At 43.5% G+C, this 144179-nt stretch overlaps 2 protein-coding genes across 3 annotated transcripts; one reads left to right on the top strand and one right to left on the bottom strand.

Moving 5' to 3' along the window:
* The first annotated feature begins 4890 nt into the window (after window positions 1–4890).
* Window positions 4891–73653, top strand: ncf1 (neutrophil cytosolic factor 1). 2 transcript variants are annotated; one of them, XM_048557467.2, is made up of 12 exons: window positions 4891–5094; window positions 19956–20303; window positions 26853–26933; window positions 43322–43397; window positions 44501–44666; window positions 47355–47413; window positions 51395–51517; window positions 53454–53561; window positions 54357–54474; window positions 60475–60582; window positions 68833–69014; window positions 71277–73653. In XM_048557467.2, exons 2-12 carry the CDS (start codon window positions 20232–20234, stop codon window positions 71402–71404), a joined length of 1221 nt encoding a protein of 406 aa, XP_048413424.1. In that variant the 5' UTR covers window positions 4891–5094; window positions 19956–20231; the 3' UTR covers window positions 71405–73653. The 2 variants fall into 2 exon arrangements, with proteins under 2 accessions (XP_048413424.1, XP_048413426.1); XM_048557469.1 differs by lacking the exons at window positions 4891–5094; window positions 19956–20303; window positions 26853–26933 and adding an exon at window positions 31894–32006.
* A 5045-nt stretch (window positions 73654–78698) lies between these two features.
* On the bottom strand, window positions 78699–114023 carry LOC132211011 (uncharacterized). The gene is made up of 6 exons (XM_059655183.1): window positions 113887–114023; window positions 112421–112536; window positions 88152–88262; window positions 86326–86371; window positions 83333–83436; window positions 78699–82251 (listed from the first exon to the last, which is right to left on the bottom strand). The coding sequence occupies exons 1-6, from the start codon at window positions 114021–114023 to the stop codon at window positions 82073–82075; spliced, it is 693 nt and encodes a 230-aa protein (XP_059511166.1). The 3' UTR covers window positions 78699–82072.
* Window positions 114024–144179: the final 30156 nt, after the last annotated feature.

Below are 144179 nucleotides of genomic sequence, written 5' to 3' on the forward strand. Positions count from 1 at the left end.
CATATCAAGCAGTTAATAGTTTACTGGAGTTATCATGGCGTTGGTGAGACCACATCTAGAGTATTGTGTGCAGTTTTGTTCTCTCTAGCAAGATTCATCCATTATTGAAGGAGTGCAGCAGAGGTGCACTAGGCTATTACTGGGCCTTTTGTGGACAGATTGGGCCTGTATTCAAATGATAAAATGAAAAAATACAACACAGGAACAGGCCCTTCGGCCCACCAAGCTTGTGCTGACCATCGTGCCCTAATTAATCTTAAAAACGAACCTGCCATTTCTTGATCTAGACCCCTTTATTCCCTGCCTATTAATGTCACCATCTTGGTGCTACTTAAATGTCGTCTTCTATGTGCCTGATTCCATCACCTCTTCTGGTAGTGCATTTAGGCTGCTATCACTGAGTGGAAAAACTTCCCTCGCACGTCTCCCTTAAATTTTTCTCCCTTTGACCTTGAACCTGGGCGCCCTTACAATTGAAACTTCAACCTAGGGAAAAAGCCTCTGACTATCCACCCTATCTATGCCTCTCATAATTTTGTAGACCTCTATTAGGTCTCCTCCCAGCCGCCGTCTTTCCAGTGAAAACAATCCTAGTCTTTTTAACCTTTCCTCATAGTAAATGCCCTAGAGACCAGCCAAATCCTGGTGATCCTTGTCTGCACTCTCTCCAAAGCTTCCACATCCTTCTGGCAATGTGTTGACCAAAACTGCACACATACTCCAAGTACAGCCTAATAAAGGTTTTATATAGCTGCAACGTGTTTTGCCACCTCTTGTACTCTATGCCCCAGGTGATGAAGGCAAGCATGACGTATGCTTTCTTAATCACTTTGGCTACCTTTGTTGCCACTTTTTAGGGAACTGTGGACCTGCATGCCTAGAATCGTCTGAATGTTAGTGTTCGTAAGGGTTCTGCCATTTACAATACAATTCACTCCCCTAAATATGATCCTCCAAAATGCAGCAACTCGCATTTGTCTGGATTAAACTCCATCTGCCATTTCCTGTGTCTAAGTTGCCAATCTATCTATACCCTGTTTTATACTTCAACAATTGTTGGAACTATCAGCAACTCCAATAATCTTTGTGTCATCAGCAAACTTTCTAGTCAAAACACCCACATTTTCTTCCAGATCATTTATATAAACTACAAACAACAAAAGACCTAAGACTGACCCCTGTGGAACACTACTACTTACTGATCTCCATTCTGAGAAACATCCTTCCACCTCTACCTTCTGTCTTCTATGACCAAGCCAGTTTTCTATCCATCTAGCCAGGCCACCCCAAATCCCTTGTGATTTCAGTTTTTGTACCAACCTGCCTTATAGGACTTTATCACCTGCCATACTAAAGTCCATATAAATTATATCCACAGCTCTTCCCTCATTATTTATCCTTGTCACCTCTTCAAAAAGTTCAATCAGGTTGGTGAGTCATGAACTTCCCCAGACAAAACCGTGTTGCCTGTCACTGACTAGTCCATTTTTCTCCAAATACACACATATCTTGTCCCTCAGTATCTTCTCCAAGAGCTTTTCCACCACAGGTGTTAAGCTTACCAGCCAGTAGTTTCCTGGTTTATCCCTGTATCCTTTCTTAAACAAGGGAACAACATTAGTTAACAACAAGTTAATCTCCAGTCCTCTGGAACTTCACTTGTGGTCAACAAAGATGTGAAGGTATCTGCCAATGCCCCAGCTATTTCCTCCCTTGCCTCTCTGAGTAACCTGGTGTATATCCCATCTGGTCCTGGGGAATTGTCTATCTTAATACAATTTAGAATTCCCAAAACACACTCCTTCAATAGTTTGATGTTCTCTAGAGTATTTGCACACTCAGCCCTGACCTCAACATGAGTCATGTCCTTCTCCTTGGTAAAAATTGATACAAAGTACTCATTCAGGATCTCCCCCACTTTCTGTAACTCTATGTATAACTTCCCTCCTTCGTCCTTGACTGGGCCTACTCTTTCCCTTGCTACACTTTTTCTCCTAATATATGCGTAAAAAGCTTTGGGATTCTCCTTGACCCTGTTTGCTAAAGACATTTTTTTTTTGCTGTCCTAATTGCATATTTAAGTTCACTAGAGTTTAAACAGATGATAGGGGATCTGATTGAACTGTATAAAGTTCTAACAGAGCTGAACAGACTAGATGCAGGGAGGATTTTTCCCCTGGGTGGGGAGTCTCGATGAGGGACACAATCTCAGGATATGAGGTTAACCATTTAGGAATAAGATGAGGCAACATTTCTTCAGTTGGAGGGTAATGAACTCATGGAATTCTCTATCACAGAAGGCTGTAGAGATAAAATCACTCCATATTTTCAAGCAAGTGTAAGATAATTGTTTAGATTTTAAAGGCGTCAAGGGATATGGGAAGAAACGGGGAATACGGCATTGAAATAGAAGATCAGCCAATATCAAATTGAATGACAGAGCAGGTTCGAAGAGCCAAATGGCTTACTCCTGCTCCAAGTTTCTATTTTAGAAAATGAGTTTTCATTTTCTTATATCCTTTTTGGCAGTGGAATGCAGTGGTATAGGTGACTGACATTGAGTTTTCAGCACAGAAACAGGGACTCCAGTGCAACTCCTTACTGTGAGTTATATCAATGCATGTTACTGAGCTCAGATCCTACTGTAACAGTTTGGCAACCTGAATTCAGTTCAGAAATCTGGAAAGAAACTGTCGGACTGTTATAAAGTCTCAGCTTGTTCCACTAGTCCTTTACAGATGAAATCCTACCATCCTAACCGGCTGATCTTTACCCATCACCAGCCTTATATTGTAATCCTTAACAGCCCTCTGAAGTGTTCTCAGAAGCCAATTAATTGTATCAAACTCCACCCTGTTAAATAAAGTTCAGTATTATCTGCTGCTTACATGTAACAGTGAAGCAAACAAGTGTGATGTATCAAAGCTGGCTGTTTTAACAATTCGATTAGGTGAATTTTAGCTGCTCTCCTTCTGCCATCCCTGATTGGTGAAGGGAGTGGCAGAGGACTACCCTTGCCCAGGAACATACCCAATAGCCTCCCTGACAAGGACTGAAAGGGGTATGCCTCCTTCAGGACTATTCTCCTTCCTTAGAAGGTTTGGATAACATTCTGCTCCCTGGCCCTGCACTAATCCCAGGTGATAACAGAGGATGCAGAGAGCAGTAACTTGGGAATATGTAGATTGAAAATTCCATTCCAGATGGTGTGTGTGGTAAGTGGGCATTCTTCCTGGCTCATGCCCTTTCTTTGACTATATACTAAAGACAAGGACAGCATTATTCAAATATTTGAGGCATGATATGCTCACATGTGAGAATTATTACTCTGCCTTGATTTAAGAGTCTGAGCTGCACCCTATCACTTTATGCCCCAGGGGACAGTACATGAGCAGGAAGGGGTTACCTATCCTTTGTTATAGAGGCACAGGAGTGAAGAGGCCTCAACCAGCTTAAATTGAAGGTTGGTTTGTTCAAATCTCAGTCCTGCACATGAGGGGTCTTCTGGACCATATGTGACCATGCCAGCATTTTGAATGAGCTCACCAGTCAGTCCTATGTTTTCTTACCATTTCCCTATAGCCTCTCCAGGAATCGTACACACTTACAGTACAGAGAGAGACCATTCAGCTCATCATGTCCATGCCAGCTACCATGGAGCCATCCAGCTTAGCCTCACTTTCAAAACCTGGCCTATAGCTTTGTTGCACCTCAAGTGCGCATCCAGGTACTTTTTAAATGTTTTGAGTGGTTCTGACAGATCTCCATTACCCTATGGCTGAAAATATTGCCCCTCAAATGCCATCCTAACTCTGACCCTAAACGCATTTCCACTGGTTATTGTTGTTATAGGTAATGTTTCTGGAAGAGTTAATGTTGGACACTGCATAAAGCTCCATCCCATTTGATGAAGTGATGCAGTTTTAGTTTAAAAATGAAAAATACAGCTCAAAATCCCAATGGAGACAGAACTGACCCCCCCGAGCTCCTGATGGTCTTAGTAATTTTATCTAACTTGTCAATGTTAGTTGTACTGATTGCTGTCTTGCAGGAAACTACGTTGTGTTGTAAAGACACATGTGTCTTCTTGTTAAGACCGAATAGTGATTCATTCTCACAAAGAAGCAGAGATCTCCACCTGGGCTCTAGAATGCAGAGGAATCCCCATTTTGCACACAGTAAGGAGGTGGGAAAACACCATTTCAATTGCAAAAAAAGGCAACAAAACCTCTCGGATTCGATTCAGAGATATATAGCATTGCTATTTAACAGAATTAAAAGCTTTAAAATAAATAAAATCCTACAGTGTTGCCAAAATACAAAATTGGACTCCTTATTAGAAGGTCATAAAAATTGTTGCTATAATACAGAGCTTGTCAGCTTGTAAATCAAGGACATGAAGACAGAATTGTTATGTGCAGTATTATTAAATCAGCTAGGCAAAGAATGAAACAGCAACGTTAAAAGCTAGCATATTACACACAATGTGGACATACTGTAGTTAAAATAGCTCCAAAGTAAGAAGAATAAATAATTGCTTTGAGAAAACAATAACGAGAGAAATGATGCTGCTTCAAAGTTTTAATGTCAGAGATGGGTCAAACAGAAAGTAGACCGGACATCTTGGAGCAAACAGTTACTCAGATATACAATTTCTTCAAAATTAAATGATAAATCTCAAGCTGGAGAAATAAGAGCACTATCATATTCAATATATGATATAACAAATTGCTGAAATGTAAAAGAAGGTATAATGACTTTTGAATAAATCTTTAAATCTTCTCATAACTATTTAAATTTAAAAATGAGCAAAATTCATGAAAAAGCAAGATTTATCAGAAGAATTCAGTATCCAGAGAATCCAGATGTGTAATGACCTCTGCAGATCAACGGGAACTGTGACTGTGGAGCTTTGAAAGCAAAATTCAGAAGAAACGGAAGTGTTGTTGGAATTATTGACGTGTTTTTGTTAGATTTATTCCAGTCCAAAGAAGATTTGACCCTGGCAGAAGCTATTCACATTGCAGTGAAAGCAGAATCTAGACAAATCCTAGGAGAAGATGGACAACCTTACCACAGGAGAACAACTTTAAGGTACAAACACTCTACAGTTACACATGACAAACCAACACAAAAAGAGGTCAGACAGCAAATACCAAGAGTCAGCGTCAGCTCTGTAGAACAAGCAAAACGGGCACGATTAGTGCTCAGCTGTTATAAAAGAATGATGCATGTGTAAAGCTGTAGGTCACTTACAAAAGTAAGATACAATCTCAGAGCACCAAAGATGATGATTGTAGGTGGAATTGCAGTTAGATAGGGTAGTGAAGAAGGTGTTTGGTATGCTTGCCTTTTATTGGTCACTGCATTGAATATAGGAGTTGGGAGGTTGTGTGTGTCTGTGCATGAGATTGGTTAGGCCACTTTTGGAATATGATGTTCATTTCTGGTCTCCCTGCCATGGAAAAGATGTTGTGAAACTTGAAAAAGTTCAGAAAAGATTCATAAGGATGTTTCCAGTGTTGAATGATTTGAGCTGTAGGGTGAGGCTGAATATTTTCCCTGGAACGTCAGAGGCTGAGGGGCTAAGGGCATTGTGAGTCACCTACTGCACATGGAGTATGGTGGTACAAGGCAGCAGCTCACCACCACCTTCTCAAGGGCAACTAGGGATGGGCAATAAATGTTGGCTAACCAGTGACACCACATCCCACAAGTGAATAAATAAAAATTAGCAAGGATACCAGCGGCATTCTGAGGGAAATTTGGTAAATCAGCTGACGTACATTTCACACAGGCTGTTTATATTTACAAACACAGAAACTGATGGAAAAACTCAGCAGTGCAGAGAAACAGTCTGGAGACCCTTTGTCAGAATTGCACGTAGCTGGGAAAGACTGAAATTTACACTGATCACAGGATAGGGGGCAGTGGGGCTGGTGAATAGAGTACATGGAGATGGTGCCCAGAAAGAGAGAAAAAATGGATAGGGGAGAAGATTGCTGATGATAAGCTGAAAGAAAGATAAATGCTGAGTAGGTGCTAATGAGAAGTGAAAGTGGTTAGCAATGCTGGAGCAACTATTACAAGACTGTTCCGAGGGGTGTGGGGAATGATAATAAACATAGAGGAGGGTGTTCACTCTTGGAAATTGTTAAACTCAATCTTGAGCCCTGAAAGTTGTAAGGCATCTTGGCAGAAGAGGGGGTGTTGTTCCTGCAGCTTGAATTCAGCTTCACTAGAGCACTGCTGCAGGGCTGAGACACGTGTTAGCATGGGAACACGGTGGTGTGTGGAAATGGCAGACTACTGGAAGCTCAGTCACTTTTACGAACAGAAGTTAGATGTTCAGCAAAATGGTCACCCAGTCTTTGATTTGTCTCTGCAAAATAGAGACCAGATTGTGAGTAGTGAATACCTGGAAGATGAAGCTGTTTATATTAATGTCCATCTCGTTACTTTCAAGTGTGACACAGATCAAGTGTCAGGATAGGATTGGAAGCCACGGATTTTTATAGAACTCAAAGCCCCAAAACCCAGGGATATGAGTACTGTGAACTAAAAACCAATCCTCAGCACAGACACACTTTGCAGTGAGGGGGTTCATTCAACAATTGCAACAGACTGTGTACAGTTAACAAAATGGATAACAAAACATGATCACAACGCTGCATGGTAACTGTTATTGTGTGATATGATGAAGGCACTGGATCATTAATAGTGATACAGGACAACCAACACTGGACCATTTAAGAAATTGAGAATGGCACTATTGAAAACAAATGGCTCCTGACAATGGCCGTTGCAGAACCCTATTCACTTGTGTCAAGAAAGGAGAAAAGAGTTTGCATGCCCACCAACTAAAACTACAGAGCTAATTATCTTGTTAAATAAAGCTTTACTCAATCTGATGATGTCAAACACGGTTTTGAGTGAAGGCAGTGAGTCTGCTCCAGCCTTTGCAGAGAGCAGATGTATTCTATACAGCATCCAGTTGTCCTTACTAAAGTTATCTGACTCATTAATATGGTTATACGTATTGCTATCATGCAGTACATCATCCTATTAATAAAGAACAGTGTTTTGTTGTAAAGACTCGACTGTGGTGTACCCTTTACCTGATCACTGTAAAGACCATAGACAAATTACAGACAAAGGACAATTGGTAGCAGTGAACTATCTGGCATGGTGGCTCAGTGGTTAGCACTGCAGCCTCACAGCACCAGGGACCCGTGTTTGATTCCAGCCTTGGGCAACTGTCTGTGCGGTGTTTGCACATTCTCCCCGTGTCTGCATGGGTTTTCTCCGGGTGCTCCGGTTTCTTCCCACAGTCCAAAGATGTGCAGGCTGGGTGAATTGGCCATGCTAAATGGCCAACATGGCTAAATGGCTGGCCAACAGAAGACCGCGAGTGGTAGTAGAAGGAAAATATTCTGCCTGGAAGTCAGTGGTGAGTGGTGTTCCACAGGGCTCTGTCCTTGGGCCTCTACTGTTTGTAATTTTTATTAATGACTTGGATTAGGGGATTGAAGGATGGGTCAGCAAGTTTGCAGACGACACAAAGGTCGGTGGTGTCGTTGACAGTATAGAGGGCTGTTGTAGGCTGCAGCGGGACATTGACAGGATGCAGAGATGGGCTGAGAGGTGGCAGATGGAGTTCAACCTGGATAAATGCGAGGTGATGCATTTTGGAAGGTCGAATTTGAAAGCTGAGTATAGGATTAAGGATAGGATTCTTGGCAGTGTGGAGGAACAGAGGGATCTTGGTGTGCAGATACATAGATCCCTTAAAATGGCCACCCAAGTGGACAGGGTTGTTAAGAAAGCATATGGTGGTTTGGCTTTCATTAACAGGGGGATTGAGTTTAAGAGTCGTGAGATCTTGTTGCAGCTCTATAAAACTTTCGTTAGACCGCACTTGGAATACTGCGTCCAGTTCTGGTCGCCGTATTATAGGAAAGATGTGGATGCTTTGGAGAGGGTTCAGAGGAGGTTTACCAGGATGCTGCCTGGACTGGAGGGCTTATCTTATGAAGAGAGGTTGACTGAGCTCGGTCTCTTTTCATTGGAGAAAAGGAGGAGGAGAGGGGACCTAATTGAGGTATACACGATAATGAGAGGCATAGATAGAGTTGATAGCCAGAGACTATTTCCCAGGGCAGAAATGGCTAGCACGAGGGGTCTTAGTTTTAAGGTGGTTGGAGGAAAGTATAGAGGGGATGTCAGAGGCGGGTTCTTTACACAGAGTTGTGAGAGCATGGAATGCGTTGCCAGGAGCAGTTGTGGAAGCAAGGTCATTGGGGTCATTTAAGAGACTGCTGGACATACATATGGTCACAGAAATTTGAGGGTGTATACATGAGGATCAATGGTTGGCACAACATTGTGGGCTGAAGGGCCTGTTCTGTGCTGTACTGTTCTATGTTCTATGTTCTAAATTGCCCGTAGTGTTCAGGGGTGTGTGGGTTCTTGGGGGATGGGTTTGGGTGGGATGATCCAAAGGGCAGTGTGGACTTTTTGGGCCAAAGGGCCTGTTTCGACACTGTAGGGAATCTAATCTCAAATGGCTCTGACTGTGAATTTCATACTGGCAGGTTTGGCAGTTACCAGGAGGCTCTAAGTCTCAATGGTGGCAATTAAGCTTATACTGCTGTAGACAGATCAAATTGGGAGCAGCCTTTTATCTTCTGGTCATTCACGCCTGTTCACAGAATCATAGAATTTTTACTGTGCATGAGGAGGCTACTCAGCCCATCATGCTTGTACTGGCTCTTCATACAAGCATCATTACCTGGGGCCAATCTGCTGCTTGTTCCTCACATCCCTGCACATTACTTCTATCCTATTAATCATCCAATAACCTCTTGAAGGCCTCAAGTGAACCTGCCTCCACCACATTTCCAGGCAGTTCATTCCAACCCTTACCTGAGTGTTTATAGTTCATTTAATACGCTTCTGTACTCTGCAATGCATTCATGTTGTTCCTATAATTCAGCACCCACAACTGTATACAGTACTGCAGCTGAGACCTAACAAGTGTCTTGTACAAGTTCAACAACACTTCCTTGTTCTTGTACTCCATGCCATATTAACGAAGCTGAGGACTCTGTCTGCTTTATTAACAACTCTCTCCACCTGTCCTGCCACTTTCAATGATTTGTGCACACGTACACCCAGGTCCGTCTGCTCCTGCACCCTCTTTAGAATTTGTACCCCTTTTTTCCAACTTTCAATATTTTCCAACCAAAGTGCATTACCTCACTTCTCTGTATTGTACCTTCTTTGCCCACTCCACCATCATTGGAACTGTCCCCTGTACAGCAAGATCCAGATCATTAATATAAATCAGGAAAAACAAGGATCCCAAATACCAGTGAAGAAAATACATTACCACCCTGATGCTGATAAACAAGAGAAGTGGGCAAAAATGCCCACTTTGTAATCAGTTTGGATGTGCCAGGTTATTCAAAACCACTGAAATGGTGTACGTATCTTCCCTCACATTCAGGTCAGAGGCCAATCTCCCTGTCAGCACATCAGATGTCCAATCAAATGGTTAGACTCTTCATTACAGGGTCATGCTGAGAAAATACTCAGCTAAAACTTTCCAATATGGCAGAAATGGGCAACAAACTAATTACAGAAGAAGCAGCCTGAATGTAGCTGATTTATAAGAGTTCTAAAAGCACTGGGAACAATGGGTTATGTCATCGCTTGTTTTAAAGAATTCACCAGACTACTGATCTGATTGAAGGAATGACACTGAGAAAGAAGTGAAATTCACTCACAGAAAATTAGGTGGATCCACAATCCATTAGGTTCCCATTTTTTAGACTAGATGCTTTAAACTCAATGACGTTGTAATGTATATTAATCTAATTTGAATCAGATGTAAACACTACTTCCCAGAGCAAAAACACTAGTTATAGGTTCAAAGCATATAGCATCTCAGACAGCACCAGGATCGGCAGGTTTAAGTTTCTGTTCGAAATGTAAGCTCTTATTAGGTCATTACTGATGAACATCTCGCTGAAACACTTCAGTTTAAATTGGACCCATAGGCTTTGTTTCTGAGGCACTAGGCTGCTCTATAAATGTTCAATGTAGTGCACAGGAAGATCTTCTATATGTCAAACAGGAGATACCATGAACTTAGAGCTGGAGCAGTGAATACAATGAACAAAGAACAAAAAAAATTATCGTACAGGAACAGACCCTTCGGCCCTCCAGGCCTGCGCCAATCCGAGTCCTCTATCTAAACCTGTCACCTATTTTCCAAAGATCTGTATCCCTTTGCTCCCTGCCCATTCGTGTATCTGTCTAGATGCATCTTAAAAGATGCTATCATGCCCACCTTTACCACCTCCGCTGGCAACGTGTTCCAGGCACCCACCACCATCTGTATAAAGAAATTTCCATGCATATTTCCCTTAAACTTTTCCCCTCTCACCTTGACATCGTGACCCCTAGTAATTGAGCCCTCCACTCTGGGGGGGAAAAAGCTTCTTGCTATCCACCCTGTCTATACACCTCATGATTTTGTAGCCCTCAATCAGGTCCCCCCTCAACCTCCATCTTTCTAATGTAAATAATCCTAATCTACTCGACCTCTCTTCATAGCTAGCGCCCTTCGTACCTGGCAACATCCTGGTGAATCTCCTCTGCACCCTTTTCAGAGGATCCACATCCTTTTGATAATGTGGCAACCAGAACTGTACACCGTACTCCAAATGTGGTTGAACCAAAGTCCTGTACAACTGTAACATGACCTGCCAACTCTTGTACTCAATACCCCGTCCAATGAATGAAAGCATGCCGTATGCCTCCTTGACCACTGTTTGACCTGCATTGCCACCTTCAGGGTACAATGGACCTAAACACCCAGATCTCTCTGTGCATCAGTTTTCTCCAGCACTTTTCCATTTACTGTATAGTTCGCTCTTGAATTGGATCTTCCAAAATGCATCAGTATACTTCCTTTTTCCTCTTTACTAGTCTCACAATTTCACCTGCCATCAATGGTTCCCTAAGCACGCCCTTTCTATCCCTCCTTTTCCCAGGGACATGTCTGTCCTGCCCTCTAAACAACCTCTCTTTAAAAGCTTCCCGCATATCAAATGTGGATTTACCCTCAAATGGCTGATCCCAATCGACATTCCCCAGGTCCTGCTAAATTTTGCTACAGTTGGCCTTTCCCCAGTTTAACACTCTTCCTTTAGGACCACTCATCTTTGTGCATGAGTATTTCAAAAATTATGGAATTGTGATCATTATTCCCAAAGTAATCCCCTACTGAAACTTCAACCACTTGGCCGGGCTCATTCCCCAACACCAGGTTCAGTCAGGCCTCTTCCCGAGTTGGACTATTTACGTATTGCTCTATAAAACCCTCCTGGATGCTCCTTACGAATTCTGCTTCATCTCAGCCCCAAACTCTAAGTGAATCCCAGTCAATGTTGGGAAAATTAAAATCTCCCATCATCACCACGCTGTTGCTCCTGCATCTTTCCACAATCCGTCTATGTATTTGTACCTCTATCTCACGCTTGCTGTTGGCAGGCAAGTAGTACAGCCCCAACATTGTTATGCACCCTTCCTATAGATCTTCACCATCTTGAGTAAGGGGTCTAATGCCCAGATCATCTCCCCATTGGGTTCCCTGAGACATGCCAGCTGCCATTACACTCGCAACTAACATCGAGCAGAAGAAATAGATTATTAAATGCTCAGAACAGATACAATCCTGGTCACTGCCACTCCTGAGATTCCCAGAGTTCAGGACCTGGCCTTCAGCTTGTGATTCCCACCCTCCAATCACACCCAAGGCCTAATGCCTGGTGTTGCTCACATAGCACCATTTAGCCCATTCTGGGAGGATGGAAGTGGTCTCTTCTGAACGAACCATGGTCCCAATCAACATCTCTACTCTCTCCCTAGATGCTAATAGCCTTGCCCCACATTTTCTGCTTTGCTTTCAGATTTCCAACATGGACTTTATTTTGCTGCTTGATTTTTGATTGGTTGATTTTGAATTTGATTGCTTGGTTCAAAACATCCTGATTTATAAAACTTGATTCAAATATTAAATAAAAACTGAAAGAACTGCAACATTGTAAATCAGGGAAAAAAAACAGAAGTTGCTAGGAAAGTTCAGCACGTCTGGCAGCATCTGTGAAACAAAATCAAAATTAAAATTTCGAGTCCGGTGACCCTTCCTCAGACCTGATGGTAGCTAGGAAAGTGTCGGTTTATATGCGGAAGATAGGATCGGGGGAATGGGTAAGGAGTAAACAAAAGGTACAGATAGAACTTAAAGAGAGAGAACAGCAGCTGGATAGACAAAGGAGTTGATAATGATCTGGCTAGGAGAGTGAACAGCTGTTAATGGGGACTGTTAATGACTAACAATAATCTGGGTATTGGCATCTGTGATAACAAGGCCTGGTGTATACAGTAGGGGGCTAGGACATGGGAGAGTTTAAACCCTAAAATGATTGAACTGCAGGGTCCCCAAGCAGAAAATGAGGTGTTGTTCTTCCAGCTTGCATTGAGATATATTGGAACACAACAGCAAGCCTAAGACAGAGATAGTAGGAACTGCAGATGCTGGAGAATCTGAGATAAAAGGGTGTAGAGAAGGGTCTAGGCCCGAAACGTTAGCCTTCCTACTCCTCTGATGCTGCTTGGCCTGCTGTGTTCATCCAGCTCTGCACCTTGTTATGTAAGACAGAGATGTTGGCCAGGGAACAGAGTGGTGTGTTAAAGAGACAGGCAGCAGGAAGCTCGGGGTCTTTTTGCAGACACAACATGGATGTTTTGCGAAGCTGTCACCCACTCTATGCTTCATTTCCCCAATGTAGAGGAGACCACATTGTGAGCCGTGCATGCAGTAGACTAGATTGTGTGAAGTGCAGATAAAGTGCTGGTTCACCTGGAAGGTATGTTTGGGCCCTCGGATTCTGAGGAGGGAGGAGGTAATGAGCAATTGTTGCACCTTTGACAGTTGCAGGGGAAGGTGCTCTGAGGCTGTGGGGAAGGTGTTGGGAGTGAAGGAAGAGTAGACCAAGATGTCCTGGAGGGGACAGTGTCTGCAGAAGGCAGACAAGGGAGGGGAGGGGAATATGTGTCTGGTGGTGGCACCTCGCTGGAGATGGTGGAAGTAGCATTTGATGATCTTCTGACTGGATGATGGTGGGACAAGGACAAGGAGAACCCTATCATTGTTGTGGGAGGGAAGGGAAGGGATGAGGGCGGAAGTATGGGAGATGGGTTGGACCCGGTTGAAGCCCCTGTCAAAAACAATGCTGGGGAATCCTTGGTTGAGGAAGAAGGTAAACATTTCACATGCTCCCTTTTTGAAGTTGGCGTCATCACAAGTGGTGGCGATGGAAGAACTGAGAGAATGGGATGGAGTCTTTTACAGGAAGTTGGGTGCGAGGATGTATAGTCCAGGTGGCTATGTACATCGGCGGGTTTATATTGGATATTATTTCTATCCCCAGAAATGGAAACACAAATGTCAAAGAAGGGAAAGGGGGGAATCAGAGATAGTCCAGGTGGAAGTGAGGGCAGGGTGAAAATTGGAAGTGAAATTTATGAACTTTTCCAGTTCCAGGAGAGAGAGGGAAGCAACACCGATGATATCATCGCTATACCGGAGAAAGAATTGTGGGAGTGGGCCAGAATAGGAGTGGAACAAAGCATGTCCCATGTACTCTACAAAGGGACAGGCATAACTGGGGCCTGTGCAGGTACTCATGGCCACCCATCTGACCTGAAGAAAATGAGAGGAGTTAAAAGAAAAGTCATTGAGGGTGAGGATGAGCTCTGCCAAGCGGAGGAGGGCGGAGATGGGTGGAGACGGTTCAGGTCTTTGCTCCAGGAATAAGCTAAGACCCTCTGTGTGGGCAATGCATGTGTAAAAGAATCTCCTGAACATGGTAAAGAGGAGGTAGCTAGAGCCAGCAAACTGAAAATTCTGAAACTAGAGTGAAGCATCAGTGGAATCATGAATGTATGTGGGCAGGGACTGGACCGAGGAGAGAAGACTTAGTCAAGGTAGGAAGAGGTGAACTCTGTGAGCAAGGAGCAGGCTGAAACAATGGGTCTGTCCAGACAGTCCTGTTTGTGGATTTTGGAAGGAGGTAGAGAGAGAGCTGTGTGGGGCCGGAGACTATCAGCTTAGAGGCAGTGATGGGAGATCATTGGGTGAAATGAGATCAGTTACCATAGTAGTTACAACGGTGTGATGTGCCATGGTGGGGTCATGTTCCAGCTGAAGGTATGAGGAGAAATCTAGGAGCTCGCGTTCAGCATCTGCAAGGCAGAGGCCAGTATGCCAGACTGCAACAGCACCACTCTTACCAGCAGGCTTAATGACGAAGTCAGGGTTAGATCTAAGTGCACACAGAGTGTAGTCAGTTTGGAGCGAGACAGGTTGGATTGGGTGAGGGGGTGCAGAGAAATTGAGGCAACCAATATCACATCGACAGTTCTCAATGAACAGATTGAGTGCAGGTAAATCGCCAGAGGGAGGGGTCCAGGTGAAGACAGAGTTTTGGAGGTGGTTGAAGTGATCTATGGGATGGGGAGCGGACTCTTGTCCAAAGAAATGGGCTCAGAGGTGAAGATGACGGAAGAAGAGTTTGACGTCATGTCGTGCCCGAAACTCATTAAGGTGGTGGACACATAGGGATAAAGCTGAGGCCTTTGCTGAGTACAGAATGTTCAACATCAGAGAGTGGAAGGTTAGGAGGGATGGTAAATACCCGACAGGAGGTGAGGGAGGGGATGGTGTCAGAGGAAACCGCATCGCATGACTCTGGCTCAGAGCTCCACCCCTCCACTGTAACACATCATCCTCTGGCTATACAACAACTCAGATATACCCACAGCCCTCTGGAACCTTCCTCTCCTCTGACTCCATCCCTTCCCACAAACCCACCTCCTGTCAGGTATTCATCAGCCCTCCCAACCCTCCGTCCTCTGATGCTAAATGTTCCGTACTCAGCAAAGACCTCAGCTTTATCCCGCTGTGTCCCCACCTAATCGAATTTCAAACATGATGACAAACTCTTCTTCTGCTGTTGTCACCTCTGTGCTCATTTCCTTGGATGAGAATCCCCTCCCTGCCCCACAGATGGTGTGGTGATGGCCTAGTGGTATAATTGCTGGACTGTTGATCCAGTGACCCAGATAATGTTCTGGGGACCCAGGTTTGAATCCTGCCACAGCAGATGGTGGAATTTGAAATTTTAAAAAAATCTGTAAGTCTAATGTTGACCATGATTCCATCGTTGATTGTCAGAAAAAAACCCAACTTTATGGAAGGAAACTGCTGTCCTTACTTGGTCTGGCCTACATGTGACTCCAGACCCAAAGCATTGTGGTTAACTCTTAACTGCCCTCTGGGCACTTAGGTTTGGGCAATAAATGCTGCCTAGCCAGTGACACCCTCATCCTGTGAATGAATAAAAGAAAAGGCCCTTTCGCCCAGTTCCAACACAACTTCCACAGCCTCATCATTTATGATGAATAGCCACTGGACTTGAAACTCATTAACTCCGCTTTCTTTCCCACAAATGTTGCCAGACCTGCTGATTTCCACTAGCAGTTGTGTTTTTGTTTCAGAACTCCAGCATCTGCATTTCTTTGTTTCAATTCAGTGTTTTCTTTGTTAGGGATGGAACCTGACAGATGCAGCAAACTTGTCCCACATTAAACAAGCTCACAGACTGATGGCAACTGTCGTGACATGGGCACAAACAGGCACAACTCACAGTTGCCCTGTGCAAACCTTTGTGGGAAGCTCTGAGATGCATGCACTTTGTAGCTTGTGATCAAAGGTCACCAAGCTGATAACTCAGGGTTCTCAAAAGTTGTAGCTCCTTTACTATTTGAAATGTGAACCTTGGCAGTTATGGATAGCAGTGCCACTGTGATGCCAACAGAGCCACATTGGTCACCACAGACATCAACTGCAGATGAGTATCTGATGCAGATGGCTGGTACCGTACCTACTGTGTGACAGCCCTCTGCAATGGGAACCTTACAATGCCAGCTCAGAGAGGGGCATGAGGCATTGAGCAGAAAGTTGTACATACCCTGGTGGAGCACAGCAGATCATTCATCCACTTGTGGTTACAGAGCCAGGTTCTCTTGAGGTACCCACAAGCATTGACATCCGTAACAGCCTCTACCAGGCTTATCTGTCAGTCGGGATGGCCTCTGGCCTCAGGGGAACCTCTAGGGAGACATTGTTAATGAGTGGCACTCCTTTGTGCCTACTGTCTGACAGCTCTGGGGCTGGCTTGGTGATGGTCAGAGATTGAGTGATGCTCTGAAGTTGTAAAGAGTGAAGTTCTGCCTGGGGGCCTTTAAATATAGAGCCTGATGTCTGAGCCCAGAAGGTCCCAGCGGGGTGGGGTGGGAGAGGTTGTAGGGAGGACAGAACCTTTGGCATTTTACCTGCACATGCATATGTAATAAACAGTAAATCAAGGAAACCCCACAGTGCAGAGACAGGCCATTCAACCCAATGAGTCCACACCAACTCTCTGAAGAGCATTCAACCCAGACTCACCCACCTAATCTATCCCTGTATTTCCCATGGCTAATCCACTTAACCTACTCATCCATGGACACTATGGGTAATTTAGCACAGCCAATCCACCTAACCTATGCATCTTTGGACTATGGGAGGAAACCAGAGCACCTATAGAAAACTCACATATATGAGGTGAACACACAAACTCCACACAGTCACCCAAGGCTGGAATTGAACCTGGGCCCCTGGCACAGTGAGGTAGCAGTGCTAACCACTGAGGCACTTTGCCACCTTAAAGTTGAAGTACTGCTCATTTTTAGTTCCATCTCCATAATTACTTTCAAGATAACTCCCAAATTTCCATCCCTGAAAGCAGACACAGAAACATTTGCCAGCACTCCATTGCAATATTGAGGGAGTCCAACACTGTTGATGGTATGATCTTGCAGAATGCTGAGGTACGGATAGATCTATGTTATTCACTTAACATTAGTCTGCAGGTGCAAGAAATGATTAGGAAAACAGATGGAATATTGATGTTATTGCAAGGGGAATGGTAAATAAAACTCAGGATGTTTTGCATTTTTGGTAGAGCATATAGGCTACATATGGAGACCAGTTTACAGTCCTGGTTTCTTTATTTAAGTAAGGATGTAATGCCTGTGGAATACTCTGCAACAAAAGCAATTGAGGCCAAAACACTGAACATTTTCAAGAAGATGTTGGATATTGTTCTTAGTGTTAAATGAATCAGAGGCTGAGGAGGAGAAGTCTTTCTACAAGTCTTTACATTTTGTTTTTTTGTGGTAAGTAAGATGATTTACAAGTTTCTGTTCCACTTACAGTCTATGTAATAGTTGGCCTTGCTGCCTCTGTGTAATCTTCTGATGGTTTGCTTGTTGTTTAGTAATCTTTTCTAAGTTCTTAAAGTCAATGGAAAATGGCAATTTACATTTGACATATGGATGGGCCAAAAATGGGCTCCCAATTAAAATAACTTCCCAAGATTAAAGCACAAAATATTGGAATGTAGATGGATGTGCAGGAAGCTGAGAAAGGAGCCCGAGGTGTTGTGTAATAGATCAAAAAGCATATGTAGATTTTGCATGTCCTATTGTTGCCCCACTGTGAAACCTTCCAGTGTTGGGCTCACTAAAGAGCCGTGTGCAGGCCAGCTCTTACATCGCTGAATGTAAAGGGATTCTTGAAAAATGCAGCAAAAAGTTGTGTGGCTGAAGATTTTAGCCTTGTACTCAACAGGTCATGTTCAAGATTGCCAAATTGTTTGATTAGTTGGCTGACATATTGATGTGGATAAAGAAATGGAGAACTGTAGGCTCTCCATGTTTTGGGGTAATGCAAACAGTATTTATATTTGTATTTGTTTAAAGTGAATGAACGCCTGTGTATAAATCTATGTCACCTACAGGAAGCTTACAAATTATTGTTCCACTCAGGATTATTCAGTAGGTGTTGCCAATTGTGGAGTCACATTAAATAGAAGAGATTTAAAGTTTTTCAAGCATATATTAGTTTTGATGACAATCTAGTACAAGCTATTCGACTTGATCAGCCAATCGCTGTGAAGTATGGTCTAAGTACCTGGCATCACACTGGCACTGAAATTCATTCACAACATTGTTCAATTGTGTTGTCCACAATAATGAAAAGTACCCCTTGTGTAGCCACTCTCTCATGACAGAATACTTGTGGCAACTCGTTGAAAGAGCTAGCCATTATACTCATTTCATTTCTCTGAGTTCTGCCTATTCCACTGTTCTTTTCTCTAGAATTTCTGGAGTACTTTTTTTCAGTAAATGGTAGGATTCTCTGGAAATTCAATGGTGTTCATTCAGTTAGCCTCAATTCTCAGGACTTCACCATTGATCTTCCTGATGTAACCCATGACCTCACCACAATCATGCATTTGTAGAAATGTTATTTTTTATTCATTCTCATGATGTGGACATTGCTGGCTGAGCCTGGATTTATTGTCCATCCCTGATTGCCCAGAGGGCAGTCATTGCTGTGGGTCTGGAGTCTCATGTAGGCAAGACCAGGAATTTTCTTACCTAAAGGACATTTAATGTTCCTGTGCTGTAATTTTCTTTGTTCTTTAAATAGATGACAGGTTAGATAGAGGATCTCGATCGGCGCAGGCTAGGAGGGCCAAAGGGCCTGTTCCTGTGCTGTAATTTTCTTTGTTCTTTGTTCTTAGTGAACTAGGTAGGATTTCTAACAATTGACAATGGTTTCATGGTCAGCATTAGACTCTTAATTCCAGATTTTTATTAAATTCAAATTCCATCATCTGCCATGGCAGATTTCAAACCAGGTCCCCAGAACATTGTCTGGGTGGATAGTTTAGCAATAACACCTCTAGGTCATCAACTTCCCATTGTTTTCCATCATGGCACACAATATGTCCTCAATCCATTTTCACAAATCAACTTTCATCTCTCCATTGGGTAGATGTCTTTTCTGCCTCCCTCTCAATTCATTCCTCGATTCTCGGGAGCTTACTATTAACCCTCCTGGTATGACCCCTGACCTCTCAACAATCATGTTTGGTTTAGCATTTGTTTCAGGCGGGCTTCACAAGATGCTGTCACCCAGTGAGGCCAAAAGCATCACTCGGAGTGGGCATAGTAATTGTAATGAGGTCAGGCAAGTGGACCTCACAGAATACAAATTCCCTGGTTGGGGCTGTCAGTCTGGTCCAATCAGGGAACTCTGGCTGACAGATAAGGAGCATCAGACAGGGGCACTCTTTAGGCACAGCGGTAGTATCTTTACACTGTGGACTGAGACACTTGGGCCCAAGTCCCATCAGATGTGTTTAAAAAATCTCTGAACAGCTTGTTTAGGAAAAACAGGTTAAATTTAAAAAAATATAATAAAGTGTGAAGCTGGATGAACACAGCAGGCCAAGCAGCATCTCAGGAGCACAAAAGCTGACGTTTCAGGCCTTGACCCTTCATCAGAGCTCTGATGAAGGGTCTAGGCCCGAAACGTCAGCTTTTGTGCTCCTGAGATGCTGCTTGGCCTGCTGTGTTCATCTAGCTTCACACTTTATTATCTTGCATTCTCCAGCATCTGCAGTTCCCATTACCTCTAAATTTAAAAAAAATGTCAGGCACCCTGTTGATTCTGAGGCCATGAGGGACATGGATCAGTTTCAAGGTCTCTCCACCTATAAATAGTGATTTGGTGATGGGAAAGCAGCCTCTGTGCAGTTATTTCAGGTAGAGCTGGAGACTCTCTTTCTAAAGTTGGTTCCAGAGCCCTGGCCTAAGATCAATATTCATTAACGGATAGCTTTTAACAGTAAGTGAATAGGCAAAATAGATTTGCTGAATTTTTGCTTCATGTAACCAGAATCTAATTATATCTATTTTCACTTCTCTAGAACATTGCCAGTAAATGCTGCAGAGAGTAATTCTCTGAGTCACTGAGGCAGTTCATAGAGCGCTGTCGTCTGTTGGAAAAAAAAATCTAAGATTGCTTCAGACAATAAATGCAAACTGGAAGTGAGAAGTGAGGGAGAGAAGGGGTGTGGAAGGCAAACTACCTGATCAGTCAGGCTCAGGAGAACACCAGGCAACAGCTCAGCGTGTAGTCTGCAGAGTAAAAGCCACCTTCACAACACTTTGGAGAAGATTGACAACTTTATTATCAACCTAAAATGGAGGGGATTTACATCAGACACATCGAGGTGCTAGGATTTGAGAAAAGATTTGTCCCAAACCAACATTACGTGAGTAACAGTGTCACTTCAATATTCCTGCATTAGCTCATCAGTCTTAGTTTTGCTTTCAAAATTAATCCGATCAGTTGGTGCTGAATTAATTGGTATTCCAGGGAAACCTAGAAAGTTGGAAATCAGCAATATGTTTAGGATGAGCAGTCGATGTGCTGACAAACTCTGACAGACTGCCTGCTGCAGCATTCAGCAATTATCCAATTAAACAGGTTGATTACAAATGTGAACATGACTGATATTTGTCAGGGTCAAATCTGTTCCTAGGTTCAAACCCAAGACAAAGTTTTTAAAGAAAGCAATCGTTGGTGGCTGCCAAGGCAACTCATTTGTAGAATTCTTGAGAAAGAGGAAAGAATTAGAGTGTAATTACAGAGCATTTGGAAATAAATATTATAATAAACGCTTATATATTCAACACATTCTTAAGTAATATCTTGTTTCTTGAATACTTGAAGATTGTAGCAGTGAACATGTGAAATGGCTTATCAATTTTATAACTGTGTTTGTCTTCCTTCTGACCCAGTAATCTAATCTCTCACTGTCCATTCCCTTTAATATCCCACCTAAACTAATTCCACCTCCACCTCACTCACGCACTCTGCAACACCCCACCCAGTCTAATCCCACTCTGGCCCTCATTCCCTGCACCCTTTAATATTACCACACAGCCTAGTCCCACTCTCTCTATCACTGCCCATGCCCTTTAATATCTCACCAAGTCTAATTCCCCTCTCCTCCTTACTCCCTGCACATTTTAATATCACACCCAGTCTAATCCCTCTCTCCCCCTCACTCCATGCACCCTTTAATATACCACACAGCCTAGTCCCACTCTCTCTATCACTGCCCACGCCCTTTAATAGCCCATCCAGCCTAATCCCACTTGCCTTCTCCAACACTACATGCTTTAACATCTCACCCGATCCAATCCCATTTTCTCCTACTTCTTGCCACACCCATTAGTATTCTATTTGAAGAATCAATCTACTTTCTTATAAATATTGATAGTTTCTGTTCCAGTGGTGCTGTTTAGTTCGAGAGAGTTAGACACAAAGGGAAGTAGCTATTCAATAATCCACCTCAATACTATTTGGCTTTATTGACAAAAATCTATTGCCCTTACATGTGGAAATGGTAAATCAGCAGGAGTGCTGTGCACTTCCTGTTCCTTTAATGCGTAAAATTACTTCCTGATTTCATTCCTAAACTGGTTAGCTTGAACTTAGTTGGAAATTCAAACCACTCTTTCAATAAAGAAATGTTTCTAATCCCCCAACTAATTACTTTGAGAAAATATATTGAATTCATGTCTTTGCAATTTCACTGACTTTCAGAAATGGCCAATAACTATTTATCTTGTAAATGATTCATAAACCAGTATCTCTGTTAACCATTTCAATTCCACAGTAAAGTCTTAATTTGGAGCAAGGCGATGGTATAGTGATAGTTTTACGAGACTATTAATGCAGAGACCCAGATAATGTTCTCGGTCCCAGCTTTGAATCCTGCCACTGCAAATGGTGAAGTTTGAATTCAAGAGGGGCCCTCTTCTGGTGCGTTGGTAGTGCCCCTACCCATGGTTAAGGTGGTTTTGGTTCAAATCCCACCTGCTCCCAAGGATGTGTAATAACACATCTGAAAGGGTTGATTAGAAAAATAGGTTAAACAATATGCCACTGAAATTGCATAATAGCCTCATGTTTTTTATTCATTCATGGGATGTGCTGCCCTTGCCCTTCTAGATGATAGTGATCACGGACTTGGGAGATGCTGACAGAGGAGCCTTGTTGAATTAATGGAGTGAATATCATAGATGATTTATTATTGCCACAGTGTGCTGTGAGAAGGGACTGATAATTTGTGGATGTAATGCCAGTCAAACAGACTGCTATGTCCTGGATGGTGTTAAGCTTTTCAAGTGTTGTTGGAGTGGCATCCATCCAGACAAGTGGGGAGCATTCCATTACACTCCTGACTTGACCCTTGCCAATGGTGGCCAGGCTTTGGGGAGTCACAAAATGAGCTCACCACAGTATTCCTAGCCTCTGACCTGCTCTTGCAGCTACTGTGTTTGTGTAGCAAGTCCAATTCAGTTTCTGGTGAGTGGTTACCCCCAGGATGTTGGTAGTGGGGGATTCATCTGAGGTAATACCACTGTGTCAAAGGGCAGTCATTAAATCCTGTCTTGCTGGAGATGGTCATTACCTGGCATTTGTCTGGCCTTGCTTATTTGCATTGATGCCTTTAGTCAAAGAGTCACAGAGCCATTGAGTTCTACAGCATGGAAACAGACCCTTTGGTCCAACTCATCCATGCCGACCCGATATCCTAAATTAATCTAGCCCCATTTGGCAGCATTTGGCCCATATCCCTCTAAACCCTTCCTATCCATATACCCATCCAGATGCCTTTCAAGTGTTGTAATTGTAGCAGTCTCCACCACTTCCACTGACAGCTTGTTCCATACACGCACCACCTTCTGTGTGAAAATGTTGCCCCTTAGGTCCATTTTAAATCTTTCCCTTTTCACCTTAAATCTACGCCCTCTAGTTATGGTCTCCGTTCCCCTGGGCAAAAGACCTTAGCTATTCACACTATCTCTGCCCCCAATGACTTGTAAACTTCGATAAATATATATCAACCCTCAGCCTCTGTTACTCCAAGAAAAACAGCCCCAACCTATTCAGCCTCTCCCTGTAGCTCAAACCTTCCAACCCTGGCAACGTTCTTGTAAATCTTTCCTGATTGCTTTCACGTTTCATAATATTCTCCCTATAGCAGGGAGACCAGATTTGAACACTGTATTCCAAAAGTGGCCTAGCCAACTGCAACATGACCTCCCAACTCCTATACTCAATGCACTGACCAATAAAGACAAGCATACCAAATGCCTTCTTCATATCCTGTCTACCTGTGACTCCATTTTCAAGGAACAATGAACCTGCACTCCAAGGTCCCTTTGTTCAGCAACACACCCTGGACCTTACCAATAAGTGTATAAGTCCTGCCCTGATTTGCCTTTCCAAATTGCTGCACCTCACATTTATCTAAACTAAACTCCCTCCACTACTCCTTGGCCCATTGGCTCATCTGACCAAGATCCTGTTGTATCCTGAGGTAACCTTCGCTGCCCACTACACCACCAATTGTATATCATCGGCAAACTTACCAACCATATGTCCTATGTTCACATCCAAATCTGTACATAAATGACAAAAAGCAGTGGACCCAGCAACAATCCTTATGGCATACTGCTGGTCATAGACCTCCACTATTACCCTCTGCCTCCTATCTTCAAACCTGATCTAAATGACCAGTCTCAAAATGGCTAGTTCTCCCTGTATTCCATGTGATCTAACCTTGCTACCACGTGGAACCTTGGTAAATGCTTTACTGAAGTCCAGCCAGACTCTGCCTTCACCAGTCCTCTTCGTTACTTCTTCAAAAACCTCAGTCAAGTTAGTGAGTCGTGATTTCCCACTCTCAAAGCCAGATTGACTATCCCCAATCAGTCCTTGCCTTTTCAAATATATTATTTAGTGACTCCTTTGATTTCATATCAAGTGCTCTCGAACTTCTACTCCATTTTAAAGACACACAAATGAAGGTCAATTTTCTTTCCAACTATAATCTTCAATGTAGATGATATCACGCAGTTCTATCTGGGGCTGTCTACCTATCTGGCCATTCTGTTCAACTAGCTTTGCTGTCAGCCACATATATTGATGTATTTCCTCAAGTCTTCCACCTAGATTGGTAGAAGATGACGAGTGATGTCCTGGTGGAAACTGTGTTGGGGCTTCAATTATTCACAATATTCATTAATGACTCCGATAATGGTGCAAAAAGTCAAGTATCCAAATTTGCTGATGACATTGCAGGCTTACAGGGTTGATACCTGGACTGCAGAAGTTAAGAGGCTTAGACAAATTAGGTATTTATTCACTAGAATTTTAGAAGGTTAGGGGATGATCTAATTGAGTTCCTCAGGATAATAACAGGAAAAGACAGGGCAGATAAAGTTAAACTATTTCCACTGGTTGAAGGTTCTATAATCAGGGACATAGCCTAAGAATTAGGGCCAGGCCATTCATGAGAGATGTTAGAAAGCACTTATATGTGCAAAGGGTAGTGGAGGTTTGGAACTCTCTTCCTCAAATGGAGCTCCATGCTAATTCTATTGTTATATTTAAATCTGGAGATAGATAGATTTTTATTAATCAAGGGTATGAAGGGATAGGGGCCCAAAGCAGACATAGAGAGTTGAGCAATGATCTCATTGATCTCATTGAATGATGGAATAGGCTTGTGGAGCTGAATGGTCGACTCCTGTTTCCATGTTCCTGCTGTCTGCCCATCTCCCTGTCCATGTGTTCAGCCTTCCTCCAATTCCACAAGATATTATCTTTGCCTAAATTCTCCTGCAAAAAACCTCATCTGATATTTTTTAAAAATCTACACAAACCAAACATCATGCTTCCTCTCCGCTACATCTTCAGCAGTTTCTGTGGAGTTTCTCACTCGGTTACAGATATTTCACTTTCTAATTCTCTTGCTGACCTCAGTTCCTCATTCTTGGCTCTTAGCCTCCCTGCATCTGTTAATTTGATCTTACTTTGTCATAGTTGCAATTTTTGCTTCCCACATCCTCATTTCTGTGCTTTTACAATATTTACCCCTTTAGATTTTCTACAATTTCTTTGCATCTTCTCCCTAAGCTATCAAGGCAATTGATCCCAGTCATGGTTCACATTTTATTTTGCACCTCCCTGAACTCTCACTGTTTATTAAATAGAAAGAATTCTATTAGCTTGTTTGTTTTACTGTGGTGCTTCTCCTCTGAAGATGCTGTACAGTTAGTGAAAGGGCTTATAGCCTGATTAACCGTCTAATACACCACAATCTAAACACACCTTCCCTGCCATGGTGTGGAGGTACTGGGGTGGACAAAGTCAGAAGTCACATGACACCAGGTTGCAGTCCAGTGCACCTGACGAAGGAGCTCTGCTCCGAAAGCTGGTGATTTCAAATACACCCTTTGGGCTATAACCTGATATCGTGTGACTTTTCACTCACTCCTTCCCTGCATATAACAATCCTTACTGCCGCCAACAGAATTATTTTTTCCAATATGACAGGAGAATTTTGTTCATTTCCATTACCCATCAGTTCAATGTATTCAGGCCTCCAGCAGCACTCGGTGACAGTAAGGCACAAGGACATATGAAATAGCAGCAAGAGTAGGCCATTCAGTCTCTCAAACCTGCCCTGCCATTCAATGAGAACATGACTGACCATCCCCAGGCCTCAACTCCTTCTGTGTGCCAGCTTCTCATAGCCCTCAACTCCCCTATATTTTAAAAATCTTTAAATACCCAGTGATCAAGCCTCTGCAGCTCTCTGGAGAACAGAATTCCAGACAGTCACTACCCTTTGGGAGAAGAAATCCCTTCCCATCTCAGTTTTAAATAAACGCCCATTTTCTCTGTAACTATATCCATCACTGGGAGAAACATTTCCTCAACATTCTTCCCCTCCACTCCCACGTTCTTTCCCTCTCCCACCACAGTCACATCCTCCCCTTCCCCCTACCCCATCACATTCTCCACCTTCCTGTCCCCAACCACAATCACCCCTTCCCTACTAGACCTCCTAACTTACAGTCTCTCCCTCCCCCTCCCAAACACACTCCCCTTCCCTGATCACTGTCTTCCCCTGCTTCTCTGTCTATAGACTCCCCTCCACGGTTCCAACCAAAGGTTGATACAAGGACAGATGCCTAGGGGATACTTCTACCTGCTCAAAAGATGAATGGAAGGTCGGGAAGAGACAGAGTAGAAGCAGGATGGACTACAAGCTTTGTGTCATTGATCCAATAAAAGCTTAAGGAAGATTATGCACGTAAAATAAATCTGGCCCTTAAGGGACAGCTACAGAAACACCAGCTTAAGCTCAATGTAATGCTAAAAACAAATGCTACACCAGGAAAATCAGGTGAAGATACACTGTGGACACAATGAGGAGCTTCTCATGAGATAGTCTTTTCGGAAATAAATGCTGGCAATGATGTTGTAGTGAAGAGGCTTGAACAAGGCAAAGAGGAAACTAACCAACATCTGAATCAGCAGGTGGAAGATATCCAGGCTTCAGAGGAAAGAGCCACAAGTTTAAAAAAACGCCTGGACAGTTATTATAGCAGGTTATGATGAAGAAAATATACTGGACCAGTAGAGGCCTTCTGTTAGTCAAGTATTCAGTGGGTTTCATGTGGTCTGTCTTGTGATATGTCGTTTACCTCTATTTCACAAAGAAGTGTGAAATAGAACCCAGGGCATATTGTGAGAAAGTGGGTGTCCATGTAATTAGCCAGCGGTAAGTGTAGAGGACTAAGTAGCGTATACTGTTGGCAGTTACTATCTTAAACTTGACATGTCCTTTCATGTCGGATCAGCGTAGAATGTAAATGCAATAGTTAGTGAGTGGGCAGAGAACTGTTATGAGGTGCCCCTTCCTGTAGAACTGACCATTTCCTTTCTGTTTTAGGTCTACATGCTGATGGTGAAATGGAGTGACTTGACAGAAAAGCTCATCTACAGGAGATTCTCTGAAATCTATGATTTTCATGTAAGTTTTTCATTCTGTGTCAATGATTCCAGAAAGATGAAGTTGAGAAATGACCATTCGACCATCACAACGATGACAACATGATTTGTTGATCTACTTTAGAAATACATTTGAACTACCAGAATGCTACACCCACTGGTTTTAAGAGTTACACAAGACAAAGATAACATCAAATCAACCTTGGCAAAACCTCACTGTTGAAGAGTTGAGATCTGATTGACTCTATTGTAGAATACTTGCGTTTTGAACTAATAGGACAGTCTTGTTTTCTGCCACTAATTGCCCCATTATCTTGAATAGCTGAAGCTCAGAATTGGAAAATTCAAAGTTGCCAGCTCAATTAGCTACTGGAAGTTTGTTGAATGGGGATTTTAGGGACAGAGGAATCAAAAATGGTCCCTCAGATGTGTCCTCACCTTCAATTTGAACATGTGACCTGTCTCCATGTGCCTGCCTTTGGCACATGCCCTTGAATACACAGGGTTCACAAGAACTGTCAATCTCAGAGTTCACCTTTGCCATTGTTCTCTCATCCTTTTGTTCTTTGTGGCAGTGAATCGAGAACTCCCACCACTCTTTGAGGTGAAAGTGTTTCCCAGTTTCACTCATGAAAGGTTTGATGCTCCTTGGCCCTAGACCCCCCAGTGTTGGAAATAGCTTATCTCCATCTATCAACAGCTTCAAGACTTCAATGTAAGAGTCACTTAACCTTCTAAGCTCCAGGGGATACTAATCTAACTTATTTAATCTTTCCTCATAATTTGATCCTTTGAAGTCGTCTTATCATTTGAGTAAAAACTGCTCTCCCTTTAAGGCCAAGACCTACCTCCCGAGGTATGGTGACCACAACTTCCTACGGTAACTCCAGCTGGGATTTGTGCAGCTGAAATGTTTGCTATTCCTTTAGATATGTAGTCATTCTATTAGCCGTTCTAATTATTTTCCAAACCCATTCATGGCACTTTACTGATCTATTTAGCTGGACCCCAGTAACTTTGTGGTCCTCCATTGTTTCTACCCTTTCACCATTCAGAAACGTCTCTGATCTAGCCTTGTTAAGTCTGAATGACCTCACACTTCCTTACACTGAATATGGTTGCCAGTTTTGCCCACTTCCTTACTCTATCAGTATCCCCTTGTGGTTTTAAGCTCCCATCCACACTGCTAACAATACCATCCAGTGTTTGGGTCGTTGCCACATTTGGACATGTGGCGTTCTACCCCTTCATTCAATACATCAAAGAGTAAAGCTGCATCACAGCTTCTTGTGGGATACCATTGGTTATATCCTGCTCACTATTTTATCTGTCTCCAATTGGCTAGCTCTCCTTGGATCCCCTGTGATCTAACCTCCCTAGCCAGTCTACCATGTGGAACCTTGTCAAACACCTTGCTGAAGGCCACGTGGACAACATCTACTGCTCTGCCTTCATCCATCTTCTTTGTTACGTCTTCAAAAACCTCAGTCAAGTTCTCTTGCTTTTTGCTGTTTCCCACACATTAAAGTTAAAATTAAGTGCCAACCAGATGCTGCGGGATTGGAGGGGTGGGGTGGAAACGTTTCATTCATGACAATGTAATATGTGTGAGTGGCCTGTTATAGAACCATCTGCACAAACAGGGAGACTGCATCTTGACCACTATTAACTATATTAACACTATTAACTATGTTATAAGAACATGTTGAGAGCATTAAGAAGCATGAGTATCTTTAAATTTAAATGGCATTTGCCTACATTTATATTACAATAATTTCTTTATTCATCAGTGTAATTCGCTGAAACTGTCTTATCGTTGGCACACATTGATGGATACAATGAAGTTAAAGACAGTTATTATTGTGGAAGAAATGATTTTTTTTTACTCACTGTTTATTGAATGTTTACATTAGTGCCCTGTGTTATAGCCACCACTCAATGGGACCTGGCTGAACTGGCTGACTCAGTAGAATGGTTAGTAAATTTGCAGATTAAACCAAAATTGGTGGCACAGCAGACAGCAAAGAAGGTCACCTCTGAGGACAATGGGACATTGACCAGATGTGCTGATAGGCCAAGGAATGGCAGATGGAGGTTACTTGAGGTAAATGAGCTATATTTTGGTGGGACAAATCAGGGCAGGACTTATACCTTTAACGGTAAAGTCCAAGAGAGTGTTGTTGAACAAAAGAGACCTTGGACTGCAGGTGCATAGTTCCTTGAAAGTGGAGTCACAGTAGATTTTTAGTACACTTGTCTTTATTGGTCAGTGCGTTGAGTATAGGAGTTGGGAGGCCATGTTGCAGTTCTACATTGGTTAGGCTACTTTTGGAGTACCGCATGCAATTCTGATCTCCCTGCTACAGGAAAGATGTTAAATTTGAGAGTTCAGAAAAGATTTTAAAAAATGTTACCAGGGTTGGAGGGTTTGAGCTAAAGGGAGAGGCTGAGTAGGCTGGGGCCGTTTTCCCTGGAGCATCAGAAGCTGAGGGGTCTTCTTACAGATGCTTACAAAATCACAAGGGGAATGTTTAGGGTGAATAGACAAGGTCTTTTCCCCAGCGTTGTGGATTCCAAAACTAAAGGGCATCAGTTTAAGGTGAGATGGGAAATATTTAAAAGGGTTCTAAGGGACAATTTTTTTTCACACAGTGGGTGGTGCGTGAATGGAATGAGCTGCCAGAGAAAGTGGTGGAGGCTGGTACAATTACAACATTTAAGAGGCATCCAGATGGGTATATTTATAGGAAGGGTTTAGATGAATATGGACTGAATGCTTGCAAATGGGACTAGATTTAGGATATCTGGTGGGCATGGACAATTTAGACAGAAGATCTGTTTCCATGCTGTACATCTCTATAATTCTATAAATCCCTCCTCTGCAATGTAAAGGGTACTGCCTGCGATCACTCTGTGGGAATAATTGAAATGTTGTAGCTGAACTCAAAACCCTGTGAGGACTCTGTAGTTAACACCCTGTGGTTCATGCCCAATTAGATAGTACTGACTCGGAGTCTGTTTAAATCCTCACCAATAACAGTTTATCCCTTAAGAAACTTTGTGCCAGGCAACACATCAGCGTGTCCATCTCGCATCTCGCATAGAACTTATCCCAATGTCTAGGAATCTAGGGTCCAAGATCTTCCTAAACCACTTCCTTAGCCAATTATTGATCTGCTTTATCTGCTTATTTCTATACTGACTCATGCATGTGACTGAGAGTTATCTGTGTGATGTGGGTTTTGACTCCAGAAGGTGTTTGTACCTGATGTGGCAATGTTTCATTATGCCCTATAACAAGATAACTAGACATTGGTAACATGGTATTGAAAGATCCACAGATTTATGAAGTAATAAAAGAGCTAGGAGCAATTCAGCTCCTCCAGCCTGATCTGTCAGTTAATACAGTCAAAACTGACTTCATCTCAGCCTCAACTTCTCTTTCCTGCCCACTCCCTATAACCTTTCAACACATTACTAATAAGAAAAGTCTGTCTATGTCCTCCTTAAATTTATTCGGTGTCCAAATATCCAATGCACACTGGAGGAGTGAATTCCACAGATTTACAACCCTTTGAGAAAAGTAATTTTTCCTCATCTCTGGTTTAAATCTGCCATCCTTTGTTCTAAAAACTTGACCTCTAGCTCTAGATTGCCCCAAACATGGGAACACAGCTACCACCTCAAAAACCTTTAGCATTTTACCTTGTCAAAAACCTTTAGCATCTTATATACCTCAACTAGATCTCCTCTCATTCTTCTGAACTCTAGAGAGTAAAGAAATAAGCTGCTCAACCTCTCCTCATTGAGTCAAGCCGTTCATCTTTGGAATTAAGCTGGTGAATCTCATCTGAGTGGTCTCCAATGCAATGTTTATTACAGCTCACTGATAACACAACTATTACTTTCGCAGTCATACGTGATATTGTGAGTATATCTCTTAAAGATAATATGACTCACAATGCACCTAAATGAACTGCAGTATTTCAGGAAGGCAGCTCACCTCCATCTTCACAAAGGCAACTAAGAAAAGGCATTAAATTCTGTCCCAGCCAATGATGCCATGAATAATAATTAAAAATGTAGGTTACTACTTTGGAGGTATACTTGCTAGTTTCCTACCTAGCACCCTAAATTCTCACTGCAGGGTGACATGCCTCTTTCTGCTTCTGTTCATGTGAACTGTGACAACTGGCTGCTCACTCTCCCTTTCAGGCTTCTTTGTCTGAAACTGCTCCATGATACCCCTGACCCTAGCTCTGGGAGCACAACACACTATATCTGGATTGATGTTTGTGGCTGAGGAAACATTGATCTTTTCCCTAATCTGTCCAGTCTGTTATCATTAAGACTCTTCCGGTCTGTTTGTGCTGGAGTGGAACCATCACTGATCAGTTTTCAGAACTGAACACCGGTTGGAGACTGAGGTGCACTCAGAAGATTCCAACACTGTCTACCTCTCTCTACTTGACTTCCTGATGGTCATCCATTCCCTATCTCCATGCATACTCTTAAGCGGTGTGGTGACAACATCTCTAAATGTTCTAACCACAAAATTCTCAACCTCATGGATGCAGTGCCATTAATGTCAAGTTCCAAAATCTAAAGAAACTAATAGCACTTCCTGCACAAATGGCAAATTCCCACAGACCTTAGAATGTCGAATATACAGATTGGAACAGCCCAGCTATTCCTCTATCTGTTAGATAATAAACCACACTCCAATACTACTTACAATTACTAATTTTAATAAACTTTACTATTTAAAGATGAAAAAGAAGACTTGCTGGCTGCACTTCCCTTCTGTTAAATAGGACATTTTAACTGAAAGATTTGCTTAAAACTTATAATGCTTTTAATCTCCAAGCAGTTTAGACTTACTCCCTAACAATCTGAGAATGAAAGCAGCAGCAATTATCTCCAGTCAATCAGGTGATGCCTTCCTGTGATGTCACAGTTTAGCTTTACTTTTTCAAATTCCAGAAACATCCGGAACCTACTGCTGAGTCATTCAGTTAATAGGCCCCAAACCTGGGACTTTGCTTATCCTTTCCCTGGGGCATGGATTAGTCCCAGCTGCTGAATCGCACCTCAGGTACTAAGCACAAATTTGCTGTTATTTACCTTTATTCCTTGTGGGATGTAGGTGCCCCTAGCTGGACCACAATTTGTTAACTATCGCTAATTGTCCCTGAGAAACTGATGGTGCCTGTCTGGTTCACCCACAGTGCCATTAGAGAGGGCGTTTTAGGATTTTGACCCCACAACACTGTATGGTAGGGAACTTGCAGATGGTGGTGTTCCCATGTATCCGTTGCCCTTGTCCTTACAGATGGAAGAGGTTGTGGATTTGGCAAGTGCTAGCTAAGGATCTTTGGTGCACTTTTGCAGTGCACCTTGTAGACAGTACATGCTGCTGCTACTGAGTGTTAGTGGTGGAGCCCAGTCGATGTGGTGCCAATCAAGCAGGCTGCTTTGCCCTGGAAGGTGTTAAGTTGTTGGAGCTGCACCCTTCCAGGCAAGTGGAGTGTATTCCATCACACTCCTGGCTTGTGCCTAGAAGATGGTGGCTTTGGGGAGTCAGGAGGTAAGTTACTCACTGCTAGCTCCTCCGCCTCTGATCTGCTCTAGTAGCCATCATTTTTTTTGTGTTTCTTAACATTGACTGCGTCTCAAATAGTATTTAATTTCCTGTGAACTGTTTTTCTTGAAGTTTTGAAAGGTGCTATATAATGCAAACTTATCTTTGATATTTCATCCTCCATTCTAGGTGACATGGTGGCTCAGTAGTTAGCAATGCAGCCTCACAACACCAGGGACCTCGATTTTGTCCCTACCCTTGTCTGTGTGGAGTTTGAACATTCTCTTGTGTCTACTGGGTTTCCTCCAGGTGCTCCAGTTTTATCCTACAGTCCAAAGCTGTGCAGGTTAGGTGGATTGGCCATGCTAAACTGCCCATTGTATCCAGGGATGTGGAGGCTGGGTGGATTAGCCATGGGAAATGCAGGGTTACAGGGATAGATGGGGGCTGGGTCTGGGTGGCATGTCCTTCAGAGGGAACGGTGTGGATTTAATGAGCCAAATGGACTGCTTCTATGATTCTTCTGAAGCCGGTGATTGTTGCCTCCCAAACACCTTTCAATCTTAACTTCACTTGAACAATTAATCTGAGGGCCCGGGGTGTCCACAACCAGCAAATTCCACAAAGATTGCTGTTCAGAGAATCAAATAGTTTGTACAGCACAGAAGTAGGCCATTTGGGTTGACAGGTCTATGAAATTGTTTCTGCCATCCTTCCTCAGGCAATTCTCTCAGTATGAGCTCTTACTGCTGTCTCCTTCACCATTTTATTGAATAAATCCTTAAGTGGACCTGTATTATTGTATTGCCTCAACTATGGTAAGGGCGTGGAACGTCCTGCCTGCCGGTGTTGTTAACTCAGCCACATTAGGGGCATTTAAACAGTCCTTGGATAAGCATATGGATGATGAGGGCATACTGTAGGGGCATGGGCTTAGATTAGTTCACAGGTCGGTGCAGCATCGAGGGCCGAAGGGCCTGTTCTGCGCAGTATTGTTCTATGTTCTATGTTCTATTATTATGGCTCCTCGTAATCGTTCAGTTCCCCAATGTTTGAATCACCCTTTGGGTTTAGAAAGAATAGCTCTCTTTATTTAATTCTAGCTTACCTGGCTGCCTGACTAGGAACTTGCTAGGTAACTTGCTGTAAATTGTATAAAACCCACCTCTAGGTGAAGCAAGGAACATCTTGCAAAGAGAAAGCTGATGCTTATCTGTAAGTGATGGGAGTGTGTATAAAAGCCCAATTCAGAAGACAGGAAATTATTGTCCCAGAAGCTTTGTAGGCAAAGCTGTCTTGGAGGCTGCTTTTCAATGGATGAACTACCTCCAACCCTCAGTGCGGTCTCTTTCACCTCATGGCTCACTGGGATAAACTGCAGCTCTTTACGAATGTTCAGCCCCAGGAGAGTGGATATTTCTGTTTCAGTGATATGGAACATATAATTAATGTCTTGTGTGTCCTTCTGATGTAGGTTGTTCTAGCTGTTGACTCTCTGCTCCCCTTAGCATGTTATTGTTTGCTTTCACAACACCTTTCCAGTTTACTCTAAGTTTTCAGGGAAGATACTCTGGTCTATTCTAAGTGGGAGGATGTTACCCTGCACTCTGGCACTAACCTTAGCCTTCAGATTTATCATCGTGAGCTTGTTTCTCATCCTCTACCTGATCTAAATGTTTGTGTGAATTTCCTTTGTCTGGACATTGTGGTATGCAGCCACTTCATGCAGTTGTATACTTCCTGTGTCTATCACATTTTCAAACAGAGAGTGGCATCCTCCAGGGGGTTGGATGTGTTTGTTTCTTTCCCTGCCCATTGGCCCTGTTACTCTGACTCTGTTTATTCATCTATAATATTCCTGTTTTGCTCTGGACACCATTTCCCAGTATCCTTCCCATACACTGTGCAGATTGATGCATATATGGGACATTTCCTTTCGTTTGCAAATTCATATGGTCATTCAAAGCGCCTGCACAATTCTCTCCCTCTCTTACATAGAAACAGAGAAGACAAGAGCAGGAGGAGGCCATTGGTCCTTTAGACCTGCTCTGCCATTCTTTACGATTATGGCTGATTATCCAACTCAATAGCCTAATCCTGCTTTCTCCCCACAACCTTTGAGCCCATTTGCTCCAAATACTGTATCTGCTCACCTCTTGAGTACATTCAATGTTTTGTCATCAGCTATTTCCTGTGGTAACGAATTCCACAGGTTCACCATTCTTTGGGCGAAGAAATGTCTCCTCATCTCTGTTGATTTATCCTGAATCCTCATACTGTGACCCCTGGCACTGGACACACCCACCATAGGGAATACTCTTCCTGCCCCTACCCTGTCCAGTCTTGTTAGAATTTTATAAGTCTCTATGAGATCTATCTCACCTCATTCGTCTGAACTCTAGTTAAACCAATCCCAACCTAGTCTAACTCTCTTCTTACGTCAGACCCGCCACCCCCGTAATCAGCCTGGTAAACCTTCACTTGTGTACGTTCTTTTGTTGCTGCTTCATTTACTTTTCTTACTTTAACTGAAGGCTGGCCATTTGGATAGATGCATCCTCACCTGTCTATGGCTTTGTATGTGCTGCCAGTGTATACAGTCTGCAATATTGTGAGCTTGTTCTTTCCAGTTAGCATTTCTTTACTTCAGATTGTGCAGAACCCCTGACTAGTTGAATGCCAGCCTTACTTTTGTCCTTATACTTACATTTTCAGGCTATATTTTTCCATCATGTTGTAATAGGTCTTAATCCTGCATGAAATCTTGAATTTAACCAGTACTTTCGACGATTTGATTTTGGCTGGAATTGAGTGCTGATCCTTTTTAAAATGTTGTCTGTGTTTCTGCAGTTCTCTTGAGTTAGTTCCCAGCTGTTAAATTAATTTACTAGCTGTTTCCTGACTAGATGTCTTTTTTGCCCTCCTCTACTTTACAGTATTAATTCACAATCATTAAGGACTTTTTTTTTGAATATCTACAATTTCATTTCTTAGCAGGTTTATTAAACAACACAGACCACAACTTGCATATAACCATGTAGGAGCAAGTTACTGTAGATGTTGGAATCTATACCTGAAAACAAAAAATGCTGGAGATCACAGTGGGTCACGCAGCATCCATGGAGAGAGAGTGAGCTAACATTCAGCTCTGATGAAGAGTCACCTAGACGGAAAGAAAGCAAGCTAACGTTTTCAATGGATGCTGCGTGACCCGCTGTGATCTCCAGCATTTTTTGTTTTCATTGCAGATAACCTTTCTATGTCCTATTTATAGCTCACTTTTAGATATTTTTTAATCAACATGTTCAGAGATGTTATGACACAGCTCTGGAGCAGCTGGGACTTGTGCCCAAGCTGCTTGACCCAGAGGTAGAGACATTACCACATCACAAAAGCCCTTTAGCTTGCAGCTAATGCACAAGGCATTTAGTCATGTGATTTCATCCTGGTCTCTTGTTCATTGGCTTATCCGGCTCTTAAAGCAATATGGCTCTTAGAGTACAATGAACTGTAGTCCCTTATTGGGCATCAAGCCTTTAATTATGACAAGGTGTGACATTTGCACCCTGCAACCAGTCTCAGACAATGAGCATTATGGAGCTAAACTCTAAGGGGTGTCCAAGGTCTTGGGAGGGTTAAGATGGTAGAAATTAACAAAAAAGCATGAGGAGAAAGATGGGTGAAATATATTAGGAGAGGCGAGTTTTGAGAAGATTTGTAGCTCAGGTTGAGGTTCTGGATGTAAGTTTGCTCGCTGAGCTCAAAGGTTCGTTTTCAGACGTTTTGTCACCATTCTAGGTAAGATCATCAGTGAGCCTCCTGGTGAAGCGCTGGTGTTATGTCCCGCTTTCTATTTATCTGTTTAGGTTTCCTTGGGTCGCTGATGTCATTTCCTGCGTTTGTGATGTCATTTCCTGTCTTTTTCTCAGCGGGCGGTAGATGGGCTCCAAATCAATGTGTTTGTTGATGGAGTTCCGGTTGGAATGCCATGCTTCTAGGAATTCTCGTGCATGTCTCTGTTTGGCTTGTCCTAGGATGGATGTGTTGTCCCAATCAAAGTGATGTCCTTCCTCATCTGTATGTAAGGATACTAGTGACACTGGGTCATGTCTTTTTGTGGCTAGTTGATGTTCATGTATCCTGGTGGCTAGCTTTCTGCCTGTTTGTCCAATGTAGTGTTTGTCACAGTTCTTACAAAATACCTTTACAGAAAAATATTGAAAACAAAAGCTGTCATGAATTGAACCACCATTGTCGTCAGACAACAGGGTGTAGAGCTGGGTGAACCTTTCTGAAGAAGGCTCTAGACCCGAAACATCAGCTTTCCTGCTCCTCTGATGCTGCTTTGCCTGCTGTGTTCATCCAGCTCTACACCTTGTTATCTCAGATTCTCCAGCATCGGCAGTTCCTACTATCGCTGCACCATTGTCCTGTTTGCTTTGTGAAGATTGAAGTGGTTTATCACTTATAACCAGCTTGTAACTGATGTCCATTTCAAGCCCACCGACTCCCACAGCTACCTAGAATACACCTCCTCCCACCCACCCTCCTGCAAAAATTCCATCCCCTATTCCCAATTCCTCCGCCTCCGCTGCATCTGCTCCCACAATGAGGCATTCCACTCCCGCACATCCCAGATGTCCAAGTTCTTTAAGGACCGCAACTTTCCCCCCACAGTGGTCGAGAACGCCCTTGACCGCGTCTTCCGCATTTCCCGCAACACATCCCTCACACCCCGCCCCCGCCACAACCGCCCAAAGAGGATCCCTCTCGTTCTTACACACCACCCCACCAACCTCCGGATACAACGCATCATCCTCCGACACTTCCACCGTCTACAATCCGACCCCACCACCCAAGACATTTTTCCATCCCCACCCCTGTCTGCTTTCCGGAGAGACCACTCTCTCCGTGACTCCCTCGTTCGCTCCACACTGCCCTCCAACCCCACCACACCCGACACCTTCCCCTGCAACCGCAGGAAATGCTACGCTTGCCCCCATACCTCCTCCCTCACCCCTATCCCAGGCCCCAAGATGACTTTCCACATTAAGCAGAGGTTCACCTGCACATCTGCCAGTGTGGTATACTACATCCACTGTACCCGGTGTGGCTCTCTCTACATTGGGGAAACCAAGCGGAGGCTTGGAGACCGCTTTGCAGAACACCTCCGCTTGGTTCGCAATAAACAACTGCACCTCCCAGTCGCAAACCATTTCCACTCCCCCTCCCATTCTTTAGATGACATGTCCATCATGGGCCTCCTGCAGTGCCACAATGATGCCACCCGAAGGTTGCAGGAACAGCAACTCATATTCCGCTTGGGAACCCTGCAGCCCAATGGTATCAATGTGGACTTCACCAGCTTCAAAATCTCCCCTTCCCCCACCGCATCCCAAAACCAGCCCAGTTCGTCCCCTTCCCCCACTGCACCACACAACCAACCCAGCTCTTCCCCCCCCCCCCCCCCCCCAGTGCATCCCAAAACCAGTCCAACCTGTCTCTGCCTCCCTAACCTGTTCTTCCTCTCACCCATCCCTTCCTCCCACCCCAAGCCGCACCTCCATCTCCTACCTACTAACCTCATCCCACCTCCTTGACCTGTCCGTCTTCCCTGGACTGACCTATCCCCTCCCTACCTCACCACCTATACTCTCCTCTCCACCTATCTTCTTTTCTCTCCGTCTTCAGTCCGCCTCCCCCTCTTCCCCCTGTTTATCCTAGAACCCTCACCCCATCCCCCTCTCTGATGAAGGGTCTAGGCCCGAAACGTCAGCTTTTCTGCTCCTGAGATGCTGCTGGGCCAGCTGTGTTCATCCAGCCTCACATTTCGTTATCATCATAGGGCATTTGAGAATGGTACTCTACAAGATTTAAGCAAATGACTCATTTATTGGCATTTACAGTGGGCGTAAATGGATCCACTTGTGACTGAGTGATCTAATGTGGTCTAATTTTACCTTTCAGTAGGAGTACTTGATATAATAAAACAGTAAGATAGAACATCCATTGCATTTTGGCTGCAATATTTAAACAAATAGACGTTTTCAAAGTGAACTTTTCCAGTGTTAAATTTTCAAAAGAAGCGCTCAAACACTTTTAGAATTTTTTCTTGATCTGAGAAGGCAAGCTGAGTTTACCTTCTTTTGGGCGGCACGGTAGCTCAGTGGTTAGCACTGCAGCCTCACAGCGCCAGGGACCCGGGTTCAATTCCAGCCTCGGGCAACTGTCTGTGTGGAGCTTGCATGTTCTCCCCGTGTCTGTGTGGGTTTTCTCCGGGTGCTCCAGTTTCCTCCCACCGCCTAAAGATGTGCGGGGTAGGTGGATTGGCCAAGCTAAATTGCCTGTAGTGTTCAGGGGTGTGTGGGCTATAGGGGGATGCATCTAGGTGACATGCTCCAAGGGACGGTGTGGACTTGGGCCGAAGGTCCTGTTTCCACACTGTAGGGAATCTAATCTAATTCCAACTATCCCTGGTTTATCTGTTTGCCATGTGACACTGATATGCTGATGTACTTAGACCAGTTTAAATTAGCTTTTGAGGGCAGGTTATTAACAATCAGAAATGTTGGAAGTGGGGGGCAATTTAGGTGAGCGCTTAAACTAACTAGGCAGGGAAGTGGGAACCAGAAGTTAACTTCAGGAAAAATCAAAGTGCACAGTGGTTGGAAAAAGGGATTGAGAGAGAGTGATTAAGTGGGAAACAGCTAATGTATTAGCTGGGGTCAAACAACAAGAGTATACAACCAGGTCTACATGATGCTTACTGTGTGAATACAAACTTCATTCGATAGAATTTGGGGGATTGGGTCAGGGTGGGATGCTCTTTGGAGGGGCAGTACAGACTCATTGGGCTGAATGGCCTGTTTTTACACTGGGATTCTATGATTCTCAAAAAAAAATTGGCGACACAGTGGTTAGCACTGCAGCTTCACAGTGCCAAAAATCTGGATTCGATTCCAGCCTTGGGTGACCGTGTGATGTTTGCACGTTCTCCTCATGTCTGCGTGGGTTTACTCTGGGTGTTCCAGTTTCCGTCCACAGTCCAAAGCTGGATCAGAAATGGTAAATTGCCTTGTAGTGCCCAGGGATGTGCAGGCTAGAATTTGGTGGATTGCACGTGAAGATAACCTCATGGCAATACCGTACTGCAGCAGTGATGGAGAAATAGCTACTAAATATTCGTGATACAAGGAAAGAAAGGATCAAAAGAAACGAAATATCAATTGGAGACAATATTACAATGGTGGAGATAGAGGATCTGGAAGAAGTCAAGGGTGGGAGCTTTTTAATTAGCACTAAGGAGCAATGTCCCTGTCAATGTCCTTCGACCTGTGGAGGATGATGGACACACAGCAATATACTCCCTTTCAATGGAGCATCTTCATAATGTGCACCTTTTTCCAATGGCAGAAGAAAGCAATCCTCCAGAGACTGGATCTGTCACAGTTGCTGCATATAAAATGTCATGGATAGCTTCTGACAGCTGCTATAGGCAGTGGTTGTCCTGGTGGCTTCTGACAGCCATGCCAGAGATGTTGCCATTTTCATCTGGCATTATCTAGTGACTCCTGATTGTGATGGTCAGTGTTTGGGGCTTTCATTTCAGGTTTGCCAACGTCCTTAAATGGGACTGTGTCTGCATCCCGCCAACTTTTCAGACAGACAATTCTTGAGTATGGGATGGTTGTCCATCATGTGACCTAACCAAGCTGCCTCTGTGGAGTGACTGCTAATAGCCATGTCAGCTCTGCCTTTGGGACAACTGCCCTGTTCCCAATGTTGTCCTGTCAGGATATACCCACAATGTACCATGGCCAGTGAAGACAGAAATTAGTGAACTCCTTTTCTTGATAGTTGCAATTCATCAATATTGCATTGCCACACAGCGAGGTGCTTGGGAACATAGCCCTTAAACCATCAGCTTGATGTGATTCCATTCGTGTTTTACGGGCTGAGTCAGGCAAAGGTGGTAGCTGTGTTTCCTCTCTGTGTAACAAGTTCTGCATCAAGGGACTGATTGTCTGACACTGAACAGACCTTTCTCCAAAAAGCCTGTAAGGATAAGACTAGCAATTACAGACCAGTGTTAAAACATCCAGGCTTAGGCTGATAAGTGGCCAGTAACATTGACAAGGCACAAGTGCCAGGCAGTGACTACCTTAAACAAGAGTGAATATGACAATTCCACCTTTACATTCAATAGCATGCTCATCACATGAGGCGCCACTGTTAACATCCTGGGGAGTTACCACTGACCAGGAATTGAACTGGACTTGCTATATAAGTACTGTGACTATAAGAGCAAGTCCGAGGCTAGGAATCCTGTGGTGAGTAACTCACCTCCTGACTCCCCAAGCACATCCACTATTTACAAGGCACTAGTCAGGAGTGTGATGGAATGCCCCTCACTTGCCTGGATTGGTGCAGCTCCAACAACACTTGAGAAGACTGATACCATCCAAGACAAAGCAGCCCCTGCTTGATCATACAACCCCAACCTCGCTCATCAATCTAAACATTTGTGCAGTCATCAAAATGACTCCTTGATTTGATTTGATTACAGTGCTCCTTGAAGGGGCTGGCACTCTTTACTTTAGCGTATTTCATTCAATTTGACTGTCAGTGCCTTTACAGGGAGTTGTACTTCCTGTCGCTACCAGCAGCGGGTGCTATAGACAGGATGTACAGCAGTGATAGTTGGTGTAACAGATCCAACAGAGATTGCAAGTTTCAGTGGGACAAATGTACAATAATGGGATTATTGTACAAAGTGGATACAGATTATCCACGCACGACAAGTCACAGAGTGGATACAGATTATCCACGCACGACAAGTCACAGAGGGCCATAGGTGCTGATGGCTTTAACAGGAGCTTAACACCAAAGGAGTGAACATGGTCAGCTGCTGCACCCCCTCCCACTCTCTCTCTCGCTCTCTCTCTCTCTCTCTCGCTCTCTCTCTCTCTCTCTCGCTCTCTCTCTCTCTCTCTCGCTCGCTCTCTCTCTCGCTCGCTCTCTCTCTCGCTCTCTCTCTCTTTCGCTCTCTCTCTCTCTCGCGCTCTCTCCCTACCTGGAACAATCTGGAATGAGGTTACAGTTTTCAGATAAGGGGTAGCAAGTTTAGATCAGAGACTAGGAGTAATTACTTCCCTCAAAGGATCGTGAATCTGAGGAATTCACTGGAATAAATTTAAAGAGGTAGACAGATTTTTAATTAGTAAAGGCTTGAAGAGTTATGGAGAGCAGTCAGGACAGTGGAGTTGAAGCCAAGAAGAGATGAACCATGATCATATTAAATGATGGAGCAGGCCCAAGGGGCTGAATTGCCTACTCCTGCTCCTAGTTCTTATGCTCTTTTATTCCATTGAATCACAGCTAAACTCAACCTAGAGGCCAAGTGGGGTGTAACTCGAAGAGCAGCTGAATTTCAATGTCCATACGAGCTGTGAACAATTTGGAGTGAGCTCCTGAGAGTTATTTGTAACTCCAGTAAGAATGATCCTACAGGGGCTGTGGGAGCAGCTCGATCTATCCTTGTTAGGTACATCCGTGTCTCACTTATTTTGTTGGGAATAGGATTTTTCAGTTTGAGTCAACCTGTGTTCATTAATAGGCAATGATATTAACTTCCGTTCATTTCTCCTTGTTGTTATGGACTTTGCCCAAAAATTGTTTTTCTATAAAACTCCCTGGCTCCAATTCTTCATCTTTGAGGCATTTATTGAATAAGGAAAGGAAAGACAGCAGAGCTGTTGCCAATTGGAGTGATCTGTGGGAGATGACTGAGTTGTTGTTGCTGTTTGGAATGATCGGTTGGAGGTAGCTGTGTTGATGTTGCCATTTAGAGTGATCAGTGGGAGGTAGCTGTGTTGATGTTGCCATTTAGAGTGATCAGTGGGAGGTAGCTGGGTTGAGTGTTGCTGCTTGTCCAGGGTCTGACACAGATTAATGCTGTCACTGCACTAAACCAACTTAATGTACAGATCCTTGCTTAACCCCTTCCCCATTTAGCCAGTGCTTCTGGTCACGTATTCCACCCTGATTTTAACTGTTCCCTCTCCCAAACTACTCAGTCTGTCCATACCATTCCTTCCAGCTCTCAAAATTGACATAGTTCAGAAGGAGATCATTTGGTCCATATGTCAGCACCTTTCCCTTTGAATAAGCATTATGACTTACTGTTATTCTTCTGCCTCTTCTCCTTAACCCTGAATATTGTTTCTATTTAAATAACCACCTGGTGCCCTCTTGAATGCCACCATCACATTTCTAGGGAGTGCATTCCAGACCATAAACACTCACTGTGTACAAAAGTTTCTTTTTCTTCACCTCTGCCTCTTTTGCAAATTAACTTTAAATTTGTGCTCTCTTGTACTCAATCCTTTGAGTGGGTACGTATGTCTTCATAGGATCCCTACAGTGCGGAAACAGGCCCTTTGGCTCAACAAGTCCACACCAACCCTCAGATCATCTCACCCAGACCCATCCCTGAACACTACAGGCAACTTAGCATGGCCAATTCACCCAGCTTACGCATCTGTGGACTGTGGGAAGAAACTGGAGCACCCAGAGGGTACCCACGCAGACGTAGGGAGAATGTGCAAACTCCACACAGCCATTCACTTGAGGGTGGAATTGAACCCAGGTCCCTGGCACTGTGAAGCAGCAGTGCTAACCACTGACCTGCCACGCCGTCTCCTTAAGTCCCCTTGTGTCAGAATCTATTTTCTTACCTTTCTCTCCAGGATGAACTTTGTGTCTGGTAAAGGCAAATTAATGTTTTCTATTTAGCAATTTCACGTTTCGGTTTTTCTCCCTCTCATTAGAAAATGCTGAAGGAACTGTTTCCTATTGAAGCTGGAGAAATTGATTCAAAAAACAGAACTCTCCCCCATTTACCAGGTAGGTCCTTGTTAGGTTTGTAAGTTGCAGTTTATTGTGAAAGCAATTGCTTCAGACATTTTCTGTGTTTAAGGATAAGGTGCAAGGAGAGGAATTTTGTAGATCATAATTCGCAGATTAGGGTCATCGTTAAATTGTCTTTAATATGAAGGAGAAGGAACATTTTCATTGTTTTGCAATGAATGTTTATGTTGATACAGATCTTGCTTTATACCAACAAACCCAAATCTTATTGAGGAAGCAGAATGTGAAACATGATGCTCATCCACGTCCTGCTGAACAGGGGGCCAATTGGTGTGTGTGATTAGCACAACGCACAGCCAGCCTGCAGCTCTTAAAGGTAGCCTATTCCCTCTGAAAGCAATGGACTCAATTGACAGAAGTTGCTGCAGAGGGTCTCTAGAATTTTCATTTGGAGGAAGGGGGATGTCAAAAGGAGCCCTGAGGCCAAAGAGAGATCACCCTTGTATTTTCAAATGTGCTACTGGAGCGGTTAATGATAGAAGGGAAGGAGGGAGAGGAATCTGGAAGAGGTCCTCATGATACACCCCGTGAAGGTACTGGCCAAAGGTGGCCAGAGATAAAGGGTCTGGCCCCAAGGACACTGTCCATTGTACTGGAAAACATTCAATGACCACACAAGTGAATGCATCTCCTATCCAAACGTTAGAAACCTGACTAGCTGCTCCAGCCGCATCGGTCAGCTAGTGCCCCTTATCCTGAAACGTCAATGCCATATCTATCTCTGTTTTCACAGAACTTCTACATTAAACCATAACTGTACTCTTGCAAGTAACATGTCTAGAGTTTTCCTTCATTTCCCAAGGTACTGATACTTTACAACTAGCCACCAACTACAATAATCCCTATCCCCTAACTCCCTGCAAACTCCTCTTCTTTCCAGGACCAACCTTTGACTTCATGTGCAGTATGTACAGAATTAATGTGGATGTGCTGTTAGTGTATTGAGTGATCGATTTGCTATTTGTGAGAGCTTGCTGTGTGCAATTTGACTGCTGTGGTCCCTGCAGTAAAACGGTGATCTCTTCAGTGACAGTCAGCCCTTCTATTGGACAGTGTCACAAGCATTGTGTTCTTCACAGCTCCCAAATGGTTGGAGGGTCACAAGGCCACAGAGAACAGGCAAAGTACCCTTTCTGATTACATCCAATCCTTGGTCAACCAGCCACCAAAGATCTCCCGCTGCCAGTGGATTCTGAACTTCTTTCAGGTCCGCCCCGATGATGTGGTCTTACCAGTTCCACACCCGTGAGTATGGACCACTTCTATTATCAGCCCAAATCAATGATGAATCAGTTAACATGATGTCAAATGTTCTAGGTTATACAGGTGTGAAATTCAACTTTCATGGCCAATGTATTTATGATAATAATAATATCAGGAATCCATTATACACTTTACCCTCTATGTAATTGGAATTATATTGCCTCTATTGTAAATCTACACCTTCTGTACTTTTTAAGGGTAATCTTAACTCTATAATAATTTAAATTAAGTGAAAGAAAATTGCCAGCAATTTTTACATTTCTCTTTTCCATTGATTTCAATCAATATATCCTCTTACTAATTGCAGATGCACTGGCTTTAGTTGAGGTTCTTGTCCTATACTCATTATCCTTTAAAACCAGAGGATAATAGTACAATGATATGATAACGATCAGTCTAAGATACAAATTTAAATTTATTGTAGAAATTATTTTATACAGAACATTCAAACAACTTTAACAATCATAGTTTCATTGACCTGTTTTCTCATTGTGACATAAGGAATGTCTTGCAGATTCTGGTGCTAGGATTATACTGGCACCTGAGGGCAGGATGGAAGTTGAACATAAGTGGGTGGAGCAATAAAACTGAGGTGAAACTTCAGATGGATCTCTGATCTGATCCTGACACCATTAGGAAAATTTCCGAATGGACAAACCAGGAACAATGAAACTATGACTGTTAGACAAGTCTTTTTTTAAAATTGACTTCAAATATCACCATCTTCCGTAGTTGGATTTGAAACTATGTCCCCAAAACATTAGCCTAGGTTTACTGGATTTCTAGCCCAGTGTCATTATTATTATGATACTGACCATACCCACCTGCTTCCGTTCCAAAAACCTATCCACAAGGTAGGCAAGGGAGAAGAAACACCCACGCTGAAAGGCAGCCCTCGATTGATCCTCACTTTCAAATGCAGTTACCTGAGGCCATCTCAAAGTGCACACCACCAGAAATGAACACAACATCAGTGATAGTTAAACCCAGCTCCCTAGCTCAGCCCCAGTCCCTAATTCATTCTCTGGTGATCAGGACATGGGGACCTAATCTGTGGTCCCTCTATCTCTGCTTCAGAACCAAAATGTCTATTAAAAAATTTGATTCATTAGCTCTGCTGCTTAACTCTTTTAAATAACTATTCTTATTAATTATTGCTTGTTTAAATTATTGACTTATTATTTGGCATTATTTCCCCAAAATATATGTCAATTGTTGTGTTAAACATTATCTTTTTGAAATGTTCTCACTTCCCCTCCACTGAGTGAAAGAAAATTGAAAAATAGCCCCCTGTGTGAAACATTGGATGACCCTACTTTACAAGGTTCTTCAAGTGTGTTCTCATTAAGGCCATATAGAATGGAAGTCAGAAATCTTTGCTTGTATACTCTAAAATCCTTACCATAAAGACTAAAATGCCATTTGCTTTCCTAAATTCCTACTTCAGATGTGATCTAACTAAGTTTTCTAAGTACAATCACTTCTATCTTTAGATATAAAGGTGAGTATTCCATTGTTCAATCACTTCTATCTTTAGATATAAAGGTGAGTATTCCATTGTTCATAGCTGTCTATTCCATACCAACAACCTACATGCATCGACACTAGAATGTCTTCAGGAAACCACTGTTAGGAGCTTCCCACCATTTAGGAAATATTCTATTTTACCCTAGCTACCAACCTAGTATGGGTAAATTCACAGTTTTCTGTATTGAAATTAATTTGTTGCTTTTGTTTAAAACAGAAGTTTTAAACAGAAAACAACAGAAAATGTCAGATGTCAGCAGCCTGACATTAACTTGGATTCTTTCCACAGGTAATGTTCTAGGCCAAAGACTTTTAATGAGAGCCAGTTGAGTGCTTTCTGATGAACAATCCTTGATTTGAAATGTTATCTCTGTTCTTTGCTCCACAGATGCTGCTAGATTTGCTGCAAATTTCCTATAGTTTTTGTTTTGTGCACAATTATGTTCCTATCTGTTAATAACTCTTCGTTAATTTTTAAGCTGCTCATAATCCCATCTATGCCCTTTGTGTTGTCACTGGACTTGGACATAAACTTCAAACTTAGTGAACAGTCTCTTGTGAGGCACTTTACCAAATGCCTTCTGGAAATGCACAAAAGTAGCATATCTAGACGTTCTTCCATCCTTAACTTTAATCACGCCTTCAAAGAATTCATTTGGGTTCACCGGAGTACATTTACTCAGTATAAATACGCATTGGCTCTCTTTAATCAACTGAACACTTTCAAGGTGCCCAGTCACTCAATTCCTCATTACAGGTTCTGGTGATTTCTTGACCAAAAGGTGTTATAATTCTCTAATTTTTTCCTTCACCTTCTTTAAGTAGGGAATTGAATGAGTCCATCTGAAGAATAGTTTCAAAATTGAGGGAGATTTCAGTTGGGGCATTAATAATACTTTCATCTGTTTTCAAAAGTCTAAGAGGAAAACTATCTACTCCTAGGGATTTCTCTCTCTTCAGTACCATTATTTCCTTCATTATTACTCTTTGACCTTCGTTAATTTTGGCCCCCAGATTCAATATTAATTTGTTGTTCTGCCAGATAAACTGATGCACAACAATTATTCAACTAAATGTTTTCCATTTCCTTTTCTCATTGCATTACTGGTATATTGGTTCATGCATCATGCTTGCTATTTACAGGACAAAAAAGACAGAAACCTATTTGTTGACAAAAGATAAAACAAAGACAAACATGTCCGGTAAGTCCCTTTCTTTTGAGAAGTTGACTATTTCTGATTAGTTTGGTCTGACACTGTGTTTGTAGTTGAATCAAAAGTTTTGAACTACAAATTTGACATTTAATAATACCTTGGAAAATAAAGAAAGGACAACAACAAATTTAGTATAATCCAGATACCACATTGTAGAAAGAGAAAATATATCTTGCAAGGAACGAAAAGATCAGTTCTGCAGAAAGCATTGCAGAGTATTAAAAGTACAGAGGTAAAATTACACAAAATATTGAGAAAGAAAAGAAAAGGCATGTAAAGAAATTGGTGACTAAAACCAAGGAAATTCAAAGATATTTTATAAATACATAAAGTATAAGAGGATATCAAAGGAAAGAGCCAAGCTGATTAGAAACGGCACGAGGAATGTGTGTGAAACAGGAAGACGGAGGATGTTCTTAATAAATACTTCTCATCTGATTTCACAGAAGAATGAATGATAGTGACAAGTGTAAGACCATACGGTATAGGAGCAGAAGGAAGCATTCAGCCCATTGGGTCTACTCCACCATTCGATCCTCAACTGCCCTTTCCTGCTCTATCCCATAACCTTCGATTCTCTTCATGATTAACATCTGTCTGTCTCAGCTTTGAAAATAGCATTAATAGCCCTCTACAATAAAGAATTCCATTGATTCACTCCACTCTGAGAGAAGAAATTCCACCTCATCAGGCAACCCCTTATTGATATGATATGATATGATGATATAATATAAACCCTTTATAAACTCTTTATAATAGACTGTGGCATTTTCCCAATGACAGATGTTCAGCAAACGGGCTTATAATTATCTTTATTTGTCTTCCACCTACCTGGGCTTCACTATGCACCATTATGCCTCAGTGCTGTTGAATCCTCTGATCATCAGCTGTGTGATCTTACTTGGTCCATACGTTGACTGGTAACTGGAGTTAATGTTCACTGAGGTTTAGCCAAATCTCTTTCTTCTCTCAATTCAGGAGCTGATTTCAATGCAAAATATGTTTCTTGTGCAATAAATGCACCCAGACCAAGCAAGGTGTTTGGATGGAGACAAGCTTCCATTCTCTGCAGCACATTTAAAAAGGTGGACTAAAGGACTTCAATTGGCTTAGGAATTTTGTACCTTCTGATGCTTCTTGCTGAGAGAATAATTGCTGCACATATCCCAGAGTCAGAACAGGCAGTCTGCAGGATTTGGAATGTCACAATCACATTTCCAGCCCTACAGTGACTCCACGCCAATCACCTTCTCATGCTCAGTTAACGTACCTCACAGTCAAAGAATGATTGATAGTAGCAAGTAAGAGTTCATACTCTGATCATCAGGGAGTCTGAGTTGGTAGATAATGCCACTGTAATTATGATTGTGGTTTCAAGCCCCATATTAGACAATCATTTTCTTAGGTAGATATTTGATAGGGGAGTCAGGATAATTGGGGCAGCGGGCAGGGGTCAACGAATGACAAATCAGAGAGTAGAGTTGGTAGCAGAACCGGATCAGCCATAACTTATTGAGTGACAATGCAGGCTCAAAAGGCCAAATGGACAACTCCTGCCCCGAAGCCCTAAGCTCCTGACATTGGTGGTGAGATGATCATTAGGCTGAGTTAGAAGGTGAGGAAGGAGAGATATAATTCCACAGATTCAGTGCCATTTTTGGAGTTGTACATTTTTTCCTTTTTCTGAACAATCTTACGTTATTTACAATGCTTACTAAGTCACAATGTTGTAATGTCTACAATATTCATTGCCTTTCAGCCCAACCAGCCAATACTAGTACAGGAATAATACATAATACATTCTAACTTCAGTTACAAACCTTATTCTCAATTCATTTCGTTCAGCTCAGCATCCAATTCAGTTGTTTACAATTAACACAGGCCTTGAAGAAGGTGCATCAGACACTGACAAACAGGAGGTTGGAAGAACACAGCAGGCCAGGCAGCATCTGGAGAAAGGAGCAGTCAACGTTTCAGGTATTACCCTTCCTCAGGAAGTGTCTTGAGTCTTGAGTCCTGAAGAAGGGCTATCCCCAAAACATTGACTACTCCTTTCCTCCAGATGTTGCCTGGCTTGCTGTGTTCTTCCACCCTCCTGTTTGTCTACCTTGGATTCCAGCATCTGCAGTTTTCCTTTGTCTCTGTGCATCAGGGATATATTCAAATGGTACAAGGCCTCAGGGACTTCCACTATCTGTGGATATTGGAGAAACTGTAATCTTCTCTAGAACAGAGAAAGTTGAGGAGAGATTTATTCAAAACACTCAAAATGATGAGGGATTTGGATTGTATCAATAAGCAAAAACTGTTCCTACTGGCAACAATATCAGTAACCAGAGGATGCAGTTTTTAGCTCATTGGAAATAAATTCAAAGTGGAATGAGAGAGAATACTTTTTATAGTTGGGTCGGTTAGCTGGATGGATGATTTGCAATGCATATTGATGCCAGCTTAAGACTATAAGGCTATAACTTCTAGGAGCAGAATTAGACCATTTAGCCCATCAAGTCTGCTGCACCATTCGATCATGGCTGGTATGTTTCCAAACCCCATTCTCTAGCCTCCTCCACATAAACTTTGATCACCGTACGAATCAATTTATCTCTGTCTTAAATGCACACAATGACTTGCCCTTCACAGCTCTCTGCAGCAATGATTTTCAGAGTCACCACCCTCTAGCTGAAGAAATTTCTCCTCATCTCAGTTCTAAAGGGTCATATCTTCAGTCTGAGACTGTGCCCTTGAGCCCTATTCTCTTCTTCTAGTGGAAACATCCTCTCCATGTCCACTCCATCCAGGCCTCTAAGTACTCTGCAAGTTTCAATCAGATCCCCCCATCCTTCTAAAATTCCATGTACAGACCCAGAGACCTACACAGTTCCTCATATGACAAGTTGTTCATTCTGAATTCATTAAATTCCTCTGGACTTCTTCAATACCTATGCATCTTTTCTTAGGTACAGAGGCCAAAACTGCTCACAATATTCCAAATGCGGTCTGACCAGATATATACTATATATATATAGCCTCAGCAATACATCTCAGCTCTTGTATTCTGGTTCTCTTGAAATGAAGGTTAACATTGTGTTTGCCTTCCTAACTGCCAGCTGAACCTGCATGTTAATCCTGAGAGAATCCTGAATTAGGACTCCCAAGTCCTTTGCACTTCAGATTTCCAAAGCCTTTCCTTGTTTAGTCTATACTTCTATTCCTCCTACCAAAATGTATAACTTCACACCTTGCCACATTGATCTCCTTCTGCCACTCACCTAGCTTGTCCAAGTCTTTGGCATGGGTTCAATTCCCGCACAGCCTGAGGTTACCATGAAGGACTCCTTCTCAACCTCTCCCCTCGCTGGAGACCTGATGACCCTTAGGTTAAATCAGCAACAAGTCATCTCACTCTAATGACAGAACAGCCCTTTAGTTCAGTTGCACCGTGGCGACTACACCTTCAGTTTCATGGAAGACGATGCAGTAGTCACCCCGCCAACAATGCTGTGCATCCCTTCCATACAATGTTACAATGGTTCCTCATTCTGCACACACACACTTCCTTCTGGAAACAGTCAGCTTCTATCCGCTACATCTAGGTTTTCCTGTGTGAAATCTTTTCATATTCTATGTTCGTAGTCAAGTAGCAAAAGCCAAGACAGATTGGAAAGCAGAGGAGTGGAGTTAGTTGGAGCTCAGAATGTCCCTGCTGATGCATAAGTGATTGTAGATCATTACCACTGGTCGGAGGCTTTACAGAGTGATGTGTTTACATAACACATTCACCATGTACAGGTGAATGTAGGAAGAGACGGCGTTGAGAGGAAATACACATAGGGATAAGATGATGGAAAATTGGTTATTTTGCTCCACTTGTGAGAAGTAGGAGTCGAGAATACTTGTAAAATTGTTGAATCATTTCATTATCAATGGTTTGTATTAATCCATCATGTTAACAAGATTCTCTCATTCCAGCGATCACAGGTCCAATTTTACTCCAAACCTATCGTTCAATCGCAGACTATAAAAAGAATTCCAAGTATGAAATGTCTGTTCAGACAGGGGATACTGTCGAGATTGTGGAGAAAAGCGAAAATGGTAAGAAGGTCTACTTCATCTGGGAAATGCAAAGCTATAACCAACTTTGCAGAAAACTGGCTCTATTTACTTTGACCACACTGTTACAAGGGCTGAGTTTCATGCCTATCCCTCACTGGGAATAGTCATTTCCTGAGTTCAAAGGTCAGGACAAAGAGGGACGGATCTCTTTGACCATGGCTCCATCTTGCTCTGGGATTTGGGTGTCTTTCCCCTGAAAAGGCAGAGCAGAGCCTGGGGTCTGCAATTGTAACAGGCCCAGTGTATGGTTATGAGGGTGGTTGAAGCTGGGGCATTGTTAATCCCCATCTCACTGCCCTGTCAATTAGATACTGTCTGAAAAAGCAGGGTGGACCTGTTTACTCCCTAGGATTGGAGGATTTGTGGAGCCTCAACAGCAGAAGTAGTAATCCCTAGGAGTAACCAGTATCTCTTACAATAAAACAATGGACCTTGCAGCCATAGTTAAAAGCTGATAGCCAAGAATGGAGCTACGTGCCGGTTTGAACTATCCACTGCAAAGAGTTAACAAAAGGGCATAAGTTTATTATACATGAATAAGTATATATAAGACAGATTAGAAAGATCTTGTATATGAAAAGAAGTTTCAACCTTTTCCCAGCAATATCATTTACAGACACTCAACCCTGGTGAATTATCACTTTTATTTCAATCTTTAATTTTTTTTTATAACCTATTTTTCTCATCAATCCATTCAGTGATATTATTACATGCCTCTGTAGCAGATGGGACTTGAACCTGGGCCTCTGGTTCAGGAATAGGGCAATACCACTATGCTATAAGAGGTCTGTAATTTCTTAATTGACTGATGAGATTGCAATCATTTCCATTCTGTGACAATCTGTGCATTCACCAAATGTGATTCACTGTGTCTCTTTCGGAGACACACAGATACAGAGTAACTCATTGATCTTTCTCTGACATTGATAACATTAAGCCTGCTAAGTAATACACCTTTTAAAAATTCATTCATAGGATGTAGACTTTGCTGGTGAGAGAGAACTACAGATTGTTGGCCTTATGTCAGAATTGGGGAAAATGCTAGAATCTATTATAAAGGATGGGACAAATAGACACTTGGAATTTTTTAATCTATCCAGGGTATGTGATTGTCTCTAGCTGAGCCAGCCTTTGTTGTCCAACCTTAGTTGTCCCTTGAGAAGATGGTGAGCTGCCTTCTTGAACTGCTGCAGTCCATTTACTGTGGGTTGACTCACAATGCCCTTAGGGAGGCAATTCCAAGATTTTGACCCAGTGTCGCTGAGGGAATGGTGATATATTTCCAAGTCAGGATGGTGAGTGGCTTGGAGGGGAACTGGTGGCATGGAATTTTTTTTCTTCTGAACTTGCTTCTGACCTCTAGCCTGCCTTGTTGTGGGTTGTAAAAGCTCAACTTAGTAAACACTTTATAATGACCTTATTGGGTAGTTTATCTAGTCATTTAGATTAAGTTATGATTTCTTGGAAATGCTGTTTTGACTGACTATGAAAAAAAACTTCCGACTCTTACAGAATAACAGCTCACCTTCACAGAACTGTAAGCCAACAGCCCATTTGTTTCTTCTTCAAAACTCAAGGTCCCCATTCATAAAACCTGTTATAAACCTTCATCACAATGTACTTCATCGCACAGTGTAGACTCTTCCCTATAGGTCAAACACATATATTACAACAGATTGGTCAGCAGCGCACTAGATTGACAAATATTTTATTTAGAATTTATCTTGACCATCACTTTACTCTGGATTATATATTCACTGTTAATGGAATTCAGATTTTCATAAAGCATTTGGATGCTTTAGGAAAATCCAAACATTTCTGAAAAGCAATTTCAGTCTATTAATTCTCTAATTGTGTAATTACTGTGCAACTTGCTTCTAATTCCTGAAGCAGCAACTCTTCTATTTTGATGTAGGTTGGTGGTTTTGCCAAATGGAAGGTAAACGTGGCTGGCTGCCAGCTTCCTTTCTTGAACCCCTTGAAAGCCCAGAAGAGAGTGACGAGCAAGATCCCAATTATGAAGGTGAGAAAAACTTGAGTGTAACAGCCTGAGCCTGTACAAGATGGGCCTGTCACACAGGGACCTGAGCCTATACAAGATGGGCCTGTTACACAGCGGCCTGAGCCTGTACAGGATGGACCAATGAAACAGCAGTCTGAGCTGCACTTGCCCAGATTGGTACAGCTCCAACAACACTCAAGAATCTTGTAATCAACCATTACAAAGCCGCTCACTCGATTGACATGACATCCACTCCCTGCCCCATTGACTGTACACACTTCTGCTATTGAACATCTACAATATGCACCTGTAGAAACTAACAGAAACTTACCAAGCTCTGTTGATAACACTTCCCAAGCACGTGACCACTTCCATCTGGAAGGACAAGGGCAGCAGATACAAAATAGCCCACTTGATAAACACCACAACCACAAATATTCAGTCTCTCCACCATTGAAGTTGCAGCAGTGTGTATTATCTACAAGACACACTGCAGAAATTCACTGAGGCTCCTTAGTTAGTGCCTTCCAAACTTACAACCATTTCCATCTGAAGGACGAGGGTTTCCGATTATTGGCAACCAATGATTGCTTGTGTGGTTTGGTTTCAAACTATGATAATGCTCCTGTAAAGTTCCTTGTGGCATTTTTCTACATTAAGGGAGTTGTATTAATATACGTTGTTGAACAGGGTGCAATAAAAGGTGAAATTCAGTTGCTTTTGACGTAGTTTATGGTTTGTTTCCAACCATTCTCAAGAAATGATATATCACAAACATATTTTGAAGAAGATTAAATTTCCTGTGGTATATTGTAGGTGAGCCATATAAAGTCACTAACAGCTACACTGCTGTTCAGGAGGATGAGATGACTCTGTGTGAAGACGAGCTGGTTGATGTAATTCATAAGTTGCTTGATGGTTGGTGGGTGGTAAGGTAAGTGTGAAATAAAACTAAAATATCTACAAATTGTACAATTCTCAGAAACAAGATGTAAAAATCCATTGTGTTTCAAACATACCGGATGTCCCAAAATAATTTAGAGCTCATTACATACATTTGAAACTTAATCAATAGTGCAATGTCAGAAACAAAACAGCCAATTTGCACGCAGCAAACTCCTACAAAAGGAAGGAGATAATCTGCTCTTTAGGTCGAGGAATGACCCTTTGGTTTAGACACAGCCTAACTCTGGTTTGAAATAGTGATAAGGACCTTCACTCGATCCTCAAGGACCCAGAGCCACCTCAAATGAAGTTCATCCAAAGGGCAGCACGTGACACACTATAGTACTCCCTTAGTAATCTCAGTAATACATCAGAGTGTCCGGTTTCTGCGCTTGTCTCAGATGTGGGTCTTGACCTGGTGACTCTCTGACTCATACTGCCACCCATTGAGCCACAGATAACACTATTTTGAGAGGTGTGTTGAACAAGCCACAGTCAAATCTATATAACTACAATCTCACAGCCATTCACTGTTCTGTTATCAACATTGCATTTTCTTTGTCCAAATTATTTACACTTCAGTATCAATGTTGCTGTGCTTTCTCTGTTCAGTCTGTATTTTCAGTGAACCTGTTCTGACTAACTTTATGCTTCTACTTCCTTGATTTGCTACATAGCTATAAAGTCATTATATCATTAAAAATGTTGAATAGAGTATCATGTTCCAGCTCTTGATGCATTGAAAATCCAATGAAAGCAGTGAAAACACATTTAATTGAAAGTCAGTGTTGATGATGGTTTAGGCCCAATTAAAGCTATGCTGGAAATGTTGGGTGGTAAAGGGTGTCAGTAAATTGGTTTTAGTCAAAGGTCCTCAGCTTGAGCTACACTGAGAACCTTGGCTCTATGATACATCATGGCTCAGATTTTCACTAATGTGGCTGAAAGCTTGAATTGACAAATTAGCCTGATCTGTTTCCACGCAAGTGCTGTCCCTATGCGTTATCTTCACACTGAGAAGGGGCAAGCTAGGATCACATATGGCCTCTCAACCCCAGAGAGAGTGGAACCTGGCAATAGGGACAGGTGAGTGCTGTGCTGAGATGTCTTGATGGTCTGCTTCAGTTCTCTGGGCCTGCAATCCAGGCCTTCTTGCCCTCGCATCCCTCCAACCGCTCTCACACCTAATCACAATAGTATGGCATCTCCAATGTCTTCACATCCTTTGCATGCATCCCCTTCCCCACTCCCCATCCCGGCCAGGTCGTACTCTCCATCCATACCCCCACGTCCTCCCTGTTGGATCAACAAGCCATCCAGTGACAAAGGCAAATCTTAAAGACATACACACTCTGGAGTGATATGATAGCTCAGTGGTAAGCACTGCTAGTGCCAGGGACCTGGGCTCGATTCCAGCCTTGGGTGACTGTCTGTGTAGAGTTTGGACATTCTCCTCATGTCAGCATGAGTTCTTCCTGGTGCTCTGGTTTCCTCCCATAGTCCAAAGATGTGCAGGTTAGGTGGATCGGCCATGGGAAATTCAGGGTTACGGGATAGTGTGGGGAGGGCTGGTTCTGGGTGGGATGCTCTTTGGAGGGCTGGTATAGACTAGATATGTTGAATGACCTCCTTCCACGCGATAAGGATTCTATCATTTGTAAAAACTGCTGCTTTTACAACGTGATACAAGTGTCAGACATCTAACAGAGTATCAATGACAGAAGCTATGAGCTGAATCTTATGGGACATCAACAGCATCTCATTCCATCTTTTACAAGCTTTTTACAAGCTGCATGTGTAGATTCTGGCTGGGCAGCCAATTGACAGGGATTAACGTTTGTTCAACATCTTGTCAACTCCACGACTCCCCTCATTAATATTCAGTTTACTACCTTACCAAACTTGGCCAAACAACATCAACATCAGGAAAACTGGAGCATAAAAAGGGAAAATATGAAGTTGTTTATTTTGGAAGGGAGAACAAAAGAACAGAGTGGTTTTTTAAATGGGGAAAGACCACAAAAAGATGTAACTCAGAGGGACTTGGTGTGTGAGTTACCATAGTCTTACCAGACCATCTGCTCTCTCATTAAAGAGAGACAACCGGTGATGATTTAACCTGAGGTCCACCACACCTTAGGTGAGGTCAGAGGTCGAGAAGGAGAGTCCTTCATGGTAACCTCAGCCTGTGATTAGAATTGAGCCCTTGCTGTTGGCATCACCCTGCTTCACAAACTAACTGTTTAGCCAACTAAGCTAAACCGACACCCTCTGCTATTCACCCCACCCCATGCCCCTCGTGATTTTATAAAACTCTATAAGGTCACCTCTCAGCCTCTGATATTTCAGGGATGAAATCCCCAGCCTATACAATCTCTCTCCATAGCTGAAACCCTCAAATCCCAGCAATGTCCTTGTAACACTTTGCTGAACCCTTTCAAGTTTCACATCTTTCCTAAAGCAGCAGGACCAGAACTGAATGCAGTATTCTAAAAGTGGCCCCACCTCCTGTACAACCGCAACATGATCTCCCAACTCCTCTACTCAATGCACTGACCAATGAAGGCAAGTGTTCCATCTGCCTTCTTCAACACCCTGTCTACTTGCGACTTCACTTTCAAAGAACCATGTACCTGCACCACTGAGCCCCGCTTAGCCACAGTCCCAGTGCCCTACCATTAAGTGTACATGTCCTGCCCTGATTTGCCTTACCAAAATGCAACACCTCATGTTTATCTAAATTAAATTCTGTCTGTGACTCCTCAGCCAGTTGGCCCATCTGATCAAGGTCCCGTCATACTCGGAGATAACTTTCTTCACAGTCCACTACATCACCTATTTTGGAGTTAACTGCAAACTTACTATCTATTCTCTTATATTAACATCCAAATCATTTGTATAAGTCACAAAAAGCACTGGATCCAGCACCGGGCCTTGTGGCACACTGCTGGTCACAGGCCTACAGTCCAATAGAGAACCAGCCACCTTTGTCTCCTATCTTAAAGCTAATTTTGTATCCAGTTAGCTAGCTCTCCTTGTATTTCATGTGATCTAACCTTGCTAACCATGCAGAACCTTGTCGAATGTCTTGCTTAAGACCATATAGACATGGAGAGGGACCCAGCCCACAGAAGGGACTAGGCTACAACTCAGGGAACACCTTGTTTGTACTCTTAATATCTGCACGTTTTGTGCCTGAGTGAATGTTACGCCATGCTAAGACATGCCTGTGACTATGTTGGAGCTTCAGCCAGTGCCAAAGGCTGTCATCACTTCTGTTCGAACGGGCTGCTCATTGTGGACGCAAAGGAAGGTTGCTTGTCAGTTTCAGATGTCTTGGTTGGGGAGGTGAGAGGTTGAGGCACCTTGCTGCCTGACACACACCGAGATGCCAAGCTCTCCTTGTGTGTGATAGAGTGTTGGGCACTACAAACCAGGCAGGAGCTGACTGACACCCAGTTCCAGTTGATGACAGCTGAGTGCAAGCTATGTTGGAATGTTTCTCAGTCATGATGCCAGCATTTGATTCCCACCATGGGGATGAACTGCAGCCTCTGTTTGTTTTGTTTATTGGTTATTTTTGCTGGCATTAATAGCTTATTTTTAGAATTGGCTGATCCCTTGTTTGTGGCTGATGAAATTCATGATGGTACCAATACTGTGTCACTCCTTGCGAGTTCCCTACAGTTCTAACTCTCACATTTCTTATAACCGTTCTACTCTTTCAAACTTAAATTCTAAATTTGTCTGTCTAAGTTTTTTACACCCAACGATCTGTGCGTCCTCCTTACTATGATCTGCCTGTGCTACTCGCAAATAAGGATTTTCACTGTACTTGCGTACACTTGACAAGAAATAAATCAAATCAACTCAAAAGAAGCAGCTCTTCAGTGGGCATTGGGAACAGTGTAGCTCTGACTTAGAGAGGGAGTATCGACTGAATGCAGCTAAGAGCAGGTAAACTGTCTGTGCTTAAACAGAGACAAGGGTGAGAGGATAGTGTAGTATATGTGAGAGGGTGTGTTGGCTCTGTGCCTTGAGCAGTGTGTGGCTTTTTCGCTGCTGTTCCTAGAACATAGAACATGTAACAATACAACACAGTACAGGCCCTTTGGCCCACAATGTTTTGTTGACCTATTATCCTACTCTAAGATCAAACTAACCTGCATACCTTCATTTTACTATCATCCATGTGCCTATCCAAGAGTCGTTTAAATGTCCCTGATGTATCTGACTCTACTACCACCACTGGCAGTGCATTCCATGCATCCACCACTCTGAGTTAAGGACCTATCTCTGACATCTGCCCTATACCTTCCTCTAATCACCTTAAAATTATGCCCCCTCATAATAATCATTTCCACCCTAGGAAAAGGTCTCTGGCTATCCTCTCTATCTATGCCTCATCGTCTTGTACACCTCTATCAAGTCACCTTTCATCCTTCTTTGCTCCAATGAGAAAAGCCCTAGATCCCTCAACTTTTCTCATAAGACCTGCTTCCAGTCCAGAATGAATCCTAGTAAATCTCCACTGCACCCTTTCTAAAGCTTCCACATCTTTCCTATAATGAGGTGACCAGAACTGAACACAATATTCCAAGTGTGGTCTAACCAGGGTTTTATAGAGCTGCAGCATAACTTCACTGCTCTTAAACTCAAATTCAATCTCCCTGCCAATGAAAGCCAACACACTCTACGCCTTCTTAACAACCCTATCAACTTGGGTGGCTTGAGGGATGTATGGACATGGACTCCAAGATCCCTCTCTTCCTTCACGCTGCCAAGAATTCTGCCACTAACCCTGCATTCTGCATTCAAATTCGATCTTCCAAAATGAATCACTTCACACTTTTCTGGTTGCATTCCATCTGCCACTTGTTTGCCCAGCTCTGCTTCCTGTCACTGTCCTGTTGCAACCTACAACAGCCCTCCACACTATCCACAACTCCACTAACCTTCATGTCATTGGCAAACTTACTTAGCCAACATTTTCTCGTCCAGTTCATTGATAAAGATCACAAACAGCAGAGGTCCCAGAACAGATCCCTGTGGAACGCTACTGGTCACCGAACTCCATGCTGAATATTTTCTATCTACTACCACTATTAGACAGTCAATTCTGTATCCAGACAGCCAAATTTCCCTGAATCCCATGCTTCTTTACATTCTAAATGAGCCTACAATGGAGAACCTTATCTAACGCCTTTCTGAAATCCATATACACCACATCCACTGCTCTACCTTCATCAATGTGTTTTGTCACATCCTCAGAGAATTCACTAAGGCTTATGAGGCATGACCTGCTCGTCCCAAAGTCATGCTGACTATCTGTAATCAAACTGTGCTTTTCCAAATAATCATAAATACTATCTCTCAGAATCCTCCCCAATAATTTGCCCATCACGGAAGTGAGACTGATGTTGGAGTGAAGACTGAAGACCTGATGTAAGAATAAGGGACAACACTTGTCTGGTGGCTTTTCAGAAATATTTCATTGGCTGTAAAGAGTTTTGGGACATTCTACAGTAGATAAAGGGTTTACACAGTCTCTCTCTCTCTCTCTCTTTCTCTCCCTCTCTCTGTCTCTCTGTCTCTCTGTCTCTCTGTCTCTCTGTCTCTCTGTCTCTCTGTCTCTCTGTCTCTGTCTCTGTCTCTCTGTCTCTCTGTCTCTGTCTCTGTCTCTGTCTCTGTCTCTGTCTCTGTCTCTGTCTCTGTCTCTGTCTCTCACATACTCACTCAGACGCACACACATTCTCATGCACACAGTTAGACAAACACACAGTCACACACACACACACCCATATGACACACGTCCTCACTCTCACTGCTCAGTTCACTGAGTATTTTCCATGAATTCCTGGCAAAGGCCTTATTTTATTCCTCACCTTATGCAAAGGGTTTATTATGTTATGTAAGTACCTGCCATCTATCAGTGCCAAAAGATTTTGATTCACTTCCAAGTCATGACTCCATTCTTTCATTGAAACAGGAAAGGTGATATTACAGGGTATTATCCCTCCATGTATCTCCAGAAAGCAGGCGCAGCTCCAAAATCTGGATTCGTCACAAACAAAAAGAGCGTCCCTCCACCACGAAGGTAAGGCCACATCTAAAGAGGCATGTGTCAATGGTCAAAGTCTATTGATGCATGTGTTAACCTGGCAGAAACGGACGCTTGCCCTTTCTAGAACTCGTCCTCTTCTCATTAAACTGCTATCATTGCAGCTTCCCCGGCAGTCAATGTTCTGACTGACAGCTGGGTAATGGCAGGATGCAGAAAGAACAAGATCTTGGTAGAACTTGGGGACTTGCTAGATTCTGAAAAAGTGTCATACTGGACTCGAAATATTAATTCTGTTTCTCTCCCAAGAGATGGTGCCAGACCTGCTGAATTTCTCCAGTGTTTCTCGTTGCGTCTGTTTTAGAGACTTGAAACCCTTGTGTAATATTGGTGAATTAGTCTCATCTTTGAATAAATTTGCACATCGGAATGATTTTCCTTGCCATTACGAGTGGGACAATGGTGATAATTGTGTCTATTTGTAACTGTAGTCAGTGCTGGTCTTGGCAAAAGAAAATGATTCACTTTAACCGCCCAGTAGTGCTTTAAATATTGCAAGCATTTACCGGGTTCTAAGGAAGGGTCACCAGACCCGAAATGTTAACTCTGTTTTTTCCTTGCTGCCAGACCTGCTGAGCTTTTCCAGGAACTTTGTTTTTGTTTATTGGGCCCAACAAGTTGATCTTTATTCTGACCCAGTGTTGTGCTTCTGTGCCAACTCCAATTCTACCCTTGGCTGATTGTCTGCGTGGAGTTTGCATGTTCTCCCCATGTCTGTGTGGGTTTTCACCAGGTGCGCTAGTTTCCTTCCACAGTCCAAAGATGTGCAGGCTAGGTGGATTAGCCGTGTTAAATTACCTATAGCACTCAGGGATCTGTAGATTAGGTGCGTTAGTCATGGAAAATGCAGGGTTACCCTAATAGGCTGGGGGGATGGGCCTGGGTGGAATGCTCTCCAAAGTGTCAGTTTGGATTTGTTGGGCTGAATGGCTGTTTCCACAGTGTAGGGATTGCATAGAAATTTACAAATACAAATGTTTTTCCCAAGCCCCAGGATAAAGGTCTGCTCTCAGTATTCACTTGGGTTCAGGGGTATTGATCACTCCTGTAAGTAGTCCCAATGACTTGTACATTCAGGGATTGAATCATACGGCACTGTATCTGGGTAAACTGAGTATTGTGGCCATGTTTCAGCATTCCACATGAGTGGGCGGCATCTCCAACATGCTCTGGAAGTTCACTGGAAAAAGATTAGACAACATGGAGTTCTTTCCTCCAGAGAGGAGAAGACTGAAGAGGTGACCTCAGAGAGGCCTTTAAGATTGTGAGAGGCTATGACCAGTTCAGACAGAGATAAGTTGTTACAAGTTGTAAGGAAGACAGGACTGAGGATCATAAAGAAAGATCCAGCCAAGAATTTAGAAAAAGCTTCTTTACTGAGACAATGTTTAGAATATGGAATCCCACTACCACATGGAATCATTGAGGAAACCAGTAGAGGTATATTTCAGCAGAAGCTGGATGCAAGATATGGTGGCATCACGGTTGTATTAGTAGATGAGTAATCCAGAGATAAATGATCAGTAATGTCAGATCTCACTATGGTTCTTGAGGAAACCAACCACCGTGGGACACCTCAGTTTACACCCATATCCTGCGCATCTATTACTGCCCTTCTAACTACTCCTCTTGTCTACATTGCTGCTTCTCCCTCTCAACATGCGCTATCCTCCTTGATGTATGCTGTATTTGATTTTCCAACCCAGGTCATAAGGATAAACTTTCAAGAGGAACTTCCAAGATCCCAGGAAACATCCTCCTCCACCCTCACTATTGCAGATATGAGCTTCATCACAGCCTTTAAAATACTGAAATTATCAAATCATAGAATGGTGATGGAACAGGAAGAGGTCATTCAACCCATTGTGTCCATAATGTACTCCTGAACGACCATCTCAGCCAATTTCACTCCTCTGCCTTTTCCGAATTATCCTGCAAATTTTCACTCTTTTTCTACTTCTCCAGTTTTCTTTGGTAAATGTCAATTGAATCTGTTTTGTTTCCACTTCTCAGGCAGAGCAATATACAGCTGAACCACTCAACAATAACACAAGTTTATATAGTAACGTTGATGTCATAAACTATCCCATGAAGCTTTATGACAGCATTATAACAGCAAACATGGCATCCACATAAGGCAAGATTAAGTATTGAGTGAGTCTGGTTGATTTTAAAAATGTTGTAAAGAACAAAGAAAATTACAGCACAGGAACAGGCCCTTTGGCCCTCCAAGCCTGTGCCGATCCAGATCCTCTATCTAAACCTGTCACCTATTTTCCAAAGAACTGTATCCCTCTGCTCCCTGCCCATTCATGTATCTGTCTAGATATATCTTAAATGTTGCTTTTGTGCCCGCCTCTATCACCTCCGCTGGCAACTTGTTCCAGGCATCCACCACCCTCTGTGTAAAGAACTTTCCACGTATATCTCCCTTAAACTTTTCTCCTTTCACCTTGAAATCGTGACCCCTAGTAATTGAGCTCCCCACTCTGGGGGAAAAAGCTTCTTGCTATCCACCCTGTCTATACATCTCATGATTTTGTAGATCTCAATCAGATCCCCACTCAACCTTCGTCTTTCTATGTAAATAATCCTAAGCTACTCAAACTCTCTTCATAGCTAGCGCCCTCCATTCCAGGCAACATCCTGGTGAACCTCCTCTGCACCCTTTCCAAAGCATCCAGATCCTTTTGGTAATGTGGCAACCAGAACTGTACACAGTATTCCAAATGTGGTCAAACCAAAGTCCTGTACAACTGTAACATGACCTGCCAACTCTTGTACTCAATACCCTGTCCGATGAATGAAAGCATGCCGAATGCCTTCTTGACCACTCTGTCGATCTGCGTTGCCACCTTCAGGGTACAATGGACCTGAACACCCAGATCTCTCAATGCATCAATTTTGTCCAGGGCTTTTCCATTTACAGTATAGAGAAGGAAAGGAGTAAAGGAGGAAGATGAAGCCAAGAGATAGAAAGGACCCAGGAAACACAGGCTTGATCGGAAGGAGCTCAAAAGTGGACTGAGGAGGGCCAGGAGGGGGCATGAAAAAGGCTTGGCAGGAAGGATTAGGGAGAACCCGAAGGCATTTTACTCATACGTGAGGAATAAGAGAATGATCAGGGAGAAGATAGGGCCAATCAGGGATAGCGTAGGGAACTTGTGCGTGGAGTCTGAGCAGATAGGGGAAGCCCTAAATGAGTTTTTTGCTTTGGTTTTCACTAAGGAAAGGGACCTTGTTGTGAATGAGAACTTTGAGGAGCAGGAAAACAGGCTTGAACAGATCAAGATTGAGGAAGTTGATGTGCTGGAAATTTTGGCAAACATTAAGATTGATAAGTCCCCAGGGCCAGACCAGATTTATCCTAGGTTGCTCCGGGAAGCGAGAAAGGAGGTTGCTAAGCTACTGGCGAAGATCTTTCCTTCCTCACTCTCCACAGGAGTCGTGCCGGAAGATTGGAGGGAGGCAAATGTTGTTCCTCTTTTCAAGAAAGGGAATAGGGAAATCCCTGGAAATTACAGACCAGTCAGTCTTACATCTGTGGTCAGCAAGGTTTTGGAAAGAATTCTGAGGGATAGGATTTATGACTACTTGGAAAAGCATAGCGTGATTAAAGGGAGGCAGCATGACTTTGTGAGGAGCAGGTCATGCCTTACAAATCTTTTGAGTTCTTTGAGGAGGTCATGAGATAGGTTGACGAGGGTCGAGCAGTGGATGTGGTGTACATGGACTTCAGCAAGGCATTTGATAAAGTTCCCCATGGCAGGCTCATTCATAAAGTCAGGAGGTATGGGATACAGGGTGATTTGGCTGCCTGGACTCAGAATTGGTCGGCTGACAGGAGGCAGAGAGTGGTAGATGGTAAGTATTCTGCCTGGAGGTCAGTGCTGAGTGGTGTCCCGCAGGGCTCTGTTTTTGGGCCTCTGCTCTTTGTAGTTTTTATAAATGACTTGGATGAGGAGGTTGAGGGGTGGGTTAGTATGTTTGCTGATGACACAAGGGTTGGAGGTGCCGTTGATAGTACCGAGGGCTATTGCAGACTTCAGCGAGACATTGACAGAATGCAGAGCTGGATTGAGAAATGGCAGATGGAGTTCAACCTGGATAAATGCGAGGTAATGCGTTTTGGAAGGCTGAACTTAAATGCTGAATATAGGATTAAAGGCAGGATTCTCGGCAGCGTGGAGTAACAGCGGGATCTTGGTGTTCAAGTGCTTAGCTCCCTCAAAGTTGCCACCCAGGTGGATAAGGTTGTTAAGAAAGCATATGGTGTTTTGGCTTTCATTAACAGGGGGATCGAGTTTAAGAGCCACGAGGTTGTGCTGCAGCTCGACAAAACCATGGTGAGACCACACTTGGAATAATGTGTCCAGTTCTGGTCGCCCTATTATAGGAAAGATGTGGAGGCTTTGGAGAGGGTGCAAAGGAGGTTTATCAGGATGCTGCCTGGACTGGAGAGCTTGTCTTACGAGGAGAGGTTGACTGAGCTCGTACTTTTCTCTCTGGAGAGAAGGAGGAAGAGAGGTGACCTGATCGAGGTGTACAAGGTAATGAGAGGCATGGATAGAGTCGATAGCCAGAGACTTTTCCCCAGGGCAGGATTGACTGCCACGAGGGGTCATAGTTTTAAGGTGTTAGGAGGAAGGTATAGAGGAGATGTCAGAGGGAGGTTCTTCACCCAGAGAGTTGTGAGCGCATGGAATAATTTGTCAGTGGTAGTCATGGAAGCGGAGTCATTAGTGACATTTAAGCGACTGCTGGACATGCACATGGACGGCAGTGAATTGAGGGGTATGTAGGTTAGGTTATTTTATTTTTGGATTAGGATTATTCCATGGCATAACATCGTGGGCCGAAGAGCCTGTACTGTGCTGTACTTTTCTATGAAACTGAAGACATGCTGCCTGGAATAGTGCAATTAAAACCAAGGATGGTCAGGGGGGCAGAATTAGATGAGCACTGATAACACAGAGGGTTAGGGTGGTGAAACTGGAGGAGATTACAGAGACAGGAGGGGCAAGGCCAGAAAGGATTTGATAACAAGGGCTAGAATATTAAAATTAAGCCACAGTCTCTCTTTGTAATGCTGTTGGTTTGTTTGCCAATGACCTCCTGATTCATGACCCTTCAGTCAACGTAAGCAGCTGCTTTCCATAAACTCTATCTAGATGGAACACCTCAATCACGTCACTTCTCTAGTATCGCCCTCCTTATCTAGAAAGAGAACAGCTTCTCCAACCCACCCATGTTGCTCTCGAGAAATTCAGGGAAGTTCAATCTTTATCCCCCTTGAGGGCCTCCTTAAAGTGTACTGTCCAGAATTGGGCAGAGTCCTCCAGCAGATGCTTAAATAAAATTTAGTACAAAATATCTTTCTCTGTTTTTGTACTCTGTGCCTCTGTTTACAAAACCCAGGGATCTTGACCATTTTTCCAACTCGTCTGCACTTTCAACAATTTGTGCACAATCTTTCCCCCGATCCTTCAGCCCTTTTCAAATTGTAAGCTTTAACTTATGCTTCTTCTTCTCTTTATACTAAAATTGAACCTAGAAACAAGCTATTTAGGAGCAGGGGTAGATCACTTTGCCACAGGAACCTGCTCCCCTTTTGATAAGGTGGTATCTGTTCCAACTGTAGCTTTAGCCCCAATGTCATGTCTACTCATAATACCCTTTAATTCCTCGTTGATCAAGAATTTTTTTTTGTCGGTCACCTGAACATATTCACAAGAAGCTGCATAGGTCCGTTAACAGCAGAATATAAATTTATGACAAACACATTGATATGTATATAGGAGACAATATAGAAAGATCAAGATCATAATAGCCTACTAAAATCATAAACAACAAAACCAAGTTTCAACTTGTTTCGCAGCACAATGCATTATAGGGACTCAAGCTCAGAGAAATTACCCTCCAACGTTATCTCTTTTTAAGTTTTACTTAACTCATTCCTTCCACTTTCTTTTCCTTGGATGGTGAAGATGATTTGGTTATTCATTTCTGCATCTATTATCATTGATCTTCATGAATCTAAAGACCTAAACTTTCTCACTTCCAATAGCTTGCAGTTTTCTAGGTAAACTCTCCTCAAAATAACCACTGTCTTTTTCTGTATTGGCTTCAATTTTGATCACAAGCCTATCATTTGCATTTTATCAAATGTTTTGGGGAACTGCATGCACACCATGTGACCCTTATCAACACTCTAATAGCTCAACATAAAACTCAAGCAAATTTTTTAAACCTTGAGCAAATTTGCAATTTATTTAACAAATTAATTAATTAACAAATACTTAAAAAGATCTGGACTTCACTGTAACTGACTAAAGGAACTGGTAGTACATGTCAGAGACCAATATGAGAGTCACTCGGCCTATTGTGATTGCACCATCACTGCATTTCCTGAGACATAAATGACAGAGAGACAGTGAGAGAGAGATTGAGCTAGCAAGATAGAGATTGAGACAGCAAGATAGAGGTCAGGATAGCAAGATAAAGATTGAAATAGAGGTCAAGATTGTGAGGCAGAATAACCTGAATAGGAAGCGAGCTGGGTAGAAATGACATGAATCTGGAAATCACTTCACTGTTGGTACATGACATCAAACATATATTAAACAGTGAGGATGAGAGTAGCACATTTCAGGGGATTTAAACAAAGCTGGTGAAGTGGACAGGCACGGGGCAGAGGAAATTTGTGCAGAGAAGCATAAAGTGATGTATTTTGAAAGAATAAATGAGGCAACATAAATGAAATGGTACAATTTTTAAAAGGGTTCAGGGCTAGAGGGGCTGGGGGTGCATGCATACTCAACTTTCAAGGTGGCAGGACAGGATGGTAAAGCAGTTTTCTGAAAAAAAGAGTATATAGTTTATTTGGCTTTTTAAAATAGAAACAAATGGAACAAAATATTAGGTAAACCTTTACCAAAAAGCAGCAGTGATACCACAGCTGGAGTCCCATGTTTAATTCTGGACACTGCACTTGCATTTAAATGTTGAGATTTGGTCAGAAATGAGGAAATTCAGGGAATGTGGAGCGATTGAAGAAGCTGGGATCATTGCTCTGCTGGGTCAATATGCACAGATTTCAGGAGACAAAGTAGAAGCATTCTCAGATCAAATTCTTCTGACCTGAACACTGCTGCCTGGAAGGGCTGAGGAAGCAGATTTAATCTCTAATGCACAAAGGACTGATTGAAAAGGAAAATCGAGCAACGCTGCTGAGTAAGTAAGGGTAGGGGCACAATAATTGGATTAGATACTAAACTGCAGATGCTGGAGATGCAGAAAATAAACAAAGTACCGGAGAAACTCCATAGGTATGGCAGCATCTGTGGACAGAGAGAAAATCAGAATGGATGTTTTAGATCTTTAACTTTTAGTCAGAACTGGGAAAAGTTAGAGTTGCCATTGCTTTTGAGCAAGAGATGAGTGGGACAAGGGCAAAGGAAGACCTGAGATAGCATGGAGGCAGGAGAGATTAAATGACAGGGGAGAGAGCCAAGAAAATGGGAATGGAGCGAAGAAAAAAATGAAACACATGCCTAGGGCTGCTGGGTCTCCGAGCCCAAAAAAAATCACAAAACATGCAAAGAGGAAACAAAATGAGTAGACAGAGTTCACAGTCTGAACTCAATGTTGTGGCTGGGAAGTTGTGAACAATTTCAGATTGCAATTTGTGACCTGCCTCTTGCCAAGATTTCTGTCTGAACTTGTCCTTGTTCAGCCTGGAATTGCTGTCAGGCAAATGCTCACTTGGTGACTCATATCTACTAGAGAGCAGTTTCAACCAAATTGAACAACCCTGCCTGAGGAGGAGATCGATCGAGAGATGTCGAAAGTGGGAGAGTTCCCTCCTGAAATTGGAAGGACAGGGGCTGGTAAGGTCACCCCACCAGCAGCATCATGTGGGTAAGGGCAAGATTTCCAAGTTGCAGATAAAGGTCTCATCCTTGGTAGCAGATGAATCCCAGTCCTTTCTCACTCTCCAAAAGGAGCTGACAGAAAGGACCCACTCCTGGATTCCATCATCTTTAAGGAGGGCTCAGTTAATGAAAGTAAATGGAAACATAACATGGCCAATGAGGGCCATTCGTAAAGGTGGGAAAATAAATAATTAGAGCAAAATTAGCTGCATTTTTACCAGGCTGAAAGGTGACAAGTAGTAGAAATACAGTAAAAGTGTTTTAACTAGTTATTCACACATTATATTTACAGAATGACCATAAAGAATGCACAGAGCTTCCATAAGACAGAACGGAAGCAGATCAGCCAGGACACATACAGGCGAAATAGTAAACGCTATCTCCAGCAGAAGAACAAGAGTCAGCCAGTCAACAATAAGAATGTGTGGAAACAGAACAATGACCCAAGAAACCCAGAGAAATCACAGGACCCAGGTAAACCCAACCCTATGCTGAGCTGATACAGTGTGGAGTTGGAAGTACACAGCAGGTCAGGAAGCATGATAGGAGCAGGAAGGGTCCTAACCCTAAATGTTGACTCTCCTGCTCCTCTGACGCTGCCTGACCTGCTGTGTGCCTCCAGCTCCACTCTGTATCGACTCTGACTTCCAGCGTCTGCAGTTCTTACTATCTCCCATGGTGAGTCCCTGTCATCACAGTTTATTTGTTAGTCCTCACACAGCTTTCACCTTTAAACTGCTTTCAGCAAATGGCTCACAACAGGATGATGCTGTCAGGATAAGAGAAATACAACATGTCCTCCCAGCACTGTTGGGGATAGTGTACAGTGTGTCACCAAAAATAGCTGAAGTCAGACTCTTTTAAATGGTTGGTTTGCTTTTTGCTACTTGATGACAGAGTAACTATGTGAGCCTTTTATAAAATTAATCCTATATGAGAGCCACTTTTACTGTGAGATATTGTTAGACTCACTATAGTGAGCAGTATACAGCAAAGCCGGCAATATATAAACAGCTGTGCATATGGGATCAGTCCACAACTGGGCAGAAATCCTCAAGAAATAAGAACAGGAGTAGGCCATTTACCCCCTTGAGCCTGCTCCCTCATTCAATAGGACATTCCTCATGCCTACTTTCCAGGTCTGAGGGTAATGTGAGGTCATTCGAGTCAAGTTTGAGCTCTTTACTCTGGAAAGGAGGTCAAGCTGCAGTTATACAGGGCATTGTTGAGTTCACACCTAGAGTATTGTAGGCAGTTTTGATGTTCTTATCTGGAGATGGATGTTCTGGGTTTACCAGACTGATTCCTGAGATGGCAGGACTGACACATGAAGAGATTTTGGATTAGTTAGGATTATATTCACTGGAGTTTAGACGAATGAGAGGGGTTCTAATTGAAAACTATAAACTTCTAACTGAACCATACATAATAAACACAGGAGAGATGTTCCTGATGATCTGGGAGACCAGAAACTGGGGTTCACATTCCAAGGATATGGGATAAGCCATTTAGGACTGAGATGAGGATAAAATTGTTCAGTGGTGAGTGGTGGAACTCTCTGCCATAAAAAACAGGCCAAAATATTGAATGCTTTCAAGAAGGAGTTAGATAAAGCTCTTAGACCTAAAGGGATGAAAATGAGAAATTAGCAACAGGCTATTGAGTTGGATGATCAGCCATGAACATATTGAATGGAGGTGGGAGGCTCAAAGAGCCGAATGGCCTACTCCTGCTTCTATTTTCTCTGTTTCTATGAAATGACACAGAGGAGATTCACTGGGATGAGGTCAGGTATAAAAGGCTGTTCATGAGCACAGCGAAGTTCAATGGACGCCTGAATTCATTGTTTGGAGTTATGAAGGGTTTTGATATGATTAAGTCCCCCAGAGTAAACGTTTTTTTCCACTGACTAATACATTGATCACTGAAGGGAAAAATGTTCAATGTGTAATCACCACAAAAGGAGCAAAGGCAGAGGTTATTTCAAAATCATTTATATAGAGGAATACAAAAAGCCAGAAACAGTGGGGAAACACATGATACATGACACATCTTTTGGATAAGTGCAGAACAGAAATAGAAAAGTATTGTGGTAAAGAGGTGGAGAGTGAGTATTTCTTTCAGAAAGACAACACAGGCATAAAAAAACCCTCAGTCTCATTGTGGGAGATGGATTGTACCTTCTTGTGGCAGACGAGCCTGGGGGAGGGGCCTGTCTGAAAGGCGAATACTCTCTTTCCATCAGGCATCTGGGTTGGAGAATGTTACACTGTGTGCCCTGAGGTAGAGATTTAGGTTGGTGATCAGTTGCCAGGTCCCATGGGTTTTCTTTAGTGTCCTCGAGGGAACAGCTTTTCATGCTTATTTTGAACGTTTTCATTTGTAACCCTATTTAGTTTTGTTTTCAAAAGGGTTATTTTTAACCTTTTTGGTTGCACTTCAGCCCCCATGCTCCTTATCTATAGACACCCAGTATAGAGGGGTGGGGTGGATAGAATGCAGGGTCCCTCAGGCCAGCTCCTGGGCCTGGCCATTGTGACTGTCAACAGATCCAGGCAGCGGGCGATGAGGAGTTGGAGGGGGGTCATGATACCCAACTGTCTGCCCTTCTGCTGTAGTGATGCCTATTCTCAAGTGTCAGTGGAGAGAGAGAGAGAGGGCATGCGGAATCCACCAATGTGTGTGCACATGTGTGAATTAAATGCTCTGTTTCACATCTGTCCTATCCCTTGCCAGCTCCAGGTGCTAGCGACCCAGCCAAAGACAGGCAGCAGGGGAAGACAACTCCAGTGATTCCCCCGAGACCTACACTCAGCGAGATCTTGGAACACTGTACAGAGCAAACCAAAAGCAGAATAAAATGAATGCAATTGCTGAGGAGAGAAACAGAAAATATTGGCTGTATGCAGAAGGTGTTACAAAGGAATCCTGCCCAGTCTGCCTCTGTGTTTACAATTCCTGTAGTAAACTATATAAAACTTACTTTACAAGTGCTCCATTCTGATATTAATACTCCACATCCTTTAGTTCCTTCTATATCCATATTTTCCATTCTCCCTTGTCTGTTTGTCTTATGCAATAAAGCATATATAGGGAACAGCTCAATGTTATGGTGTGTGGGACGCAACTGTTTTCTTAGCCTACTAACGAGACTTTTGGCCATTTGTAGTTCAGTGTTTGAGTGATGCTGAGAGTTTTACTTGCTTACCTTTGAAGCTCACAGCACAGAACACTGAAAATGGAAACAATCCGTCATCTCTGATAAAGCTTAAACTCCTTTTGCTTCCAAACAAAAATGATACTGAGACAACACCTATGAACTTTGACCTGTGAGGAGGATGTTACCACTCCTGGTCCAATGTCCTGTCACAAAGACCATGTCCATTCAATTGTTACATCTTGTCACCATGTTGCCGAACATTATTACAATTTTTTTTATGGAGTTAACTTAAGAATGTAAGAAATAGGACCATTCAGCCTGCTGCACCATTCAACACAATTGTGGCTGATCTTGGGCCTCAACTGTTCTTTCTTGCCCATTCTTCACACCCTTCAGTTCCCCAGGACACCAAACATCAGTCCAAGTCAGGACGAAATCTTTTCAATGATGGAGCATCCATAACTCCATGGGAATCCCAAAACCCTGTGAGAGAAGAGATTTATCCTCACCTCAGTCTCAAATAATTCACATTTTACCCTGAGACTATGCCCTTGTGTTCTAGATATCTTGCCAATGCGAAACAATTCTCAATGTCGACCCTGCCAAGGCCTGGATATTTCAGAAAATCATCTCACATTCTTCTAAACTTCAGAGAGTATGGACTTAATTTACCCAGTTTTTAGGACAACCCTTTTATTGTAGGGAACGCCTAGTGAATCTTCAATGTACACCTCCCCTAAGTATACCCTTCTTTAAAGGCACACCAAAACTGTACACAAAAGCCCAGTAGAATTGCAGCATAACTGGACATGTATATGGTCACAGAAATTTGAGGGTGCATACATGAGGATCAATGGTCGGCACAACATTGTGGGCTGAAGGGCCTGTTCTGTGCTGTACTGTTCTATGTTCTATGTTCTATAACATCTTCATTCCTGTCCCACAATGACCTTGGCCTACATCCTATTTGCTTTCCTGATTGCCTGCTTATTTGTGTTCCGTGTAAGAGTACATCTAAATCTCTAAACACCAACATTTATAAGTTGCACACGTTTTTTAAAAAAATGCTGCTTTTCTTGCCTTACGATCAAAGTGAATCATCTCTCACTCGCTCACATTGTACTCCATCTGCTGCCTTGTTGCCAACTCTCATCTCTATCTCTTGTCTGTCCTCACAAGTTGCATTTCCACCTGATTATGTATCACCAACAAACTTAGTTTCATTGCTCCCTCTCTTTAGTTACAGTACCCCTCTTTTCATCTACGTCATTAATATAGACTGTAACTAGCTAACAGCTCAGCACTGATTCTTTTGGACCCCATGATGTCCAGTTTGAAAATGCTCCCTTTATCTAAACTGTCCATTTCCTGTCCATTAACCAATCTTGTATTTATGTTAAGACATTTCCCTCTAATTCCATGACCTCCATCTTGTGTTTAAACTTTCATGTGGCAGTTTATCAAGCACCTTTTAGAAATCCAGGTAGACCACAGCTACTGGGTCCGCCTTTAATGACCAGTCTAGTTACATCCTTGAAAAAAAACTACTGTAAGTTATCAAGCATGATTTCGCTTTAATAAAGCCATGTTCAGATTGGCTGATCAAATTATGTACGTGCATCATTAAGGCTTCCTTAACAATAGATTCAGCACTTCCTGATGACTGGCCTTAAATCCCCTATTTTCTCTCTCCTTGTAAAAGTGCTGTTACATTTGCTAATTTTGAATCTGCATTGGAATATTTTAGAATCAGTGAATCTTTGGGAAATCACACACTCTGTCCAGCTGCCTCTTTGGGAAATCTAGGATATGAACCGAGTGCTGGGGTTTTATCCTAATCACATTCTTTTCTGCTGATACTAATGTCCTGCAGTTCCACCGTCTTATTAACCTTGAGGTTACCCTTTATCCCTTGTATCTTTAACTGCGAATATAGTTACTGAGAAGCTGAATCTGTCTAAATGAACTATAATTTTGTAGTTCTGTTAAGATTTACTAATTAAAAAAAAGTTCATTGTGAATGATTCCTCACTTGGTGTGTTTCTTTTTAATTGTTTTGCATCTTTGCTCATGCAAGTCACTGAATCGCCCAGTATTTAATGTCTGTCCCTACTTGCCCTTGTGAAGATGGTGGTGAACTGCCTTCTTGAATCGCTGCAGTCCATATACTGTAGGTTGACCCACAATGCTCTTAGGGAGGGAATTCCAGGATTTTGACTGAAGGAACAGCGATATATTTCCATGCCTGCGTGGTAAGTGACTTGGAGGGGAACTTTCCTGTGTTCCCATGTATTTGTTGTCCTTGTCCTTCTGGATGGAAGTGGCCATGGGTTTGGAAGGTGCTTTCTTAGGAACCACAGTGAATTTCAGCAGTGCCTCGTGTAGATAGTATGCACTGCTGCTACTGAGCGTCGGTAGTAGAGGGAGTGGATGCTTGTGGATGTGGTGCCAATCAAGGGTGCCACTTTGTCCTGGTTGGTGTCAGCCTTCTTGAGTGTTGCTGGGGCTGCACTCATCCAGGCGAGTGAGGTTTTTTACATCATATTCCTTACTTTGCCCTCGTAGATGGTGGACAGACTTTGAGGAGTCAGGAGGTGAGTTACTTGCTGCAGTATTCCTAACCGGTGACGTGCTCTTGTTGACAGTGTGTTTACATGCTAAATTTAGATTTATTTATTATTCACATGTACTAAGTATAGGAATACATAAGCACAACAAAAAGTGCACAATCACCATGAAGTTTCTGGTCAATGGTAATCCCCAGGATGTTGATAGTGGAGCATTCGGTCATGGTAACATTTAATAAAATGTCAAGGGACAGTGATTAGACTGTCTCTGATTGGAGGTGGTCATTGCCAAGCATTGTGTGGCACAAATTTTATTTGCCACTTGTCAGCTCAAGCCTGAATATTTTCCAGGTTTTGCTGCATTTGAACATGGACTGTATCAGTATCTGAGATGCTGCAAATAGTGCTAAAAATTGTACAATCATCTGTGAACATCCCCACTTCGAACCTTAAGATGGAAAGAAGGTCAATGATGAAGCAGCTGATGATGGTTGGGCCTAGGATGCTACCCTGAAGCACACCTATAGAGATGTCCTGGAGCTGAGATGACTGACCTCCAACGACAATGACCGTCTTCCTGTGTGCCAATTATGACTTAACCAGCACAGAGTTTTTGGCCTGATTCACTTATAAGGCTCCTTATAGGAATGTAGAAACATAAGATAGGAGCAGGATGAGGCCATTCAGCCCTTCAAACCTACTCCGCCATTCATCACGATCAGGGCTGATCATCCAACTCAATAGCCTAATCCTGCTTTTTCTGCATAACCTTTGATCCTATTCACCCGAAGTTTCTTTTTCTTTATTCATTCATGGGATGAGGGCATTCACTGGCTGGGCAGCATTTATTGCCCATCCCTAATTGCTCAGAGGGCAGTTAAGAATAAACCACATTGCTGTGGGTCTGAAGTCGCATGTAGGCCAGACCAGGTAAGGATGGCAGTTTTCTTCCCTACGGACATTAGTGAACCAGATGGGTTTTTCTGACAATTGACAATACATTCAAGATCATCATTAGATTCTTACTTCCAGATATTTATTGAATTCAAATTCCACCATCCGCCATGGCAGGATTCAAATCTGGGTCCCCAGAATGTTGTCTAGTCTCTGGATTAACAGTCCTGTGATAATACCACTCGGCCATGCCTCCCCTATATCTAGTCCCCTCTTGAATACATCCAAAGTTTTGGCATCAACTATTTCCTGTGGTAATGTTTTCCAAAGGCTTACCACTCTTCGGGTGAGGAAACATCTCCTCATCTCAGTCCTAAATGGTCTACCCAAATCCTCATACTGTGACCCCTAGTTCTGGACAGTCACACCATCAGGAACCCCCTCCCTGCATCTACCCTGTCCAGTCCTGTTAGAATTTTATAAGTCTCTATGAGATCCCCTCTCATTCGTCTGAACTCTAGTGAAAACAATCCCAACCTAGTCAATCTCTCTTCATACGTCGGACCCAACCCCCATCCCCAGAATCAGCCTAGTAAACCTTTGCTGCACTCACTCAAGAGGAAGAACATCCTTCCACAGAAAAGGAGACCAAAATTGATGCCACACATGGTCAAATGTGGCCTTGATGTCAGCGGTTTTCACTCTCACCTCATCTCATTCAAATATTTCTTTCTTCCAAAACAACAGAGGCAATATTATCAATCCTTTCTGTAAATTTTAAAAAAGTCAACAACAAAACTTGTCAATGAGCCTGAGAGGGATAATACAAGGAATGCCCGAAGCATGACCCAGTGGTGGTAATCAACGTTTTCAAACAGGTTGGTAAAATAAAAACTATCTTGTTTGCCAGAAAATACTCTTATATTTGGACCAAGAAGTGAGTTTCCTCTGAACAGGCCCTGTCATCTCCTATACTTGAAGTTTGTGGCAGAAATTCATTGAGAAGCGGCTCACAGTGTAGTGAACTGACACACACTGACATCAATAGCATGCTGTACGATATAATTTATTTGCACATTTTTAAGAAGGTACTTACTAAATATTAGACACGTTTAAAGCATATCATTTGACTCCTTGACCTGACAGCCATTGAGATTTCCACGATCATACAAGCTTGACATAACAATAGCCAAAACTTTTACATTTAACACATTCAAACTTATAATATTAAGAGGTATTGTACACAATTATATTTACACACAATCAGAGATAACATCCAACAAAAATAAATCTAACAGAGACAGCTTTGGGCAATTGTGGTCTTATACTGGTATGTACTGACTATTAGTCAGAGAGGAGGCCTATGTACAGAATTCCAACAAGTAGCTCTCACCAATCTATGGATTAACATTTTATATTTCCATTCGTGCTTCCAAAATGATTATTTTGTCATTGAGGATTTTAGCCTTGGTTTGTTCTATTAAGACACCTGTACAGTTATCAAGGCACTGTCACTTCAGGGAAAGAGCTGCTGAAATCCTAAAGTGAAAGAGTGTATCAGTTATACATACTCCAGCTGGAGTAACTGCAGTCACTTATCAGTGCCTCAGGAGCAAGAGGCAGCTCAAAGGAAGTAGTGGAGTACAACTACAGCATTTAAAAGATATTTGGACAGGTGGATGAATAGGAAGAGTTTAGAGGGATATGGGCCTAATGCAGGCAAATGGGATTAGTTCAGTTGAGAATATCTGGTCAGCATTGATGTGTTGGACTGAAGAGCCTGTTTCCATGCTGTATGACTCTATGAATGGTGCCAGGGTTTAAAGGATTAAATTTAGTGAAAAGATTTCAAAACTTGGCTAATGTTTCCTTGCCTTTGTAAAGATGACGGTATTTAACATTGTTAAGAGTAGATTCAGGCAAACAATATCCTCTGATAGTAAAATGTGAGGCTGGATGAACACAGCAGGCCCAGCAGCATCTCAGGAGCACAAAAGCTGATGTTTCGGGCCTAGCCCCTTCATCAGAGAGGGGGATGGGGTGAGGGTTCTGGAATAAATAGGGAGAGAGGGGGAGGCGGACTGAAGATGGAGAGGAAAGAAGATAGGTGGAGAGGAGAGTATAGGTGGGGAGGTAGGGAGGGGATAGGTCAGTCCAGGGAAAGATGGACAGGTCAAGGAGATGGCATGAGGTTAGTAGGTAGGAAATGGAGGTGCGGCTTGGGGTGGGAGGAAGGGATGGGTGAGAGGAAGAACAGGTTAGGGAGGCAGAGACAGGCTGGACTGGTTTTGGGATGCAGTGGGTGGAGGGGAAGAGCTGGGCTGGTGTGTGGTGCAGTGGGGGGAGGGGACGAACTGGGCTGGTTTTGGGATATCCTCTAATGGGGACAGATGAAAACAAAATTTGACAAAAGGAAATCTTAAACTCACTCCCCAGAAAAGGTGTGTATACTGGAAGTCGGTGGACACTAAGATAAATAGGCGGATTTTTGTTACATTAATTATCAAAGAATTTGGAGCAATGCTGGATTGATGAATATGAAGTAAAAGTCAGCTGTGATTAAATTAAGTGGCATACTCCTACTCCTAATTCATCTGAATCCCTATTCATACAAATAAGGAAAAGGAGTAGGCGACTCAGCCCTTGCTCTGCAATTCAATAAAATCATGGCTGATCTGATTTTAACCTCTACTCTACATTCCTGGATATCTCTGATAATCTTTCAACTCTTTGGCAATGAAGAATCTGTCTACCTCTTCCTTAACAATAACAATCATGATTCTGTATATGCTATCTTTTGAGTAAGGGATTTCCAAAAACCCTCGAACCCTCGGAGTGAAAAAAAAGTTTCCTCATCTCTGTTTTAAATGGGTACCCCTTTATTTTTAAACAATGATGCAAGTTGTAGATTCACCCACAATAGGGAACACGCTTTCAACATCCACCCAGTGAAGTCCCCTCTTGAATTTATAAGTTTCAGTTAAGTCACCTCTAACTCTTTGAAACTCCAAAAGATACAGGCCAAACACACCTTACACTTCCTCATGTTTGCAGGTGTTCAGGAGTTGAATCCTGATCTTTGCTACTTTGATGTTCCAGGAATTGATCTTCCGGTGAATGGAGTGTCCTTGATGCAGCTGTTGATATAACTCCTGGAAGCTGCTCACACTTGGTCCAATTTCTTTTTCAGAAGTTGTGCACGTGTACCTCAACTGGAATGTCATAAATGTCAAGTGAACACCGGATGAGACTGATTGGGAAGTGAAGCATTGATCCATCATATTGGCACTTTGTCCATTTGGCACTTTGCATATCGCCCAAGGTAGGCAGCGCTCTATTAGAGCAGGACCTTCTCATTTGTCCAACAGCCCAATGTTGGTGCACGGTCAATGCCGCTGTCTCATCTCCATATATATATCATGAGCATGGGAAGTTACCAAAGCAAACATTGTGAGGAGACTAGTTAAAAACCCTAGATTGTTTGTCAAATTCTCAGGCTGGTTTTGAGGAAATCTTGTAGCATCCCTTCTACTGGGCCAGAAGGTCCTGGCTCACGTTCTACCCCAGGGCCTGATGACCAAGGGTGATCCATTCAAAATGGCAAATAGTTTGAATATTAACTTTTAAATTGTTCAGGCAAACAACCGGCAGGTAAGACGAATCAAAAAGTCTTCTGGTCAGCCCTGTATCATGTAAAGAGCCAAAAACAGAAATTTCTAGAAAGCCTCAGCGAGTCTGGCAGCATCTGGCAGAGAAATCAACGTTAATGCTTCAGGTCAAGTGACCCTTCAGTTCTTTCAGGTTTTTATTTCTTCGCATTAAGGGAGCTGGATCCCCTGACAACAGGTTAACAACCTGTTCCAAATGAATAAGCTGCAGAAACAGATTCAAGTGTGTGCTCAACTGCCTCTGAAGTCTTTAAGTCAGGTGATTTTTCAATCATATCTCTTGGAGAAGCTTAGTGGTCAGGTGTCATTCTCCCAATTATTGTTTATGCACATCGTTACTCTCCAAAAACTATGGTGGATTCCTCTTGCTTCTGAAGAAAGATGTGTAAGACTTGCAGTTAAGCTCTCCCACACGTGTAGAGGACCACATTCCCTCCACAGTTACTCCAATGACCTGCTTTACTTGCAGCTCAATCAAAGTTCCATACTTTGCCCTAACCACCCACTTGGCTTCCTTATACCAGCTATTCTAATTGGTATTCCCCAAGACACAGTCTTGGTCATTCTTGTTGGCACAGATTAGAATTGAAATTGTACCAAACTCATGTCACTGCTCAAACAGATATGTTAGAAGTTAGAAGTGACTTCATCTGGCAAAGGAGCAGTTCTCTGAAAGCTTGTGATTTCAAATAAACCTGTTGGACTGTAAACTGGTATCATGTGACTTCTGACTTTGTCCACCCCAGTCCAACACTGGCATCTCTACATTAAACAGCGGAAGGTAAATGACATCTCACTGGCCAATGTAGAATTGAGAGGTACATTTAGTGATGAAGAGAAGGCTTTCATTGCATACCCATTTGATCTCCGTCACTGTTCACACCTTCACTGTTCATACAATATGGTAGGCCGACGGGCCTGTACTGTGCTGTACTGTTCTATGTTCACCCCGAGTGCAAAATGATCTCCTGTCAGAATGATAACAATGCAATTCTTCAGCAGACACACTCAGTCCCTTCTGGCAGTTCTTGCTCTATTGATGCAGTGTGGTCCATGATCCATGCTCCACTAACCTTCCTGACACTGTCCCCAACACCCAGAGTCAAACAGAGCCTTCAAAACATATTCATTCCCATCCATAAACTGAATCTCAAAGCTTTAATGCAGTAGCAACTCCATGACGTTGTGTAGAATGCATTTTAATCCCTATAACTTTCACTAAATGTAAATACTATGCTGTTCTGACAATGACTATAGAGAGGACAGAATTAGCGATACAGAAAATGCTAAAACTTCTTTTATTACATGCCACAATAGAAGAGTGAACTGTCCGCATACTTGCCTTAAAATTTAAAATCTTTGAAAGTGACATTACAAATACAAGGTTCAGTTGATGAGTGCTTTTGAGATCCTCAGCTTTAGAGATAGACACATAAATTCTAAATGAAGGAGATTTATGCTGAATTACAAGTCACTTGTTAGGCTTTGGCTGCACTATATGTGGTGCACAATTTGAGGTCCTCAGGGAAGGGAAACTAATTACATAGCCCCTTCCGAGAGCTAATGCTGGAACTGATGGGCCAATACTGATCTGCCAGACAGACCAGGACTCCCTTAGTGTCAGATGCATCCAGAAGGGGCGCTTGAAACAATATGGTAATAATCCAACTAGGGAAGGGACCCTTGTACTGGGGAATAAGCCTGGCCAGGTTTCAGCAGAGAAGCTTTTTAGGAACAGAGATCATAATTCCATAAATTTTAAGACAGTCATGGATAAGGTAAGATAAGGTCCTTGGGTGAAAATGCTAAATTGGGGGAAGGCTAATTGCACAGTGTTAGGCAAGAACTAGAGAAATTAGTTTGAGGGGTGGTTGTTTGAGGCTAAACTGAATATGATATGCAGGATTTTTTAAGGACCAGTTGATCAAGCTTCAGGACCAATGTGTTCCTGTGAAGAGGAAAGAAAACAATAGCTAGATTCAGGAACTGTGAATGGCAAAAAATATTGGTAGTTCAGTCAAAGGGTTTAGGAAATTGCAATTAGAAAACCCCTTTCATTAATATAAAGGAAACAGGAAGGACTTAAACAAAGAATTAGGAGGGCTAAAAAAGGTCATGAAATATCCTTGGCAAGTAGAATTAAGGAGAATCTCAAAGTATTTTATATATATATTAGGACTAGAGGGTAGCTAGGAAAAGGGTAGGTCCACTCATGGACAAAGCAGGCAATTTTATGCATGGAGTCAAAGGAAGTGGGGAGATCCTTAATGAGTACTTTGCATCGGCATTCACTAAGGAGAAGGACAGTAAGATTAGGGAGGGTTATGTTGATATTCTAGGCCGTATTGATATTAAGAAGGTGGAGGCATTGGTTGTCCTGAAAAACATTAAGGTAGCTAAGTTCTCAGGGCCTGAGGGGATGCAACGGGACATAGATCAATTGGAAAAGTTGGACGGAAAAATGGCAGATTGAGTTTAATCCAGGCAGGTGTGAGGTGATGTATTTCAGGAGATCAAATGTGAAAGTAAAGTATACGATAAATGGCAGAATGCTTAAGAGCAATGATAAATGGAGGGATCTTGAGGTGCAAGTCGATAGCTGCAATGAAAGTGGATAAGGTGGTTAAAAAAGCACATGGCAAGATTGCGTTCATCGGTTGGGGCACTGAGTATAAGCATTGGCAATTCATATTTCAGCTGTATAAGACTTTACCTAGGATACATTTGGAGTACTCTGTGCAGTTCTGGTCACCACACTATAGGAAGAGTGTGGAGGCTTTGGAAAAGATGCAAACAGGTTTATCAGGATGTTGCTTGGATTGGAGTGTATTAGCTATAAGGAGAGGTTGGACAGACTTGATTGTTTTTGCTAGAGTTTTACGGAAGCTAAGGCATAATCTGAGAGAAACATATAAAATAATGAGAGGCATGGATAGGATGGATAGTCAGTCTTGTTTCCAGGGTGGAAATATCAAATATTAGAGAATATGGGTTTAAGGTGAGAAGAGGCAAGTTTAAAAGAGATACGTAAGTCAAGATTTTGACAAAGAAGGTGGCATGTTCCTGGAATATGCTGCCAGGGAAAGTGGTAGAAGCGGATATGATAACAATGTGTAAGAGACATTTTAGATGGACACATGAACAGGCAGCCAATAGCGTGACACAGACCATGTATAGGCAAATGGGATTGGTTTAGAATGGCATCATTGTCAGTGAGGTCATGGTACCCTACTGTTCTATGTTCTATGCTACATCATCATAGTCTTCATCAACCCATCCTGGGGCAATTACATCATCATAGCTTTCATCTTCATCTGGATGAACATCAATGTATCCATGATTCGAAATCTTCTCAAAATCAACTGGATCCTCATAGCTATGTGATATATTGTCCATGCTGGATGACTTGTTGACTGTATTGTCTGCAAGACAGAAATAATGTTGTCAGATTTGACTTGGCCCTGTATTCAGTGCGTGACACAGTATTCTCTTGCAAATATCACATCCTCAGGCTGAGAGTTAAGATGGAGCTTCTGTTTCTTGAATCATTGACCCTGACTTTCACACTTTGATTCTGACCCTGAAGTTGCAGACTGGATGATATTTCACTAACAATAGGACACAATTAGGGCAGTAACCAATTAAGATCATTTTATTTAACCAGACGAGGTTGCATTATCACAGCTATAGGTCTCAGGCCTGGCTCTGTAGAAACACTCTTCTCTGAATCTCTTCTCTCAGAGTTTGAGGTATTTTTACTTAACCTATTCTGAGATGTTATTGCTCATCCTGGTTCAGAGGTAGAGATGACTGGCTGACCGGCAGTATAGCCTGGCAAACCACTCTCTTTAAGAGGCGTACAATTTCCAGGCCACAGTTAGGTGCCTATCGATCACTAATAGGTAATCAATTGTTCAGGCCTTATGATGACACCTTTGAACAGAAGGGCCCTGTTCCGTAGAGCCAGAGAGCTGTAGAGCATGGAAGTAGACCCTTTGTTCCAACTGATCCATACCGACCAGCTATCTTAAATTAGCCCAGTCCCACTTGCCAGCAATTGGCCCATAATGTTCTTCATCTTTCCTATTCATATAGCCATCCTGATGCCTTTTAAGTGCTGTAATTGTACCAGCCTCCTTCATTTTCTCTGGTAGCTTATTCTATCCACCCACCACCCTCTGCGTGAAAGAATTGCCCCTAAGATACCTTTTAAACCTTACCCCTCTCACCTTTAAACCTATGCCCTCTAGATTTGGCTTACCCTACCCTGGGGAAAAGACCTTGACTATTCATCCTATCCGTGCCCCTCATGATTTTATAAATCTCTGTAAGGGCACCCCTCAGCCTTCGATGCTGTAAGGTAAATAGCCTCAGCCTATTCAACCTCCTCTAGAGGTCAAAATCTCTACTTAGGACAGAGACTGAATGGTCCACCCCATATGTTCTTATTCCTGTGTCTCAAACTGAAAAGTGAGATAACAGAGCAGAATGTACCATCATCACCTGTGTTATTGAGCTGGGCTGATTCTTCTGTGTTATTGAGCTGATAGGCATTATCCTCTGTGCGGCGTCGGGAAGTGTCCACCTGTGAAATGTATGTCTGGGAACTGCATATGAAGAAGAAATATAGACATGGGTGTTGATTAACACCAGGTAGACATTCAAAAGAATCCTGTGGGCTTTGGTGTGTAAAGTAAACATTTCCATTTCCTGTCACTGCTGTAATTGACCAGATGAGATTAATCAGTTACATTTTACAACCCCAGGTTATTCACTTCCCAAACCATGAGGCTGGATTTTCTCTTGAATTATTCTGGTAAGTCTTTAGGGTTGTTAACAGAATAAATTGAAACAGAATTGTATTCTGAGGAGCTTGTATTTAAATAGGGGCTGGGAGTTAAGCATTCTGGTCCTTTATCCACAAACAGACAGACATGTGTCTTAGGAACGGGACGTGGCCAGTCAGCCTTTTGAGACTCCTCTACCATTCAGTGCTATCCTATCAGATCTGATCGTGGCCTCAAGTTTTCCGCCTAATCCCAATGCCCTTTATCAAGTTCTCAAGCAATCTTCAAAATACTCAACAAGAACAGCCTCTCCTCATCCCCATCTTAATTGAGTAATACATTTCTAAAAACTATATCTCCTAGCTCTAACCTCACTCACATGAAGAAACAGCCTTTCAGCATCCATCCTGAGAAATACCTCAGTGTGCTTCGATGAAATCATTTCCCATGCTTCCAAACTCCAAAAGATGCGGGTCCTACCTGCCCATCCTTTCCTCATCAGAAAGTCGGGCTCAGAGTGTAAGGATGGAATGGTACAGGGTGTGGAGCTGGTACCACCTGACCTAAAACAGCCCAAAGAGCTGCTCGCTAATCAGAGGCAAGCTGGCAGCCAAGCCTTTCTGACGTTTGGCATTTCCATCGGGCATTTGCTAACACCGCACTCACACAATGGGGAGGCAAATCCGAAAGGAACAGTTAGCCATTAGTATCCAGGGGCAGCAAGGGGGATGGTGACAGGTTTTTGGTCAACAAAGGGAAGGGGCTGCACTTTGTGGGGTATTCAGAAGGACCCAGGATGCCAGTTGAGGAGGGTTAGTCGACTATCAACCTGTGCCCAGTCACTTGAAGTGAGAATCTGCCACCCCAATTCAGTAACAGTGCCAGTGGGACGGTGTCCTTAAAGTGAGTTTTCAAAATATCCAATTGTGGGCTCCATTGGCCCACTGGTGGGTAGTTCATCCTACTCCTGGCAGATTTGCATATGATTTAGAGGTGGGCAGGTCACCTGCTGGATTTAATGTTGCCCCCGGGAGCAGCCTACAAACTCATTAAGATGTCACTGCAGGTCCTAGACTGCATTCCGTGCATCTTCAGCCAGTAAAAGAGACACGGACCTCTCTTGGAAGTCAGAGCCGCTGGTGTTGCTGGATCCTCTGCCCTGAAGCTGGGCCTCTTTTACTCAGTGGCAAGTAACATTCGTGCCACACAAATGCCAGGCAATGACCATCTCCAATCAGATAGAATATAACTATTGCCCCTTGATATCCAATAATATTCCCATCCCACTATCAACACCCAGGAGGTTACCATTGACCAGAAACTCAACTGGAGTAGGCATATAAACACAGTGGCTAAAGAGCAGGCCAGAGGCTTGAAATACTATGGCAAGTAACTCACCACTTGACTTCCCCAGAGCCTGTCCACCTTCTACAAAGTACAAGTCAGGAATGTGATGGAATATTCCCCACTCATCTGGATGGATGCATCTCCAATCATATTCAAGACCATCCAGGTCAGAGCAGTCAGACTGATCAGCAACACATTCGCTCAACCCACTCCCTCTACCACCGACACTGTAGCAGCAGTGCGTACAATCTACAAGGTGCACTGCAGAAATTCACTGAGGTTCCTTAGTCAGAACCTTTAAGTTCCCCTCGAAGCCACTCACCATCCTGACAGGAATATATCGCTGCTCCTTCCGTGTCATTGTGATAAAATTCTGGCTTTCTCTCTCTAGGGGCATTGTGGGTCAACCTGCAGCACATGATCTGCAGGGGCTTAAGAAAGCAACTCACCACCACCTTCTCAAGGGAAACTAGGGCTGGAAAATAGCTGCTGGCCAGCCAGTGACGCCCATGTCCCAAGACTCAAATTAAAAAAAACTTTCCTCAATGTGGTCTCCATCTGCCCCCATTCCCCTGTAATTAGCAGCAGAGTCTTCAATGTACTTAATGTTCTTTGGGCAGGGTTGTGCAGAAGTGACAGAGATGTCTGCTGCTGGCTGGGGAGTGAGTAATTGCCTTGCTTTGCCTTCTTTAAGGAAGCCTCACCAGGTCTTGTTCCATTTATTTGGCTCTGGTTGGTCTTCCCTTGAGATCAAGAACCCACCCTCCTGGACAGAGGTCCCACTGGCTAAGAGCAGAGAGCTAAGGAGCTAAAGGCAGCTTGACTGAACAGCAGCTCTTCTGGGCAGGGGGTGATTACTGTCGGTATTACTTGTTTGAGGCCTTCAGTTGTCACTGGACCCCAGGCCTCTAGTGAGTGATGGCAGGGAAAGGGTGATGTGGAGGATGTCATTGAAGGGGCAGCCAGGCCGGGGGGAGGGAATAACTTTCAGTTGCAGCTTTCTTCCTGACGGGATGTCTCGCAAACTCAATAACATTGGCAGCCCAGAGGGAAACGCCAATAATTCTAGGAAATGAATGTATTGGTCACACTGGTGCACTGTGGCAGAGGTGATCCAAGAACGGTGAATTGACTCTCTTGGGGATGTTAGTATTGGAAAGACAAAGGTAATAAGAGGGTCGGGACCAGCTGAGCTTTGGAGATTCGGTGTGATCTGGTAAAACAGATACTCTTCTCTTTCCAATGCGGCTAAAATTCATAAATGAGGGAAGTCTTCAGCACACTACTCTTTGATGAAACCAGGAAAAAAGATGAGAGTGATGTTGAAATTAAAATACACAGGTTTCCCATCATTCAATTTACCTTGGACTGAAGAATTTTTTAATTCTCATTTCACTTTGGTAGCTACCTGCAATATAAGCATATTGGATTGTTATGAAATGTATTATCAAAAATGCTTAATTTATAATGCCATTGGCTGAGGGTATGATTTTGTTTATTTACATAAACATATCGTCAGCTGGACACAAGTGAACACTTTCAAAATCAAATGAACCTACAGCAACTTGTAGCTTTTATTGCATGGTTTGATGCTACATTATGAGTTTGGATTCAAGACAGACAGGCAAGAGGGCAGGCAAGGTCATAGGATCATAAATTCTCTACAGTCCCTGAGGCTGTGACGCAGAGTACTAACCTGTCTTTGGGCTTAGACTTTAAAGTAACTACAAAGTAGTAAATTACTACTTATCCCACTCCTGGTCTTTCTGACACAGACTTGAAGGGTTGAGGGGCATTGATATGTTGATACAAAATATTGCTGCAACTGGTAGTTGTAGATAGATCAGGCTCTGCTCTAACTAAGTACAGGCTAATCTATTTTCTTTGTGTTTAGTTGTGTGCAGACTGTTCTAGCTCCTGATATTATTGCCTGCTGTCTTTGAAGGGTTTCAGATTGACACTCAGCCTGTTCTGTCCATGCTAGGAGCACAGCTTCCATGGCCATCGAGTGTTGGAGTGGCACTCGGTCCTGGAACTTCCCTCTCTAAGTCAGGGATTCTACCCACTGTGCGACTGTTCACCCAGGGGACACGCTTTTATTTCAATGAAATCATTGCAGTCGAGCAATTCAGGAAATATGCACTCACTCACAACTTGGTGTGTACTCACGTAAAAGTCAACATTTTTAGATTATTTGTTAATGTTAAATTTATGGGGTCAACTATTACATGGGTACTACTCCTACGGGGTTGAAATTCATGTTACTGTCCAAAATACTGCATCATTAGCAGAATCCCAATTGATCTCTAAACAAATGAAGAAATAAACACAATTATGGCAATTACTGTAATACCTTCTAGTTCAGTAGGCAGCCTTTGTGCAATCTAAATTCTCTGCTGAAATGCTATGTCATGCCTCCTCATGAATCTTGTGCACCATCCAGCACTCGCCTTAAAATCTAAAGTTCCACCCCTCTTTGATTTGTTTTGTGCATGGATTCAGATGGCTTCACGACGAACACGTTCTCCATTTGAACAATTTTCAACTACCCACTCAGCAACATTTCTCTCCAATTGTGGCCACTTGCTAGGTTTACCTCTGTTGGCACATTTTTGTTTTGGTATTGTCTAAAGCAGGTTTGTTATCTTTCTCCAGTCTCTCACAAGTTTCTCCAAAGCACAAAATTCTCTTGCTGCTACATAATTATTTGTTTTCTCTGCAACTTCAATAACTTTCAGTTTAAATGCTGCTGTGTATTTTCTTTGGGTTTTTTTATGGAGGGCATTTTTTTACACAAAATTATGAAGAAATTTCAAAGTACATATTGGCATGAAAAGAGAAGTTCATTTCCTCATTGTAACATTTATTTACAGGATAATACCTTGACTTACAAATGTTCATCTGTTGTCTGTGAAGAACTGGGGTTGGCATTTACATTAGATATATGGAAAATTCCAGATTTTTGGCCAAAAATAGGGAGGTGACTTTTACAAGAGATTGACTTTTACTTGAGTATAGATGATTTAAATCAGTCACAATTTACTATCAAAATGGAAAGCCTCTGGATTCTCTGCAGCAACGTGTATTGTGGGATTATACTCAGATCAATCTATTGCTAACAAAACACCAAGAGGAATGTCAGGAGGAAAAGGAAAGATTTGTTGAAGAAGCAAAATGACTTGTTTTACCTAGTCTCCTGCAGATCAGGTAGAATATGAGGATAACAAAAGCGTTGAGAATGATTATACTAAGGCCCAGCCACAGCCAAAAATACTGGCGCATTGCAGCCATCCTGTAAACTAAAAAGAGAAAAATGAGTATGGCATGGTAATAACCTGACACAATTGCTGGAATAAAAATTCCTGGTGGATGAGTTGGCTGCTGTTCTTGAAGCTTCTGTTCCTGTTACTGTCATTCTGCAACCTTTCAGGTTAACTGCTTTAAATGCTCAGTCTGATTACTCTGTTCAAATCCCCTCATAACACCGAGATTTGCTGGGGTTTCTTACACAGTCCATGATTATGTGGCTCCTTACATCCAGCTGCCTTCATTGGCTGCCCATATTCCTGGGTCACTCTACCCACTGTAACTGATCTACCACTCTCGACTGACGCTGCTGGTCTCAGCCCCATTGACTGCTTGTATTATAACAGATCCTGTGGTGACTTACTCTACGATCTCCATTTATAACATTTGTTACAAAACAACAACACACTCTAGATAGGTGCAGTGTTTTCTCATTCCTGGGATGTAGGATCATTGATGCGGCCAAGATTTATTGCCCACAAATAACTGGTCTTGAGAAGGTGGTGGTAAATTTTTGCTTTGTTAAACCACTGCGATCCTTGTGTTGTAGGCACTGCTCGGAAAGGAGTTCCATGGCTTTGTCTCCACAATAGTGAAGAAACAGTGATGTATTTCCAAGTGCAGCATAGATGGGTATTTGTAGGTGGTAGTGCTGCCCTCATCTTTCTAGATGGTAGAGGTTGCAGGTTTGGAGGACGCTGTGGAAGGAGCTATGGTGAGTTGCTGCATGTGCATCTTGTAGATGATGCCAGTGTATCTTACTGGTGGAGAGAGTGGATGATTTAGTTGGTGGGTGGATGTCAATCAAGTGAACTGTCTCTGAGGGCACGTGACAGGATAGACGCTGAGGATGGTGGAGAGGAGATGGCCTAGTGGTATTATCACGAGACCATTAATCTGGATAATGGCCTACTCCAGCACCAATTGTCTATTGTCTATTGTCTATTGATGTTCTGGGAACCTGAGTTTGAATCCCAACACGGCAGATGCTGGAATTTGAATTCAATTAAAATCTGGAATTAAAAGACTGATGAAACTGTTACTGATGTTGGGGGATAATCCCATCTGGTTCACTAATGTTCCTTAGAGAAAGAAATTTGCCATTCTTACCTGGTCTGGCCCATATGTGACTCCAGATCTATAGTAATGTGGTTGACAGTACATTACACACCACCTGTTATTAGTCACTAACAGTCCCCATTAACAACTAATCACCCTCTCTTTAGACTCTATCCTATTGTTTACTCCCTACCCCATCCCCCTCCCCTTTTTTCTGCATATAAACTGACAATTTCCCAGCTACCATCAGTTCTGAGGAAGGGTCACCGGACCTGAAATGTTAACTCTGTTTTCTCCTTCATAGATGCTGCCAGACCCTCTGAGGGTTTTCCAGCAACTTTGTTTTTGTTCCTGATTTGCAACATCCGCAGTTCTTTCAGTTTTTAAAAAAACAAAACCGTGGTTTTTGAGAGTTGGCCGTACCCATCCAGGCTGCTTCTACCGTTAAAGTCTAAAAACTCCCCCGGGGCCTCACAAGCTGTTTATGTTACCACAAACTACCTGTCACCTCTCACTCAATCACTCTGTTAAATGAAACCAGGACAAAATAAACCTCTTAAAGCCACAGCACCATCACAGGAAGAGGCAGAGAGCCTTTCACCTGCACATCTGTTTATGCGGTATACTGTATCTGCTGTCTCTGTTGTGGCCTTGTCTACATCGGGAAACCAAGCGGAGGCTTGGGGACCGCTTTGCAGAACACCTCTGCTCGGTTCGCACTATACAGCTGCACCTCCCAGTCGCAAACCATTCAACTCCCCCTCCCATTCCTGAGATGGCATGTCCATCCTGGTCCTCCTGCTGTGCCACAATGATGGTACCCAAAGGTTGCAGGATCAGCAACTCATATTCCGCTTGGGAACCCTGCAGCCCAATGGTATCAATGTAAACTTCACAAGCTTCAAAATCTCCCCTCCCCCCACAGCAACCCAAAACCAGCCCAGCTCGTCCCCGCCTCCCTAACCTGTTGTTCCTCTCACCTATCCTGTCCTCCCACTTCAAGCCCCACCCCCATCTCCTACCTACTAACCTCATCCCACCCCCTTGAAGTGTCCGTCCTCCCTGGCTGACCTATCCCCTCCCTACCTCCCCACCTACACTCACCTTTACGTGCTCCATCCCCGCCTCTTTGACCTGTCTGTCTCCTCTCCACCTATCTGCTCCTTTATCCATCTTTTATCCGCCTCCCCCTCTCTCCCTATTTATTTCAGAACCCGCTTCCCCTCCCCCATTTCTGAAGAAGGGTCTAGGCCTGAGATGTCAGCTTTTCTGCTCCTCCGATGCAGCTTGGCCTGCTGTGTTCATCCAGCTCTACACCTTGTTATGTCAAATCCCAGTGGAGATCTGAAGCCTGCTATTGCCTAGCCACTACGGATTAAGGCCATCATTGTACTGAGTGGCTCATAAGGGAGGTTGGAAGAAGCTGTGGTCTATAAGTCAGGCACTTGGAGAAACAGTAGGCTGTCAGTTACATCCCCGTTCCTCTGGAATTTCTCTGAGAATTGAGTTTGGAAAGCCCCATAGTCACAGACCTAAAATAACTGATGGTTCCTCTTTCAAAATGCAACGTAACCACTCGCAGGAAGCTCAGAGATGCCCACATAGACTGTGGGATGATAATGTGTTCGACAGAAATAAGCTTCATACAGCACCTGGATCTTTTAAGTACGGAGCTCAATACAATACTTCTCTCTAAATGACTACGGTTTGTCACCGCGCGGGTAAAGACCAAGCTGGATACTCTCTGCTAGAAAGAAGGCTCTAAAATGTGCCCACTAATGTAATGTCAGGAAACATAGCAGTCAGTTTAACTCATCAATGTCTGGCAAGCGGCATTGCAATATTTAGCAAATTTTAATGAAGGTAGTTGAGGGGCAGATTAACCACTTTGTTAATTTTTAATTATATATGGGATCCTTTACATCCACAGATAGGGTAGTTAGGGCCCTCATTTTATATCTCTTTACACCTTGGGCAATGTAGCACTCCCTCAGGACTGCATCAGGAGTGTCAGTTTATGCTTTGTGCTCAAAACTCTGGAGTGAAATATAAACCTTCACTTTAGCTAACATTTCTTCACAAAACCCTCAAACAATCCACCAACCCAGCTCACTTATTTCTCACGTGGATTAATTGAACTTCACTTCCATAAGCTTCTATTTCTGAATCCTCTGCTTTTGACTTAGAAATGAGCTTTGACAACTGGGTGGGCTAATGATACTTGGTTTCTAATGGAATTACAACCATGTAATAACTTCATGTCTGATTTGTGTTTCCACGTTGTGCAGGTTAAAAAGGGAAAGACTCAGTTTCAGAGATAGTAGGAACTGCCATTACTGGAGAATCTGAGATAACCCGGTGTGAAGCTGGATGAACACAGCAGACCAAGCAACATCAGTGGAGCAGGAAAGTTTGACATTTCTGAAGAAGGGTGTTGACCTGAAACGTCAACTTTCCTGCTCCTCTAATGCTGCTTGGCCTGCCGTATTGAAGACTCAGTTTCATTTTGAGTTCTGCGAGTGGGGAGAATGTCTGGAAATGTGTTTACACGCATTTAAATTAGATAGTTTCTGAACGAATAATCTTGAGGTAAATTGTTCAATGCTTTAGAAAAACAAATGTAGAAGAGAATAAAAATCAGGCTGTTGCCCAGCAACAAGGCGCCCTGAGACACAAAGTGACAGACACAGAAATTGTTTCCCTTAGAAGGATAGACCTAATCAGAAGTTCATAACTACAGGTTTCTAACTACTAGAAGCAGGTGATTCAGGGAGAAAAAGCCTGAAAGAGCAGCAGTGCAGTTTAATCAGAGCAGGAGATTAGAAGTCCCATGTGGGTTAATGTCAATAAGAGGAAGCTTCAGAAAAAGAAGGTTATGAAAGAGGAGTTTAATGAGTCCATGTTGAAGAAATAACTGAGCCAATTTAGCAGATTGTTTGAGAAGCTTGTGAAAGAGCATTATCTAAATTTCAGGGTAGCTCAGTGGTTAGCACTGCAGCGTCACAGCACCAGGGACCCGGGTTCAATTCCAGCCTTGGGCTACTGTCTGTGTGGAGTTTGCACATTCTCCCTGTGTCTGCGTGAGTTTCCTCCAGGTGCTCCGGTTTCCTTCCACAATACAAAGATGTGCAGGCTAGGTGGATTGGCCATGCTAAATTGCCCATAGTGTTTGGGGGGTGGGATGCTCCAAGAGGCAATGTGGACTTGTTGGGCCGAAAGGCCTTTTCCACACTGTAGGGAATCTAATCTGAAAATGCGGACATTTGCAGATAAAAACTAACAACAGCCATGACAAATGGAGAGTTAACTGTTAACAATTGTTAAAAGCATATTTGTAACCTCTTGAGAATATATTCAGAGACTGAACACAGTAAACAAATTGCCAAAATAAAATGATCTGTCAGTTGAGCGTTTTGCTTTGGGATCTGACTTGTCCATTATTAATACCAGATTTAGATTTTATTGTTACATGTACTCAAGCACAAAGTACAACGGTTCAGTGAAAAGGGTATAATGCCGTCATACAATGTGCAATCTGAGCACAAAAAACTTAGGGTCAAAGTAGTAAGAGAAGCAGAGTTAAAAAGTTAAGCATTACTTCACAGAGCAAGTAGAAAAGTAAAGAAATAAGGTAATAAGAAATAAGTTAACATTAAAATCTGTCTTAATTTAAACTTGAAAAATAAAGGAATAACTTAGAGGTGATCCATATCTGTAAAATTTCATCCTATCACTTAAGAATTGTCACAAACAAAGGCAGGCTTGAGCCAAGATGCTTCCTCAACCAACTGTGGGGAAAAGTTTTGGATTGGAATTACAGCTCCTTCTGTATTGATAGATCACATTTAAAGAAAAGCATGGTGGCACCTAAATGTTTAATATTTCATTATTCAATGAAGTTAACACCAAATATTCTTTTCTGTTTTTCCTATTTTCACCCTTTATTGCATGTGCAGCTGAAAGCATCAAATAGGCCACAACAGACACCAGGAGTAACTTTGTAAATGAATCTTTAACTGGAGCAGGTGTTTCTGACAGAATCTTTTTCAGGCCAATTCATCCCTTCATCTTAAATAGACTTTAGCAATCTCTGAAGGATTAGAACATTAAGTAAGTGATTGTATCTAAACCTTTGGCTATTTTAACTTGAATTTATTATCGCTCTTTTAACCAAACATTGCCTACAATATCTCACTCCCTGTGTTAAAATCTATTAAGGGCAAACCACACAGTCCTCTCTACATAGGAGACCAAATGTAGACTGGGCGACACACACATGACCCTGAGCTTCTGGGTGCCTGCCATTTTACCTCTCTATCTCTTTACCTCACTGTTTTGCCTTACGTTGGTCACCAATGAAGCTCAAGCTATTGTTTGGATAAATGAGGATCCAACAACACTCAAGAAGACCGAAACAAGCAGACCACTCATTTAGTATCCCATTTATCACCTTAAACATTCACTCTCTCTGCCACCGACATACGGAGCAGCAGTATGCCCTATCTATGAGGTGCGCTGTAACAACTCAAGTGTCGGACAGCAAGCGGTGACCTTAAATTTATAAAATCATGAGGGGCACGGATAGGGTGAATAGCCGAGGGCCATGTCCCTCTAAACCCTTTCTATTTATATATCCATTCAGGTGCCTTTTAAATATTGTTATTGTACCAGTCTCCATCACTTGCTCTGTCAGCTCATTCCACACACACACCACCCTCTGTGTGAAAAAGTTGCTCCTTTGGTCTCTTTTAAATCTTTCCCCTCTCAGCTTAAACCTACGCCCTCCAGTTTTGAACTTCCCCACCCATGGAAAAAGACCTTGGCTGTTAGTCTGATCTTTGCCCTTCGTGATTTTGTAAACCTCGATTAGGTCACCCCTCTGTCTCTGACTCTCCAGGGAAAAAAAGTCCAGCCTATCCAATCTTTCCCAAAAACTCAAACATTCCAGACTTGGTACCATCTTTGTAAATCTTTTTTGCTCCCTTTCCAGTATAATAACATCGTTCCCACAGCAGAGAGACCAGAACTGTGTGCAGTTCTCCAAGTGATTTGTTCAGCCGTAACATGACGTCTCTGTCCTCAAAGCTCTGACTGGTGAAGGCATGTGCGCTCACACCTCTTCACACCCTGTCTATCTGTGACGCCACTTTCAAGAAACTGCGTACCTGCACCCTTAGTGTTCAAAAACATTCCCCAGGGCCTGACCATTAATTGTGTAGGCCCTGCCTTGGTTTGTCTTACCAAAATGCAACATCTCATTTATCTGGATTAAACTCCATCTGTCATGGCTCATCTGGCTCTCTGGCCCAGTTGCTCAAGATTCCTCTGTATGGTTATATAGCCTGCCTCACTGTCCACTCTATCACTAATTTTGGTGTCATCTGCAGCTCACTAATCATGCTTCCTACATTCTTATCCAAATTGTTCACATAAATGATGAACAAAAGCGGACCCAGCAGCAATCCTTGTGGCACATCACCATTCTTATTCTTCTAAACTCCAGTGGTTGCAAGATTAGTCTGCCCAACATTTTCTCATTAAACAATTCTCCCATTTCAGGTATTAGTTTAATAGTTTCAGGCATTTTCAGATATTAGTTTACTAAGCCTTCTCTGAACTGCATTGATGTCCTTCTTTAAATAAGGTGACCAACACTGGACACAGTGTTCCAGTTGCAGAATCACCTGCGCCCACTATTAATGAAGCATAAACTGCTCTTGCATTCAATTCGCCTTGAGATAAATGACAACATTCTATTAACTTTCCTGATAACTTACTATACCTACGCACTAATCTTCTGTGATTCATGCACACACTGTGCACTCCCCTGACACACGCGCATGCGCGCGCACGCGCATACGCACACGCACACACACACACAATGAATTTCAGGCACAACATGAGGTTGAACTCTTCTTCTGTCACCTTTGCCTCCATGTCCATTTTTTTACACAGGACTTCTTTCCTAATCTCACAGACACTTTCATCCGCCTCCAACACTATCCCTGGATCCCTGCCTCTGGCCTTTTACTCACACTCAACCTGTTCATTGAGAACTGTTACATCAGTTGCCTTAATTTCTCTTCCCCCAATCCCCAATTGGAACCTGTCTCTCTCTGAACTGACTGTACTCCATGCCTTGAGATGCAACTCAATCCAAACCTGCCGACAACAATGAACCTCCAATGTTGTGTTTGTGTGTTTCACTGTCTCCATGCAGACTGTCTCCTTGCCAAAGTACAGGATAAACCCTCATCAAATTTACAGTCATGTTCCCTTTGAACATAGTACACTGGCTGTCTGCATCCTCCTCAAGGTCACTACAGGGGTCAGTCACTGGCAACATCCCCCTCCAACAGCTTTCCTCTGTTACCCTGCTCAATGGGACTGCTGGGCTCCATTTGTCCTGATGCAAATCCAGCAAAGCATCTCATATAATGGCTTCTTTATCACTGTACCTGAGCCATGCATTGGAATCCCTAAGGATCCATTTTTCCCTCTCCTCATCTCTGTCTATATATATATTTATATGGGCGGCACGGTGGCTCAGTGGTTAGCACTGCAGCCTCACAGCACCAGGGACCCAGGTTCGATTCCAGCCTCAGGCGACTGTCTGTGTGGAGTTTGCACATTCTCCCTGTGTCTGTGTGAGTTTTCTCCGGGTGCTCCGGTTTCCTCCCACAGTCCAAAGATATGCGGGCTAGGCGGATTGCCCATGCTAAATTGCCCATAGTGTACAGGGGTGTGTGGGTTATAGGGGAATGGGTCTGGGTGGGATGCTTCAAGGTCCAGTGTGGACTTGTTGGGCTGAAGGGCCTGTTTCCACCCTGTAGGGAATCTAAAAAAAAATCTAATATTGTCCTTTCATTATCTGGTAAAATTAGGATTTGAAGTCTATTATCATTAACTCCAGAAAAGTGAATTGAGCCGCCCATAACAGATCCAGGAAGACACGCCAGTGCTTGTATGTGAAGTGACTTTTGCTCAGACCAACGTTAACTTCCTGACTTTAGTTGTTAGTTGGCCAGATTGCCTTTAAGGTTACACTCTTACCGAGCTTTAAAAAACATTCATTCCTAGAACAGCTGCAGATGACCAATGGGAATCACCAGACAGAACTCTTGTCTTCCACAATGGCTCCTCCCATAATGACCTGATCTCCTGTGAGATAAAGGTTGCTTGGTAACCCTTAATCTACAGCAAGGTAGCAGTTTCTTAGCAGCCATATTGGGGATTATGGAACACTGTGTCCCTGTAGTTGGAACTTAACCACTTCCAATCTCCCACTGTCCCCATTCAGCTTTCTCCCATCTGTTTCAACCCTCTTAACATCACACTGCTCCTTCCCCAATCACACCGGAACATCCAACCATCTTTGATTCAGAGCCCCTCACCCTCAACCTTTCATCCTTCACCCTTGACCCTTGTGCTATCACCCCGGAGCATCCTTCCATCATCCCTCACTTTCCCTTGCCCCTCCCTCAGAGACAGTTGACCTGGAACTGGTACCACCTTGCTTCAAACTGAAGACCTTTTGCGCAATAGTTGTTCTGCCATGTTGAGGTGCAACTGCCTCCCCAGGAGGTAACAAGGTGAAGAGGTGACAAAATCATTGATGAGGGAAGAGCTGTGGATATCATTTATATGGACTTTAGTAAGGCATTTGATAAAGTTCACTTGGCAGATTGATACAAAAACTAAGATCACGTGGGATTCAGAGTGGGCTGGCTACATGGATGTGAAACTAGCTTGGTCACAGAGGATAGAGAGTAGCGACGGAAGAGCGTTTTTCAGAATGGAGATTGGTAACTAGTGGTGTTCCACAGGTATCAGTCTTAGGTCCTCTGTTGTTTGTAGTATATATAAATGATCTGGAGGAAAATGTGGGTGGTCTGATTAGTAAGTTTGCAGATGACACTAAGATTGGTCGAGTTGCTGACAGTGCCGACAACTATGAAAGGATACCATAGGATATAGGATTGGCAACTTGGGCACAGAAATGGCAAATGGAATTTAATACAGACAAATGTGAGTGATGCATTTTGGAGGATCAAATTTATTTGTGAATTATACTGTTAATGGCAGAACTCTTAGGAACATTAACATACAGATGGATCTGGGTGTGCAGACCCACAGTTCCCTAAAAGTGTCAATACAGGTGGGAGCATGGAGCACAAGAGTTTGCAAATCATTTTGCAGCCATAAAACCCTTGTTAGGCTGTATTTGGAGTATTGTGTGCAGTTTTGGTTGCCATATTCCTAGAAGGACATGGAAGCTTTGGAGACAGTACAGAGAGGATTCACCAGGATGTTGTCTGGTCTCCAGGGCATTTACTATGAGGAAATGTTAAAAAGAATAGGATTGTTTTCACTGGAAAGATGGCGGCTGGTAGGGGGCCTGATAGATATCTACAAAATTATGACAGGCATAGATAGGGTGGATAGTTAGAGGCTTTTTCACAAAGGTTGCAGTTTCAGTTACAAGGGGGCACAGGTTCAAGGTGAGAGGGCAAAAATTTAAGGGAGACGTGTGAGGAAAGTATTTTATGCAGAGAGTGGTAGGAGCCTGGAATGCGCTGCTAGAAGAGATGGTGGAAGCAGGTATAATTGGTGACATTTAATAGGCATCTGGGTGCTTACATGCATTAGGAGGGAATAGAGGGATATGGACTGAAAAAGGGCAGAAGGTTTGTTTTTTAATTTAGTTAATGCATGGTGATCGGCACAGACTTGGAGGGCCAAAGGGCCTATTCTTGCACTGTACTTCTTTTTTGTTCTTTTGTTTTTCTTTTGACACATAGGATGAGATCCCCACAATGAGGGACCCTGGCCTAAATGCCAAGCCTGACTGCCTTCAGAAACCTCCTTCCCCCACACTCCCTCCAGCTACCAAACATACCAGTGCCTCGTTAAGACATGCTGGATCTAATGGACTCTTTCAGTATTATAAGATTCTATAATTTATCCTATATCCGTTAGTTTCTGAGAGAATTACCAAATGCATTAATAATTCCAGCTCAGAAATGTGATATAGACCCATTACAATCCAGAACCATAGCAGCATGTTGAAGAACGTGATCTCTCAGAGCAATCTAATGGCCTTCAATAAACCCAGGATTGAATCTGCTAACATTTGAAATGCTAGGTTAAATTTTATGATAGAATCAATGTCAAACTTTCTGAGCAAAATGTTGCTTCGTTAAACATGATTGCAAAGGGGTTTACCCGAAGGAGCTGTTTGCACTAACAACTGTTGGCCACACACCTGGATCTTCCTGGCTCCAATACCAGCTTTACATCATCATGACAGGTTTTTAAATGCCCAATATATATGAAATTTCTGAAATGCTTATCCCAGCTGAAATATAGCTGCTGAAACTAGTGCTACTTTGTCTGTGTGTGCAAAAAAGGGTTTCAAAACTGCTTTTGCTAGAATCAAACTTGCCTGTCTGTGTGTGGCCCTATGCCAACAATGTTGTAAAGTAATCTTTATGTATCCTAAACACTGCACAATAATGAGGCTGCAAGATTCCTCCACCAAACAGATAACTTTCTGAAGGAAATATGTTGCCTCAGTGATTGAGAATGAACTCCTTTCCTGGTTTGCTCTCTAATCCTGAAGCCCATTGCTAGTGCTCTAATTCACATTTAATTATAAATCAATAGCTATAGGAATTATTATTGCCTATTAAGCATACAGATGTTTTGAGAGGTATCAATCTGTAGTGTGTCATAGCCCAGTACGGCACCATGTTTAACCATGCAAGGTCACAGCCGAGGACATGGATCCAGAAAATATCCCTGTAATGCTGAAGGCTGATACTCAATAACCAGCCATATCCCTAGAACAACTATTCCAATACAGCCATGTACTGCCATCTAGCCACTAAATGGAAAGTTGCCCAGGTATATGCTGTCCAGAGGAAGAAGAACAAATCTAATCCAGTCAACTACTGCTCCCAAAAGTCTCCTCCCAATCACAGCAAAATTATGGAAGATGTTATCGACTCTGTTGTCAAGTGTCACTTACTCAGTAACAATGTCACAGCTGCTCGTAGAACATAGACAACAGAACATAGTGCATAGAACATTACAGTGCACTACAGTTCAGCCGTTAATGTTGCGCTGACCTATGAAACCAATCTGAAGCCCATCTAACCTACACTATTCCATTATCATCCATATGTTTATCCAATGACCATTTGAATGCCCTTAAAGTTGGCTCAGCTTGAGTTTCGCCAGAGGCTTTCACTCGAAGACCTCATCACAGTCAAACATGAATTTCAGAGATAAGCTGGTGTGATTACGTTTGTTATGGGGGCATCTGGGGGCATTCTGGCGAAGTTTGCCGATGATACAAAGATAAGTGGACAGGCAGGTAGTACTGAGGAGGTGGGGAAGCTGCAGAAAAATTTAGACAGTTTAGGAGAGTGGTCCAGGAAATGGCTGATGAAATTCAATGTGAGCAAATGCGACGTTTTGCACTTTGGAAAAAAGAATACAGGCATGAACTATTTTCTAAATGGTGAGAAAATTCGTAAAGCAGAAGTACAAAGGGATCTGGGAGTGTTGGTCCAGGATTCTCTAAAAGTTAACTTGCAGGTAGAGTCCGTGATTAAGAAAGCGAATGTAATGTTGCCGTTTATCTCGAGGGTTTGAATATAAAAGCAGCGATGTACTTCTGAGACTTTATAAAGCTCTAGTTAGGTTCCATTTAGAATACTGTGTCCAATTTTGGACCCCACACCTCAGGAAGGACATACTGGCCCTGGAGCATGTACAGCGGAGATTCACACGGATGAACCCTGGAATGGTGGGTTTGACGTATGATGAATGGTTAAGGATCCTGGTATTGTACTCATTGGAGTTTAGAAGGTTGAGGGGAGATCTAATAGAAACTTACAAAATAATGTATGGCTTAGAAGGGGTGGACGCTGTGAAGTTGTTTCCGTTAGGCGGGGAGAGTAGGACCCGTGGGCACAGTCTTAAAGTTAGAGGGGGTAAATTTAGAACGGAAATGAGGAGACATTTCTTCAGCCAGAGAGTGGTGGGCTTGTGGAATTCATTGCCACGGAATGCAGTGGAGGCTGGGATGTTAGATGCCTTCAAGGCAGAGATCAACAAATTCTTGATCTCAGAAAGAATCAAGGGCTACGGGGAGAGTGCAGGGAAGTGGAGTTGAAATACCCATCAGCCATGATTTAAATGGTGGAGAGGATTTGATGGGCCGAATGGCCTTACTTCCACTCCCATGCCTTATAGCCTTATGGTCTTATGGTTATCAAGACTACATTTGACGAAGTGTGGCTGCAAGGAATCCTTCTGCAATTGGAGCCAGTGGAAACCTAAGGGAGAATTTTCCATTGGTTAGAGTCATGCATAGTGCAAAGGGACTTGGTTGTGATTGATGGAGACCAATCATCACAGTCCAAGAACGACTCTGCATAAAGTCCCCAGGGCGTGTGTTAGCCCCAAACTACCTAAGCTACTTCATCATTAATCCCTGATATTATAAAGTCAAAATGTTCACTGAGGATTTCACAGTATTCAGCTTGATTTGCAATTTCTTGGGTGATGTACCCAATGCAGACAAGACCTGAACACCATTCAGGGCTGTACCCATGGTAGCAAGTCATATTTATGACACACAAGTGGCCATCTCTAACAAAATAATTTTATCATCTCTGTTTGAAATTACATTACTATCATTGATTCTCAAACATCAGGACCCTGAGGCTTGGCACTATCAGAAACCTAACTGAACCATTCTATAAATCCTGTAAGTTCTGAGGAAGGGAACTCAGTCTGACATGTTAACTCTGATGTCTCTCTATAGATGCTGCTAGACCTGCGGAGCTTTTCCAGTACTTCTTTTATGTTTATAATTCCTGTGAGTGCAGGAGCAGGTTGGAGGGCACCAAGTAAGAAAACCAATAAAACTTGTGAATGACATATACTGGTTCAATTCGCCTCGTACAGTTCACAATGGATTTCCAGTATGGTCAGTACGTGCATTTCTACCTACTACCTGTTTTTATACCGTGTGGGTGGGATTTTTGAGGTGAGTAACTCACCTCCTGACTCCTCAAAGCATGTCCCACCATCTATAAGTTACAAGTCAGAAGTGTGTTGGAATACTCCCCACTTTCCTGGATGGATGCAGCTCCAACAACACTCAATAAGCTTGACACCGTCCAGGAGAAAGCAGCCCACTTGATTGGGACTACATCCACAACCTTAAATATCCACTTCTTCCAACATCAATACACAGTGGCAGAAGAGGGTATCACGTTATATAGTGTATTGTAATAATTTGTTAAAATTTCATCAATGGCATGTTCCAAACTCACAAACTCTACCACCAACTGCAAGCTTCCCTCTAAAGCTATTGACAGCCCTGATCTAAAAAAACATATTGTCACTGGGTCAAAACCTGGAACTCCTTTCTTAAATAATGTGTACCTATACCACGAGGACAGTGACACACACATTCTTCAGATAAACAGAAAAGGAAGCAGAATATGATGATGAACCCAGAGGTAAACCTGACCCTTTTACATCCCTGTCTCCATCTACCAAACTCACTTATCTCTCTGGAAACCCCATTCTGTCCTCCTTTTCGGGAGTAAGAGGACCCTCTACTGCACAGGCTTTAATAATATTAACAACAGCTACACTAGATTGAGTCAGGTCCATTTATTAAATAAAACATTATTTCATCCTTAGTAAATGTCAGCTTTCCTGCTCCTCTGATGCTGCTTGGCCTGCTGTGTTCATCCAGCTCTACACCATGTTATCTCAGATTCTCTAGCATTGTCAGTTCCTACTATCTCTGTATTTTGTCCTTCGATGGTTCTCAATTCAAGAATCATGCCCAGCTGGGATGTCCATAGCTTATTTAGGTTTTGGAAGTAGTTTAGAGGTAAACCGCAAGATGAATTCCCAATTTAAGCACAATAGTTATTTGGATGAACTCAATGACCTGGGCCCATATTTTATCCTTTTTTATATTCTACAAAAGCCTAGACTTGGAAGTGACTCAGTCAAGATACATTAGATGATGAGTGGACCAGACTGTGTTGGCGGTATGGTTCCTGTAAATAGGAAGTCAGTGAGAACTATAGTGACCCTTACAAGTTGTGTAAGACCAGAAATGGATTAGATATGAGGAAGTTGTATTCATCTCAGGGATCAGCAGACCAGGTTCATGCAGTTACAAATGATTCATTGATCTCTCCCCGCATTGGGAAGCTTCTGGTTAGCGTGGAGACCTCCTTATAGAAATGATGTGGAGATATCAGTGTTGGTCTGAGGTGGACAAAAGTCAGAAGTCACATGACACTAGGTTGTAGTCCAACAGGTTTACTAAAAATCACAAGCTTTTGAAGCACTGCTCCTTCATCAGCACTCCGAAAGCTTGTAATTTTAAAGAAACCTGGTGTCATGTGACTTCTGACTTTGTGTAAAAGAGACCAAACAGAATGATCAAGGACTGACACAAGGGTTCAGGCGCATTATTCTTTGAAATTTGTGTCACTTGTAGACAGGGCGGTTAAGAAGGCATTTAGCATGCTTGCCTTCATTTCTCAGATCTTTGAGAATAGGAGGTGAGACAGGATGTTGATGAGGCCTCTTCTGCGGTATTGTGTCCAGCTCTGGCCCCCCTGTTGTAGGAAAGATATTATTAATCCGGACAGGGCTTAGGAAAGATTAACAGGATGCTACAGGGAATGGAGGATTTGAAATATAAAAATAGACTGGAAAACCTGGGACTTCCTTCTCTGGAGTGTAGGAGGTTGAGGAGTGACCTTATTGAGGTTTATAAAATCCTAAGGGGCATAGATAAGGTGGATGACAAAGGTCATTTTCCTAAGTTGGGTGAATTCAAAACTGGGGGACATATTTTTAAGATGAGAGGAGAAAGTTTTAAAAAGAACAAGAGGGCCAACATTTTACACAGAGAGTGGAAAATGTGTGGAATGAACTGCCAGACAGGTACATTTACAACGTTTAAAAGACATTGAGATAAGTACATGAATAGGGAAGGTTTGGAGGGATATGGGCCAAACATAGGCAAGTGGAAGTTTAGTTTAGTTTGGGAACATGGTCGGTGTGGACTGGTTCAACCGAAGGGTTTGTTTCTGTGCTGTATGACTATAACTCCTGGACCATTTCTAGTCATTGAGGGGATTGGGGATAAATTTTCTAATTGGCTTTCTCTGTTTGACTAGGGTTTTCACTTATTCCAGGATGGTTTTTGGATGAGGTGGATGTATGAATTAGGATGTACACATTGTGTGTGTGGACAGGGCACGGAGGTATAATGCCATTTCTTGTACGTCACTGTCATTCATTCTTTGGGTGGAAATGTGAAGGTTAGTAGCTGTTATCAGCCTCTCTCTCTCTGCTCTGGTGAGCCGCCTCCATCTCTAAAAGCAGTAGAAAAGCAGAGAATGCCCTTTGGTTACTGGAATTAGGAATAGAATTAGAATTAAATTTTATTGTCACATGTACTCAATTTTAGAAATACATGCGTACAGTGAAAAATGTACATAGTCACTATTCTCCGGTGCCATCTTGGTCACAAAACCAAAATTTTAGAAACAACAGAAAGAATAAACAAAAGAGTCAAAATTTAAGAAATCATCCAGAACTAGTGAACAACGAAGACATTTCTCTTACAATGGTGCACAGATCTCCCTTCTATGAAGCATGAAAACTCCTTTGCATTTTTTTTGAACTTCACTTTCTTGATAAGTTAAAACCATGAAAGAAAAAAGTAACTTGCAACTTATATCCTTCTCAGCAGCTTGCCAAAACCTCCTAATAACTGCAGCCCCTTTCCTACTCCTAGACCCTCCAGGTTAGGAATCACTTCCCCCTCCGTGAGCCAACCTCTCACTGTTTCCTGATCTGGACTTGTGTTCCCATTCAAGATCCAGATTCGATCAGAAGCAGGAGCTCTGATATTGTAGAGGTGTGAGTGCCAGAGACTTTGAGGTGCCGGGCATCATGAGGTGAGCAGGACATAATGGAATGTGTGTGAGTTGAAGGGTCTAGGCCTGAAATGTCAGTTTTTGTGCTCCTAAGATGCTGCTTGCCCTGCTGTGTTCATCCAGCTCTACACTTTGTTACCTCAGATTCTTCAACATCTGCAGTTCCCATTATCTCTGATACAATTCATGGAATGTATTAGCTTCATCATTCAGACAGTTCCTCAATGAGTAATATAAATCACATTTTCTTATGTTGAAAATAGAGAAAAGTAAACTCGGTCCAGCGCAAAAATATGTTGATTTTGTACATCAAGTTGTGACTAGAACCTGTAGTTGTTTACACAAATGTATTTGCAGGAATTTTAACACTGACTGCTTGTAACAGTGTCCCTGTTGTGAGAGCAATCTAGCAAATTTTATAAAAACCAAAAGAACTGCAGATGTTGTAAAAATAAGGAACAAAAACAAAGTTGCTGGAAAAGCTCAGCAGGTCTGGCAGCATCTGTGAAGACGACAACAGAGTTAATGTTTCAGGTCCGGTGACCCTTCTTCAGAATTGATGGCGGCTGGGAAAACGCCAGTTGATATGCAGAAAATAGGGAGGTGGGTAGGGTAGGGAGTAAACGATAGCATAGACCATAGAGAGAGAAAGACAGTTGGACAGACAAAAGATCAGGCTGGGAAGGTGAGTAGTTGTTAATAGGAACTGTTAGTGACTAATAATAGGGGGTGTGTAATGGCAGGCTATGTTATTAGTCACTAACAGTCCCCATTAACAACTATTCATCCTCCCAGCCTGATAGTTAGCAAATCCTTTGTCTGCCCAACTGTCTTTCTCTCTCTTTGGGCTCTATCCTATCGTTTACTCCCTACCCTACCCACCTCCCTATTTTCTACATTAAAATGATGTTTTCCCAGCCGTCATCACTTCTGAGGAAGGGTCAATGGACCAGAAACGTTAACTCTTGTTTTCTCCTTCACAGATGCTGCCAGGCCTGCTGAGCTTTTCCAGCAACTTTGTTTTGGTTTCTAGCAAATTTTATGTTAACACTGACCTTGTTTTGCAGAAGATAATGATGTTTACATCAGATGGAGCTTTCTCTATGGTTGGAAAAAAAAGTGGAGGAGGGGCAGTGTGCGATAAAGAGTCATAGAGCTATACAGCATGGAAACAGACCCTTTAGTCCAACCCATCCATGCTGACCAGATATCCTAAATTGTCCCATTTGCCTGCATTTGGCCCATATCCCTCTAAACCCTTCCTATTCATATGCCTATCCAGATGCCTTTTAAATGTTGTAATTACCAGCCTCTGCCACTTCCTCTGGCAGTTCATTCTATACATGCAACCCCTCTGCATAAAAATGTTGCCCCTTAAGTCCCTTTTAAATATTTCCCCTCTTGCCTTAACCTATGCCCTCTAGTTTTGGACTCCCCTATCCTGGGAGAAAGGCCTTGGCAATTCATTCTGTCCATGCCCTTCATGATTTTATAAATTTCTCTAAGGTCACCCCTCAGCCTCTGACACTCCAGGGAAAATAGCACCAGTCTATTCACCCTCTCCTGATAGCCCAAACCCTCCAAACCTGGCAACGTCCTCATAAATCTTTCTTGAACGCTTTCAAGTTTCACAACATCCTTTCTCTAGCAGCAAGATCAGAACTGAATACATATTCCAAAAGCAGCCTGACTACTGTCAGCTGCAACGTGACGTCCCAACTTCTATACCCAATGCACTGACCAATAAAGGCAAGCGTATCAAAAGCCTTCTTCACTTCCGCATCTACCTGTGATACCACTTTTAACGTATTATGAACCTGCACGCCAAGGTCTCTTTGTTCGGCAGCACTCACCTTGAGTCCTGCCTTGATTTTCCCTACCAAATGCAGCACCTCACATTTATCTAAAGTAAACTCCATCTGCTACTCTTTGGCCCATTGGCCTATCTGATCAAGGTCCTGTTGTGCTATAAGGTAACATTCTTCGCTCTCCACAACACCACCAATTTTGCTGCCATCTGTATTCTTATTAACCATACCTCCCGCATTCACATCCAAATCATTACATAAATGGCAAAAGGCAGTGGACCCAAAGTAGTGGACCCAGCACCAGTCCTTGAGGCACACCGCTGGTCACAGGTCTTTAGTCCGAAAAGCAACCCTCTACCACCACCCTCTGTGTCCCACCTTTGCATCAGTCATATATCGAAATGGCTAGTTCTCCTTACATTCCATGTGATCTAACCTGTTAACCTGAACCTTGTTGCATACCTTACTGAAATCCATATAGATAATGTCCACTGCTCTGGCTTCATCACCTCTTCGCCACTTCTTCCAAGAACTCAATTAAGTTAGTGAGACATGATTTGCCATGCACAAAGCCAACTTGACTCTCCCTAAGCAGTCCTTGCCTTTCCAAATACATGTAAATCCTGTCCCTCACAATCTTTTCCATATGAAATCAAACATTTGTCGGAAAAGCATTGAGTTGCTCGTAGCAAAGATCTACATCAAATAGAAATGGGCCTCAATTATGTAAGATATTGAAATCTTCCTAACAGCAATGTATACAGTATTCAGCAAGTCAATTTCAAAGGAAGGGCAATTTGAAGAATTGACCAATGTCATAGACTGTGATGCACCTCTGAATGAAGTGAGGTGGTTGTCAATACACTTTGCAGTCAGTACACTGGTTTATCATCATAGAATCATAGAATCCCTACAGTGTGGGAACAGGCCCTTTGTCCCAACAAGTCCGCACCGAACCTCACAACATCCCACCCAGATCCAACCCCTATAACCCATCTAACCCACACACCCCTGAACACAAGAGGAAATTTAGCATGGCCAATCCACCTAACCTGCATATCTTTGGACTGTGGAGGAAACCGGAGCACCCAGAGGAAACCCACGCAGACACAGGGAGAATGTACAAACTCCACACAGGCTGTCACCCAAAGCTGGAATCAAAGCCGGGTCCCCGATGCTGTGAGGCAGCAGTGCTAACCACTGTGCCACGGTGCTACCCAATTGCTTCATTTCTACAAGTGTGTTATCCAAAACAGCATCAGGAGTGTACACATTTTTGGATGCATCACACCAGACACCATAATGGTGAGGGCATGGACACAGTGAAAGATGACCAGAAATATGCAGAGTAGGCGGTCAGTACAGCCATTGCTGTGAATGCCAATTTGATTCCATTTTGGTGTTCAACAATTGCCCTCTCAAACTTCACATGGCCAAAACCATGTTCAGTAGTAGAATGTTCACCAGCTCCATTCATAATGCAATTACATGCTTGGTACAAGATAATAAAATGTGAGGCTGGATGAACACAGCAGGCCCAGCAGCATCTCAGGAGCACAAAAGCTGACGTTTCGGGCCTAGACCCTTCATCAGAGAGGGGGATGGGGAGAGGGAACTGGAATAAATAGGGAGAGAGGGGGAGGCGGACCGAAGATGGAGAGTAAAGAAGATAGGTGGAGAGAGTGTAGGTGGGGAGGTAGGGAGGGGATAGGTCAGTCCAGGGAAGACGGACAGGTCAAGGAGGTGGGATGAGGTTAGTAGGTAGCTGGGGGTGCGGCTTGGGGTGGGAGGAAGGGATGGGTGAGAGGAAGAACAGGTTAGGGAGGCAGAGACAGGTTGGACTGGTTTTGGGATGCAGTGGGTGGGGGGGAAGAGCTGGGCTGGTTGTGTGGTGCAGTGGGGGGAGGGGACGAACTGGGCTGGTTGAGGGATGCAGTAGGGGAAGGGGAGATTTTGAAACTGGTGAAGTCCACATTGATACCATATGGCTGCAGCGTTCCCAGGCGGAATATGAGTTGCTGTTCCTGCAACCTTCGGGTGGCATCATTGTGGCAGTGCAGGAGGCCCATGATGGACATGTCATCTAGAGAATGGGAGGGGGAGTGGAAATGGTTTGCGACTGGGAGGTGCAGTTGTTTGTTGCGAACTGAGCGGAGGTGTTCTGCAAAGCGGTCCCCAAGCCTCCGCTTGGTTTCCCCAATGTAGAGGAAGCCGCACCGGGTACAGTGGATGCAGTATACCACATTGGCAGATGTGCAGGTGAACCTCTGCTTAATGTGGAATGTCATCTTGGGGCCTGGGGTGGGGGTGAGGGAGGAGGTGTGGGGACAGGTGTAGCATTTCCTGCGGTTGCAGAGGAAGGTGCCGGGTGTGGTGGGGTTGGAGGGCAGTGTGGAGCGAACAAGGGAGTCACGGAGAGAGTGGCCTCTCCGGAAAGCTGACAGGGGAGGGGATGGAAAAATGTCTTGGGCGGTGGGGTCGGATTGTAAATGGCGGAAGTGTCGGAGGATAATGCGTTGTATCCGGAGGTTGGTAGGGTGGTGTGTGAGAACGAGGGGGATCCTCTTTGGGCGGTTGTGGCGGGGGCGGGGTGTGAGGGATGTGTTGCGGGAAATACGGGAGACGCGGTCAAGGGCGTTTTCAATCACTGTGGGGGGAAAGTTGCGGTCCTTAAAGAACTTGGACATCTGGGATGTGCGGGAGTGGCTGCCTCTTTGTAGGTTACGTGGAACAGTCCCTCTTCCGCACCTACACAGGCCCCAAACCCCACCTCTTCCTCCAGTACATTGATGACTGTATCGGCGCCGCCTCTTGCTCCCCAGAGGAGCTCGAACAGTTCATCCACTTCACCAACACCTTCCACCCCAAACTTCAGTTCACCTGGGCAATCTCTAGCACATCCCTCACCTTCCTGGACCTCTCAGTCTCCATCTCAGGCAACCAGCTTGTAACTGATGTCCATTTCAAGCCCACCGACTCCCACAGCTACCTAGAATACACCTCCTCCCACCCACCCTCCTGCAAAAATTCCATCCCCTATTCCCAATTCCTCCGCCTCCGCCGCATCTGCTCCCACGATAAGACATTCCACTCCCGCACATCCCAGATGTCCAAGTTCTTTAAGGACCCCATCGGGGCCAGGAGATTTATCAATTTTTAGACCTTTTAGCTTTTCTAGCATTTTGTAATGCCTACCATACTCAACTCTGCCCTCTGACTCTGCCTAATTGTTGGGATACTACTCACGTCTTCCTGGCTTGCTGAAAGAAGACAGAGGGTGGTAGTTGATGGGAAATGTTCATCCTGGAGACCAGTTACTAGTGATGTACCGCAAGAGTCGGTGTTGGGTTCACTGCTGTTTGTCATTTTTATAAATGACCTAGATGAGGGCGTAGAAGGATGGGTTAGTAAATTTGCAGATGACACTAAGGTCGGTGGAGTTGTGGATAGTGATGAAGGATGCCAAAGGTTGCAGAGAGACATAGATAAGCTGCAGAGCTGGGTTGAGAGGTGGCAAATGGAGTTTAATGCAAACAAGTGTGAGGTGATGCACTTTGGTAGGAGTAACCGGAAGGCAAAGTACAGGGCTAATGGTAAGATTCTTAGCAATGTAGATGAGCAGAGAGATCTCGGTGTCCATGTACACAGATCCTTGAAAGTTGCCACACAGGTTGACAGGGCTGTTAAGAAGGCATACAGTGTTTTAGCTTTTATTAATAGAGGGATCGAGTTCGGGAACCAAGAGGTTATGGTGAAGCTGTACAAAACTCTGGTGCGGCCGCACTTGGAGTATTGTGTACAGTTCTGGTCACCGCATTAGAAGAACGATGTGGAAGATTTGGAAAGGGTGCAGAGGAGATTTACTAGGATGTTGCCTGGTATGGAGGGAAGATCTTACGAGGAAAAGCTGATGGACTTGAGGCTGTTTTCATTAGAGAGAAGAAGGTTGAGAGGTGACTTAATTGAAACGTATAAAATAATCAGAGGGTTAGATAGGGTGGATAGGGAGAGCCTTTTTCCTAGGATGGTGACAGCGAGCATGAGGGGGCATAGCTTTAAATTGAGGGGTGAAAGATATAGGACAGATGTCAGAGGTAGTTTCTTTACTCAGAGAGTAGTAAGGGAATGGAATGCTTTGCCTGCAACGGTAGTAGATTCGCCAACTTTAGGTACATTTAAGTCGTCATTGGACAAGCATATGGACGTACATGGAATAGTGTAGGTTAGATGGGCTTCAGATCGGTATGTCAGGTCGGCACAACATTGAGGGCCGAAGGGCCTGTACTGTGCTGTAATGTTCTATGTTCTGCCACTGTGAAGTCTGATGCAAAGTGCTTATTAAGTTCTTCAGCTATTTCCTTAGCTCCCATCACTAGCCTTCCAGCATCAATTTGGAGCTGCCCAATGTCTACTTTCGCCTCTCGTTTGTTTCTTATGTATTGAAAGAAACTTTTACTATCATTTCTAAAATTACTAGCTAGCCCACCTTCATATTTGATTCTAAGATGGAAGTGGGATGTGAGAAGGAAGATTATGGGGATGCCATCATCTTCCATGCGTTCAGGATAACCACCGGACACAGCCTTAGCCATAGGCTCTCATTGATGACCAATGCCATCTTCCCTAAGGGAAACTGTTAGCCCCTGCTGAAAACAGAATCTCAAAATTGTTACAGTAGAAGGAGACCATTTGGTCCTTCATGTCTGTACCAACTCTCTGAAAGAGCAATTCACTTAATTCCCCAGCTATCTCCCCACAATTGTTTCCAGAACCAGCCTAGTTCTCTCTTGAAAGTCTTGATGAACCTGTCTTTACCACACTCTTAGACAGTACACTCCAAGCCCTAACCACTCACTGTTCAGCTTCTGGTTATACATCACATTCTCCTGCAGCAGACAGTAATGTGTATCAGACAGTAGTGAGTATGCTGTGATCTATTTGATATGTATCTATTTTATTTGATGTTGAGATTTGATGTACGTGTTGAGAACTGTAGGTGTGAGACTTGCAGCAGTATGGAAGGGTGAGATGAGACTATGGGTGACAGATATTGGTTCTGATCAATACAGCTTGTTGGCGCATAAGTGGTAGGAATGTAGTGATGGAACAACAGATCTGTAATCTGGATCTCATTTCATCATTTCACCAACAAATGTACAATGACGTTAGAGCTCATATTTACACATTGATGATATTAATGGAGATGATGGGGTCTTTCCCACCAAATGGAGAGTTTGCAAGAGTATCTTTTTAGGAAGACCAGCCAAATTAGATGCCAATCAGGAACCTAACAGGTAACATTGGGCATTCATGGGATCAAGGAGTCTGGGGTGATGTCCCAGTCCGTGAGAGCTGACAGTCAATCACAGGTTGCTCAGATTTGCTAGTGGGGACCTTCCTCTATGGACTTAATTAGGGCAGAAGAGAGAAGGCACTGCCCCTTTTCCACTAAATGCACCTCACTGGAGGACATTAAATTCTGTCCACTGAGTGAGTTTACAGTTAAATATGCCAATGTTTCTACATTTTTCTGCTTCCCAGTCAGATGAAATTAGCTGTGCCTGGATTCCCAATCAGTCCAAGTGGCTTGTGGCTAATGTATTTGCAACACTGAACTTGAATACAGACTGTTCAACAGCCAGCATAAAAGCTGACGTTCCGGGCCTTTTCTGATGAAGGGTCTAGGCCTGAAACGTCAGCTTTTGTGCTCCTAAGATGCTGCTTGGCCTGCTGTGTTCATCCAGCCCCGCACTTTGTTATCTCGGATTCTCCAGCATCTGCGGTTCCCATTATCTCTGTTCAACAGCCAGTTCCACATTCCACAAAGCTGATTTCTAATTTATCTCAATGCAACCACCACCTTTTCTTTAAATAACTTGTGTCTTTCGTAAAATGAGACATTTATCAGATGGCTCGTCTGAGCTCTGCGATCTGTGTTCTGCAGTACACCCCACGCACATTCAGTTCTAACAACCAGCCAACCTTGCCAATGTCCCAACCTGAAGACAGTGGCTGAATGACAAATAATTTCCCAAAAAGTGAAAGGAAATCATGTCACCGCAGGCAGCTGGCCACTGAAATCGTGTTCTGTGGCCAGGATACGATGTAAACAATTTAAAACTATAACCATTATTACCAAAGATGCAACCATCAAACCAATGTCACTACTTTAAGACACTGGGTTTGTATAGAGTAAGACCCAAAAAAGTAATTGCATGAATAAATCTATTAGCAAACAATTATGATTAGGAAGGCAATGTCAGTTAATTGAACTGAAATTGTACTCACAGTGCTGACGAGCGAAAACCAATGCCCCGTATTTGAAGAGTGGCTGCACTGAAAACCCAGAGCCAGAAGTAGAAACACAGGAAATAACAAACACTACAGTCTCCCAGGAAGAGGCCCTGCAGAAAGTGCAACAAAATCTGAGAACTCTGTAAATAACTAAGGCAGGAGACTCATGCGCATGCAATCACTCACATTTAAAGCAATTAAAGTCAGAGTTATACAGCGCAGGAAAGGCCCTTTGGACCATCGAGATCTCACTGACAATAACTGCTACCAATGTGCACTAATTCCAATTTCCTGCACTTGTCCCATATCCTTGAATGTTGTGATATTTCAAGTGCTCATCCAAATATTTTTTTAAAGGTTGTAATGTTTCCGCCTCTACTACTTTCCCAGACAGTCCATTCCAGATTCCCACAACCTTCTGAGTGAAAAGGTTTTTCTCGAATCTGAATCTCCTGCCCCTTACCCCAAAACTACGCCCCCTTCTAATTGACCCCTCCATCAAGAGAAATAACTGCTCTCTATTGACCCTGTTCATATTCCCTATAATATTATAATCTCCCCCATCAACCTTCTCTGCTCTAAAGAAAACAATCCAAGCCCATCTAGTTTCTCCTTTTAGTTCAATTTCTCCATTCCAGGCAACATGCCGGTTAACCTCCTCTGCACTCCCTCAGTGCTATCACAGCCTTGAGATGACCAGAACAGCACACAGTACTCCAGCTGTGGCTTAACCGACACTCTGTAGAATTCCAACATTGCCTCCTTGTTCTTATACAGAATGCCAAGACTGACGAAAGCAAGTGTCCCATATATCTTCTTAACTATCCTGCTCATGTGCTCTGCCAACTTCAAGGATCTCTGAATAATTATGCCAAGATCCCTATATTTCTCTAAGCTACCCAGTGTCCTAATACTCATTAAATACTCCTTTATCTTGATTCTTCTTCCAAAGTGCATCACCTCACACTTATCAATGTTAAGTACCTGCTGCCACCCCGATGCCAATCTGACCAATCCATCTGTATCTTCCTGTAACCTACAACCATCTTCTTCACTATTATTCACTCTACTAATCTGGGTGTTGCCTGAAAACTAGCTTAATACTCCTCCACATTTTCATCTATATCATTTATGTGTATAACAAACAATAAGGGTCCCAGTAATGATCCTTGTTGTACACTGCTGGACACTGGCCTCCAGTCACTCAAACAGCCATCTACCACTGCCCTTCTTGTCCTATTATTAAGCCAGTTTCTGATCAGTTTCACCACATTTCCCTCAATTCCATGTGCTTTAGCCTTCTCAATCAGCCTCCCATGTCAACAGCTTTGCTAAAATCCATATAAACTGCATCAACATCATTCATACAATTGATCACATTTTTGAAAAATTCTAACAAATTTGTTATGCATGACTTCCCTCTGACAAATTCATGCTGACAATTTCTAATGAACCCTTGCCTTTCCAAATGGATAATAATTTTCTCCTTCAGAATTTTGTCTAACAGTTTCTCTGCCTCTGGTATGAGGCTCACCGGTCTGTAATTTTCTGGTTCATCTCTACCGTCCTTCCTGAAAAGTGGAACCACATTAGCCATCCTCCAGTCCTCTGGCACATCCCCCGTGACCAGAGAGGAATTAAATATTTGTGTCAGAGCCCCTGCAATTTCCTGCCTCATCTCCCACAGCAGTCTGGGATGGAAGTCATCTGGTCTCGGGAATTCGTCTGCTTTAAGGCTGACAGAGGCTCCAATAACTCCTCATTTCCTACCTCAAACTGTGCAAGTTCCTCACAGCCCCTTTTCTGAATTCCGTAGGGAATGGGTAGCCAAATTCTCTAATCCAGTGGTCACACTGGGCAGGGAGCTGCTATCAAAACGAGATTAAGTTGGGATAGCGCAGCAGTTTGCATTTCTAACATACACTTCCTTTCAGCGTGATTTCCCTTGGGATCATGGAGTTGCTGATTAACTCCACGCTCATTGTTTCAGAACTCTCTCCAGTTCCAGTGCAGGCTGATGTCCTTTTGTATAAAGGAGCAGAGCTGTAGATAGGATTTCACTTCTACTGAGGTGTTACTTGATTAACTGAATCCCTTACTGATTCTTCCAGTTCTACCACTCACTAATTTGGCGGGGGTGGGGGGGTGGAGGTGGGGGGGCGTTGGTGGTGCGGTGGTGGTGGTGTTGGTGTCCTCATTGAACCTAAGCATTTATTCTTCAGTATGAGTATTGGAATGTTGAGGGTTTGATATCTTTTGTAGTAGTTTGTTAAAGATATGGTGGTCTGCCAATTGTATGTTCTTTTCGCTGGTGTATCCATTCGGAATTATAAATGCCGATTGAATATGTTAAAAAGAAGGGTGGCTTGGTGGCTCAGTGGTTAGCACTGCTGCATCACAGCACCAGGGACCCGGGTTCGATTCCAGCCTCGGGCGACTGTCTGTGTGGAGTTTGCACATTCTCCCTGTGTCTGTGTGGGTTTCCTCCGGGTGCTCCGGTTTCCTCCCACAGTCCAAAGATGTGCAGGGTAAGCGGATTGGCCATGCTAAATTGCCCGTAGGGCCCAGGGATGTTTAGGTTAGGTGGGTTAGGTATCGGAAAGCAGGGGTAGGATAATGGGTCCGGGTGTGCTGCTCTTTGGAGTGGTGGTGTTGTCTTGTTGGGCCAAATGTCCTGTTTCCACACTGTAGTGATACTATGTTCAGGTCCAAAACCTCCCATACATCACACCATCCTGGCTGAAAAGGGTAAAAGAATTTTGAGGTCAATCCCGCCACGGCAGATAGTGGAATTTGAATTCATAAAATATCTGGAATTAAGAATCTTATGATGATTTTGGAGATTCCCTACAGTGTTGAGGACAGGCCCTTTGGCCCAACAAGTCCACACTACCCCTTGGAGCATCCCAACCAGACCCATCCCCCTATAACCTACCTAATCTACACATCCCTGAACGAAATTTAGCATTAGTTCAATTTAGCATGGCCGATCCACCTAACCTGCTCATCTTTGGACTGTGGGAGGAAACTGGAGCACCCGGAGGAAACCCATGCAGACACAGGGAGAACGTGCAACTTCACTCAGACAGTGGCCCAAGGCTGGAATTGAACCCGGTTCCCTGATGCTGTGAGGCAGCGGTGCCAACCACTGAGCCACTGTGTCACCCATAAATGATCATGAATCCATTATTGATTGTTGGAAAAATCCATCTGGTTTACTAATGTTCTATAGGGAAGGAAACTGCCCTCCTTACTTGGTCTGGCCTACATGTGACTCCAGACCAAAAGCAATGTGGTTGACTCTGAACTGCCCTCTGGACAATTAGGGATGGTCAATAAATGCTGCTTAGCAAGCGACTCCCTCATCCCATTAATGAATGAATAAAAGGAGAATACCTTAACCAGTTTCAATGACTACAAGCATGGTGATTGCTACTTTAAATGCTCCTATGCACTCCCAGAGGAACGGGAGGGAGCAATGGTTATAAATATAGGAGGGAGCATCACCAGCACCATCACAATGCAACAAGTGAAACTTGTAAAAATTAATCTTGACAACCACAAAGCAAACTGGTAAATATTGGGCTTACACTAAACTGCAAGAATGAATGAAAAAGAGAATGGACATTCCAGCATGCCAGAACAAAGTAACTGAAGTTAAGTTAGAATATACCAGTCAATTCAGCTTTTGTTATTCATCCGTGAGATGTGGGCATCGCTGGCTGGACCAGCATTTATTGCCTACCTCTAGTTAGAAGGTGGTTGTGAGCTGCCACACTGAACATATTTCCAGTTCCTGCCTTTCTCCAACATCCACTTCAAAATTCAAAACTGTCCTGGAAGCATCAGGGGTCCCAAGATAACCTCTGGGACCCAGGCTTTGAATTCCCAGCCACATCTGGCCTCAACTCTACAACCCTTTCAAAGTCCAATCTTCTCTGTCTACCAAAACCTTTCAACGTTTTAAAGATCCTTAATCCTCAATCTTTCATTTTTCAAGGAAGTTTGTTCAGCTTTTCCTGTTAGCAGTAACCACTCAGTCTTGGCATCATATGTGTAAATTTGTGTCATCTCCAATGTCTCTATATTCTACTTACTATGTGGTGACCACAATTACTCATAGTACTCTGACTGTAGCCTAATCAAGGTTGGTAAAGCTTCGGTATAATTGTTCATTTCCTTTCATTCAGGAATTAAACCCCAAGGGTTTGGTTTATTTTGTAGAGCCTTTATTAAGCTGCATCACTACGTTTAATGATTTGAGCAATTGTATTCCTAGATTTCTTTCCTGTGCTACCTCATTTAGATTCTTATTTTCCAGTTTGTTAAGTCTTCAAATTAGAAAGAAAGAAAGACCAACAGACATTCTCAAAGTGTTTTATAGCCAGTTAGTACTTAATTCAGTAGCTGCTGTAAAGTGGAAAATTTATTAACATCTTTTAACTTGCGCTAGTCCTTCTCTTGACTACATAAAACCAGGGTAGATAAAGATAAACTATTTCCGATATTTGGGCATTCTAGATTCAGGGGACATAGTCTGAGAATTAGGGCCTGACCATTCTGGAGAGATGTTAGGAAGTTCTTTTACATGTAAACGGTAGTAGAGGTTTGGGCTTCTCTTGCATAAAAGGCAGATGTTGGATCAATTGTTAATTTTAAATGTGAGACAGATAATCTTTCGTCAGAAAAAGGTATGGAGAGATTTGGGCTAAAGACAGGTATATGGATCTAGTCCACAGATCAGCCACTGAATGGTCGAACAGGCTTGAGAGGCTGAATAGCCTACTTCTGCTCCTATGTTTCTACAATATGAATAGAAGAAATAAGGGCTGGAGTAGGCCATTTGGTCTCTCAAGGCTACAGTACTATTCAATAAGATCATGTATGATCTGATTGCAGCCTATTCCCATCACCCTTGATTCCCTTGTAAAACAAAGATCTGTCTAATTCAATCTTGAACATAATTAATGACCTTCACTAATCTGTGGGATATATAATGTCAAAGTTTAACAACATTCCAAGAGACAAAATTATTCCTCATCTCAGTCTTAAATGGGAGGCCCCTTGTTTTTAAGAGATAGCAAGAACTGTCGATGCTGGAGTCAGAGATAACACAGTGTGGAGCTGAGGGTCCCGACCCGAACTGTCAATTTTCCTGCTCCTCTGATGCTGCCTGGTCTGCTGTGTTCATCCAGGTCCACACTATGGCATCCCTTGTTTTTAAGTTGTGCCCTATGGTTCTACATTCACCCATTGTGAGAAACATCCTCTCAATATCTACCCAGAGAATACCACAGAATTTGACATTGTAGTTAATAAGATCATCTTTCATTTTTCTAAATATCTGTGGGTACAGGGCCCAAACTGCTTAACCATTCCTCATAAAATAAACCCCTTCATCCCTGGAATCATTTGAGTGAACCTTCCCTGAAGAGCTTCAAATCCTTCTTAAGCAAGGAGACAAAAACTGCACAATAACCTAGATACTGTCTCACAAACTCTTTGAGTGGATGTGCAAGAACTTCATTAGTTTTATACTCTACCCCACTTGCAGTAAATTCTATATGAATTCCTAACAGAACTGTATGCTAACATAAAAGGACATCCAGATCCCTCTGATGCAGAACCTTTTTGCATTCTCTCTCCACTTTTCTATTCTATCCGCCAAAATGGACAACTTCACATTTATTTATTTTACATTCCATCCACCACTATTTTTGTCAACTTAATAATCTATCTATATCCATTTATAGACTTTAATATTCTCACAACATACTTTCTGATCTTGCTTTGTATCATCAGCAAATTTTGCTTTGACAGACATTGCCTTCATCCAAGCCATTGATTTAAACTGTAAGTAATTGATCTTCGTAGCTCTCCACTAATTTAGTTTACCAACCTTAAAATGATCCATTTATCCCAGCCCTGTTTTCTGTTTGAGCCAATACTCTACCATTGCTGATATATTAATCCAAACACCATGAACTCTTTTACGGGACTTCTTATTGAATAACTACTGAAAATTGAATTAAACTACACATATAGGTTCCCTTTCATCCCACTGCTTTTCACATCTTCAAACAATTCTGATAAACTTGTTAAACAGAAATTTTCTTTTTGTTGGCTTATGTTGGCTCTGCTTGACTGTATTGTCACTTTCTAACTGTCCTACTGCTACTTCCTTAATAATGGTTTCCAGTATTTCCCCAATTTGGTTTCATTTGTAAATTTGGAAATTGTGTCTTTGAGAAGTGTCTAATGTAGAAATATAAGCAATGAATTAGAATGTCCCAACATTGACCCCTGCAGAACCACACTTTCCCTATTCTACTCTGAATACTGTTCTTGACCCGTAAGACCACAAAAAATAGGAGCAGGAGTGGTTTGTTCTGCCCCTTAAGCCTGCTGCACCATTCAATAGAATTATGGCTCAACCAACATTCATGTCCACTTTTCTGCCATTTCCCTATTACCCTTGATTCTTTTAATGACCAAGAATCTATCTGTCTCAGCTTACATGTACTCAAGGGCTCTGTCCCACAGCTCTCAGTGGCAAGGAGTTCCAAAGACACTTGATCCTCCAAGAGAAATTCGTCTTCATCTCTGTCTTAAATTGGTGCCCCTTTATTCTGTGGCTATGCCCGTTAGTCTTAGACTCTCCCATGAGGAGAAATATCCTCTCAACATTTACTGTCAAACTCCTTTCTTTGTTCTTTATTCTAGCACTGACTTCATTCTTCCTCCTGTTAACTGTCTCTCATGTTGAACCCGTTGTCCACCAACTTAGCATCATATTTGTTGGCACCTTTTGTTTCTGCTTATATGTCTATACAGCCATTTTCCCACCTCGGTAACATCTTCCAATTCCATTTCTGTCCATCTGTTACTGAAGCCCTCATCCATGGCTTTATTATCTCTAGACTTGATAACTCTTCCACCCAGAAGCAGGATACCCAAAGGTAAAGTACCCTGGATGACTAAAGATATTGATGAGAAAATAAGCAAGAAGAAGGAGGCATATGATGCATGCCAGAGTAACAATAGCAACAGAATCAGGAAGGGTACCTCAAATGCAGGAGAAAGACTAAGGCTGAAATAAGGAAGGCTAAGAGGAAGCATGATGAAAGCATTACAGGTTGTGCTAAACTATGTAGTAAAATATTCTTCAAATATGTTAATAGTAAAAGGTTATTGAATGAGGGGATTAGAGACGGGCCATAAGGATCAAGTAGGGAAAGCTGCTCACTGAAACAAAGAATTATGGCAGAGATACTGCATAAATATTTTGCTTCTGTTCTTAGCAAATCAGAAGATGGTGACAATGGTCTAGATGAAAATATGGGTGTTGAGCACCTGAACAGTTTAAAGGTAGTCAAGAAGAAATGCGAAAAAGGCTGGCAGCAATCCAGGTAGAGAAGTCACCAGGCCCAGATGGGACACGTCCCAGATTACTGAGAAAGTTAAAGGAGAAAATTGCAGAGCCATTGACAGAAATTTTCCCGGCCTCCCTGAACAAAGGAGTAGTGCTGGAGACCGGAGGATTGCAAATGTGGCGTCGTTGTTTAAGAAAGGGATAAATGATAACCCGGGAAACTACAAACCTGTCAGTTTTACATCAGCAGTGGGAAAACTGATGGAAGTCGTAACACAGGATAAATATACACTTAGAGAAAATAAATTAATACGAGACAATCAACATGGCTTTGTTAAGGGCAGGTCATGTCTGACAAATTTAACTGAGTTCTTTGAGTAGATGTGGATAATGTTGTGGATGTTGTATATTTAGACTTTCAGAAAGCATTTGATATAATGCCAAATGGCAGGTTGGGTCAGCAAATTAAAATGTTTGGAATTGATGGTCCTTGGCAGCATGGATTAGATGTTGGCTAAAAGACATGAAACAGAGGGCAGGTATTGATGGACATTTCTCAGATTGGAGAGATGTTGAAAAGTGGTGTTCCCTAAGAATTGGTTTGGGACCCTTGCTTTTTCTGATTTATATAAATGATTTGGAGATGGGTGTTGAGGGCAAAATCTCTAAAGTTGCATATGATACTGAGCTCGGAAGAATAGTGAGGTGTGAGGTTGATGATGGGTAAATTCAGAGAGCTATTGACAAGTTGGCCAAATGGGCAGATATCTGGCAGATGAAATTCATTATAAAGAAATGTGAGATAACACATTTTGGTAGAAGAAATGTGGGGAGACAATACAGGCTCAATGGTCTCCAGGTCTGGCAATATTTATGAAGAGAATTCAATGTTGACATTTCTGGTCGAGTGACACTTCCTCTGATTTGCAGCATCCACAGTTAATTTCTGTTTTTGTTTCTGATTTACAGCATCTGAAGTTCTTGCATTTCTGTTATTTCTGTGGTTTTTTTTGTTTTACAGACTCAATGGTACAACTTTGAGGGGAGTACGGGAGCAGTGGGACCTCAGGGTTCACATACACGAGAGTGGTCAGGCATGTTTAAACAGTTAGATAAACAGGAGGCTGGAAGGACACTGCAAGCTAGGCAACATCTGGAGGAAAGGAGAAGTCAACATTTCGGGTATAACGCTTCTTCGGGACTGGATGTGGGGGTTGGGGGAGCTGCAGGCAAAGCAGGGTAAGGGATGGAGGCAGAATGGTGGTGATAGGTTGGTCACTGGGAGGGATGAATCTGGTTGGTGGCTGGAAGGGAGGGTCAGAAGGTGGAATGGAAAGGAAGAGGTGGGGCTGGAAGAGGAAGCGGGGGATGGGTGGGAAAGTTATTTGAAATTGGAGAACTCAATGTTGAGTCCTCTGGGCTTTAGTGTGTCCAGGCAGAAGATAAGATGTTGTTCTTCAAATTTGCGTTGTGAGTCGCTGCAACACTGGAGAAGGCTGAGGACTGATATGTGGGAGGTGGAGTGGGACAGGGAGTTGAAATGGGCATTGACCAGAAGGCTAGCTTAGCGGTCACAGGCCAGGTGGAGATACTCAGTGAAACCAGGGTTGCATCTATTACCAGCATCTACCTGTCACCTCCAAACCATCTCCACCCCTCCCCTCGTTTATCTACAGCTCCCATACTAAGGAGGCCCACATTAACTTGATTCTCAGTTGCTTCCAGCATTGTCTCTTAGCTACCTTCACGGCCACAAATGTTATATGCTGTACAATTCTGACACAACAACCACGCTTGTGATTCTAATCTGCTCCTTTCCACAGATGGAGCCATATTTCAGCAGTAACATTCCCCACATGTGACTGGAGGTCCCATAATTCTGGAAGTCTTTCATAAAGACTAGCTCACAGAATAAAAGATGGGTGGGTGGCAGTTTGTAAGCTCCTTACTCACAAATAAGCAACAATATTTGGTGTGTGAGCTATGGCTCAGAGGGAGCACCTCTTCACCTCTGAACCTCGCACTTCACATCCCTCTCCAGCACTTGCAAAAAGAAGGCAAGGTTGAAGGACAGCCCCATTGTGGGAGGAGCTGTCCTTCAGAGGAAATGTAAAACCAAGGCTCCATCTGCCTGTTCAGAGGGATGTAGAAGATCCCATGATGTGACTTTGAAGAACAGCAAGAGTTATCAGTGTATTGGTCAACAGCAATTTCTCAACCAAATCACAAGAACAGATTAGTTACTCATCACCACATGTTCATAAATATTGGTAGAATATTGAAGAAAATATTAATAACTTTAACTGCTGTGCCAGCCTGATGTGTCTGTGCTCTTTGTAATGTGCTGTAATGAGCTGTGTGTAATAACAGGAGTCACAGTAACAGGCTTTATTGAACAGGACTGTACAGTGAAGCTGGCAAGAGAGCACATTGTCCTTTGTCGCCCTCAAGAACCAGTCCCATGTGATCTAACGCCATGTAACCTTGCTCCCTACATATATGCTCAGTAGCTATACCAGTGTGTGTTCCAGGCAACTGCAATCTTGCTGGAGGCAGACCGTTGATGTTTATGTTCCTTGAACTGCTTTGACGTTGCCGGACTTTGTTGTTTGTATTCATTCACGGGAAGTCAGCATGTCTGGGTAAGGCTGCACTTATTGCCCGAACCTGATTAACCAGAGGGAAGTTAAAAGTCAACCACATTTTTGTGGGCCTGGAATCATATGTAGTCCAGACTAGGTTCGAAAGCAGTTTCCTTGCCCCCCCCCGCCCAGTGTGTTTCAATAAAATCAACCGTTATTCTCCTAAACTGGAATGAATAAGCTACTTAACTATACTTGATAAATTCTTCAATCAATTCATTCCATGCCCAAGGGCTCAAAATAGCAGAAGTCCTAGAGGGATATTGAAGGTGCAAGAGGGAACTTAAAAATGTAAAAGGGAAAGCATACAAAGATTTGAAAGGGTAATGGTAGGTAAACTGAAGGAAAATTTTAAGTTAATTTACAAATACATAAAGGGTAAAAAATAACTAGAGAAACAGTAGGGCCCATTAATTTGTGTGTGGAGGACATACCATATGTACTCAAGTAAAAGTCGATCTCATGTTAAAGTTGACATCCTAGTTTTGGCCAAAATAGCTGGAATTTTCTCATGTAAAAGTCAACCCCAGTTCTTCACAGACAACAGATGAACATTTGTGAGTCAAGGTATTATCCTGTAAATAAATGTTACAATGAGGAAATGAATTTTTTTAACGCCACTACGAGCTTTGAAATTTCTTCACAATTTTATGCAAAAATGTCCTCCAGAAAGAAACAAAAAAATACACAGCAGCATTTAAACTGAAAGTTATTGAAGTTGCAGAGAAAACAAATAATTATGTAGCAGCAAGAGAATTTTGTGCTTTGGAGAAACTTGTGAGAGACTGGAGAAAGATAACAAACCTGCTTTAGACAATACCAAAACAAAAGTGTGCCAAACAGAGGTAAACCTAGCAAGTGGCCACAATTGGAGAAAAATGTTGCTGAGTGGGTAGTTGAAAATTGTTCAAATGGCGAACGTGTTCGTCGTGAAGCCATCTGAATCCATGCACAAAACAAATCAAAGAGGGGTGGAATTTCAGATTGTAAGGTGAGTGCTGGATGGTGCACAAGGTTCATGAGAGGCATGACATAGTATTTCAGCAGAGAACTAAGATTGCACAAAAGCTGCCTACTGAACTAGAGATAAGATACTGCAGTAATTACTGCAATTTATTGTGTTTTTTTTATTCATTTAGAGGATCAATTGGGATTCTGCTATTGATAAGGTACTTTGGACTGTAGCATGAATTTCAGCCCCTCAAAAGTAGTGTCCATGTATTAGTCGACCCCATAAATTTAACCTTAAAAAAAATCTAAAAAATTTGACTTTACATGAGTATATATGGTACAGGTATTTCTGCTATAACCTGTGTTTCATTAACGTGATTTGGCTATAACGCAATTGATGAATAGTGGACGCTGTTTGGATAATGTAAATTTTCTGCATTACAGGAGTAGCGATTTCCCTATAAAATGTGATTTTTTTTATAGCGTGATGTTCCATAGCACGAGGTCACACGAGAACGCAACTACCATGTTATAGGAGAACTTTGTATAAAGGGTTCAAAATGACTAATTTGAGTCAGTGTTCACTATGAGGGCAACGATGTGGGTCTTGAAATCAGGCAGCAGGGCTATGGTATATTTAAACAAGTTAGCATAGACAGAGAGGTGGTTCTGAGTGGTCTGGCAGGCTTAAAGGCAGATAAATATCCAGGGCCAGAAGAAATGTATCCCAAGGTGTTGCGTGAGGTGAGGGAGGAAATAGCAGGAGGGCTGGCATTAATTTTCATTCCTCCTCTGGCCACAGAAGTGGTGCCAGAGAACTGGAGGACAGCCAATGCATTATGTAAAAAGGAAGAAAAGGGTAAATCAGGAAACTACAGCTAGTTAGTCTAACCTTGGTGGTGGTGAGAATATTTCCCAGCAATTCTGAGGGACAAAATTAATTTGCATTTGGAGAGGCAGCGATTAATCAAGGACAGTCAGCATAGTTTTGGTCACATCTGACCAAATTGATTGAATTTTTTAAAGAGGTGACCAGGTGTGTCAATGAGGGACAATGTTTTTGATGTACCTGGGCATCAGCAGGTTGTTTGATAAAGTCCTACATGGGAAACCTGTGGCAAATGTAAGAGCACTTGGGATCCTGCAAAGGACTGTGAAACTTTTCAGAAGAACATAGATACATTGAGTGAGTGGGTCTGACAGGTGGAAAGCAATGTAAATAAATGTGAAGTTATTCATTTTCATAGGAGTAATAGTAAAAGGGATTATTACTTGAATGGTAAAAAGTTGCAGAATGCTGCTATGCAGAGGGACCTGAGTGTCCTTGTCCATGAATCACGGAAGGTTGGTCTGCAGGTACAACAAGTAATTAGGAAGGCAATTGGAATTTTGTCCATCTTTGCTAAAGGGATTGAGTGTAAAAGCAGAGAGGTTATGTTGCAGCTGTACAAGGTGCTGGTGAGGCCACACCTGGAGTACTGTGTACAGTTTTGGTCTCCTTACTTGAGGAAGGATGTACTGGTGCTGGAGGGGGTGCAGAGGAGGATCACCAGGTTGATTCCGGAGTTGAGGGGGTTGGCTTATGAGGAGAGACTGAGTAGATTGGGATAACATTCATTGGAATTCAGAAGATTGAGGGGGAATCTTATAGAAACATATAAAATTATGAAGGGAATAGATAAGATAGAAGTAGAGAGGATGTTCCCACTGGCAGGCGAAGCTAAGACTAGAAGGCATAGCCTCAACATTAGAGGGAGCAGATTTAGGACTGAATTGAGAAGGAACTTCTTCACTCAGAGGGTTGTTAATCTATGGAATTCCTTGCCCAGTGAAGTAATTGATGCTACTTTAGTAAACGTTTTTAAAGCTAAGGTAGATTTTTTTGAACAATAAAGGAATTAAGGGATACGGTGAGAACGCGGGTAAGTGGATCTGAATCCACGAAAATATCAGCCATGATCTTATTGAATGGCGGAGCAGGATCGAAGGGCCGAACAGCCTACTCCTGCTCCTAGTTCTTATGTTCTTATGATCTAAGGAAATTTGTCAAATTAATTGAGAATTGCCTTAGAGACAGGAAGTAGAGACTGATCATTGAAGGATGTTTTTGTTAGTGGAAACCCATGTCCAGTGGAGTCCCACAGGGGTCAATGTTGGGGTTTGTGGTTTATAAAAATGATTTTGACTTGAATGTAGGAGGGTTGCTCAGTAATTTTGCATTTGATGTAAGAATTGCTGGGATGAGAAGGATTGTGTTGGAGTAGAGGAGTATATAGATGGATTGGTCAAGGGCAAATGGAATTCAATCAGGGTAAATGTGAGATGATGCACTTGGGCAGGACTAACAAGGCATAGAAATACATAAAGAACGGTAGGACCCAGCAAAACACGAAATCACATGGATCTTGATGTACATGAGTTCCAGTCCGTTCAGGTAAGGTCAGGTGAGTCCTGATGAAAGGTTCAGGCCCAAAACATTGATTTTTCTGTTCTTCAGATGCTTTCTAGCCTGCTGTGCTCCTCCAGCTCCACATTTTATTGACTCTGACAGCATCTGCAGTCCTTCTACATGCAGCTGGATAAAATGGTTAAGAAGGCAAATGGTTTATTGCCTTTATTGGCTGAGACATGGAGTTTAAGAGCAGGGAGGTTATGGTGCACTTGTTTTGGAGTCTCTCTCCAATTAAATAGCAGCCTACTTTTGATATTTCCAACCAAAGTACATGACATCACTACATTAAATTCCATCTACCAAATTTTTATCCATCCACTCAAACTAATGATATCACCTTGTGGATTCTTATGTCCTCATCATAGCATGTCCTCCCAACTTTTTTTTATTGTCAGCAAATTTTGAAAACATTACACTCTATTGTCAGGTTCGTTTTCGGAGAGCCTCACGGACTTGATGCAATAACAAGACACTGACCTTTTTAGAAAAACACAAATCCTTTATTACCAAGCAAGTACAAGCTGTGGAGAATCACTGTACTTAATCCAGCACAGAGTGCAGAGTCTCGTAAGTAATTCTCCCCGAGCAGCGGACAGTCCCCGTTTTTTATACCTTATCGGTTGCATAATACATAAAACAATTTTACATCTCACAGTGGCATGATACATGAAACAATTACTACAACAGACAAAGACAGGATACAAAACAATTACTACATCAAAAACATGTTCTCCCTAGGACTGTGTGGGTTTCCGTCGGGTGCTCCGGTTTCCTGCCACAGTGCAAAGACGTACAGGTTAGATGGATCGGCAGTGCTAAATTGCCCAGAGTGTCTAGGGATGTGCAGGCTAGATGGATTACCATGCAGGGTTACAGGAATAGGTTAGGATACAGGGGATAGGTCTGGGTGGAATGCTCTTTGGAGGGTTGGTGTGGGCTTGATGGGCTGAATGGCCTGCTTTCACATGGTAGGTATTCTACGACTCTCGCAGTAAGTGTGAGTGGACATGAGGCAAAAATAGAATTATACGTGATGCCTCCAGAACAAATAGTAGGTTAGTCCTGTCAGAAAAATACAGAAAGGCTTGTATTTAAGTAGTGTTTTCCAAGACCACTGTGCAACTGAAAACATTTCACAGCTAAATAAGCACTTTTGGACTGTGGTAACGTTGGAAGAGTGGGAAATATGGTAGGAAGGGTGATTGAATCAGATAAGAACTATCGTTTTGCTTTCCTTATTGTCGGTTCGGGTTCCAAGGTTGTCAGCAGCATGTTTTGGTAAAACAGACCTCATGATACCCCATATGGTTTTTACTTGCAATATATTTGTTATCATGAACACTCTTTATATTATTTTTCTTTGTAATTATGCTCCAATATCAGAATTAATTCGGCAGAGCATGAGAAAGTCAGGGTGCCAAATTCACAAAGCTGCCATGCAGCAGTTTACTTGTGCAGTTGTGTCTGATAGCAGCAGGTTTCCTTGTGGAACTCAAGGGCACAAGATCGGGCAATGGGAGAATGGCAGCTTGCATGGAGCCTTGGGACAGGCAAGTTGGGTATTGGTGGAGGATGTGGGGTGGGGTCAAGACCTTGAGGGCTGGGAAGGGAATCCAGGTGACCAGAGAGGGTGGTGTCAAAGGAAAGGAGCAATGAGGTGGAAAAAGACTTGGCATCCTCGATGTGGTGTGAGGAATGGTGGGGATAGGCAGTCAAGGTAAAAAAAATGAAGGGCCTGAAGGCAGTGTTAGTACTGTCCATATGTGGATCCGTCTCATGACATTGGTTGGTGGAATCTTTACAGGTTTAATTTCACCTTTACCATTTCATAGAGTCATGGAGGTAAATCGTATCTCACTAACTTGATTGAGCTTTTTGAGGAAGTAACCAAATCAACTGATGAGGGCAGAGTGGTAGATATTGTTTATTTGCACTTTAGTAAAGTCTTTGACAAGGTTCCACATGGTAGACTAATTAGTAAGTTAGATCACATCAGATTCAGAGTGAGCTTGCCAATTGGATACAAAATTGGCTTAATGGCAGGAGATGGTGGAGGATTGTTTTTCGGACTGCAGGCCTGTGACCTGCAGGGTGGGCAGTGAAGAAAGTTATCTAAGATTACAAAAAAGTAATGATCAGTTGGATCAATGGATGGAAGAGTAGCAGATGGAGTTTAATTTGGATAAATGCAAGCACAGGCAGGATTTATACAATTCTAAGTAGAGCCTTGGGTAGTGTTGTATTTCAGAGGAATGTAGAGTTCAGGTACCTAATACTTTGAAGTTTGTATCACATGTAGATAGTGTGGTTGGAAAGGTATTTAGCACATTTGCCTTCATTGCTCAGTCCTTTGAGTGCAGGAGTAGGGATGTCGTGTTGAAGTTGTCCAAGATGTCGTGAGGCCTCCTCTGGAGTACAGTTATTTCTACTATAACGTGTTTCATTTCTGTGAATTGGCTGTCACATTATTGATGATTAGCGGGACACCTTTTGGATAACATGAGTTTTCAACCGTATGGGTGTAGTGATTTTCTATAGCAATTTCCCTATAATGTGAATTTGCATGGCAATTTTTGATTGTTCAATTTTCTTTAGTTAGAGGTCATATCGTGTGAAAGAAGAAATACTTGTACTGCATCCAGTTCTGGTTGCCCTGTTATAGGAAGGATATTTTTAAGCTGGAAAGGTTTCAGATGAGATTTACCAGGATGTTGCCAGGAATAGAGGGTTTGAGTTATAAGGAGAGTCTGGATAGGCTGGGACATTTACCGTAGCATTGGAGATTGAGGAGTGACCTTACAAAGGTTTACAAATAATGAGAGATACAGATAAAGTGGGGAATTTCAAGACCAGGGGGCATATTTTTAAGATGAGATGAGAAAAATTTAAAAATGACTTGGGGGCAATTTTTTTACACAGAGAGTGGTTTGTGTGTGGAATGAAATTCCAGAGAAAGTGGTGGATGCGGGTACAGTTACAACATTTAAAAGACATTTAGATAATTACATGAATAAGAAATATTTGGAGGGATATGGGCCAAGTGCAAGCAGGTGGGACTAGTTTAGTTTGGAATTATGGTTGACATGGACTAGTTGGACTGAATGGTCTGTTCCTGTGTGATATGACTCTATATCGATTATCTTTGCTGAGTGTGACCTTTACAATATATTAATGGGACAGCCAGCTGAGTTTGAAAGTTCCACAGATTGAAGAATACAATATTGGGTGCTTATGTGAAGATTAGTGTGTGATTAAGAGTGAAAAGTAAATATAAAATGCATCATTTCTTCCACAATACAGATAATTAACACCGCTGTGATCATCAATATGTATAAACCATGAGATATACACTTGCCTTTCAGACTAAACTAGGCTCAGCAAATTACAATGATGCCGTCATGAATAAAATGAAACTAATGACGTATGAAATGTAGACAAGTGAAGATTAAATTTGAAATAAACTGGTGTCGCTTTTGGGAAAGAGACTTTTCACATTGATGGAGAAATCAATGACCGAAGGCATAGATTTATGGGGAGGAGGAAGAGGTTTAGAGGGGATGTGAGAATAAACTTTTTCACCCAGAGGCTAGTGGGAATCTGGAACTCACTTCCTGCAAGGGTGGTAGAGATAGAAACCCTCATAACATTTAAGAAATATTTAAAAGTACACTTATGATGCCAAGGCATACAAGGGTATGGGCCAAGTGCTGGAAAATACGATTAGAATAATTAGGTAATAAAATGTGAGGCTGGATGAACACAGCAGGCCAAGCAGCATCTCAGGAGCACAAAAGCTGACGTTTCGGGCCTAGACCCTTCATCAGAGAGGGGGATGGGGGGAGGGAACTGGAATAAATAGGGAGAGAGGGGGACCGAAGATGGAGAGTAAAGAAGATAGGTGGAGAGGGTGTAGGTGGGGAGGTAGGGAGGGGATAGGTCAGTCCAGGGAAGACGGACAGGTCAAGGAGGTGGGATGAGGTTAGTAGGTAGCTGGGGGTGCGGCTTGGGGTGGGAGGAAGGGATGGGTGAGAGGAAGAACCGGTTAGGGAGGCAGAGACAGGTTGGACTGGTTTTGGGATGCAGTGGGTAGAGGGGAAGAGCTGGGCTGGTTGTGTGGTGCAGTGGGGGGAGGGGATGAACTGGGCTGGTTGAGGGATGCAGTGGGGGAAGGGGAGATTTTGAAACTGGTGAAGTCCACATTGATACCATATGGCTGCAGGGTTCCTGCAGCCATATGGTATCAATGTGGACTTCACCAGTTTCAAAATCTCCCCTTCCCCCACTGCATCCCTCAACCAGCCCAGTTCATCCCCTCCCCCCACTGCACCACACAACCAGCCCAGCTCTTCCCCTCTACCCACTGCATCCCAAAACCAGTCCAACCTGTCTCTGCCTCCCTAACCGGTTCTTCCTCTCACCCATCCCTTCCTCCCACCCCAAGCCGCACCCCCAGCTACCTACTAACCTCATCCCACCTCCTTGACCTGTCCGTCTTCCCTGGACTGACCTATCCCCTCCCTACCTCCCCACCTACACCCTCTCCACCTATCTTCTTTACTCTCCATCTTCGGTCCGCCTCCCCCTCTCTCCCTATTTATTCCAGTTCCCTCCCCCCATCCCCCTCTCTGATGAAGGGTCTAGGCCCGAAACGTCAGCTTTTGTGCTCCTGAGATGCTGCTTGGCCTGCTGTGTTCATCCAGCCTCACATTTTATTATCTTGGAATCTCCAGCATCTGCAGTTCCCATTATCTCAGAATAATTAGGTGGTTGTTTTTCACCAGCATAAATGAGGTAGGCCAAAGGGCCTTTTCCCATGCTGTAGATCTCTATGATTTTTGTTGACTGTCATTTCAATCGAGACAGGATACAAACATGAGGGTGCCCTCACAATTTATTCCAAGTTGCTGACCCCTTTGCTTCTTGCCCTTGCTATAAACACAGTGCATTGGATTGACTCAAAGTTACCCTCACAGAGCACAATAAATCATTTGGTCTTTTTCTAGATTACACCCAGCTTGTATGCTGCATCTCACCACTAATTAACTCTGCTGCAACCTCACTTCACGCCCCATTATAGGTTGAGAGGGCTTTCCCTCATCAGTTGGGAAAAGGTCCTCCCAATGCTCCCAGGTCCTCTGCAGGAAGACACTCCACAAATTCCTGCCTAGTCACCTTTTCTTAGGGATGACAAATATTAAAGATGTAACATGTTGTCAACAATGCTGAGCAGTGAAAGGGGTTGGAATTTGGGGATGGGTGTGGCGGAATGCAAACCAGAATGGAATGTTTATACCAGAAGAATATAAGATGAGCTGGGATAATGTGATGAGAAGCAGTTGTAGATGTAGATAACACAAGGCAATGGACATACTTTTGGCAAAGCCCAAGGCCTGCATTTTGGTCATTTGTGTCAGTTGAGATCAGCTTCAATAGGAATTTTTTAAAAAAAGAGATTTTAAGCAATGAAAGTCTCCTGTTGAGAGCCCACCTTCTCCTTCTGAGAGGTTTGATCTCTCCTATACCCCTGGAAGAGTTGGCAAGAGGGTTTTAATTCTAGCCCCAGTGCCACTACTCAGATACATCTGCAAAATACACAACTGCTTCCAAACTCTGGCAAGGCTTTCATTTAGCTTTAGAAAATTTATGACAAGTGATCTGACAGCTCTTCTACTGTTAATGAAAATCATGATATCTTTGAGAATCAGAGCAGTATGGAAATAGGCCATTCAACCCACTGACCTTCTGAAGAGTATCCCACCCTGGCTCACTGCCCTACTCTATCCCTGTAACCCTGCATTTTCTAATCTACACATTCCTGGACAACACAGCACAGCCAATCCACTTAACCTGCAGACCTTTGGACTGTGGGAGGAAACCAACACACCTAGAGGAAACTCACACAGACACAGAAGAATGTGCAAACTCCACAGACAGTCACTTGAAGGTGGGATTGAACCTGGGTCTGCTGGTACCTGCTAACCACTGAGCCACCAGGCCACCCCTAAGGAGGAAAAGTGTTTTATATGCAGAGGATGCTTGCTGTCTGGAATTCGCTGCCTGAGCTGATAGTGGAGGCAGAGGCCCTGAACTCTTTGAAAAAGTACCTGGAACAGCACCTTAAATGCTATAAGCTGCAGGGCTATGGGCAGTGTGCCAGAGAATGGGATTAGAAAGGACACCTGGGTGTTTTGGAGTCAGCATGGACAAGATGGGCTGAATAGCTCCCTTCTGTACTGTATCATTTCTATGGTTCTAAATCACAATCCCCTTGTATCAGGAAATTAGGAAGAAAAACAAAAATTGCTACCGAAATTCAGCAGGTCTGGAACCAGCTGTGGAGATGTTAACGTTTAGGGTCAAGTGGCCCTGCTTCAGAACTCAACTCAGGGTCACTGGAACTGAAATGTCACCCCTGTTTTCTTTCCACAGATATTGCCAATTCTGCTGAGTTTCTCCATCAATTTCTGCTTTTGTTTCAGATTTCCATCCTCTGCAGTTCTTTATTTTTTTGTGAGGAAATTAGGGATGGACAATGAATGATGGCTCTCTCAGTCATGGCAACATCCCTTGAACTAATGAAAAGAGTTGGAAGAATGGCTAAATGTATCTGAAGCATCCCTTACAGGCAGTACATGTGGGTTGAAGATTGTGTGTTCAAGCTTTTCTCTGGCTACTTGAGCACATAGCCCGGCTGACATTTCAGAGCTGACGGAATGCTGTACCGTAAGAGGGGCCAGATTTCATGCGAGATGTTAAAACGATGTTCCTGTCTGCTTATTCAGTAAATTATAAAGGATCCTGTAATTCTGTGTGAAGCATAGTGCAGTTTGTTTTCTGTCTGAAGCAAGTATTCTTCACTTGATGGCAGATTAATTAGGCATGGTCTTTGGCAAATTTAGTTTTAAATTAGACTGCAAAACAGCAGTGCTAGGCTTTTCAAAAGCAATTCACAGAAGCACTTTGGACTATCCTAAGGGAGTGAGAAGGTGCTACATAAACACATGTTCTTCCTCCACAAGCTGAAAGTGAGTTACTTCAGTTTTTTTTAAGATTAGATTAGATTCCCTACAGTGTGGAAACAGGCCCTTCGGCCCAACAAGTCCACACTGCCCCTTGGAGCATCCCACCCAGACTCATCCCCCTATACCCGTCACACTTCTGAACACCACAGGCAATTTAGCATGGCCGATCCACCTAGTCTGCACATCTCTGGACTGTGGGAGGAAACCCACACAGACATGGGGAGAATGTGCAAACTCCACGCAGACAGTTACCTGAGGCTGGAATTGAGCCTGGGTCCCTGGTGCTGTGAGACTGCAGTGCTAACCACTGGGCAACCATTCTGCCCCTTACTTTAATCAAAATACTAAGAATTTCTGACAGTGTAGCCGTCTATATTACCTCACTGACAGGGTTATTCCAAGTGAACTATTTTCCCTGCTAACAAAGTGTGGAGCTGGATGAACACAGCAGGCCAAGCAGCATCTCAGGAGCACAAAAGCTGACGTTTTGGGCCTAGACCCTTCATCAGAGATGGGGATGGGGAGAGGGAACTGGAATAAATTGGGAGAGAGGGGGAGGCGGACCGAAGATAGAGAGAAAAGAAGATAGGTAGAGAGGAGAGTATAGGTGAGGAGGAAGGGAGGGGATAGGTCAGTCCAGGGAAGACAGACAGGTCAAGGAGGCGGGATGAGGTGGTAGGTAGGAAATGGAGGTGCAGCTTGAGGAGGGAGGAAGGAATGGGTGAGAGGAAGAACAGGTTAGGGAGGCAGAGACAGGCTGGGCTGGATTTGGGATGCAGTGGGGGGGAGGGGAAGAACTGGACTGGTTTTGGGATGCAGTGGGGGAAGGGGAGATTTTAGAGCTTGTGAAGTCCACATTGGTACCATTGAGTTGCAGGCTTCCCAAGCGGAATATGAGTTGCTGTTCTTGCAACCTTCGGGTGGCATCATTGTGGCACTGCAGGAGGCCCATGATGGACATGTCGTCTGAGGAATGGGAGGGGGAGTTAAAATGGTTCGCGACTGGGAGGTGCAGTTGTTTGTTGCGAACCGAGCGGAGGTGTTCTGCAAAGCGATCCCCAAGCCTCCGCTTGGTCTCCCTAATGTAGAGGAAGCCACGCTGGGTACAATGGATACAGTATACCACATTGGCAGATGTGCAGGTGAACCTCTGCTTAATATGGAAGGTCATCTTGGGTCCTGGGATGGGGGTGAGGGAGGAGGTGTGGGGGCAAGTGTAGCACTTCCTGCGGTTGCAGGGGAAGGTGCCGGGTGTGGTGGGGTTGGAGGTGAGTGTGGAGCGGACAAGGGAGTCGCAGAGAGTGATCTCTCTGGAAGGCAGACGAGGGTGGGGATGGAAAAATGGCTTGGGTGGTGGGGTAGTATTGTAGATGGCAGAAGTGTCGGAGAATGATGCGTTGTATCCGGAGGTTGGTGAGGTGGTGTGTGAGAATGAGGGGAGTCCTCTTGGGGCAGTGTGGCAGGGGCGGGTTGTGAGGGATGTGTTGTGGGAAATGCGGGAGACGCGGTCAAGGGCGTTCTCGACCACTGCGGGGGGGAAGTTGCGGTCCTTGAAGAACGCGGATATCTGGGATGTGCGGGAGTGGAATGCCTCATCCTGGGAGCAGATGCGGCGGAGGCGGAGGAATTGGGAATAGGGGATGGAATTTTTGCAGGAGGGTGGGTGGGAGGAGGTGTATTCTAGGTAGCTGTGGGAGTCAGTGGGCTTGAAATGGACATCAGTTTCTAGCTGGTTACAAGAGATGGAGACTGAGAGGTCCAGGAAGGTGAGGGATGTGTTGGAGATGGCCCAGGTGAACTTGAGGTTAGGGTGGAAGGTGTTGGTGAAGTGGATGAACTGTTCGAGCTCCTCAGGGGAGCAAGAGGCGGCGCCGATACAGTCATCAATGTAACGGAGGAAGAGTTGGGGTTTGGGGCCTGTGTAGGTGCAGAAGAGGGACTGTTCCTAACCTACAAAGAGGCAGGCATAGCTGGGGCCCATGCGGGTGGGGACCATAGTGCAGGCTGGGGACCATAGCTGTGGACCAGTGCAGGCGGGTTTGTGGATTTTGGGAAGGAGGTTGGGGAACAATGAAGTTGGAGGCTGTGGGTGGGAGGTCCCCTGCAGCGATGAGGTCATGGATGGTGTTGGAGATGATGGTTTGGTATTCAGGGGTGAGGTCGTGATCAAGGGGGCGGTAGGAGGAGGTGTCGGAGAGTTGGCGTTTGGCCTCGGCGATGTAGAGGTCAGTGCGCCATACTACCACTGCGCCACCCTTGTCTGCGGGTTTGATGGTGAGGTTGGGATTGGAGTGGAGGGAGCGGAGGGCTGCCCGTTCTGCAGGGGAGAAGTTGGAGTGGGTGAGAGGGGTGGAGAGGGAAGAGGCGGTGGATGTCTTCCTACCCTCCCTCGACCTCTTCATCTCCAACTGCCATCGAGACATCAACCGCCACAACCTCTCCACCCCTCTCACCCACTCCAACCTCTCCCCTGCAGAACGGGCAGCCCTCCGCTCCAACCCCAGCATCCAACCTCATTGATCCCCAACCTCGCACTACCCGTTTCTATCTCCTTCCCAAAATCCACAATCCCACCTGCACTGGTCAACCCATTGTCACAGCCTGTTCCTGCCCCACCAAACTCATCTCCATCCATCTGGACTCCATTTTCTCCCCTTTGGTCCAGGAACTCCCTACCTACGTCTGTGACACCACCCACGCCCTCCACCTCCTCCAGAACTTCCAATTCCCTGCCCCCAACACCTCATTTTCACCATGGACATCCAGTCCCTATACTCCTGTATTCCTCATGCAAATGGCCTCAAGGCCCTCCGCTTCTTCCTGTCCCGCAGGCCCGACCAATCCCCCTCCACCGATACCTTCATCCACCTAGCCGAATGCGTCGTCACCCTCAACAACTTCTCTTTCGATTCCTCCCACTTCCTACAGACAAAGGGGGTGGCCATGGGTACCCGCATGGGCCCCAGCTATGCCTGCCTCTTTGTAGGTTAGGAACAGTCCCTCTTCTGCACCTACACAGGCCCCAAACCCCAACTCTTCCTCCGTTACATTGATGACTGTATCGGCGCCGCCTCTTACTCCCCTGAGGAGCTCGAACAGTTCATCCACTTCACCAACACCTTCCACTCTAACCTCAAGTTCACCTGGGCCATCTCCAACACATCCCTCACCTTCCTGGACCTCTCAGTCTCCATCTCTTGTAACCAGCTAGAAACTGATGTCCATTTCAAGCCCACTGACTCCCACAGCTACCTAGAATACACCTCCTCCCACCCACCCTCCTGCAAAAATTCCATCCCCTATTCCCAATTCCTCCGCCTCCGCCGCATCTGCTCCCAGGATGAGGCATTCCACTCCCGCACATCCCAGATGTCCACGTTCTTCAAGGACCGCAACATCCCCCCGCAGTGGTCGAGAACGCCCTTGACCGCGTCTCCCGCATTTCCCACAACACATCCCTCACAACCCACCCCCGCCACACTGCCCCAAGAGGGCCCCCCTCATTCTCACACACCACCCCACCAACCTCCGGATACAACGCATCATTCTCCGACACTTCTGCCATCTACAATACTACCCCACCACCCAAGCCATTTTTCCATCCCCACCCTCGTCTGCCTTCCGGAGAGATCACTCTCTCCGCGACTCCCTTGTCCGCTCCACACTCCCCTCCAACCCCACCACACCCGGCACCTTCCCCTGCAACCGCAGGAAGTGCTACACTTGCCCCCACATCTCCTCCCTCACCCCCATCCCAGGCCCCAAGACGACCTTCCATATTAAGCAGAGGTTCACCTGCACATCTGCCAGTATACCACATGTATCCATTGTACCCAGTGTGGCTTCCTCTACATTAGGGAAACCAAGCGGAGGCTTGGCGACCGCTTTGCAGACCACCTCTGCTCGGTTCGCAACAAACAACTGCACCTCCCAGTCGCGAACCATTTTAACTCCCCCTCCCATTCTTCAGACGACATGTCCATCCTGGGTCTCCTGCAGTGCCACAATGATGCCACCCGAAGGTTGCAAGAACAGCAACTCATATTCCGCTTGGGAACCCTGCAACTCAATGGTATCAACGTGGACTTCACAAGCTTTAAAATCTCCCCTTCCCCCACTGCATCCCAAAACCAGTCCATTTCTTCCCCTCCCCCCACTGCATCCCAAATCCAGCCCAGCTCGTCCCCTCCCCCCACTGCATCCCAAATCCAGCCCAGCCTGTCTCTGCCTCCCTAACCTGTTCTTCCTCTCACCCCAAGCCGCACCTCCATTTCCTACCTACTAACCTCATCCCACCTCCTTGACTTGTCTGTCTTACCTGGACTGACCTATCCCCTCCCTACCTCCCCACCTATACTCTCCTCTCCACCTATCTTCTTTTCTCTCCATCTTCAGTCCACCTCCCCCTCTCTCCCTATTTATTCCAGAACTCTCACCCCAGCCCCCTCTCTGATGAAGGGTCTAGGCCCGAAACGTCAGCTTTTGTGCTCCTGAGATGCTGCTTGGCCTGCTGTGTTCATTCAGCTTCAAAGTTTTTTTCCCTGTTATTCTGTTCCCTAAATTGTGCTACGTTGACACAACTCTATGTCAAAATTTTCTATTCAACTTGTTCACCTCTAGAGTAGGTAAGTCTTGAACCTGGGCCTCCTGATCGGGACACTCATCAAAGTATCACAAAACCCCCATGACAGTCCACAGCCAAATGCTATAGCTGCTTTCTAACAAGGTTTTTTTTTAATCGGTTGAAAATGCACCCGAGTGTAAAAACATCCACTAGGGGTAGCACAGCTACTGAGAATTTGAAAGTAAGCTTCCTTAAAGTCAATATTAACAAAGACACTGTCTCTGCCTCCCTAACCTGTTCTTCCTCTCACCCATCCCTTCCTCCCACCCCAAGCCGCACCTCCATTTCCTACCTATTAACCTCATCCCACCTCCTTGACCTGTCCGTCTTCCCTGAACTGACCTATCCCCTCCCTACCTCCCCACCTATACTCTCCTCTCCACCTATCTTCTTTTCTCTCCATCTTCGGTCTGCCTCCCCCTCGCTCCCTATTTACTCCAGAACCCTCATCCCATCCCCCTCTCTGATGAAGGGTCTAGGCCCGAAACGTCAGCTTTTGTGCTCCTGAGATGCTGCTTGGCTTGCTGTGTTCATCCAGCTTCACACTTTATTATCTTGGATTCTCCAGCATCTGCAGTTCCCATTATCTCTGATACAAGAATAACAGGGAAATTGTTCTATCTACTAATCACTGTAATTCATTCCCAATCAACTACACCAATTACAGTGGGTGAAATACTGATGGTCTCCACATTGATGTTAGTTTTGTGGGATGTGGACATTACTGCTGAGGCCAGCATTCATTGTCCATTATTAATTGCCTTTGAAGAGGTGGGGGTGACCCACCTTCTTGAGCCATTGCACGTGCTGGCATATCCACAGTGCTGTTTGGAAGGAGTTCCAGGATTTTGACCTAATGTCATTGAAGTGACAGTGGCATAATTCTGAGTCAGGATGATATATGTCTTTTCAGGTTATTGCAGCACAGATGGAGGTTATTTGCCACATCGAGTCCATTGTGGCTCCCTGTACAGCACTGTCCTTCATTCCTCCTTTAGCCCAACAAAGAGGGGATCCAGCAGGAGATTTTTTTCTCAAAGTTGGTCGGAAATTGGCTTGCTGAAAGAAGACAGAGGGTGGTAGTTGATGGGAAATGTTCATCCTGGAGACCAGTTACTACTGGTGTACCGCAAGAGTCGGCGTTGGGTCCACTGCTGTTTGTCATTTTTATAAATGACCTAGATGAGGGCGTAGAAGGATGGGTTAGTAAATTTGCAGATGACACTAAGGTCGGTGGAGTTGTGGATAGTGGCAAAGGATGCTATAGGTTGCAGAGAGACATAGATAAGCTGCAGAGCTGGGTTGAGAGGTGGCAAATGGAGTTTAATGCAGACAAGTGTGAGGTGATGCACTTTGGTAGGAGTAACCAGAAGGCAAGTACAGGGCTAATGGTAAGATTCTTAGTAGTGTAGATGAGCAGAGAGATCTCGGTGTCCATGTACACAGATCTTTGAAAGTTGCCACCCAGGTGACAGGGCTATTAAGAAGGTATACAGTGTTTTAGCTTTTATTAATAGAGGGATCGAGTTCGGGAACCAAGAGGTTATGGTGAAGCTGTACAAAACTCTGGTACAGCCGCACTTGGAGTATTGTGTACAGTTCTGGTCACCGCATTAGAAGAAGGATGTGGAAGCTTTGGAAAGGGTGCAGAGGAGATTTACTAGGATGTTGCCTGGTATGGAGGGAAGGTCTTACCAGGAAAGGCTGAGGGACTTGAGGCTGTTTTCATTAGAGAGAAGAAGGTTGAGAGGTGACTTAATTGAAACATATAAAATAATCAGAGGGTTAGATAGAGTGGATAGGGAGAGCCTTTTTCCTGGGATGGTGACGGCGAGCACGAGGGGTCATAGCTTTAAATTGAGGGGTGAAAGATATAGGACAGATGTCAGAGGTAGTTTCTTTACTCAGAGAGTAGTAAGAGAATGGAACGCTTTGCCTGCAACGGTAGTAGATTCGCCAACTTTAGGTACATTTAAGTCGTCATTGGACAAGCATATGGACGTACATGGAATAGTGTAGGTTAGATGGGCTTCAGATCGGTATGTCAGGTCGGCACAACATCGAGGGCCGAAGGGCCTGTACTGTGCTGTAATGTTCTATGTTCTAAGTGTCAGTTGTCCTCATCCTTCTGTAGGTGACTGAGGCTGTGGATTTGGAACAGCACTGTCCAAGGAGTCTTAGCAGATTAATGCACTGTATCTTGAATATGATATGCACTTCTGCCCCTGTGCAAATGATAGGAAAGTCCTCCAGGGTTTGCAAACCTACTCTGCTTAAGGTGAATTGTCAGTGCCATTTGATCAGGTCAAAGGCAGTGAGATAATTCGTTTTCCCCATTCTCTCAATCTGCAATTCCATCTAGGGAACCGAGTTAGCATCAAGTTTATGAATGTAATCAAGTCTCTGAAGGTCAATAGAGAATTGAGTTCCTCTTGGAACACAGGAATACCAGAACAGGCGTCAAGCCTGCCACACCATATAAATATGGCTAATTGAATACTTCAATGCTGTTTATCCACCAAATGCCCATATACACAATAGATAATCAGAAATCGATCAATACATACCTTAAATGTACTTAATAACTGAGCTTCCACAGTTCTCTGTTGTAGAGAATTCTGATAGTTCACAACACTGTCTCTGAGTAAACTATTTTCTCCTCATCTTCGATCTAAGTGGCATTCTGCTTCCTTTTAAATTGTTCTGTAATGGCTACAGCTTCATAGCTCCATGCTCCAATCCAGACACTAAATTCATCTGCCTTACTCATAGAATCCCTACAGTGTGGAAACAGGCCATTCGGCTCAGCAAGTCCAAACCAACTCTCTGAAGAGCATCCCATCCTGACTCACTACTCCCTTCCCTGTCCCTGCACTTCCCTTGGCTAGTCCACCTAACCTACACATCCCTGGACACTAAGGGCAATTTAGCATGGCCAATCCACCTAACTTCCACATCTTTGGACTGGGGGAGCAAACCAGAACACCCAGAAAAAATCCACACAGACACAGGGTTAGACTGTGCAAACGCCACACAGACAGTTGCCCAAGGCTGGAATTGAACTCCAGTCCCTGGCACTGTGAGGCAGCAATGCTAACAGTTGAGTCACCGCGCCACCAAAAGAAAAGCAAATTCCTTGCATTAAATACATACATGTCAGAACACTAGTCCTGCCATGTTTGTTACCCTGGCCCTGCCTTTTCTACCTCTTAGAGTTACTTGTCTTAACTTCTGCCTTCTCCTCAATCACTCCACATGATGACCTACTGCTCTGGATCCCATCACCCATGACACTACGTTAAACTTTCCCACATGACACTTCTTCTACAGGTCCCTCCTGCCCAGGAACAGATCCAAATATCTGAAGCCCTCCCTTCCACAGAAGCTCTGTGGCCATGTATTCAACCGTATTGTCTTCCTATTTCTGGCCTCACTAGCACATGGCACAGGGAGTAGTCACGAGATTACGACCCTAGAGGTACTGCTTTTCAACTTGCTACCTACCTCCGTAAATTCCCTTTGCAGGACCTTGTCTCTCTTCCTGCATATGTCATTAATAGCAATACCAACTACAACCTCCAGCTGATCACGCTTCCTTTGCAAAATGTTCTGTGCCCACTCATAGATATCCTTGACCCTGGCACCAGGGAGGCAACATGCCATCCTGGAGCTTCACATCCAGCTACAGATATGTCTGTCTGTGCCGCTGACTGTAGAGCCCCCTGTACAACATAGCCAGTTATGGTGCCACTGATCTGCCCGCTGCTCTTGCTTTCTCCTGAGAGGCCATTCTTTCCCAACAGTATCCAAATGGTATACCTGTTTGAGGGAGGAACTCCTGCACTGCCTACCTGCCTGCCCCTCCCAGGGGTCACCCATCTATCTAGCTGCACTTTTGCTGTGACTACATCACTGAAACTCTGAGATCGTAGGAACTGCTGATGCTAGAGTCTGAGATAACACAGTGTAGAGCTGGAGGAACACAGCAGGCCAGGCAGCATCAGAGGTGCAGGAAGGCAGATGTTTCGGGTCTGGACCCTTATTCAGAAAAGGGGGAGGGAAGGGGGTTCAGAAATAAATGGGGGGTGGATATGGTAATAGCAGGTGGATAGTGGAGCAGATAGGTGGGAGAGAAGACAGACAGGTCAAGGAGGCAGGGATGAAGCTAGTAAAGGTGAGTATAGGTAGGTACAGGTGGGGATTGGTCAGTGAAGTGGCAGAAGCAGATAGGTGGGAGAGAAGACAAACAGGTTAGAGTTAGGGCATCCGTTGTTCCCGATATGGCATCCTCTACATCAGTGAGACGAAGCGGAGGCTCATAGACCGCTTTGTAGAGCATCTATGCTCAGTTCATGACAAATGACAACATCTCCCAGTCGCAAACCACTTCAACTCCCCCTCCCACTCCCTGGACAACATGTCCATCCTGGGCCTCCTCCAGTGTCACAATGATGCCATCCAGAAACTGCAGGAACAGAAGCACCTATTCCACCTTGGAAGTTTATGACCCAATGTTCTCAACGTGGAATTTACTAGCTTCAAAGTCTCCCTACCCCGACCTCATCCCAAGACCAGGCCCCTTCTCATCCCTACCTTATTGGCCTGTCCGTCTTCTTTCCCACCTACCCGCCCCTCCTTCCTCCCTGACCAACCCCATCCCAACTCCCTACCTACAATCACCTTTATTAGCTTCATCCCCATCTCCTTGACCTGTCCGTCTTCTCTCTCACCAATCTGTTCGACTATCCGCTCCACTTTCTACCTGTTATCTGGCATTTGTGTGGCGTGAATGTTACTTGCCACTTGTCAGCCCAAGCCTGGATATTGTCCAGATCTTGTTGCATATGAGCTTAGGCTGCTTCAGTATCTGAGGAGTAATGAATGGTGTTGAACATTGTGCAATCATTGGCGAACAACCCCATTTCTGACCTTATGATCGAAGAAAGGTCATTGATGAAGCAGCTGAAGATGGTTGGACTTCGGACACTACCCTGAGGAACGCCCACAGGGATGTCCTGAAGCTGAGACCTCCATTGACCTCCAACAACTACAACCATCTTCCTATGTGTCAGTTATGAATCTGACCACTGGAGTGTTTTCCCCCAATACCTGTTGAATACAGTTTGGATAGGGCTCCTTAATACCACACTTGGTTGAACGTAGCCTTGGTATCAAGGGCTGTCACTCTCACCTCACCTCTGGAATTCAGCTCTTTTGTCCATGTTTCAACCAAGACTGTAATGAGGTCAGGAGCTGAGTGGCCCTGGCAGAACCCAACTGGGCATCGCTGAACATGTTGCTGTGAAGGTACTGCTTGTTGATGACACCTTCCATCACTTCACTGATGATTGAGAGTAGAGTAATGGGGCGGTAATTGGCTGGGTTGGATTTACCCTGCTTTTTGTGCATAGGACATACTTGGGCAATTTTATACATTGTCGGGTAGATACCATTTGTAACTATACAGGAACAGCTAGGCTAGGGGAGTGGCAAGTTCTGGAGCACAAGTCTTCAGTACCTTCACCAGAATGTTATCAGGGCCCACAGCCTTTGCAGTATCCAGTGTTTCCAATTGTTTCTTGATATCACGTAATCCAGTAGTTAAAAGAAGGGGAGCAATGGCAGTCAGTGGAGTGGTATGCTTTTCCTGTGAGATCTGGGAGGTCAGGGAGAACTCAAATGCCCCGGCAACATGTCTGCAGTCCACCTGAAGCTCCTCTCAGACCACATGGATCAGCTGGAGCAGCAGGTGGACTCACTGAAGAACCTACAAGACACAGAAACTTTTACAGATAGGAATTTTAGTGATAACACAGTGTGGATCTGGAGGAACACAGCAGGCCAGGCAGCATCAGACGAGCAGGAAAGCTGACATGGCAGTGGATAGTTTGTCTCTAGTGGGAGATGCTCATAGCCTGGCATTTGTGTGGCATGAATGTTACTTGCCACTTGTCAGCCCAAGCCTGGATATTATCCAGATCTTGTTGCATTTGGACATGGACTGCTGCGGTGTCTGAGGAGTCACGAATGGTGCTGAACATCGTGCAATCATTGGTGAACATCCCCACTTAAGATGGAGGTAAGGTCAATGATGAAGTAGCTAAAGATGGTTCGGCCTCAAATACTACCCTGAGGAACTCCTGCAAAGATGTCCTGGAGCTGAGATGACTGATCTCCAGCAACCCCAATCATCTTCCCATGTATCAGATATGACTCTAACCACCGTACAGTTTCCCCCCAATACACATTGTTTCCAGTTTTGCTGGGATTCCGTGATGCCACACTCGGTCAAATGCAGCCTTGATGTCAAGGGCTGTCACGTAAGGAATGATTAGGGAAAAATTCACTGGTGGAAGTGATTTGAAGGCCCCCTAACAATGATCATAGAGTCATAGTCATAGAGATGTCCAACAGGGCAACAGATCCTTCAGGACAATTCATCCATGCTGACCAGACATCCTAAATTAATCTAGTCCCATTTGCCAGCATTTTGCCCATACCCTTCTAAACCTTTCTGATTCGTATACCCATCCAGATGTCCTTACAATTGTGCAAGCCTCTACCAATTCCTCTGCTATCTCATTCGAGACACGCAATGACCTCTGTGTTTAAACAATGCCTCCTAGGATCCTTTTAAATCCCTCCCCTCTAACCTTAAACCTATACCGACTAGTTTTAGACTCCCCCACC

This window comes from Stegostoma tigrinum, chromosome 27 (assembly GCF_030684315.1).
Source record: "Stegostoma tigrinum isolate sSteTig4 chromosome 27, sSteTig4.hap1, whole genome shotgun sequence".
Lineage (NCBI taxonomy): Eukaryota > Metazoa > Chordata > Chondrichthyes > Orectolobiformes > Stegostomatidae > Stegostoma > Stegostoma tigrinum.

Excerpts from the sequence above, each read along its gene's own strand:
- ncf1 (XM_048557467.2), top strand. The coding sequence starts at position 20,232 with ATGGAGGGGATTTACATCAGACACATCGAGGTGCTAGGATTTGAGAAA. Across the intron at positions 20,304-26,852 it reads TTGTCCCAAACCAACATTAC|GTCTACATGCTGATGGTGAA; the intron begins GTGAGTAACAGT and ends TTTCTGTTTTAG. Across the intron at positions 53,562-54,356 it reads GCAAGATCCCAATTATGAAG|GTGAGCCATATAAAGTCACT; the intron begins GTGAGAAAAACT and ends GGTATATTGTAG.
- LOC132211011 (XM_059655183.1), bottom strand. The coding sequence starts at position 114,023 with ATGGCTAATGTGGTTCCACTTTTCAGGAAGGACGGTAGAGATGAACCA. Across the intron at positions 88,263-112,420 it reads GGTTTTCGCTCGTCAGCACT|TTTACAGGATGGCTGCAATG; the intron begins GTGAGTACAATT and ends TTCTCTTTTTAG. Across the intron at positions 86,372-88,151 it reads CCTGATCTGCAGGAGACTAG|GTAGCTACCAAAGTGAAATG; the intron begins GTAAAACAAGTC and ends CTTATATTGCAG.